Source organism: Erigeron canadensis, chromosome 4 (genome assembly GCF_010389155.1).
Source record: "Erigeron canadensis isolate Cc75 chromosome 4, C_canadensis_v1, whole genome shotgun sequence".
NCBI classification, from domain to species: domain Eukaryota; kingdom Viridiplantae; phylum Streptophyta; class Magnoliopsida; order Asterales; family Asteraceae; genus Erigeron; species Erigeron canadensis.
In genome coordinates this window covers 23,279,470-23,423,648 of record NC_057764.1, presented here as the reverse complement: position 1 = coordinate 23,423,648, position 144,179 = coordinate 23,279,470, and the positions used below count along the sequence as shown (strand labels likewise).

At 33.6% G+C, this 144,179-nt stretch overlaps 15 protein-coding genes and 1 long non-coding RNA gene across 23 annotated transcripts in view; 6 read left to right on the top strand and 10 right to left on the bottom strand.

Moving 5' to 3' along the window:
- Positions 1-3,354, bottom strand: part of LOC122596441 — a 3,917-nt gene extending 563 nt beyond the window's left edge. The window contains exons 1-6 of the mRNA XM_043769018.1: positions 3,117-3,354; positions 2,961-3,017; positions 1,764-1,889; positions 1,481-1,559; positions 1,260-1,352; positions 1,067-1,177 (exon numbers count right to left, since the gene is read on the bottom strand). Of these exons, the coding sequence (XP_043624953.1) occupies positions 1,067-1,177; positions 1,260-1,352; positions 1,481-1,559; positions 1,764-1,889; positions 2,961-3,017; positions 3,117-3,313 (663 nt within the window). The 5' untranslated portion in view covers positions 3,314-3,354. The remainder of the gene's footprint in view (positions 1-1,066; positions 1,178-1,259; positions 1,353-1,480; positions 1,560-1,763; positions 1,890-2,960; positions 3,018-3,116) is intronic.
- Positions 3,355-4,467: 1,113 nt separating this feature from the next.
- Positions 4,468-5,163, bottom strand: LOC122597190. The gene has a single exon (XM_043769820.1). It carries the CDS (start codon positions 5,161-5,163, stop codon positions 4,468-4,470), a length of 696 nt encoding a protein of 231 aa, XP_043625755.1.
- A 6,639-nt stretch (positions 5,164-11,802) lies between these two features.
- Positions 11,803-15,860, bottom strand: LOC122595837. The gene is made up of 8 exons (XM_043768293.1): positions 15,509-15,860; positions 14,660-14,772; positions 14,134-14,183; positions 13,639-13,872; positions 13,003-13,155; positions 12,605-12,700; positions 12,499-12,519; positions 11,803-12,363 (listed from the first exon to the last, which is right to left on the bottom strand). Exons 1-8 carry the CDS (start codon positions 15,784-15,786, stop codon positions 12,196-12,198), a joined length of 1,113 nt encoding a protein of 370 aa, XP_043624228.1. The 5' UTR covers positions 15,787-15,860; the 3' UTR covers positions 11,803-12,195.
- A 3,400-nt stretch (positions 15,861-19,260) lies between these two features.
- LOC122597189 (elongation factor 1-alpha-like) lies at positions 19,261-21,468 on the bottom strand. Its single transcript, XM_043769819.1, has 4 exons — positions 21,306-21,468; positions 20,942-21,249; positions 20,833-20,842; positions 19,261-20,171 (listed from the first exon to the last, which is right to left on the bottom strand). Exons 1-4 carry the CDS (start codon positions 21,466-21,468, stop codon positions 19,261-19,263), a joined length of 1,392 nt encoding a protein of 463 aa, XP_043625754.1.
- A 4,481-nt stretch (positions 21,469-25,949) lies between these two features.
- On the top strand, positions 25,950-27,483 carry LOC122598188 (putative F-box protein At1g32420). Its single transcript, XM_043770791.1, has 2 exons — positions 25,950-26,341; positions 26,417-27,483. The coding sequence occupies exons 1-2, from the start codon at positions 26,169-26,171 to the stop codon at positions 27,303-27,305; spliced, it is 1,062 nt and encodes a 353-aa protein (XP_043626726.1). The 5' UTR covers positions 25,950-26,168; the 3' UTR covers positions 27,306-27,483.
- Positions 27,484-28,471: 988 nt separating this feature from the next.
- On the top strand, positions 28,472-33,079 carry LOC122595621. 4 transcript variants are annotated; one of them, XR_006323242.1, is made up of 9 exons: positions 28,472-28,660; positions 29,096-29,198; positions 29,339-29,662; positions 29,864-29,970; positions 30,521-30,713; positions 30,792-30,928; positions 31,069-31,206; positions 31,560-31,619; positions 32,840-33,079. It is a non-coding gene; the product is annotated as an uncharacterized LOC122595621 (long non-coding RNA). The 4 variants fall into 4 exon arrangements; XR_006323240.1 differs by lacking the exon at positions 31,560-31,619 and having other exon boundaries at positions 28,492-28,660; positions 31,069-31,210; XR_006323241.1 differs by lacking the exon at positions 31,560-31,619 and having other exon boundaries at positions 28,492-28,660; positions 31,018-31,206.
- A 3,353-nt stretch (positions 33,080-36,432) lies between these two features.
- Positions 36,433-39,068, top strand: LOC122596217 (bZIP transcription factor 60-like). Its single transcript, XM_043768758.1, has 3 exons — positions 36,433-36,830; positions 37,884-38,116; positions 38,665-39,068. Exons 1-3 carry the CDS (start codon positions 36,448-36,450, stop codon positions 38,919-38,921), a joined length of 873 nt encoding a protein of 290 aa, XP_043624693.1. The 5' UTR covers positions 36,433-36,447; the 3' UTR covers positions 38,922-39,068.
- A 2,065-nt stretch (positions 39,069-41,133) lies between these two features.
- LOC122596711 (ATP-dependent DNA helicase 2 subunit KU80) lies at positions 41,134-49,195 on the top strand. Its single transcript, XM_043769332.1, has 12 exons — positions 41,134-41,213; positions 43,327-43,419; positions 43,569-43,620; positions 43,726-43,857; positions 44,034-44,440; positions 44,582-44,868; positions 44,990-45,185; positions 45,274-45,480; positions 46,843-47,010; positions 47,161-47,481; positions 48,730-48,860; positions 48,984-49,195. Exons 1-12 carry the CDS (start codon positions 41,199-41,201, stop codon positions 49,048-49,050), a joined length of 2,076 nt encoding a protein of 691 aa, XP_043625267.1. The 5' UTR covers positions 41,134-41,198; the 3' UTR covers positions 49,051-49,195.
- A 13,211-nt stretch (positions 49,196-62,406) lies between these two features.
- LOC122595803 (triadin-like) lies at positions 62,407-68,691 on the top strand. Of its 3 annotated transcripts, none has more exons than XM_043768250.1 (16): positions 62,407-62,479; positions 62,625-62,698; positions 63,370-63,602; positions 63,778-63,917; positions 64,002-64,326; positions 64,444-64,665; positions 64,797-65,018; positions 65,143-65,367; positions 65,493-65,717; positions 65,822-65,959; positions 66,077-66,247; positions 66,789-67,038; positions 67,115-67,199; positions 67,680-67,721; positions 68,216-68,264; positions 68,349-68,691. In XM_043768250.1, exons 1-16 carry the CDS (start codon positions 62,467-62,469, stop codon positions 68,428-68,430), a joined length of 2,496 nt encoding a protein of 831 aa, XP_043624185.1. In that variant the 5' UTR covers positions 62,407-62,466; the 3' UTR covers positions 68,431-68,691. The 3 variants fall into 3 exon arrangements, with proteins under 3 accessions (XP_043624185.1, XP_043624184.1, XP_043624186.1); XM_043768249.1 differs by having other exon boundaries at positions 64,441-64,665; XM_043768251.1 differs by lacking the exon at positions 64,444-64,665.
- A 2,751-nt stretch (positions 68,692-71,442) lies between these two features.
- LOC122597188 lies at positions 71,443-71,820 on the bottom strand. The gene has a single exon (XM_043769818.1). It carries the CDS (start codon positions 71,818-71,820, stop codon positions 71,443-71,445), a length of 378 nt encoding a protein of 125 aa, XP_043625753.1.
- Positions 71,821-76,509: 4,689 nt separating this feature from the next.
- LOC122596773 (sm-like protein LSM7) lies at positions 76,510-80,228 on the bottom strand. Of its 2 annotated transcripts, none has more exons than XM_043769401.1 (6): positions 80,057-80,228; positions 79,632-79,680; positions 79,219-79,300; positions 78,327-78,398; positions 77,799-77,851; positions 76,510-76,762 (listed from the first exon to the last, which is right to left on the bottom strand). In XM_043769401.1, the coding sequence occupies exons 2-6, from the start codon at positions 79,632-79,634 to the stop codon at positions 76,673-76,675; spliced, it is 300 nt and encodes a 99-aa protein (XP_043625336.1). In that variant the 5' UTR covers positions 79,635-79,680; positions 80,057-80,228; the 3' UTR covers positions 76,510-76,672. The 2 variants fall into 2 exon arrangements, with proteins under 2 accessions (XP_043625336.1, XP_043625337.1); XM_043769402.1 differs by lacking the exon at positions 80,057-80,228 and adding an exon at positions 79,952-79,972.
- A 2,273-nt stretch (positions 80,229-82,501) lies between these two features.
- On the top strand, positions 82,502-84,617 carry LOC122595722 (40S ribosomal protein S13-like). Its single transcript, XM_043768151.1, has 5 exons — positions 82,502-82,631; positions 82,728-82,800; positions 83,519-83,657; positions 83,750-83,936; positions 84,410-84,617. Exons 1-5 carry the CDS (start codon positions 82,609-82,611, stop codon positions 84,441-84,443), a joined length of 456 nt encoding a protein of 151 aa, XP_043624086.1. The 5' UTR covers positions 82,502-82,608; the 3' UTR covers positions 84,444-84,617.
- A 2,210-nt stretch (positions 84,618-86,827) lies between these two features.
- Positions 86,828-88,875, bottom strand: LOC122596162 (UDP-glucuronate 4-epimerase 3-like). Its single transcript, XM_043768693.1, has one exon. It carries the CDS (start codon positions 88,566-88,568, stop codon positions 87,237-87,239), a length of 1,332 nt encoding a protein of 443 aa, XP_043624628.1. The 5' UTR covers positions 88,569-88,875; the 3' UTR covers positions 86,828-87,236.
- A 10,839-nt stretch (positions 88,876-99,714) lies between these two features.
- On the bottom strand, positions 99,715-102,819 carry LOC122597187 (protein FAR1-RELATED SEQUENCE 5-like). The gene is made up of 6 exons (XM_043769817.1): positions 102,708-102,819; positions 101,163-101,982; positions 100,857-101,064; positions 100,404-100,703; positions 100,103-100,237; positions 99,715-100,023 (listed from the first exon to the last, which is right to left on the bottom strand). Exons 1-6 carry the CDS (start codon positions 102,817-102,819, stop codon positions 99,715-99,717), a joined length of 1,884 nt encoding a protein of 627 aa, XP_043625752.1.
- A 6,093-nt stretch (positions 102,820-108,912) lies between these two features.
- LOC122594876 (3-phosphoshikimate 1-carboxyvinyltransferase 2-like) lies at positions 108,913-116,965 on the bottom strand. Its single transcript, XM_043767177.1, has 8 exons — positions 116,581-116,965; positions 112,767-113,011; positions 111,983-112,136; positions 111,606-111,820; positions 111,408-111,525; positions 110,584-110,794; positions 109,545-109,606; positions 108,913-109,419 (listed from the first exon to the last, which is right to left on the bottom strand). Exons 1-8 carry the CDS (start codon positions 116,926-116,928, stop codon positions 109,201-109,203), a joined length of 1,572 nt encoding a protein of 523 aa, XP_043623112.1. The 5' UTR covers positions 116,929-116,965; the 3' UTR covers positions 108,913-109,200.
- An 8,283-nt stretch (positions 116,966-125,248) lies between these two features.
- LOC122595082 (3-phosphoshikimate 1-carboxyvinyltransferase 2-like) lies at positions 125,249-141,358 on the bottom strand. 2 transcript variants are annotated; one of them, XM_043767379.1, is made up of 8 exons: positions 141,041-141,358; positions 139,210-139,454; positions 136,251-136,404; positions 135,872-136,086; positions 135,674-135,791; positions 127,010-127,220; positions 125,867-125,928; positions 125,249-125,742 (listed from the first exon to the last, which is right to left on the bottom strand). In XM_043767379.1, the coding sequence occupies exons 1-8, from the start codon at positions 141,248-141,250 to the stop codon at positions 125,524-125,526; spliced, it is 1,434 nt and encodes a 477-aa protein (XP_043623314.1). In that variant the 5' UTR covers positions 141,251-141,358; the 3' UTR covers positions 125,249-125,523. The 2 variants fall into 2 exon arrangements, with proteins under 2 accessions (XP_043623314.1, XP_043623315.1); XM_043767380.1 differs by lacking the exon at positions 141,041-141,358 and adding an exon at positions 140,334-140,356.
- Between the last annotated feature and the right edge of the window lie 2,821 nt (positions 141,359-144,179).

Below are 144,179 nucleotides of genomic sequence, written 5' to 3'. Positions count from 1 at the left end.
TACCATTCCCAAACCCGAAAAGTAAAACACTTTACCAAACCTGACCCTTATCCTTTGTGGGGGATTTTATACTCCAACTGGGACGTGGTTCACCTAAACGCAACCCAATCCGTGAACTCTACCAGACTTTAGGTATAAATAGTAGTAACTCTAAACTAAAATCTTGATCTTTTGAATGAAAAAAATGTTTTTATACTAATCAACTTATACATACTAATATCTAACGATGTACAGTTAAAATATTCGAGCATTTTAATAGTTAACAGATCACCAACATCATCTACAATCTTAATTTGAACAAAAATAAACACTTTTCAACAAAACTTGAGCAATTTACCATGCACTTAAGTCATATTTTAGGCAGCTTAAGAAATTTTAAAAGAAAGAAATGTTATTTACTAACAGTCTCATACTCTCATAGGTGAAACCTCATCATAAAAAATTTACAATTTGTTAAATACACTTTAGGCTTAAGCAGTGTTGACACTAATGACAGTTGCAATTTGCTAAGATGATGTTGAGGTGAATCATTGTCTAGATCGGATTTAATCTGAACCTTATACAAATTGGTCTTTACTAGCTACATGTATATATGTCATAAATGCCGTAACATTTATATGAAGTTATGAAACCCTGAACACATTTCTAACGCATACTACCATGAAGTTCTGAAAAGTCTTATTATGGTGAGCACTATACAATTGTTTTGTCATATAAGATTGTAAACATGATATCACAAAATGAAGGAATACCAAGTATATCTTGCATTCTAAAATGCTTGCAAAAGCAGTATAAGTACAGATCTAGCTGGTCTATGATTGTAAATTACAATGTCAAAAATCAACTACAGAATTAAATAGTCTTCGCAAAGTTATCATAATTGATAAACCGGTTAGCATCTCTTAATGGTGGGGACATAGGCAGGTCAGATGGGTTGGAAAACCAGTTCAATGCAAAACAGGTACCTTTCTTATTACGGGTCAAAGCAGGGGACATCAATGACATATGAATAACACTAAAAACCAAATACCAAAACAAAAAAGGTCTATAGATCCACGTGTATTACCTTGACTCTCTTTTTATTGGCATCAAAACCAAGCCCAATGCGAGATGCTGATCGATATTGCACAAGTGGTTTTTTCCCAGGAGGGAACCAGAACTCAACATCATCCACAAACTGAGCAAAATAAACCAACTAAATAACACATGATTCCTGTCCTTGTATTAGAAAGAAAAAACATGACTTTTGTAAACATTACCCCTAAAATTGGGCTTTCATACTCCACACGTATATAATCGTCTTTCTTTTCTACAATTCTTGGTGTGAAGTTGTCTGGTTTGGTTGCTTTTATCTGTGATAACATCAGAGAGGGACATTAAATTTGAACCAAAGAAAGAGCACAAAATACACATATTGATTTGAGATCTTGTGTGCTTTAACGCACTGTCAAGCATGTACTAATAAAAACTGATAACTAACCACTTCAAGAAGCTCCTCGACTGCTACTTCTTTACTCACAGGTTTCTTACTCCCACGACCTTCGTTTGGATTATAATTCCTTCAGAAAACGAAATTAAAGCCAAGCATCATTAGCTAGCTAATATTTAAACAAACAAGATCAAAATATCAACGTCAAACTTATTTTTGTGAGATGTACATTACTACGATCATTCTATATTAACATTATATGACCAGTCGTTTTCAGTGTATAGTAGTTTGCTCAAAACTCAAAGTAAGAGTAATTGAACATATGATATATTACCAAGGTGGTGCGTAGTGGACAATGTCACTTATATTCTCAGACGTTGAGACACATTTGTTTGTTGCAGGGCATAAAGCTAGAGCAGGAGGATTCTTCTGCACACCAAGGTAATCGGGTTTATTTCCACTGTATCAAACACACAGAATATTGAATTGATCATTAGACTCGTCAAATTTTAATTTCTTAGGTTTGATAACATTCCAAACAGGCTGTGTTAGCCAAAACTCAAAAGTTTCAAAATTGGCGATACTTCAAGTTCCCCAAACTAACATCATTTATAAGATAGCTATGAAAGTTGAAACAGCTAATTTTGCATAAGTTGAGTCAGTCACGGCAACAAGTAAAATGTCTAAATTGACATCAAGAATATCAAATATTTTTAAAAATGATTGGTATGCCTAAAATGCATGTCAAAAAATATGCCTAAACAAAAGGGTTGTGACAAGTATCAAAAACTAAAGGCGGGGTATTTAGAGAGGGAAAATGTATACCGTATGTGTTCCAAGTTAAAAGTAAAAGACTTGCATTATGTTATGACCAGTGTTGACAATGTAGGGCAAATATCACCTAATACCAAATACCATTGTCTGTTTTAGGTATAATTTTTTTCGCAGGATCTATCTTTACTACTTTATAAAGCAAAAGACTATTTTTATTTTTAGAAAGTTCTGCCTTTAAAATACCGAAAGTGCCCTTGGACATTTTATGTTTTTAATGATATAATTTACATTTCAACCCTTATTTTCTAAAATATTTTCACTATCACCTTTACATCAACCTACAATCCTAAACCATTTGACACCGCCACCACCACCAATAATACCATCACCAACAACACAAAACCGCCATCCCCGCTAACGCCGCCGCATTGCGCGGGTACCATGCTCGTTGCCTATAACTCGTATTAGTCCTATGTAATTCTTGTTTCATCAGTTCAAACCATCAAGCTTTTTTTTCTTTCGGTCTCTTCCGCGTCATTAAAACTTAAAAATATGTGTCATAATAGTCTATTTCTTTACCAAAACGACGCCTTTTTGGTAAAGGGGGAATTTTTCACAAGCACAACTACATTTCCCATCAATTGATCGATAATAAACAAATAAAATGCGACTAAAAACATCAGATACAATGCAATACCATATATATATATATATAGTATGTATTATGTAAGGTAATAAAGGGTTGATAGGCAAGTACCTGAAGTGAAAAATGGCACCTAAAACAGCTAACTCACTGCTCCTCAATATAACCTCCCTGCCACATAACCAAAAAACAAAACAACAATTTTGTTTGCCTACATTAACTAATTAATTAATTTATCTATTATAAGTGGTTGATATTAATCAACATTACCTTCGACTTACTACTGCTTGTTGTTTTTCTTTATCTTCATTAATATTTTTCTTGTTTATGATATAATTAGAAGATGATGATTTGAAGAAGGGGAGCTGAGAGGTATTGATGTTACTTATAGTTTTGATGTTGATGATGTCATTTCTTACTCTGATGGTGTTGTATATATTTGGCAATGACGTCATTGTAGACGACATTTTGTTAGTTTTCAGCGTGGTGTGTGTGAACAAGAGATGATGTAAGGTAAGGGAGTGGTAGAGTGGTGGTGATTGGTGGTGTTTTTTTTTTTTTTTTTAAAGTTAACTTTTATTCACACGGCCTATACCATCAAAAATTAGTGAGGCAAACTGTACAATGCTTTAAGCCAACATAAAATTATACCGGTTATCCCAATTAATTGTACAATGCTTCTTTCTATATCTATACCAAAGGTAACCTATCGATCTAATGTCTAGAAAAATCTTCTCCGTATTAATCGCGCCATTATTGAATCTCCTATCGTTTCGAGCTTTCCACAGACACCAACAAGATACGAAAACAATGCCTCTGATTACTTCCTCCTCTTTCTTTCCAAGTCTTTTATGTTGATACTAGTCGAACAAGTCTTTCACAGAGAAAAAGAAAATGGGAGGCACCTTGCACTACGTCCCGACCTTCTGCCAAATTTCCATAGCAACCATGCACGAGCAGAATAGATGTTCTGGGTTTCATCGAACTGATTACATAAACAGCACGTCCCCGATTCAAAAGCACAATTCCTCTTTTTAAGAGCCTCAAGTGTGGGTAAACGATCTATGGCCAGTCTCCACATGAAGATATTTCCTTTCTTCGGCACCTACTTAGACCAACTAAACACGAATCTGTCACTGTAGTCCTTATCTCTTCTCAGAAATTCCTTAACGGCTTTAACATTGAACCCGCTTTTGCTGTCCCCCGTCCATTCCCACGTGTCCCTATTTTCTTTTAGTCTATGACCGGTCAAGAGTCTATTCAATTTTCTTCTTTCTTCCACTTCAACTTCAAGCAAGCTTCGATGTTATCAGTATCAAGGGAGATAAAACTTCCAGCAGCAAAACAAAATTTATCTCTAATCAAACACTTTTTATTCCTATCTTTTTTGAATAGAATCGGGCATTCCTCCTTAAGAGGTGTATCACAAATCCAAGGATAATCTAATTTGGGAGCCATATCCATACTTTCCTCTAAACAGATTGCTAAGGCTAACGTTAGCCACTCTCACTTTCATGATGTGTTTAACAATGTTATGCCATACCCCCGTCCCATTTTTGTTAAAAGGAATAGCTATCCAACAACTCTTAGATTCATGGATAGCCTTGATAACTTGCCTCCATTAACCATCAGGTTCCAACTGATATCTCCAAAACCACTTAGACAAAAGAGCTTTGTTTGAATCTGCAAGTTTACACAGCCTAAGACCTCCTGAACTAGTAGGTGACGCCACCCTTTCCCATCCTACCCAATGTATTTTATTTGAGTCATCACTCCCTCCCCAAAGAAAGAGCCTAATAATTCCTTCCAAACCTTCATTAACTTTAACCGGGGCTTTAAACAAGGAAAAATAGTAGGTGGGTAGACTTTCCAGTACCGCTTTGATGAGTGTGACCCGTCCACCCAAGGACAGACAAGATGCCTTCCACCTCGACAGCCTCTTTTTGAAAATATCAAACAAGAAATCCCAATTCGCGATTCTGTTCATATTACTACCAATACGGATACCAAGATAAGTAAAGGGAATGGTACTTGGATTGCAACGAACAATTTCTGAAGCTCTTCTAACCTCCTCATCACTTACACCGATCCCAAACATTGTTGACTTACTCATGTTTATCTTCAGACCCAAGCAAATATGGAAGACCCGAAGCATTTTGGCCATCTGCTTCAAATTACTCATGGACCAATCTCCCAAAAATGTACAGTCGTCGGCGTAGAGAAGATGTGAAATACTAGGCCCTTGATTAGGTAGAGAAATTCCTTTAAACGACCCAAAGTTACTTGCCTTTCTCATCATCGCAGACAAAGCCTCCATGACAATGATAAACAAAAATGGTGAAATCGGGTCCCCCTATCTCATTCCTTTGGAGTACTGGAATTCAAAAGTAGGAGAGCCGTTAACCAGAATAGCCGACCTAGCACAAGCCAAAACTCCATGTATCCATTCACACCGTTTCTGAAGGAAGCCCATTTGCGACATAACAGATAACAGAAAATACCAGTTGACGTTATCATATGCTTTGTTAAAATCAACTTTAAAAATAAATGCCTTTCTGTTGCTTTTCCTAATCTAGAAAATAACTTCATTTAAAATAAGTGGCCCGTCCATGATTAGTCTATTTTCCAAAAATGTCGTTTGGTTGTTGCATATCATTGGGCCCAAAACTCTCCTGATTCTATTTGCAAGTATCTTAGATATGACTTTGCTAATGACTCCAATAAGCGTGATGGGCCGATAGTCATTTAACTGACCCGGGTCATTCACTTTGAGAATAAGCGTAACAAAAGCAGAGCCACATCCCCTACTAATCTCCCCTTTTTCAAGAAACGCTCGAAGGATCTGAGCAAAATCGTCTTCAAGCTTGTTCCATAATGTCTTAATAAATTTAAAAGTAAAACCGTCAGGGCCAGGCGCCTTATCTTCACCACACGAGAAGACGGCATGTTTAATCTCCTCATTCGTGAAGGGGCTAACCAAAACAGCAGCCTCTTGATCAGAATTCTTCTTCTCGAATTGACAATCCAAGGTCGGTCTTTCTTTCCAATCTTCACGAAACTTTTCTCTATAAAATTCGAATGCATGTTTTTTGACCAGTTTGGACTTTGTTACCCACTCGTTTCCAATCATTAGGCCAGGAATAGAGTTACTCTTTTTCCTATTATTAATTAGCCCGTGAAAAAAACGAGAGTTTTCATCTCCATCCAAGGCCCACTTACATCGCGATCTCTGTCTAAGGTCTTTTCTTTTACATTCATCCATCTCTGACAATTTTCTCTTGCATTCCGTCCTAATCCACGATTCTTCCACTGTCAACTCGGTGATTTCCAACTGCAAGTCAAGTTCCTCCAACTCCTTTTTACATAAGATGTATTCTTCCCCTTCTTTGCCTTCCAATTCGTCCCTCCACTTTTTAAGATGCTGTCTGACCCTCCTGAACTTTCTCATAAGCATGATATCAGGGGGCCCATGAAAAGAGAACGAGTCCAACGTTTCATTTACAATCTCCTCACAATCAGGTCGGTCCAACCATGAATTAAACAATCTGAAAGGTTTTGGTCCGAAATTAAGTTCTTTTATCGTAAGCATAATCGGATTGTGGTCTGAAAAATTTCTGGGCAGTGCTCTAAAAATCGCTTCCGGCCACATATTAATTACTTCTCTATTCACGAGGCATCTATCAATCTTACTAAGTTTGACACTGTTCTCGTCTGCTTTCAAGTAAGTGAAGTAGTGAACTTATTACCCTTCATATCGAATGTAGTCATGTAGACATTAAAACATAATATAAATATTGATTTTATTTAAAATATTACTCGTACTAGCTAAATACTCACGTGATACAGCGGCGGTATACTGCGGAGGTGGGTGAAAGTGACAAGGGTTGGTGGTAGTAATTTCCATAGCAGCGTTAACAAAATTGCGGGTTACAAAAGAGAGACAGTGGTTGGAGTGTGCCTGATTTTAGGGAGGAGAGAGTATTATGGGAATAAAAAATTGTCTAAGGGCAAATAAGGTATTTCAGAAATAATTAATTAGGGGAGATTTGTTTTATTAGGGAGTATGAATAGTGCAGATTAAGTTTGTAGCATACATTCCAATTGTAAGCCCCAATACTTCGATATTGTACTAGAGAAGTTAAAATGTAGCCAGATTTTACCTTTATCTAAGTAAAGAGTTTGTTTCCATTTAATACCTAAATGATATAAAAGACCCTCCAACATTTACATGGAATAAGGATCGAAGTCATAACATTTGTCTTCAGAATTCAAGTTATTGTACGTATGCCAAGTAGTAAGTATTAATTTTAAAAGATCATACTTAATGTAAAAGATACTAATTTAGTGAAAGTTTTGATACATAAAATGCATACAACTAAAAAAACTGATTTGTTAAAGAGCTAAGAATACATATTTATGAGCAGCATCTAGCTTCGATGCTTATGCTTTCACAACCTAAATATTTGACGTATACATTAATAAACTCTAAAGAACAAATATATGTTTTTCCCCCTTTTAATCACGTATAGCTTATTACCCGCGTAATACGTGGGATTTATATATAACTTTTTATATTAAAAAAAACTTTTAACATGTAAAAATGATTAATATCTAAATAAATATTTACAGATTTATGAACCACAATTATAATATCATGTTTATTGTTAAGTAAAAATGCTAACAAAAAAATTTTCAATCTTAAAACTAAAATATATACATGGAGGGAGCACATATATTCTAATAAGTGTAGTTCATCATGATCTCAATTAAAAAAGGGTAATGGGAGAACCTTTGCCCCGTTATCAAAATTGGATAACCATCGACTCACCCCCGTATAAGCCATATGATGCTGGTAAAATACCTCTATCCTAATCCTCACATGATCTGGACACCCCAAATAAATAGATATCCTTATTAACATTATATTTAAACTGCATATCTTTTACTCATATTAATAGTAGTAAAGCGATTATTTTAATACATGGATTTAATTAAGAATCACATCTAAAAACCATGTAATATAAAAGTATTTGAAAAAAGTTTGTGATGTCGTTGAAATTAAACGTCTAATAATAAAAGCAAAATATAATTGAAATTTCTCGTAATACTATCATACTTTTAATGTTTTATTATGAATAAATATTAAAAAAATAATACAACTAAGATTTTTAACAAAAGAAAATTAGTGAAATGAATGGTATAGATTATCGACAAATGTAATTAACAAAGTTATTGAGTGGTATTTGTAACACCCCGAGTTAGGCTCGAAATATTACCGAAAAGATATAACGTATGCATGGTATTATCGTAGAACATGAATTATATGAATAAAAGGGATTCGGTGAATCCAACATTAATCAAACAAGTACGTAATACATAATGCAAAATAAGGGGGCAAATGAATCCTGGATCCATGTAAGTCCAAGCCCAAGTTCTAGCACAAATATCAATCATCTGACACCTCTTGGATTCTCTTGGTAACCTGAAAAGTGTACTAAACAAGGTCAACACTGGGTTGGTGAGTTCGTAGGAAAGAATGAACAAGAACACATACCAATGTCAACCAATACAAATTAACACCAAACATGGTCTAAGATTTGCACACTTGTACCCAATGTCCCTCAATGTCCCCATGTCGTCCATAATGTCCTCAAGTACTAAACGTACTCGTAAAATGTCATCAAGTACTTAAAGTACCCGTTTGTATTGTCATCATGCACCTCATTGTACTCAATTGCACATCATGTACCTCATTGTACTTAATTGCACATCATGCACCTCATTATACTCAATTGCACATCATGCACCTCATTGTACTCAATTGCACATAAGTTGTTCATCCATGACCATCAATGTCCACACATAACCAAAACACCATGTGTATATACTTCGTACGATACTACTTTTGAAAGGCCTTTGATGCTTATATATAGGGTCACCCGTAGCCTTCCCACTACATCTCCAACCTTTCAAAGGCATTACCATTCTCCATATATACACAACTAACCTATAACAACTCAACATACATATACAATAACCATACAACAAATCACATAATTGCACATCTACAAAACCGTCACACAACATGTAAATCCATAAATCAATTAATGTCTCCATAACAACCATGTCCATCAATGACCGTCACACGTGTATTCACATAATGAAATACATATCAAGGTATTTAGAATACGCAAGTAAGCAAGAACAAGTAATAATGATATCAGCGAGTATCCTAACAAGTCCTATGTTTTCACGCATGCACACATTGTCCCCCAATTGTTCTCTTGTCCTCCATAATGTCATCACCCAAGACACTCAACTGCCCAATCAAGTCATGTCATCAATCAAGAAAATCAAGCGTATGCACAATTGAACTATGTCATAAATCAAGACAAACATATAATTGCACACTCAAACAAGTCAACTCACAACAGTTGTACACTTTTCAGCCCGAATCTCAATTGAGTAGGGAACTATGAAACTCACCTTGATCGGAAAAGAGATTTAAGGTTGAGTTATAAACGTCCAATCGTCCCGCGTTCATAACCTATTAATGTACATATCATGTTTACAAATCAAGACTTTACATATGGTTTTTAACTAGTTCATCTAGGTTTTGATTTTGTTCATCTTGGTTCTGATTTGTTCATCTTGGTTCTAATTTGTTCATCTTGGTTGTCACTAGTTCATTTTGGTTATGATTAGTTCATCTTGGTTGTGACTAGTTCATCTTGGTTATGATTAATTCATCTTGGTTCTAGACTGTACTTAACGGTCGTTAAAAACTAACGGATCTTGGTTCTAATTTGTTCATCTTGGTTCTAATTTGTTCATCTTGGTTCTAAATTGTTGTCAGAATTAGTCCTCAAACTAACGACCGTTAAAACCTACACCCATTTCGACCCAATATGCACCCAAGCTTCATTTTGACCTCAAAATCAATTAGGAGACATTTCCAAACTCTTTTCCAAGCATAAATGAACATAACCCACAATGCAAACTCGATCTATAACATCTAATCTTGTCCAAATCCATTCTTGACCCAAATAAAAACCCTAGGAAACCCTAATTCAACTCAAAAATCATTTTGACCATTTTGGAAGCGAATAATCATGTTACCAACACATTTTGGAGAAAAACCCATCATAAAAAACTCTTTCATTTTGGACAAGATTAATAACATTAAATGATGATTTTGAGCTAGAATTTACTTACCAAATCTTCCACCTAAGATTCAAATCCGAAAATTTGTTAGATGAGTAGTTCTTGTACTTGAAATTGCCCAAAATTTTGATATGATATGAAGATGATGATATAAATGATAACTCTGACATAGATCTTGCTTGAAACAATTATTTTGATGTAAGAATTTTAGAGAGAGAGTGAATGTAAGTGTGTGTGCATGTGTGTTCTTACAAGAGAATAGAGAGAGAAAGAGATAAGGAAAGTGAAATGGATGGGTGGTGAGGAAAGGATAAGGTGGGGTTTTGTTGGGTGGGTCATAAGTTGGGTATAACCCATGGAGGATCCATATCATGTTTCCTAGCTAATTTAGATATCATCTAAAATATAATAGTCAATTAGTACAAAGAATGATCTCGACTAGCACATTAGTTTCAAATAAATGATAAATGACCTTTTTGAACACATTGAACCCAATTAAACCACAAATTGCACTTGAACATATATTGATTAACTAAATACTTAGTCAAAATGTACACGAAGTCAAAGAGTCAAGAATCATGATGGTTACAGTATTCAATTAAGCTATTTATTAAATGAAAATAAATAAAATTAATGACTCTTTATGTCACATTTATATAAAAGTTTAAGGACCAAAAGTGTAATTGATTAATTCTTTGATTATTGATGATGTCATCAATATAATCTAATGGTGGAAATTAAGATATCAAATTCCATCAATGGTCCATATTTTTCAAATTTGGAATTAAAGGTTTTGTTTTAATATATATATTAAAGATAGTGCGATCATTTCCCCTTGATAACAAACTTATCTTAAACGTTATTTACATTGTCATGTCATAACATCATACTAAGGTCATTCTAACATCTAAACCTTTTATAATATGTATTTCATACATAGGGGCGGAGCCAGGAATTCTGATTGACGGGGCCAGGTGACGAAAGCTATTTTCTTAATGTTTATAACTGAGTTGGTTTTTGGTGGTAGAATGTGGACTTTTTTATTGGTAGATATCAAACTTAAAAGCATCTATCTTCTATATTTCAAACTAAGTTACCTCTCTTATAAACAAAACATAAGTTAAAGAGTCAAATTATAATTTTTTCTGTACTATTAAATTGAAAAGAAAGGAAACCCTTATCTGCATCAATCTCATCTTCCACCCCTAAAATCCCAATCTCCGTCTTCCACCACCAAACCCCCTATTCTCTCTTAATCTACAATTATATAAAAATTTCTATGTAGATCCTCCCTACATTATGCTCTAAAGAATGATATGACCGTGTAAAACTAATGCATCTGAAATACTTATACGTTGACTTTCCTAACTTGATGACCGGAAACCTGCAACTTCCGGCCAAAATATTTGTAGCTCCCAGCCATAGACGAATTCTATAGAGGAAAATATGACGGGTTGGCGGGGACCATGCACCCCCTAGCCCCCCACTAGCTCCGCCCCTGTTCATACACTCATACTATTGAATTGTGATATTCGTTTATCACATAGTTCTAATTCAAAATTATTGTAAAAACTTATTACAATTGTACTTTGGTCTACTTTAATCGAGAACACTTTACAATCGGCCTTATTTCTCTTTTATGGTCTGGGAAACAGCCACCAGGTCTCGTGGGTATACGTATTTTCACAGGATGTCACCCTTTTGTGTCTATATTCATGTCGCCACCTGACTTATATACATTAAAATTTTGTAAAAGTGCAAAATGAAATTGTCGTTACATCAAGAAACAAGCTCAATTAACTCTACAAAAAATTTAAAAGAAAAAGGAAATAAGTGACAAATTTACACTTTACATGTCATTTAAATGGCACATTTTGCCATTTTAACTTAAAAATAAGCAGCGAGCAAGATAAGTACGAGTACATATATAAACGAGCAATCTCAAAAGACCACAAAAACACTGTTAAATTCAGTGTTTTGACTTTTGCCACCTTTATCGATCAAACATTGTGATTTCTGTGGCCAAATCTGTCATTTTTATATCCAATTTTTGCCTCCAATCAACTAAGTTATCTTTACAAGACAAAACCCAACCACATTCTAGCACTTGATAACCCACATTTTATAATGCCAGTTACCGTCTATCATAATCACAAGTGTAAGTATAACCAAATAAGATGGCATGTCAATAAGGCACAGTGGCAGTCAGAGTCCGATGCCTAGGATCTGTAAGAGTCGTTTGCACGTTCACAAAACCAGCATCCTCGACAGCTTTTTCCAAATCGAGCAAGTAGTATTCGTCCAAAAAAGGCTCTGTGCTTTTCATTAACGTAAAAAGAACAGGCGAGAGTTCCTAATAGCATATCAGATATTTAGATCGAGTTAAAGAAATCGTTATTCTTTTTTAGGTGTTGCAGATCATGAGATTAAAAGGCCTAATCAGCACATGCAATTATAATTAATGAGGGTGATGAAGTAAATGCTTTACCTGAAGTCTCTTAGACTTGGGCTGCAAAAGATTACATATTGAAATGTTAGTCTTTGAATACACAGAAGGTCACAAGAACACTAAGATGAGTAAATAGGTGAATTACCGAGTTATCAGTTATAGCAAAGGTTCCTCCAGGACGAAGCAGCCGAAATGCTTCTTTTACCAAATTTTTAATAGCCCTTGCTGGGCATTCATGAAGCTGCAAAGTGTCATGAATAAGATGTTTTGTATTGAAGTCTATAGGAGTATTCATCAGTTCTGTAACCATTTCATAAAACGGTAACAAAGTTTTCAAAAGTTTGTTAAGGTAGCCAGATGGCTAACCAAACTTTCCAACATCTGAATTCGGTTATTCAAATATATTTTGCCACCTAATTCTACTATGCATGTCTAAATGTTGAAATATTATATCTAGTTTTACTATAGCCATGCAAAATATCCAATCAAACGTAGTTTAAATTTGCTCTATCTTTGCAATTTCTTACCATAAAGAACACATACCACGTAAGCAATTGAAACCATGTCGAATGATTTTGATTCCAAGCCTGTATCTTCACCATTCGCATGTATCCACTGGAATTTGCTAGATGTTTGAGGACTTTTTTTTTCCTTGTATTTAGCTACTGCTAGGAAGTATGGTGATAAATCTAGACCCTGTAGAAACAACAGAAACAATACTCACCGTTGTGATCTGCAAATCTAGAGATCACAATATTGACCCATTACATATAAATGGGTCAATTCAGCTTATGTTTCGTCTTAAATGAGTTAAAATCAAATTAACTAATAATATGTAGAAAAGGGTGAAATTGGTCAAATGGGCTGCAAGTGTCCCAAACTGTACTCTTAATTAAGCTTCTTAAACCATTGTATTCAAAAGTACATTACTATTGAACAAATATATTTTACAATACTTGACACATTCAGATGCCTGACCTGAGCCGTTTTGACTTTTGAGCCTTACTAAATACCTTTTTTCTATTCATTACCCGAATTGCCCATTTTATCACCTCTACTTTGCATGGACCCCCTGGATTAGTTTGACGAAAAATTCAAGATCATACATTTATTCAACAACTATAAAAGAAGAGGGGTAATGTTGATTTTGGGGTCGGAGAATGAGAAGCTTTTACTTACGGTAAGTTTAGCATTAGGAAATTTATCAGCAAGATATCTTGTGCTTACACCCACAGAGCAACCAATATCAAGGATGTCCCTAATTTCTAAGTTTCCAGAATACTGTTGATGATGTTGCTCCATAGCATTGAGCCAATTTCCACGAATTATTTCCATTGCTTCATTGATTGAAGACGCATCAGGTAGTGCCCGTTTTGCAATTGACAAAGTTGCAGCCTCAGCTTCTGCAGCAGCCTAAATTGCAACATAAGGGTCTTGTTAGTCAAAGTAGATAGTTAAAGATAGATTTATCTTTCCTTTTCCACAATCTTGTAATAATTAGAATTAAACCCTGAAAAACTCTTGGTTACATGAGTATTCCACAAAAATATTTTTATTAATTTGCAAAAGAACTTGTTTAAAACAGGCCAATAGTCAGAATGCTAAAATCTTATTTCAACATTGAGAAGATTTTTTTAGGCTGTAAAAGTTGCAGATTTACGAAATAATGTTTACCAGCCAAGACAGATTGCCTTCATCATATGCATGGAAAGGATTGAGATAATCTGTTTGAAAAGAGCAACCGTTATATATATAATGTCGTGGTTGACATATTAATAAGATATAGTCATTAAAACAATTCAACCCTCCCACAGGTTCAGGATGACACAGTTACTTCTGAATGTGTTAATTACTTTATCATGGTTTTATTTTATCGAAATCAAGTCAAACAAAACAGGTCTCAAGGTGAAGAGGTCAAATAGGTCAAATGGGTCGAAATTTATACAAATTTAACGCCTACAACCTCCAAAGATCTAGATTGAACTTGTAATATTATTCTTTTTGTAATCATAGGCAACATATTACTCGTATTATGTATAAGGTACTAAAATAATGATGAGGACTCAATGATATACCATACTCTTCTGTAAAAGTTCAGTAAATTACAACCTCAACTGTATCATAGTTCTTCCAAAAATCAAAAAGTAGTACCACTAATACACAGATAGAACAATATTCAGGAAATGAGAAAGAAACTTACAGTCAGGGTATACTATAGACGGATTCAAAGTGGTCTCCATTTCCTTGTAAACATCCGATTCCAAAATTTCCTTTGTCATAAGACGCCATGGTACATCGTTTTTCTCAGCCGTACTATTACAAACGAAAAAAAAAAACAAAAATCTGTTTAGCAAATGATTTTCTATTCACAAACATACTAAGTATCACTGGCGTCTTAGAGGGTATTTAAAAAGTGCAACCAAACATGTTCAGTGTCCCAGCAAACAAATTTTATCTCAGATTCTCATCTACCAGTTCAATCAACAAAAATGAGTAGTATTCTCCATGTGATTAATAAAATGACTATTGACTAGTATTTCAAATTTTATTCCACTGTAGCATGAAATTTATAGTCCATAACTCCATATCCAACTTTTGTGTATCTAATATTATTTTTAATGGCTAAACGTTACTCCATTTCGACTTCATACTCCTAAACTACCCATATTGGCTTTGTGGTATCAAATCTAAGAAAAACGTTTAATGTGCCTAAATAGTAAGCCTAAAGGTGTGCCTAACAATGGTGGGGATTAAGAAGGAGAAAATGCGTAATACATATGTCAACAAATGAATGGAGTAGGCATATATCATTACTCCATCTAATCTAATAATTGTATATGCTAGGTAACGTTTTTGATGATGTCACAACTTGTATAGATGTAACATCAACAATAGAAACAACAATGCCTAGTCCTGAATATATTGCCGATACATGCAATCTAAAAGTCGTGGGAAATCTAATTTCGATACACTTTTATTAATAAAAAAATCCACACAATAATAACAAGAAATAAATGTAAACAGAACAGAGAGAGTAAAAAAAGCAAACCTGATGAGGACCTGTCTGGCGCCAAATTTCATCAAAGAATACAAAGGTTTGAAAGAAATAAGAGAAGCAACAAGGCGAGAAAGAGGGGTTTCACCAGCCCAGTTTGGTCTTTCGAGTTTTCCTTCTTCATATGACACTGTCATCATTCTTACTCTCATCATCATGTTGGGCTTTCTTCTACTTTTTTGTTGGATTATGGTTGAGCTGTGAAAATGACAATAATAATGGCTGCCATAATTTGATGATATCGATGATGATGGGAACACACTGATAGCCATTAATTGGATGTATGCCCAGATTGTTTGGAGTTTAATGGTTATTATTGTTTTAGGAAGATGATGCTTTGTGTAAATTCTCTATATCTTTGTGTTATCTTGTTCATCCATTCAGGAATTGACATGTCAGCTTTAAGTTGACATTACATTTTTATTAGCATATTTTTTGATACGTAAAAGTCAAAATCAAAGTTTTAAATACCGGTATTTTGGTCCTACCGATGGGGTATCTGGTACCGGTATATCACTGGCACGGTAATTCAAATTTTTTTTTTTTTTTTATAGAAATCCTATAAAACTTGTTACAATTTAACGAAAATAGTCAAATTACAAGTACAATTTACTCAAAAATAATATCAAATAAGTATTTCATAACAAAATATAAGTTTTAAAGTTTACAAATAACAAAACATAACATTAAAGTATCAAAAAATAATTTTCAAAAAAAATCAAAATAATACCGGTAATACCGGAAAATATCGGAAATACCGGTCGGTATTGAATAGTGAAAATATCGGACAAAATACTGGGATAGTTGTACCGGGGTAATACCCGGTATCTAGTATTCCTGGTAATACCGGCCGGTACATACCGGTATTTAAAACACTGATCAAAATAGTCATGTTAAACCGTCAAAGGCTCAAAGCCAAGTGTTAAAGGAGTCGTTTTCCTGTTTGATATATGTATTAATCGCCTCGTATCAAACTTGTTAAACACGATAAAATACGATTTGCAAGCTCTAATAAAAGGTTATTATAACACCCGAAATTTTTGAGAACCTTTTTTATTAAAATAATATATTCATGTTCCTCTATAAACTATATATATATATATATATATAAACTATATATATATAGACTTTCCTTATTTTGAGAACCATTTTTTTTGTAAGAACCATGAGAACTCTTAAATAATATATTTGTTCACATGTTTTTTTTGTTCATTCACATGTGAAATGATATAAAAAAGTATGTTGTAAAAGAAACTTTTTTTAAAAACTTTCAAAATAGCCTTTTGTGAACTTGTGAATGAATATGTTCACGTTTTCGTTCACATGTTAACAAATGAGTATATATGAGGTTTTGAAAAAACTTTCTTCTACAACATGTATTTTTATAACATTTCACATGTGAATGAACAAAAAAAAACATGTGATCCAATACAAAATTTAAAAGTTTTCAAAGTTCTTACAAAAAAATGGGTTCTCAAAATAAGGTTCCCCATATATATATATATATATATGCAAATGGAAAAGAGAATTAAATAATGCATACTATCTAAGCTTATATATAAACCCTCACATATTAAATATCTAAATTTTTTTTGTATAATATATAAATAATTGGGTCTCATATAATATTGGACAAACATATATTTCATCGCATGTACAAAATATAGACACATATGGTATACCGTATATGCCCATAAATAAATAGTTTATAATTCTAAAAAAATATTAAAACAAAAACATAATTAATTTTTCAAATGACTCATAAATGACAGAAGACTTTAATAATTCAAACACATTATATATATATTAGCACGTTACCCACGCAATGCGGCGATGATTGTAGCGGCGATGATGTAATGTTTGGGGCGATTATTGTTGGTAATTGATGAAAAAGTAATTGGTGTAAATGGTTAATGGAGATATTTTAAAAGATAAATGTTGATATTGTGTCCATGGGATTTAGCCCAACTGGACATTTAATGCTCCTTATGTCTTTCAGCAAAATGTTGGTCACAGGTTCGAAACCTTTGAAAGACATATTGGGAAGTCCTTGCCAATGAGGTGGCCTTGCCAATGAGGTGGGCCATGAGAGTTCACTCTAGCATTTAGCTGGTTTCCTCCAAAACGGTAGTGGGACTTCCACCGCCAGTCATGCCCTCGGATTGACTGTGTTGATTACGTGGTCGATCTCTACCGGACGATGAAGAGGCATATCGCTGTCACCATTGCTGTTCAAAAAAAAAATTTGATATTGTAATTTAATTATTAATGTTAAAGGAAATGTAAGTAAAAATATTTCAAAATGTGCTAAGTGAATATATTACATATTTTTAACACTTCCAAAAATAAAGTGTTATTTTCTTTATAATATACTCATAGTATAGATGACCACAATACATATTAAACATAAATCATAAAATGATGCTTTTAAGACAAAATCTACGTAATACAATACATATTAAACATAAATCATAAAATGATGCTTTTAAGACAAAATCTACGTAATACGAGTATATGAAGAGCCATAAATTTTTGGGACCACTCCCGCAAAGCTAACGAGATAACTACCATCCTTCTACAAACTACGAATTTTTATTCGACATGCTCTTTTTCATGACTACTTAGAACCACTATAATTGGTCAACAACTAAACGGCGGTAAAGCAAAACTTAATGAGTACAAACATATATAGAAGGGAAAATGATTCGTACTCCAGACTTTATCTAAGCTTAAGTATTGTCATTTTAAAAAAAGTTATAAATTAAACCTTTGAATTTGATAAACATACGTAGCCTCCTGAATTTTACATAACCTCCCCCTAAATTTTACATAATCCTCCCTGCTTTACTTAAGATAAGTACTGCATACTTTACCAAACATTTCCCCTATATAAAACTATATTATATATTCCTGGTCATCTCAATCATTTCATCATTAATTTAGCCATATGGATACATTAAGCGTGCCACAAGTAACATTGGATCCTCACCCGATACCATGATTGGTCACTCAACATGCTACAAGTAAGCGAAGTAACATCAGATTGTCATCCAGCTACCGTAGTCTAATCACAATCATATCTATCAATCAATCACGAGTTAACATGGACTGTTTCCAAACCATGTTAACCCCACAATATGCAACATACATAGGTACTCACTTTGCCCACAAAATGCAAAATTTCATAATCACGAACTGTTAACCTATTGTGTTTGCCTAATAATCAACATTTCATCTTCATTTCAGTATTCCCATTCAATATTACATGTGTATATACACATACATTTACTCAACAACAATATAACTATATTGTCGTATTGATAATTCATTTTGTGTTTTAATCAGGACCAACATTGTTGATGACTTTTGTGTTAAACATGTTGACATCATTAGACGTCATCAACAACAAAATACTACGGTTGTTGTCGATGAAACTTGTCTGCCCACCTTTTTTATACATCTTCGCTTTATGTATCATAGTAGTCAGTTAGCCAATAATATTTGTTAAAAGTCAAAAATAAAGTAAATTTGGAGAATAAAAAATAGCAGATGACCAAATATAAATGCAAGGAATCACCAAGTGTTTCAGAGAAACAACAATATTAGTCATGATCTATGCTTCAACTTTTCATTATAACCAAGCAGCAATACAGAAAAGAAGATTTTAAGCAAAAATAGCCTTGAAATTCATGTCATACTTACAAAATGTTGTTGGATCCCTTTTTAACCACTAGTCTTCCAAAGTATCAGATAGAACTGATCGAAAGAGATTCAAATTTTAAAGTATCAATTGGATCCCTTTTAACCACACTCTGGATCATCCCCACAGCAACTGTCTGCCTGTTGTCCCTCAGAAGAAACCGACCCAATGGAGGATACTCCCCAGAGAAAGTCTCAGCCACTATCGGCTTTATTGGAACCATCTCCATCATTCCAGAGTCACCATTTTTCAAGAACTTAGGTTCACGCTGCAAGAACTTAGGTTCACGCTGCAGCTCCCGCACCTCAAAAGACCTCCTGTCAATCTTGTTTAATAGTTCAGCAAACCGAACAAGAGTGTGAGAAGTATGGCAATAAAGCATTGGTGTATACCCTCTTCTAATTTGACCCAGGTGGTTCAAGACAATGACACGAGAAATAAAACTAGCAGCACCCTTTGCAGGGTCATCCAATGAGTTTGAAGCAACATACCCACGTTTAAGCTCCTTCACACCAACATTCTCAACATTGAAACCGACACAGTCACCTAGCGATGCCTGAAGCAGTGTTTTGTTGTGCATTTCCACATATTTGACTTCAGCTGTCAAACTAACTGGGCCAAAAATGACCGCCATACCTGGCTTGATCACACCAGTTTCAACACGTTCCACTGTCACAGTTCCAATTCCACCAATCTTGTAGACATCATGAAGGGGAAGGCGTAGAGGTTTGTCAGATGGTCTTTTTGGCTCATTCACTTGATCAATGTCTTCAAGAAGAGTGGGACCCGTGTACCAGGGAAGGTTAGGAGACCTCTCAGTCATGTTATCGCCCTCAAAACCAAAAATTGGGATACATGGGACTTTATCAGGGTTGTATCCGGCTGTCCTCAAATAGCATTTCAATTCATTGACAATTCCTTCATACCTAATTTTCAAGTACTTGGTTTCAGTAGCATCTAGGGGTGAGTACGGTTCGGTTTGGTTCAGTTTTTGACTAAAACCGAAATTGAACCGTTATAATTCGGTTTTTGAAAAATAAAACCATTGGGTTTCGGTTTTTCGGTTTAGGTCTATTTCGGTTCGGTTTTAGTCGGTTTTTAACCACTTGTGATTTGGGTCAAATTGAGCTTCAAAAGTTTATAAGTTTATACCTTATAATTACACCTTAATTAACTTCAACAACTTTTCAAAACAATATTAGTAACAATAACATTACAACAATGACAACAAATCTATAAAAGTAAGTTGTACAAACTTCAAACAAATTTTATATATAACTATTTATATCTTTTACGCGTTGTTTAATTATACAATTATTAAAACAAATTAATATTGTTGTGTATTTTCATTTAAAACATATAAATGATATTATTATATACACCTAAAAATGCAAATATAATAACATATTTATCAAAAATTAATAATAAAATGATATAAATATAAAATAAAATAAAAATATATATTTTTGGTTCGGTTTGGTTTTTATGGTTCGGTTTTTCATTAAAAACCAAAACCGAACCACAACTTTTGGTTTTAGAAAACCAAAACCAATGGTTTTTTGTTTTTTCAGTTTTCGGTTTTCATGATTTTTTCGGTTTTCGGTTCGGTTTTTGCTACTAGCATCCATCTGCAAAACAACAAATAACAGAGCTGTAGTTAATATTAAAGAAATAAGCTTCAAATCTGCAATGATCATCAATAGCATAAAAGAAAACAAAACAAGTACCTTGTTAAGGCAGCAAATCATTTGCTTGACACCAAGTGTGAATGCAATCAAAGCGTGTTCACGAGTCTGTCCACGGGAAATTCCATATTCAAAAGAAAGATCGGTGGAGTCAATGATGAGAAGGGCAGAGTCAGCCTGAGAGGTTCCAGTGATCATGTTCTTAATATAGTCAAGGTGCCCAGGAGCATCCATGATAGTGCAGATATAGCGAATGGTCTCAAATTTTGACAAAGAAATGTCAATAGTGATCCCACGTTTACGCTCTTCCGGGAGCTTGTCCAACACCCAAGCATATTTGAAAGAACGCTCATGCCTCGACATCATTTGTTCTATTTTAGTAGAGCCCCCTTTTTTTTTCTTTGTTTGTCCATCCCAGGAGCCTCTTTCTCATACCTTTCAATCACAGACTTATCGATTTCACCTAACTTGTACAGGAAGTGACCTGTGGTAAGTGTGGTTGTTGACTTCCCAGAATTGTAGTGTCCAATCACCACAATGTTGATACGAGCCTTTTCTTTATTTTCCATGTTAACTAACGTTATGATCACAGCTAGATATCAGATAAACTTCGTGTAATACAAGATAAAAACAACACACAATTATGTCGTCAATGGCACATAGACACGTTAAAGTCCTTACTTTCAAATCATCTTTTGAGATTTAAAAAAAGGACAAAATGCTTTATAAGATAGTATAGATAGAAAGAGTTGGTGTATCTGGATTAATGAAACCGACCGAAATTAGTTTACAAAATTTTTTTTGGTTTTCTATATAAAATTGACTAATTTATCCATTATTTGTGACTTTTGTGTAGTAAAACCAAAAAGACTAGTTTGTCTTATTTATTGATGGAATTATGCTTTATGGATGCGGAGACTAGTAGTGAGATTGAAAGGTTTGGGTTAAAATTGAAAATTAAATCCAAGCTTTTGATTTTGAAAACTAGAAATTGTTAGGAGTTGGTTTTTACTTTTTAATCGATATGCTTTTTGATTGGGTTTGAGTTTGGTTCAGCTCTTGTACTGATATTTTTTTTTTTACATTTTTTGTTTATCTCTAAAGATATATATAAACGAGAAACCTTAATTTATAATTGGAGAAGTATGAATCCTTAGATGAAGTTAACTTTTAATTAGAGTCATTAGATCAAATGATGATGTCATATACCTTATTTAACTTTTTTAAATTTATTATTATTTCCTTATTTAAGTTTGTAGACATTATTAATTAATGTTTTTAATGATATAATTATGAAAACTTATATTTTTATATTTTATATCATTTTTTATCTTTAAAATTAATTTTATTCTTTTTACAATAAAATTTTCTTTTTTTAATGTAACACGTTTTTATCAAATTATATTTTTGTATAGTTATTATGTCATATAACGAATAAAATTTGTTATAAGAATTTTTTTATATAGGATTTTTATCATATAACGTTTTTATTAAATAAGTATTTTAAAAACCGGACCGGATGTCAAACCGTCCTTCTTAATAAAGAACTAAAACCAAATATGGAGTACTAAGTTATCACAATTATATATCAAAAAAGTAATTGTATGAAAATTGCAATGATAATATGCATAATTTTAAGTTAGATTAACACAACATGTAATATATAAATTGATAATTAGATTGCTTAGTAATTTTAGTGTAAAACTAAATTATTCGAATAAAACGTTAAAGCACAAGTACAATGATAATGCAGACATATCCGGATGAATGAAAGACATTCAAAGAAACGAAAACCTTACTTAGCGAGACCTCTAATAGATGATGTATCCATTTTTAACTCTCTTGTCACTGTTATCCGGAGTCTAAACAACCACTAATGTAACTTCATGTTTTTTAGTTGTTTAATTCTAACCTTGTTAAATATTTGTCAACTTATGATATTATAAAAAATTAACATGTCATTAATTATATATATTTTCCGCGTATTACGCGGGTAATAATCTAGTTAAGCTATAAAGTAAAAAGTGGATTGTTAAAAAAAAGGCTTAAAAAGTATTAGTTATAACGAGAGAAAGGTACTCATGCATTTGTGGAGGTGATTGAGGTGGCAACGTTGGTGGTGATGTAATGGCGGCAGTGACGGGTGGTGGTGGGGAGCGATGGTAGCGATGGTGGTGGAGGCAGAGATTGGTGGTGGTGTCGGTGGAGCCGGTGAATGGTGGAAGTTTTTGATGTAATGTGACTATGATGTTTGATACATCATGTAATAAAATGGGTACATCGTTAAAATATAAATCATTTTTAAAACGAGAAAGTACCAGCGCGTTGCGGCGGTTTGATAATGGGAGTGATAGCTCATAAAATGTGATAGGTCATAGAAGGTGATAGGTCATAGAGTGTGATACTCGAATGCCTTAGCCGTAAGGGCTCCGTCCTCGGATTTAAAAATTCATCGAAAGTATATGGAATGACATCTCTAATGAAAGAGCATGAAATTTTAAGAACACTCATATAATTTTTATAATTTATCGATGTACGGTTTTTGAGATAAAGATTTTGAATGGATTAGAGTAATAAAATGATTTATGAAGGAGGAAAAAAAATGAATGCTTGAGATTTGAGAAGAGAGATGAAAATGACTGGCTGAAAAGTTGTATAAATTTGGCGAGAATAAATGTTTTATATCATTAGAAGATAAAGTACCCGCGTGTTGCGACGGTGAGATGGTGAGAGTGATAAGTCATATAGTGTAATAGGTCATATAGTGTGATAGCCAAATGCCTTAGCCATACGGGCTCCGCCCTCGAATCTAAGAATTCGTCGAAAGTATGACGAATGACCTCTCTAATGAAAAAGCATGAAATTTTAAGAACATTCATATAATTTTTATAATTTATAGATGTACGGCTTTTGAGATAAAAGATTTTGAATAAATTGGAGAAATAAAATTATTTATGGAAGAGAGAAAAAAATATGAGTAGTTGAGATTTGAGGAGGAGCAAATAGATGAAAATGAATGATTGAGATTTTCTCTAAGGTAATATAGTTGAAAAGTTAAAAAAATTTGGCGGGAACAAATGCTTTATAATGTAGTAGAGATTGAAATTTAAATTTAATGTTGAAAAGTAAATTTGCTTTATAATATATTATAGATAAGTTCAATGTTAAAATGTTGAATGTTGAAAAATAGATTTGCTTTATAATATGGTATATATTGAAAGTAAATTTATTTTAACATTGAATTTAAATTGAAAGTTGAAAGTTGTATAATATAATAATGCGATTAGTATTTCAAAATGTAAACACTGTATGAATTGTTATATTATTTATAGAACTTTCATATCCCGTGCATTGTATGTATCCGAGTATATGTGGCAATCACATACACTGCCACTTGTTAGTTTTTATTTGGTCGAATACATACAATGGACATGATTTGAAAGTTCATTACGTACAATGCATAGGATCAAAGTTTGATACACACTATGACAATTCGTGTAAAGTTGTTTTCCATTTTGAATTACTAATCCTATAATAATATAGATATAGATTCCATAAATAAAAGTAAACTAAAACAAAACCCGGGTAAACCGAGAAGAGGACCCCTTAGGGGGGAGTGGTGGACCACTCCCTCAAAGTTTACCGTTAATCAAAACCTTCCAACTCAATTTTCCTCAATCTTTCCCAAATCACTGGCGTCACTTTCTTCCAACTTCCCTCAATCTCCACCTCATCATTTCTTTTTAATTTATTTTTAGTACTATTTTCCAAACTATAAAATCTAAACACACACACACACACACATATATGTATATATAAAGGGGGAGAGAATATGAGGCTCTTAGGCATCTAAGTTAGGTGACCCCCTACCCACCTTATTTTTTAAACCATAAAAACATGAGGGGGGATGGCAAAAAAAAACCCAACCCGAAGGGAAAACCCGATACCCGACGAGAATACCCGATACCCGAACCCGTTTGGGGCAGGGAGTGGGGCATGTCCACCCCGACCCAATATCAATAAACTATATATATATATATACACACACACACACACTTATAAGTGATTACTTTTGAATTTATATTTCATCTTTATAGTTACAATGTTTCACACTTATAACAACTAATTTGTATCTACATTCCACACTTGCATATCCATTTTTCAAAACATCAAGAGCATGTAATATCATTTCTCAAATTAAACAAGATTTTGGTAATTATTATTGAAAAAATAACTATTCTTATGGGGTCGGGTTTTGGGCTTTGGTGCATTATTTTACCCTCGACGGGGTCCCCGATAGGTATCGGGTCGGGTTCAGGTCGCATATTCCTTATCGGGTTCGGGTTTGACACTACCCGCCTCGAAGCCGACCCATTGCCATTTCTACCTAAACATTTATTCAAAATATTAAAAAATTAGTATGTGAGGGATTTTCCACCTAATTTGAATGCATAACAACCTAATACTCACTTTTTACATATATAAATACAATCAATAATAGGGATTGAAATGTGAATAACAAAAAACAAAAATATCTGGAAAAATAGAACAGATCGAAGGCTGCTCACTCCTTCTTCATTCATATACATACATATATACATATATCTAATACTATCTTATAAAGTATTTTGTCAATTTTTTTATAAAAAAAATGATTTGAAATACCCAAAATATCCCTATCTTTATTCACTAATTTAAACATCTCTACCGAATATATCTATAATAACCTTAAATCTCAACTACTCATTTATTTCTCTCTACTCAAATCTCAACCACTTATTTTTTTTTTCTCATCTATAAATCATTTTATTGCTCTAATTTATTCAAAATCTTTTATATAAAAGGGGGAAGGGAATATGAGGCTGTTAGGCACCTAAGTTGGGTGAAAAACTCCTCATATACTTTTTTTAACCATAAAAATTGTGAAGGCAAACATTTATTCAAAATATTAAAATATTGAGATGTGAGAATTTTTCACCCAAGTTGGATGCATAGTAACTTTACTTATTAACCGCCCATGGATCATAATTAAAAAAAAAAAGAAAAAGAAATTATCCAACCAATCAATCCCCTCCACTTTCTCTCCTCACTCCTTTCCCCCACGCGGTGAACTTTGCCGATTCTCCTCTTCTCTCTCCATCGGGGAACCGCCGGCGACGGTGTAGCCACGCGGGCCCGCTAGCGGCAAACACTTTTACCGATTCCACTCCCTCCCCTGTTACATGCTTCCTTTGAATTTGAAAAAGAAACCCTAGGAAATTCTTCCGAAATGTCAGACCACATACCATTTGAAATCCAAGCACAAATCATGAAGAGGCTTCCTGCCAAAAAATTGATTCAGTCCAAAATGGTTTCAAAACAATGGAAGTCGCTCATCGAAAGCTCCCGGTTTATGACCGCTTACAACCTCTCAAAAACCGGACCAAGTCATCTATTCATAAGGTACGATAAACAACATAGATCCGACAAACAACATGTTTCTGTTCTTGATGATAACAAGACTTTTCCACAGCACAGGTTTGTTCACTCTCTTCCTGATTCCCTGAAACCACTTTACAACAGAATCGATGATCCTAGAATAGTCGGTAGTTCTCACGGCTTGTTTTGCCTTTACGGCGACTCAACGGCTGGTACTTTTACTGTTATTTGGAATCCGTCGATTAACAAATGTATTGCTGTTGATATGGGTATGCATTTTGATGGTACGAGTAAAATTGGATTTGGGGTTCGTCCCGACACTCTTGACCCTATGATTGTTAAGATTGATGATGATGAACATACAGTTGAGGTATTTAGATTAAGTACGGGGGTTTGGACTAATAGACGTATCGATTTGCCTCGTGAATCAATTGCCTTTACAATTCATCAGGTTGATGTCAATGGGTTTATTTATTGGAGTGTTTTTGATATGGTTGCGTGTCACTTATTCATTGTTTCATTTGATATGAAAAGTGATAAGTTTTCGGAAGTCAACCTCCCTAAGTGCTTTACATCTACGGATAAACATTTTTCCATTTCTAAGCTAAGGGAGTCACTTGTTGTGCTTGAAGACTGTGAAGAGGCCGAGACCCAGAAAAACGTTTGTGCCATATGGATGATGTTGGAGGATGGTGCTGAAAAATCGTTTACAAAGCTATACACTATTAGCACACAAGATACATTATTCCGTGTACTAGGGTTTAGGAAAAGTGGCAAACCTATCGTGGGAACAAGAATAGTGGATGATGAACGTGGAATGGGAGTGTTGCTTTCGGTTTATGACCCACACTCCAGAAACATCGATGGCCTTGCAACTCACAGACTATCTACTTACACGACATTGTTTGTGAGCTCCTACACGGAAACTCTACTTCTTCTTGACCACCCGAACAAGCCTATTCCATATCAAAGTCAAACTATTCATTGAGTTGTGGTTGTCAATCAGGTGCTTTAGTTTTACTTATCGAGTTAGACGTTTCCTTGAAATCTTTGATCCATCTGTTCATCTAACAAAAACTCATTAGAATTTTAGAGATCAGTTTTTTTGTATTCTGTTTGATGCTTCTTTTTTCTTATCAACGAGCTTTTATATGGCCTAATTTTGTACGTCCACATATCTCTTGCTATGCAAATTGTCTTTAACTTCCTGCTTCGGGTATATTTGTAGATTCTCATTAGGGGGATGTCATATGCTTGTCTATCAATTTCGCTTTGCACATATTCTTAATTGAGTGGTATATCGCAACTATACATATAACAACAAACATACAAACAGAAGTCCCTATTTGTATTACTTAAATTGTTTATTTGTCTATTGACGTTACTATAAGGATGGATTATATTGCTTCACTGTTTATATTCCTATTGACATTACTATTAGTTAATTAGATGTGGCAAAACGGGTGGGTCGGATTGAGTAACAAGTCAAAACCGGTTTGGGATGAAGTGGGCCTAGGTCTTCTTAAACTGTTGGGATGGAGTTGGTCAACTGGGTTGGCGCTTGCACAAGCAGCTCTAAAATCATGTTGAGTTTAATAAATGGAAATGGCGCTTAAATGCTTAAATGCCTCTAAAACTGGGTGGATTGGGAATTGGCAGCTTAAATGCTTTGAATCTAGCGCTATTATATCATCTCAACTTTTCATGGCCGTGATACATTTGTTACCGGCGTGGCAAAAGGGTTGGGGAGTTTGGGTTCTAATTTGCTCAGCCATTAACATGATGCACTAGGAAACCGACATTTCTTCTTTCATATTAAAGAGATCGGTTTGTGATGGTAGATAAACAAAATTTTGGGTTGATGATTGGCTTCCTAATGGCCCTTCAAAGGAGAGATATAGTCGATTATGTGCATTGGAAAATGACAAAGAATGTGTTGTGGCGGATTGTCGAAATAGAACAGATTGGAAATGGGTTAGAATAGGACTATTAGGGGAGGCATTGAAGAAGCTCAGTTGGATGCATTGTATCGAGAACTTCAATTCTTTTAAGCGGGTGAAGGCAAGGCTTCCTGGTCATGGAACTTCCTTGAAAAGGGTAGGTTTTCTTTAAAAAATTCGAGGGTATCGATAATGCTACTCTCTCGTCTAACTTGATCCCAACAGCATGGAACAAACTCGCCCGAAGAAGGTGAATGTCTTTGTATGGCGATTCTTTCGTGACAAATTGCCTACTATAGCCAACTTACTTCTTCGTCGACTTCAATCTCCTTCCCTTGATTCTACTCTATGTGCAGTTGGCCATACAATACACCTGTTTGGGACTTGTAACTTCAATAATGAGGTTCGTATGTTATTGTCAACTTGGTTACAACTTCATATTCCAGTTTGAGGGAGAAGCGGCAGTTTCGACTAATTCATGTACAAATGGGTCAACTTGGGCCATGTTACGGGTTCAAGTTATATAATTTAAAGAGTATTTTTATGGAAATAATTTATATTTTGTTGTATATCTTTACACACTTGGTACTAACAAAAAGTGTAATTTTTTTGGAAAAAGCATTTCATGACAATACAACGTGCTTTACAGTTGCAAAAAGGTTTCTACTTTACTCTGAACTCCTTTATTTGACACCCATGTTGATACCTTCATTCTTAAGAATGATGTTACCAGCAGAGTCCATGTGCCTAAATTTTTTTTAGAAAAGGGATGAAAATACTGGCATTCCTGAAATTGAATAAATTTGGATCTCATTTTAACAATTTTACTTCTGTTTAGGAGAGGAGCAATTGTCACTATGTTTGTTGTTTCTTATGCTCTCACATCATTTCTCTCTGGTTATGTGAGTGGTGGCATGTATTCTCACAATGGCGGTAAGCCGGTAAGAATCCTAGCTAATAGTTCACGGTTGTATCTTTCTTATGAAGTCCCTGTTATTTACTTGTATGCCCTTTAATTCATTTTATTAATAAACATACTCCACGGAATTGTTAGCCATTTGAGTATATATTTTTTTTACAGGGAAACATTGGAGAAAGTGCCTGATTCTCACTGCATCTCTTTTCCCATTTTTGTGCTTTGGAATTGGCTTTGTTCTGAATACCATCGCGATATTCAGTGGTTCTCTAGCAGCAATTCCATTTGGCACAATGGTGATAGTTCTCTTATATATGGGGTGATATTCAATGGTTTCTTTCCCCCTTAACCCTTGTTGCATGAAGACCATTGCTTGCCCTATTCCTGAGAAGAAGTGGTATCTTACACCATCTGTGGTCTTGATAATGGGAGGACTACTACCTTTTGGTATTAAGATGTACTTAGTCCTCATCCTTCTAGAATGACAAGGTATTCTTCATAATGCGATTTGCTTTAGCTTGCTACCCTAAACTTTATGTGAAAAGTGAGTTTAGTTCCTACAAAGATCGTACCTTAAAATGAACATTTTATCTAAGTTTGAATCTCCCAATATGACAAACGCTTCTTAGTGTCTTCTTAGTTTAGGAAGTCCAGTTCTCTGATAATCTATTCCTAAATTTTTTTTGTCAGGTATTGAAAGAGGCATGGACAGACTTAATGCACGACCCCATCTCCACCATATAACGATAGAATTTAATGTTGTAGTTATAGAAGGAGTCGAGGACTCGGGGCTACAGGTTTATCTTTACATTCCATGTCCAATAACTATGAGTTTTATATGAAATTCTTTACATGACATTATTTTCCTAATATCTTGTGTGTTCAGATGATTACTTGCTCTACAAACCTTATGATCTTGAGTTAACCGTAATAGAATTATAGTATTTGTTTTGAGATATTCCTTCTATTCACAAACATTTTCTTCATAAAAAAAATGGTGTACAAGATTGCACACTGAATATTAAAGTTGATGCTCAATCTGAAGCATTTTCTTACTTTGTTACAGAATGGTAGCACCATTTGAGTAACAGTAAGAATCCTACGAGTATTTCATAAAGACCAGAAAACAACTCTATGGCGGCGGCACTTCTAGCCTTAAACATTAATTTACATTATTGTTATAACAATTCTTGTGGGTCGGTGGCATCTCACAAAACACTGTAGCAGTCTGCTACAGTACTTTATTTTATTCAATTTTTTTTCTTTTATGCTGTAAACGTTCTGCTTCTAAATCCAGATCCATCTCTTTATCTTCTTACTTTCCCACCTCCTCTATCTTCTCTTTAGGTTTTCCACGACATCCATATCCAGCTCACCACTCTCAACTATCAATCCATCCATCCTCACCAACAAAACCTGTTCTCGTGGGTGACCAAGCGTGACGGTGGTGTTGTTACCGAAGGGGAGTAACGGCAGCGAAGGTAATTGTTGGGGTAGTTAAATCCGGCAGAAAAATGCTACTGCTATGGATTCTTGATAGGTACGTTTACATTCCTTTATATTGACTTTAATTATCATAGATTAATGATGCTATTCAATATACTTCTTCTTAAAGCAGAAAACACGTTGTTGCCCACGAGTCTCTCTTTAGTTTATCCCTTCCCCCCTTCTTCTTTATCTTCTTATTTCGTGAAAGAAAAATATGATACGGTGTGATGGTCATAGAGTTTCAATTGTGGAATCGAAGAAGATTAGGTATGTCTATAATTATTCTTACTCTTATTTTAGTGTTTTTAATGTGAATCCTATATTAGATGTTTTTTCTTTCTTTTTGGGTTACTCAGAACTTTTGATTTTTGGTAAAGAGCTAAATGTGTCACGAAACCATCTTTTAGTTAACACGAAGCGAAAAGGGAAGTACGATGCTTATAATGGGCAGAATTTACGCTAGGTCGGTATTTCAGTGAGAAGTTGGGGTTGTTTGGGATTGCTGTCGCTTTATATCATTCTTGGAAAAAGCAGTATTTTCCAAAGTAGGTAACCACTTTAATCTGAATAAGTTATATCAAGACACTTCTTAACTCATTTGAGGTAGGCTATTGCTAATTGCTAGGTGCCTAGGTTCTCATCAAGAATAGGCGGATAAACATTTATCCAAACACTAACCTTTGCTTCTGAAAATCGTAATAAGTTGTTTTGAACTTTATATAAGCAGTCATCAAATTGATGCATTTGCGGCATTTGGGGTTTAATCTTTGTGAAAGTCAGAAACTAACTGATCTTAGTATAATCCTTATCTCTTTCTGCATCAAAGATCGATGTCTTTTTTTCACCATCAATAGATTGATCATAAATTCGTAATATTTTATTTATATATTTGTTACAGACCTATAAGGATGTCAGACACGAAAAAATACTAATAACTTGACTAGACTTGCTAATAGAGGTAAACTTGACCCAACTTACAAATCAATTGTTAGTTCCCACTTTTTTATTTTATCAAGTTGTTGCTTGATGAAGTGCTGCTTTTGAGCATGGATTATCCAGCCCTAGCTACAAGTTTCTTTCAAGATTTTAGGATAGTTTGATGTTGCCAATTAAAGGGTCCATAAATGTGGTAGTCATTGCTTTGAGTTGGTTTTTTGCTAGCCAACATGAGCCCTAATTTTCCATCAGAGATTAAAGCATTTGAATATATATGATTTGATTACATACAAACCATAAGCAAAGTAGCTAATTACAAAAATTATAAGGACGGGTCATGTGACTCCATCTGTATACATTACCCAATTCGCAGAAAGACTACATTTGAAATGGCATGAGAGCTAGAATGAGAGAACGTTGACAGTGCCTTTTGTTTGATATATTCTGTTTATTTTCTTAGCGTATCAGAATGTCAATATTTACCATACCTGGTTTGTCATGTATGCACGTGCTTATTCTTATAAAAAAGTTGTAAAAAATAGTTTTGTTATTGTAGTATATACCATCAGAAAATTTTGGGTCGTGTACTAAACACGTTACTGCTATGTGAAATTAACTATTTGATAAGAAAAATGTGAATGTATAAAATGTTGGAAAACCGATAGGATCATTACATCCTTGGTTAACGACTGAATGGGTTGAGAGTGTAGCTGTGCAGAGGTATTTTGTTCTGTCATGCTTACCTGAAACTTTCAGAGGTGGCACTTTCAACCCATTCACTTATTAAAGGGTTGATTGCGGTTGAATATTATTAATAAATTCGTTTGGTAAAATGATTAACGTTTCAAACCGGTGAAGAGTTACCCAAATCTTTTAATTAGTCATTACCTCTATCTTAGCTAAATTAGTACTAATATATCTTCTGTTAAGTACCTTTTTTGCGAATGATGATTTTTCTTTGCTATGACTGAATGCAATAAGTATGCAGACCAAAACATAAATATTTGCAATCTTCTTGGGACAATCCAAATTGAAATCTGTCGTGATGTCTTTGTGGCACATGAAAGATATAACGCTAGACGAGTGTTGTTTCACTTATTATTCTGTGAATGAGCTGCCTTTATGAAATGGATAATCATTTACAAGTTTAAATCACTATCCAACACGCCCGGCCTAGCCACCTACATCATGTGTTTGTCATTCACTAACAAAGACTGATTTTGTTCTCTGTTTTCATTGCAGATTATCTTGGTGGCAGATTATCTAGGTGTTCAAGACTGTTGGCTCAATGAAGTTATAGTAGGACTAATTAAAAGCTCTATAAGCACTCAAAACAAGATCCTTAAGATCTTATTATTAACAGGCAGTCTGTAGCTTTGATGCAGAATAGGAATTATCATTTGCTCTAATATACACAATATTATCCTGTACTAACAATGTAATAGATAATGCTTTTAATCAAGTTTTTTTCATGGCTGCGAAGCGCGGGAAGTTTACTAGCTTGGTATAATTTACTAGGAAATATACAAGTATAAAGTCTAACATAGTATATTTTGTAGATGTGACAAATTGGGTGGGTGGGAACAAGTAAAGTTTATTGATGGAATTAAGCTTTATGGATACGGAGACTAGTAGTGAGATTGAAAGGTTTGGGTTAAAATTTAAATTTAAATCGAAGGTTTTGGTAATTGTTAGGAATAGATTTTTACTTTTTAATCGATTTGCTTTTTGATTGGGTTTGAGTTTGGTTCAGCTCTTGTATTAATATATTTATTTTTACACTTTTTGTTTATTAAGCTATAAAGTAAAAAGTGGATTGTTAAAAAAAGTATTATAAAGGAACTAAAATATACAACTAATTTATATTAACTACATGTATTTTTTAGGTGTTGAAATTGGAATAATCTTTTGACAAACTGAATCGATTCTGTTATCTTTTTTCATCTAAAACATATAATTTTTAAAATTACATCAAAATCAGAATTTGTAAGCATAGAGGATGACGTCAAATAGTCTTATGATTTCGGATCGTAAACTTAATTTTCTAAAGTTTTCATGATTTTAATAGGAGTTGAAGAATTAAGAAAGAAAAAAAGACAATTTTATTAATGAGAAAAACGATCAATCAAATAATGATATAATATGTTTTGTATTTATAAGTTAAGAGTTAGAGTTTAATCCTAAGTGTAATAAGAATGTTGAATCTATACACAATTAAAAAAGTTAATTTAATAAAATAAATAAATTAAAAAGACATTTGTTGATCAAAGATCACGTCATATGTCATTTTAAAAACATTTCAATCATGTTTTTGTTTATTGACAAATGATTTATATTAATCCATATCTAGCTTATTTTTCCTGTTAAAGAAGCAAAAGTTGGCTCTGGCTTGATACGGATTCAGAAGCAACCCAAAGTGGCTAGGTCCAAGAAGACTTTATGAAGATCCGATCCAACCATTTTCGAGAGTTATTTCATTTGTGTTTATCTTTCCTTTTCTTAGTCCTATCTTTATTTTTTCTTTAATTATTATCACACATCATCTTTTCTTATTTTTCTATTTAAGACTGTAAAATCGCTTGGTTGGATTGTTGAATAAGAAATCTTTATTTTTTTCAACTATCGTTGTGTTATTTTCTTCTCCTTTTGGTCGGCCGAAGGCAGGGCCGGCTTAACGTTTTTGGTGGCCTTAGGCTAAACTAATTTCAGAGGCCTTTTTAACAGTTTCTAGCAAAAAAAACCTTGTTTGGGCTTAGGATGATATACAACATAAATCAAATATCAAAGACCAACATTTTTTAAGAATTGTTGAATTATGTTCTCTGAGTTACACAAAAGTTGTAAAATACATATTTGAACAGTAGTAAGTGACTTGCATTTCTAAGAATTGTAATTAGATTATTAGACTCACAAACCGAGATACATGCCAAACTAATTCACATGTTCTATCTTTGTTGTCATGTTGTTTCATCACTGGAAGAAAAAAAATTTAAGAAAAAATACATTAGTAAAGTGATTAAAACTATCCTTAATAACTACTACTTCTTTACAACACAAATTATTCATAGAAAATCAATAAACTCATTAAAATAATAGATATATATAAAGTTCAAAATTATGATTAAGTTGGTAATAAAATAAATTCTACTAACCTTTGAATGAGATATAATTAAGGTTAAATAAATAAATAAGTGATTATAAAGCTCCGTTAATTTATTTGTAAATGAAATCATAGAGTAGCATGTATAATGTGTAAGTGGGAGAGGTTCGAGGTTCTTTCCAGTACATCATAACACATACTTAAAATGTTTATGGTAAAGGAAAAGCAAAGCTAGTTAATAAAAAGCCCAAAAACTGAAACAAAAATTGGCGGCCTTAGGTGGCTGCCTAACCCAAATAGCTTATTGAGCCGGTTCTGGCCGAAGGAGGTCTCTTTGCTAGAGGATTTTCCAGCATCTTTCCGCTCGTATACAAAATCCGTATCATGGCAAACTAAATGCAAGTAGATCATCAATTGAGGTGAAAAAAAACCAAACTTGTTTATGTTACCTGGCCATTTGACCTACTGAGGTGAAAAAAACACGAATCGACTCATTATATGGGTTGATGTTGCCAAAAGTGGTATATAATATAATTGCATGAAGATAAAAACATACCAAAGTGATCGTAGAGCATCTTCCAAGGTAATATATAGAGCTAATGTCTGAAAACTGTGAATTGATCAATTTACTGGTATATAGAGATTATGTGGACATGGTACGTAGGACTAAAAGTTGCTTCAAAGCTCAATATATGTCATGAAGTAAATTTAACAATATATACCTGGATACAGAAGCTCGTTTAGGCAAGTGTTCTAGCAATATACCCTTTAAAGAAGTAAATTTTATAGACAATATTAAAAATCATTCGTTGAGAGTAGAGATGGAGATGGAGATTTAAACGCATTTTTATAGATCAAAAAAAGCTAGCTAGTTATAAAAACAAGTGAAATAGAAATTAATATTAATACTAGTTTAAAAAACATATAAGTCGTTCAACCCACTTGTCATAAACCATTTTTTTAGTTCTCACGATTTAGTTATTATTTTAGTTTTCGCTACTAGATTTTAGCCCGTGTATATCCACGAAATATAAAAGTGATCATCTTATATTATTTTATGAATAAAAAGAATAAATATAAACTTTGTAAAAGATTTTATAAGTTAAAAAACCAAAAAATGACTTTTGATTTCTTTTCTTTTCAACCGAGGAAACCACACGAAGATGTAAAACCATATTATTTTCTATAAAAATTTTAGGTTGTTAAATAATTAAAATAAGTACAAAGAATATCTATAACAATGAAAGTAATCTTCAATCTTTTAAGATCAAGTCGATTTATATTAAAATCTTATTTTATGTTAATTCTTTTTATTTTTATATTATGATTCACTTTATATTAATGAAAATTTAAATGAAAAAACTGAATAAAGACTTTTTTTAACTAAATAATAATCTATTATGTACTCATTCAAATAAAATTTTTGTTAAAAATAAATAATGACATCAGTAAAATGTTGTGATTGGCCAATTTTTAGTATATATAAAAGTAAAAATATCTCTAAAACAGATAATTATATAATTTAACTTGAGCAGTTGGACGGAAGATTCCCAATTTCCCACCCGCCAATATATTTTAACCACCTAAAAACTACTCCTAACCTACGAATTTCACCATCCCTAAATCAAAATAATACGACCAAACCCTAAATCCAAAAACAAAATTCCCAATTTCTTCTATTATCAACTAACCCAAAATCTGTAAATATTATATATATATATATATATATTTTTATTAATATCTAATTTATATGGAATTTGAAGAACAAATCGATTGGAACAATCTATTATCCTTCGATGATTTTGATACAAACGAAAATATCTCCTCTATAATCCTTCCACAAAATCATAATAATTTTAATTCTAATGATGAATCGATATCTCCTCCGTTATCTGTTGATGAAATAGAGCAGTTACTATTTAACGACGATAACGGAGGAGGAGACGAGTTGAATTATGATATTGATGATGGTTTTTTTAATGAGATTTTCGTTGATTCCCCTCCGCCGGTAGAGCCCTCCGGTAGCGGCGGTGGCGAAGTTGTCAATGTTTCCGATGATTCTGAAAACAAGAATGTAACTGCTGTTAACGATGATCATAATGATGATGATCCTCTCGCCAAAAAGCGTAAAAGGTTGTCAGTTTTTTAAACTTTGTAAGTTCATATATATATGTATATAAATATGTGTGTGTGTGGCAAAAGGTGACTGACTCACTTAGGCTATCTCCAATGGGGCGCCCTTAGGTGCCCTTGGATATCCTTTGCCGTTGAAGCTTGTCCAAAACTAAGGATTTTTTGAAGGATGCCCTTTTGTTTTTAGTGGGAGGTAAAAGAGTATGTAAGGATATGTAAGGATGTTTGTATGGATGGAGATAAAATTATAGGATTTGAAGGATTTATAAGGATGTATAAGGATTTGGAAGGATATGACGTGGCAACTCAAAGACGCCTAAGGGCAGATTTAGTGGTGTACCGTTAAAAATTTAGTGGTGTACCATAAACCACCAAACCACCTTAATGCAGATTTAGTGGTGTACCGTTAAAATTTTGGTGGTTTACAGATTCTTTGTAAATAGCTTGTTAGGGGATTATTGAGTTTTGGTTTGATCTGAATGAAATAGTGGTTATTATTTTATGTATTCAATATCTCGGGATGTCTATTTAGGTTGTTAAAACTTTATTTGACTAGATTAAACCTAATGTTTACTCTTTTTTTTTTTTATATCTACCAATGGTTCATGTGTCAAGAGTATGTGTTTTGCCACAGTTGGAACGATAAAAGTTAAGACTTTGCCGGTAAAATGAAGTTAACTTTGTCAAATTTGTCATATATAATGGTCTCGGGAATCGGAGCTTCCTAAATTTTGTATTTTGATCAAGTTAACTTTTACATTACCATTTTCATGTAAGCCAAGTTATATTAAGAGGAAGTTTCATAGTATCTATATTATAGCAATCTACGTCAAGATGGGTAAATCTACTGCAGTTTGAACTTTTTGATTTAGTATTACAATACAGTGCATATGCTTTGAGTGAGAATCATCTTGATGGTTAAACTGAATTTGAAATGGACAGCATACTAAGAACATGTTAAAGTTGAATTTAAAATGTAATTTAAGATTTTTCAGTAGTTATGTATGTCCCTATACGCTATATGATTGGCTAAATTGAATTTTGAGTGGTCAGGCAATTGAGAAACAAAGATGCGGCTCTAAAGTCTCGAGAGAGGAAAAAGATGTATGTAAAAGATCTTGAGATGAAAAGTAGGTACTATGAAGGGGAATGCAGGCGATTGGGGTCTTTACTCCAATGTGTCATGGCAGAAAATCAAGCACTGTGTTTTTCATTGCATAGTATAAATAGTAGTAAGGCATTCAATGCTTCCATGACCAAGCAGGAGTCTGCTGTGCTCTTCTTGGGTATGTTCTGTTTCACACACACGTATATATATCATTATCGTCTCTTTATTTTTGCCACTAGTGCCCGCTATTATGGCTGTGTTTCTATCTTTATTTGTGAGTGACTTTAATTTGATTGGTATTGATTTTTTTGCCTAATTATGGTTATGGAGCATCAGAGTATGACCAAGTATATTAGGAGGGAATCAATACTTGTCATATGTTTCAGCAGGACTATTGCCTAGCGTTGTTTGCTAAAAGCTTGGGTTCAAATTTTGGAGTTCATAAACTAATATCAGGGTTATTTTTATGTTCTTTGTATAATTCTTTGATTGAAAACCTGACATATTTAGAGATTTTAATGAAACTATATGAAGCTTTTTGGTGATCAACTTGAAGTATATGTTACTTTGTTTGCATTTGTTAGCATTGTGATCAACTTGAACGTGTATTGCTATATTTTATAATATCACTTGTATTATCAAAGTTGAGGCGACAGTGCCGGTATTGAGTTGAACTTGTTGTTTGTCTTGAAGTGAAACTTGTATTGACTTTACATTGTAATGCAGAATCCCTGCTGTTGGGTTCCCTGCTTTGGTTGATGGGCATAGTTTGTCAGCTGGTCGTCCTTCCAAGCCTGCACCAACAAACCCAACGGGTAACCGTGGTAGAAGAAAATCTACCAAATGTGGCTCTAAGGAATGAGGGAAGTAAAATGTCTTGGCAGACCCTTTTGGTGGGTAAACGATTTAAAGCGTCACGCTCGAGAATGAGACTGAATCTGCATTCTCTACGACTTGTAAGGGACACTCTAGCTGTTTTTTGATAAATTTTTTTTTTTTTTTTTATGTTTCTTTTTTGTGAATTGCTCTTTTCTTTCAACCCCGCCTTTATAAATAAGACGATAGCGGCTGAGACTTTTCAGAAAACTTTGTACTAGTCTTTTGGTTATGTATGGTGGTTTTGTGTAGTATTCAGATTTGTTTGTGGTGAAGGATGGTGGTTTATTTACTTCTTTGTGCATAAATAGGTTTTTCGGCCCCTCCTTCCCAAAGTTACAATACACAAAAACGACACGTTTAACAAAAAAAATGTAATTGCAACAGTGTATTTTTGTTCAAATGCTAGTTTACCTCTCAAAATTTATCTTATTTTTCTTCGATATTTGTAACAGTTGATTTAAACCAGGGTAATATACAGAATTAGACTATATGTTGCCGTCCGCATTAGTAATGGATTGTTATATTGGAGACCAAAAACAAAAAAAAAAGTCAAAGTATTGTTGTTTTTCTCCTATCTTCTCTGATTTTATCTCATGGAAGGATCCAATGCTTATTTGTGAAGCAAATTATCGTTTTATTTCCTTTCGAGCAACTAGCGAAGTGCATAGGAGTATATAAATGAGTAGTAGATGCTCGGGCTACCTGTCACTGTTACGATATACAAAGACATCATCTTGAAACGTATTTAAGCTACATCACCCAGTAATTGCAAATTCTTAATCCATTGGCTCATAATGCCCTAGTTTACAAACATAATAAAGCCTTAAGTTCTACTCCATGTCGACTATCTTCAAAGTTCAAACGTAGACATGTTTTTGGATCTCAAAGTAAAGGGTTGATTGCAGAACTCGCTAGGCAATACCAACTCGACTGACTAGGAGTTGTGAGTACACTGGTCTATACGGGGAGTACTTGGGGGTATCAAAGCGGGCCAGGCAGGGAGTACCCGGAAAACAAGGCCAAATCTGCGCCCTAAGAATTAGCGAGTTCTCGGCTCGACTAGGACAGTTTTCAACACTGTTTGGAAGAATCGACACATTAAGAAATTGAAATATATAGCACTATAGTAGTGCCAACTTTACTTGAGTAGGTAAAAAGGTAACCTATAAGGCTATAAATATAAGTAATGGGACTCACTTTCTTAACATCAGGGGTCGGAATTCATCACATAAAACCAAGCAGGTGGTTTAAAACTTTAAATGTAAGGGGTTTATTTGAAAAATATATCACCCATTAAAGAAATTCCAAATTTTTATGGTTTCAGGATGGAGTGAACGTGGCCGGTACAAGAGGGTTCTCGCCAATTGAAAAGTGCATGTGCGCGCTGCGAAAAGCAAGAGGAGCAGCTCAATATTAAGTAGCTCAATATTAATTAGATGACAAGCAATTAAAGAAGACAATACCTTCACAAGTAAAAATGAACCGGTTGAAGAAGAATTCCAAGAGCAAATTGATGATCAAGATGACAAGTTGAAGATTGAAGATGATGCTAGATTGGTGATGATAGCATCACCATTGGTAAAGCTAGCTTGAAAAGAAAAGCCACAAGTAAAGAGGCCAAAACCTGGAGTATTAGATTTTTACTTTGTATTAGTCTTTGAACAACTTAGTTTAATGTTTTATTATGTCATAGGTTTAAATTGAGGGTTTTATATTTGGCTGGCCAAAGCCTACATTTTATGGGCTTAATAGGGTCTATTCAAAGCCATTCATAACGATATAGTCGTATATTTTGACAAAATACCAAACATTTGTCATTACACATGAATTAAAAAGTGATAGCAAACCTAATAATCTTTTTAAAGCATGATAAGTGTAACAATTCATTATCTCTTTTAATATCATCTTTTGAAATATAATGATTAAATAGTTAGGAAGATTTCATTTTCCAATATATAATATTACATAATAATTAAAAATATATATTTTTTAATGATATACTGCTAATTATAAAAAGGATGGTAGTAAAAGACCGTTAGGAACTTAAGTTTAGGTCTGAAACATTCATATAATATTTTTTTAAATCATAAAATTCATGAAGACCTAAAGATTTATTCATTAACCAAAACATATTCAAAAATTTATATGTAACAAGTTTCGCATCTAAACTTAGATATCAGACAACATGTTCCTTACAAATAAATTAGTATAGTGATTATTTTTCCATTAAATCCACCCTTCCATTTCTGTCCCTCCCGCCCCTTTCTTAAAATAAAAAATAATCTGGAGAAGGGCGCGTTTAGTCATACTTCTCTTGTACGATTCTCTTTCTTTTATTTTCTTCTTCTTCCTCCACCTCTTCATCTCTAAACCAAAATTAAATGGCTCGAAATAAGGTCAAACTTCCATTCCCTCTTTTCTTTTATTGATGTTATTATTATATATCATTAATTATTATATATATTTGCTAGGGCAAACAAATTAAGATGTTAAGTTATACTTTATTATTAGCTTTTAATCATAGCTGTGTTAATTGCTGGAAACTGGAAAGTGGTTATATGATCGCATCTTGCATTTTTAAAACTATATATATTACTCGAATGTTGTCAGCGACATATGTGTATCTATATACTAGTAATATGCCCGCGCGATGCGGCGGTGGCAATGGTATGTGGTGGTGGCGGTGTTAGAGGCGGTGGTGGCAGCGGTAGTGGCCGTAGCAGAGTGGTTATTAATGTAAAAGGGGTATTATAGTAATTTAAGAGTTAAGGTTAGATGTTGTAAATTAAGTTCATTAAGGGTATTATTGATATTTCAACCAGATATTGTTATAATTTATAAGTATTTCAAGTGAGATCTTTAAAATAGTGAATAAAAGGGAAGGGCATTTTAGGGTTATCAACTACTTAGTTGAAAAAAATGGAGGGAACAAATGCTTTATAATGTACTAGTCACATGTCCGCGCGATGCGGCAGTGTGATGATGGCGGCGGCAATGGTGATAGCGGCAGTAGCGGTGTGGTTATTAACGTAGAAGTAATTGATGTAAAAGGAGGTAGTGTAGTTATTTTAAGGATTAAGAGATGTGTGTTGTATATAATTTCATTAAGGATATTATAAGTATATTAGGTGGAGATATTCAAATTAGTGAATAAAGAAGAGGGAGGCAATCAAATGCTTTATAAGATAGTATAGATATAGATATACTAGACGTATCCCCGCGCAATACGATGGCAATGGTGGTAGCGGTGCGGGGTGGTGATGATGGCGACAATTAGTGGTGGTGGTTGTTGGCAGGTAACGGCAACGGGTGGCGACAGTTGGTGGTGGTGGTGGTGTCGGCAACGGTGGCGGTGACGGGTGGTGGGGGGTGGGGGGGGGGGGGGGGGCAATGGTGGTGAATGTAAAAGTAATTGATGTTAAAAGAGATAGTGGAGTTATTTTAGGTTGAGGGAATTACGTTGTAAATTATTTCATTTAGGGTATTATATGTATATTAGATAGAGATTTATAAATTAGTGAATAAAGAAGAGGGTATTTTGGGTACATCAATTCATCTTTTGAGATTTTGGGTAGGGACTAGGGGTTTCCCCTTTTATTAGGTATTATATTATATAACGTATTATATAGATTATAGATATCTATATAGTTTTAGCAGGTAGTTAATAGGATAAAGTCCAGAAATGGCGGCTGGGTGATGTGTCACTTTTCTATTACTGTTACATAATATGATGTTCATATGATACTAGTATAGATACAGAATTACAGATAGATTGATGATGAAAGAAGGAAGTTTTTTGTGAATTAAGAAAGACTCAAAACAAGTAGCATTGAGTTTTGAACTACTTTGTTCCAATTTCTACCATCTTGGAATGTTGCCTAATGTTGTTGATGAATCTATGTGATGTTACCCAATTAGTGGTTTTTTGAGGGCAAAAACTTAGAATCTATGTGATGTTACCCAATCTTGGAATGTTACCTAATGTTGCCTAATATTGTTGATGAATATATGTGACGTTACCGAAATTGAGTTAATGCTGCTCAGATCTTATCTTTGTATGTATCAAACAATGATTATATGCTAAATCTCGAAGTCTCAAGTGTACTTCTTGTTTTTCATGATTTACAACTTCATAGCTGTGTCTCAAGTCGAGTTAATGTTTTGTTGGATACTTTATAGACCCTGGGCAGTTGTTTTATTGCTTATGTTTTTTGGTTTTCTGGATCTGTATCTGTTATCCCTCATTGACTGATTTAGCTCTCGAAGTTTCTTCAAAGAGTTGCATTGAAAGGAATCAAGGATTGACGTTGCACTTTTTTTCTGATGTCCATCCATCACAAGCCGCTGAAACTTTGCATTATAGTTTTACCAGATTGTTATCTAATTTTCCATTACTGCAATATTTGGTTTCAGAACAAGGCGGTTTATATCTAATATCAAGAAAAATGAACTTTGAAAATGGAAACTTCTTTTGCATACACTTTTAACTATTTTTGGAAATATATACAGGAAGGATTGATTTTGTTGATTGATGTTAGTCCATCAATGCACAGTGTCTTGCCAGAGATTCAGAAGGTTTGCTCTTTGCTAATACAGAAGAAGGTAATTGCCTTACTTATTCAGCTTTCTTGTTCATCTATGGTATTTGTTGGCTGGGGCTGTTATTCTTTTACTTTATGCTTCTGTTCGATGATCATATAGGTTTTTCATCAGTTAACTTGTTCTATTGGTCCAAATTTGTATTTATGCAGCTGGTTTTCAACAAATATGACGAAGTAGGAGTTGTTGTATTTGGAACAGAAGGTAAATATTGTTTTGGTTAGCCACTTAATTATTTCTTACTAAAATCATTTCAAGTCCATGAATTTTGCTGTAATATATCTATATCTAAGGTTTTTAAATATACAGATACCAATAATGATCTAACAAACGAAGTGGGTGGATATGAACACGTCACGGTTTTGCAGCCAATCAAAGTTGTTGATGGAGATCTTGTTGAAGTTGTACAACAACTTCCTCATGGAACCGTTCCCGGAGATTGTATCCTATTCATTTTCTGCACATATGCATTTTTCATCCAACAGTTTTATCATAGACAATTATGGTTTGATGTCATATCTGGGACCCAATGGTATCTTTTTCATGACATGGAAGTCGTCATTGATGTTTAATTGTGCTTATCGGCTTCAAAGCTGTACCTTGACTTAATATTATAGTTATGGATGCCATAGTTGTCGGGATGGATATGCTAATTAAGAAATACCAAGAAACAATGAAGGGTAAAAAACGTATATGCCTCATTACTAATGCTACGCACCCTATCAAAGATCCATATGAAGGTACAAAAGAAGATCAGGTCTACACCATTGCCGACCAGATGGCTTCACATGGAATGAAAATTGATTGTATCGTGTTTAGGGGAAACCAGGTACGGGATGCACATGATGATAGTATTATCGAAGAAAATGATATGCTGCTAAGTATATTTTCAAAGAAGACAAAAGCAAAGGCAGTGCATGTTGAGAGTTCCACTTCATTATTGGGTGCTCTTAGGACTCGTAATATAACTCCTGTAACTACATACAGGGGTGATCTTGAAATAAGCTCTGCATTGAAGATAAAGGTGGTTCCATTAACCTTTCTTGTCCATCTTTTATTTGTATATATTTAATATTTTCCATAGTATAGCAGTTAGTTTAGTGGACCAGTTCGATTATTGATCTCCTTAAGTAGAACCTGGCTTCATGCTCTTGCTAATTGTCAGGTTTGGGTCTACAAGAAAACATCTGAAGAGAAGTTCCCTACTCTCAAAAAGTATTCTGATAAAGCACCTTCGACAGATAAATATGCTACTCGTGAAATTAAAGTGGATTACGAGTATAAAAGTGTTCAAGATTCTAGTAGAGTTGTGCCCCCTGAACAGAGGATAAAAGGTTATAGATATGGACCTCAAGTGATTCCAATATCATCTGCTGAACTTGAAACAGCAAAATTTAGACCAGAGAAAAGCGTGAAACTTTTAGGATTTACAAATGCTTCAAATATTATGCGGTACAGTTTAGTTTTTGCCTGTTGGAATGCATAGTTATAAACATACATACATACATACTAGAGTAATTGGACTGCTGACTTTGACTTGCATTTTTTATTTTTGTGCCACATGTATCCAAAGACATTACTATATGAAAGATGTCAACATCTTGATTGCTGATCCGGGAAACAAAAAGGCTATTATTGCAGTTTCTGCATTAGCAAGAGCAATGAAGGAAATGAACAAGGTTGCGATTTTACGATGCGTATGGAGACAAGGACAATCAAATGTTGTTATAGGAGTCCTAACTCCTAATGTATCTGACAAGGATAATATAGTGAGTCCTCAATTGCAATACTATTGTTTGACTTGAGTATTTGACTTTTATTCATTTGTCGTTGTTGACTTTGTTTGTTAAATGACAGGCAGATTCGTTTTACTTCAATGTTCTTCCTTTTGCTGAAGACCTTCGAGAGTTTCAGTTTCCGTCTTTCAGCAACCTTCCAGCATCACTTCAGCCTAATTCAGAACAGCAAGAAGCTGCTGATAAGCTGGTAATGATGCTGGATCTAGCACCGGCAGGTAAAGAGGAAGCGTTGAGGCCAGAATTCACCCCGAATCCTGTTTTGGAGGTATATAGTTGTTACTTGTTTCTCTAAGTTTGTTATAAAGAAATTCAATACAAATATGATTCTAGCATCTCTACTACTGGGGGTGACAGGATGGGCTAGTTAGGTTGCGGGTCAGAATGATTTGGGGTTGAGAAAGGTTATCTCAAGTACAAGTAGAAATAGGCCGATCTGGGTTAAATTGACCTGTGAACCCTTTCTAGTCCAAGTTTATATAATCTTACAAGGGTTCAATCAATCGTGGGTCATTGTACTGTACAGGAATGTCCACATCATTCTACTAAAAAGGTTATATTAAGCTACTTCTACTATTGTATTTCATCGTTACGTGTTAAACTCAATGTTAAATTGAACATTTTTCGTAAAGTACAATGGAATCATTAGTAAAAGTGGCTAAATGTAAGTTATTTGTAAATATAATGATATGTATGCAAAGTTTCATTAATAATATTATCTTAATATAAATTTTTGTAATAGAATGGCTCATCTGTAAATTCCCTTATAGTATTAAACCTATCTTACAAAACGTTAATGTGTTATTTACCACAATAAGATTATTGCTATAATAATCTATTGCCATACATACACTTTTTAGGAGGTATATATTGACTTTGGGTGAATTTTAACCCGTTTGACCTGTTCCCCACTCAGCTACTTTATTTATAGACCCGTTTATATAAATCATAAACCAAATCTCCAAATCAATCCATTAATAAGTATGGATGAAAATTGCCACCACTAATTACTACCCTGGATTGAATTTTTTTTTTTTTTTCAGAATATAAGGTCACTTGGCTAGACATATTTTTAGTAGTATGGAAATTTGTCTATCTAGTATGATATAGACATATTCTTTTGTCTATCTAGTATGGTCACTGGATTGAATTCTTTAGTAGTATGGAAATTTGTCTATCTAGTATTATTTAGATTCCCCCCTGTACCAAAATAAGTGCATTATATAAGTTGACACATACTTGAATGAAGTTGATTGGTTAACTAATAGCTAGATATCTAAATACTTGTTACTAAGACAATTGAATGCAACCTTGGTTACTTTTGAATTTATTGCCTCAGTAATTTTTAATCACTAAATGACAAGAAGGTAATCTTGGATTGGGACTTTGGCATGATGGACTGGAGGCATTCAGAGAAGAAATTGTCATGTCTTTGTGGAATAGAGTCTGTAATTTCAGGCTCTGTTTTGTCAGTTGTCAGTGGGAATACAAAAATTAAAATTCATTTAATATTGTTTCCTAAGTTTATTAATACAATGTCAGATGGAGGATATCTTCCCTAGTTTGTACAAAGTTTTGACGTGTATTAGTTCATTTGCTTGTTTCTGACTTTTCATTGCTATTTGTTCAGCGTTTTTACCACCATCTTGAACTGAAATCAAAGCATCCAGATGCAGCTGTGCCGCCACTTGATGCAACCCTCAAAAGAATAACAGAGCCTGATCCTGAAGTAATATCTCAAAACAAGCCTGTGATTGATGAATTTCGCAGACATTTCGAACTTAAAGAAAATCCTAAGGTTATTTTACTGGCTCTACCTTGACTTTACCTAAAACAAGATGAAAAAATTTAACCGTCCATTTTTCCACTCTTTAGATTTCTTTATAACAAGATGGAATTATTAAGTGCTAAACAATCCAGTAAAGAACATGTCGACATTTATTTGCAGTTGAAGAAGTCGTCTAGGCGCTTGATAAGGGACAAAACATCTGGATCAACTGAAGAGGAAGTTGGTAAGATCGAAGGCCAGTCCAGTGACTTAGTGGCCTCTACCTCTAAAGTGAAGGTGGAGACAATTGGGGACTTGACTCCTGTATCAGATTTTGAAGCTATGATATCTCGTAGAGATAGTTCTGAATGGGTTAGTAAAGCCATATTTGGTATGAAAAATAAGGTATTTGATGTGGTGGAGAATTCCTATGAAGGGGACACTTATCAGAAGGCTTTGGAATGCTTAGTTGCTCTCCGAAGGGGTTGTGTCATTGAGCAAGTAAGCATTCTTTAATCTTGTATTCTTCATATTTATTCTGAAATCTTGATTGAATATTCACATTTAGCATCATGAAGCAAAATCATTTTTTTTTTTGTGATCCTGTCATCCTGATAGGAACAGAACAATTAGAGAAACAAAAGGGATTAATAATAAAAGGGAATAGTTTGTATTATTATAATAACTGAAATAACAATAGAGAAATCAGAAGAAGCACCAGCCGTATGGATGACTTCTCTGCCCAAGCTAGTAGCCGAATACCCAAACTAATACTTTTTCCCTTCCCTAATCGCTCTACCATTAGGGATATATAATTGTCTTTTTCTTTGGGCCTAAGAAAGGCCTTACAGCTAATATACTTTTTTACCCTACATGTGTGCTTCCCTGGAACTTCTTCCCTCTATAAACTTTCCAGACTTTAGGCCCGTTGGGCTGCGGGTCCAGATCCATAAACAGTTTCTCTATCAGATCCTTAATTTCATTTCTGCAAATACATTAAGATCTTGACTATAGTTCTATGAAAACCTGTTTGGTGATGACAGATTCATGATAGGTTGTATTCCCTAACCGATTAAACGAGTGAAGTCAAAAAGAAGTTGCCAAATCGGAAAGTGGTTGAACATATTCGGAAGTCCCTGAAAAACAATTTAAAAGAACAATACAGTATAACTTTGAAATATAATAAATAATCCAAAACATTTGGACAAGAAATTTTTTGTGGTAACCTAAAATCTTTGGAATATTCTGAACCTTTTATGAACATCACAGCAAAAATGATTAAACATCCTTTGTTACTACTCAAAGGAACGGTAATTGGTAGGGATGATAGGAATCCGTATTGCGAACTTCAAGCTGTTACCCAATCTGCCTATTTTGCTAACGCTATTTCTTTAGAGACTCCTGCTCTTGGTTTGGGTACTATTTTTGTGAACTGGGCACGTTATCCTACTACTAACTTTGTATGTCAATGTGATAGATATCTCAATGGTACCATTGCTAATTTTCTCAATATGATGGCATACTGCAATATTCATGAGATGCTGAGTAGGTCCAACATATGTAGTTGTTTTTATCATGTCTTTCTTTTTCCTTTGTTCCATTATAGTTGCAGCATTTGACTAGGAAAAAATGGTTATGCAAGTAATTGACTCCTTATGACATTGTACTACATAAATATGGTAATATTGAAATGACCACACACATGATGTAACAATGACCAAGATTTGGACTATTTTCTGTCTTGTTTAGGAACCGAAACAGTTCAACAACTTTCTGCGCCATCTTTATAGATTTTGTCAGGAGAAAGACCTATCGAGTTTCTGTGACTTTCTTTCTTCTAAAGATGTCACGTTCATCACCAAAACAGAAGCTGAAGACAGGTACCAAGTGTTTTTTGTTTTATTTCATTGTCTCAAGTCCAATTCTTGCTTTGTATTTATTGATTGTTCTTCTAGTAGTCCCAAACTCATGCCAACTTGTATCGTATGTGTTCATTTGATCAGTGATATTGAAGAGAAGGATGCTAGAAGCTTGTTTGTGAAACAAGAGCAAGATTCACTAGCAGTGTAAGGCTGCTTTAATCTTGGTGTAGGCAGTAGGCCATATGTAGGCTTTTGCGCTAGACGATTTAGAATCTCAAATCGGTAGGTTCACCTTGTAATTATACCGGATGTTAAACGGGATAGAGCTGAACACTTTTTGTGGGTTTTTTTTTTTTTGGAGATTCTAAATCTCATTTCACTGTTTATATGACAATAAGAAATGCTCGGTCAAACTGACTAGTGCCTATTAAGATATACTAGAAGGGTACCTGTGGATATCATTCTAAATATAAATCAAAGATTAGATGTAAAAAATAATAAAGTGCAAAAATTAACCATTTTAAATATATTTGTTATGATTATCTATAGGTAGTTTGGGGATATCGAAAAAAATGCCGAATTTTCTAAAATAAAGATTATAGATACAGAAGTTTGGCTTTTGAATCGTAATTACTAATTTTAATTATTCATATGATGATTACAACCCATCTGCAATGTGAGTTTCTTTATGAACATAAGGGTGGTGCTTATAGGGAGTCCTCGAGAGTGTCCCTAGACCTCAAGACACTCCCTCCCTATTGACACCATGCGTCCTTTTGTCTACGTCTTGGGCTTTAGTCTTCCCCAAGAAGTTCAAGGACGGAACGAGGTGGGGTCGGCTGAGGTTTTTTGTTTTGTTTTATATATGTGTAGTGTATATATGTGTGTATTTTTGTGCGTGAGATAAATTATAAAATAATTAATGATATGTAAAGAAGTTTCAAGAAGTTTTTGTTTATAGACGGTGAGTGTCCTGGGGCAGTCTTAGGTTATGTGATGGTGATATGGTAGGGAAGAAGCTCCAAGAAGCTAGCCCTGATAAGCACAGGTCTAAGGGAGCGCTTCCTAGATAAAAAGTATGCATTTCTACCCCAATTGAATTCCAACTACATCCGGGGGTTTTACCTAATCCCAACTTTCTGAAGTCATGTGTAACCCTTGAAGCATCATTCCACATGCCTCGAGAATCATATATACTATACAACGTAATGTAATTACTGGCATTCCTTGGTTCCATTTCAAAGAGATGATTGGCTATAACTAGCTGGATTGTTGTCAATGTGACATCATTTGGTTTAAATCCCGATTATTACATCTTCTCAAACAAACTCAAAGCTTCTTCTCCCTTGTCATGGAATCCATAGCACGATACAGATATCATCATCGTCTATGTCCCAAAGCTTCTTCTCCCTTTTTGGCAATTGGCATCACATAAACACCCACACTTCGAACACGAGTCAATCAATGAATTACCAATAGCCGTGTCTTTACATAAAACAACATTCTTTCCACAACAACTCATCCAAAACTATATTTGCTTGCATCATTCAACTTCCCATACTTGGAATAACAATCCAAAACCGAACTCCAAACCACAAAATAACTCCCAAACCAAACTTAACCACCATCCCATACAACAACATTAGACCAAGTGACATATCACCGACAGTGCACACGTCTTAAAGACCGGAGGCAATGTATAGTGGTCGGGTTTCATAGCCGAGTTCAAAAACTTATTATTCCTCTGAACTCTGCCTCCGCACTTGAAAGAGCAACTACTTTCTGTTTTTTGCTTTTCCATGTAACAAGGTTCCCACCAACTAACGTGAAGTACCCTGATGTTGATCTTCCATCTCCTGTCCAATCCGCGTCAGTATATGCTTCGATCACTAAGTTTCCGCTACGTTTAAATAGTACTCCATGACTGGATGACCTTTGAGGTACCTAAGAATTCTCAAAACAGCTTCCATGTGGGCCACCTAGGGTTGATGCATGAATCGTCTTACCACTCCTAGAGCGTAGGCTAAATCAGGATGGGTATGTGAGAGATACATCAATTTTCCCACCATCCATTGGTATCTTTCTTTGTCTGCTAACTTTGAACCTTCTTCAATATGAAGTTTATGGTTCACTGCCAGAGGAGTATCCATTGGTTTACAATCGATCATTCATGTCTCAGCCAACAGATCTAAAATATATTTCTTATGGCATATGAAAATCCCTTGTTTTGACCTTAGTACTTCAATCCCGAGAAAGTACTCAAGTCTGCCTAGGTCTTTCATCTCGAACTCTTGGAATAAACTTTCCTTAGTTTTGTGATTTCTTCCTCATTGTTTCCTGTAACTATCATATCATCAATATAGATAATTAAACAGGTTATTAGTTTATTTCTCTGTTTTAGGAACAAGGTGATCAGAGTTGCTTTGTTTGAAACCATACGTTTGAGTATAGCCTTTAGCTACTAAACGGGTCTTATATCTTTCAATTGTGCCATCAGGTTTATGTTTTATTGTAAAGACCCAACGACATCCCACTGGTCATTAATCCGATATAAGGACACTTTTCCCATGTATCATTTTTCTCTAGTGCATCCATCTCTGTTTTCATTGCTTCTTTCCACTTCTCTAATTTTAGAACTTGCTCGAAAGTGGTTGGAGTATCTTCCAAGTATAATGAAGAAAAAATGCCTTAGCTTCGTTTAATAAGCTTCCTTTGGTGATGTTTGCCATCGGATACTTGGAACTTCGAGTTTCTTTTTCGGGAGAGTATCTTTTTGCACGAATCCCTCTCTTTGCTCTTGGTGGAAGTATATATCTTCCAGGTGTTTGTATCAATTGATCCTGCATAGGCTCAATTTGTTTTACTAAGGTTTCATGATAAGAAGCAACATGCTCAATATGTTCAGGTGAATCAGAAGAGAGAGCAGGTTGGGTATCACTAACCTTAGAAGCAGACTGGGTATCACCAACCTCAGACGTCAAGTTGAAAGGAGCATCTTCGGTGGCACTGTTGGGATCTTTCAATTGTGTGGATGGTTGGAATGACTCGTCTTGGGTACACATGTTGCGAGTCTTGGGGTTATAACATCTATATCCTTTCTGATTCACTCCATATCCGACAAAAACACATTTTTCAGCGCATGGATCAAGCTTACTTCGATGAGACTTGGGTATGTGGACAAACACAGAACAACCAAAGACATGTGGTTTTAGGGTGATCGATTGAGGGATTTTAGTAAATGTTGACAGGGTTTGAAGTTTTGAGTTTAAGAGCATAAGTTGGTAGACGATTAATGAAGTAGGTAGTCGTGGCAACCGCCTTAGGCCAGAATGATTTGGGAACTTGGGATACAATTAAGAGAGCCCGGGTTATTTCAAGAAGGATACGATTTTTTCTTTCACCAACACCATGTTGTTCGGGTGTATGTGTACATGAAGTTTGGTGAACCATTTCTTTTTCTTTAAAAAAATGTTTCATGAATTATTAAGAAATTCACTTCCATTATCACATGGTAAAATTTGAATGGATCTTTTGTATTGTGTTTGGACCATGGCATAAAAACAAGTAAACTTTTCAAACACTTCAGATTTATGCTTCAAAAATAGATCCAAATCAAACGAGTGCAATCATCTACAAAAAGTAAAAGGTACCTAAAGTTTTGCCCTCTAATAGTAGGAGCCGGACCCCATACATCGGAGTGAATCAATGAGAAAGGTAAATCGACTTTTGTGTTTGTTTGGTTTGAAAGTTGACCGATGACTTTTAGCAAGCTAATAAGTTTCACAATCTATTGGTTTATTTGAGAGAAAAAGCTTAGGAAATAAAAGGTGTAATTACCCAATGGACGGATGTCCGAGGCGCCTGTGCCATAACCAAGCTTCTCGATTTGTAGTTCCATGAGAAAGCATCAAAGTACCTTATTGAGTCACTTCATCCACGTAATACAATCATTGATGTTCAGTGCCATGTCCAATGATCACTCCCGACCTGATATCTTGTAAGATATAAAAAGTGGGATAAATCAGTACTTTACAATTGAGTTGTTTTGTCATATGGCTTATCGATAATAGCTTAGACTAAGAGGAGTAGCCCGTTCTCCCTCTCTTTTTTCGTGTGGAACGCCCGGGAACGCCCGCTCTCGGTCCCGGGGGGCGTTCCACCTTCTTAATTAATGTGCCCATTCGGATTTGGAACGTGAAGCTCCGGCGGTTCATTGTTTATCTTCTTGCCTGCGCACGGATATGTTTGGTGTGCCACTTGCCATATAAGTCCCTTAAATTGCGTGCCAAGCCTTTTTATATATTACGAGTATGTATCAGTTTGATTAAAAAACTATCCACAATAATTTTTATAACCAAACCACATACACATTATCTTTAAAAAAATGAATCCTTTAAACAAGTCTTTTATTATGCACGTTGGATCATCAGACAACCCTCATTCCAAAGAAACACAACATGAACATAGCTATACTTCACCGTCACAAAATCCCACAAGACGCAAGCATCGGAAGAAACAAACCGATGCGCCAAAAAAAAACCAAAATCAAATCCCTTGGAAAAAGAACGAAGAATTGGCTTTGTGTCAAGCTTGGGTTGCTATATCTGAAGACCCCAATTATGGTATATTTTTGTATGTTTACATTTACATACATATTTATAAAAATTTATTGTTTTTCTAACTTTTTTTTTGTAGCCTTGTATTATAAACGAAAATTCTTTTGGCCCGGAGTTTTAGAAAAATGTCACAGTATTTTAAATATTGCGTCCTATCGAAGTGTCGATTCGTTGACAGGGAAATGGTTCAAAATTCGAAATGCTGCTCAAGAATTTGATCGAATTTACAAAGAAGTGAGTGGTTCGAATTATCAAACTGATTCGTATGACGATAGAATAGTTGGTCTTGCTATCGAGAAATACGAGGCAACGGATTTATAAAATTTTGTATTCTTTGAAGAATGACAGTTCTTGAGGACATCTTCCGTCTGGGAAGTAGTGGAAATTTGGGGTTTGAATGGTAGTGATGGTGAGCGGAGTTCTAGTTCAACGGGTCAACAAGGCGAAGGGTCATCACGTACGGAGCCGTCACGTAAGGGCAAATCTAAGGATGAAATAGCCGAAGAGATGCTTGAAATTAAAAAAGCGGAACTAGAAACAAATGAATTGAATTTCTTGGCTACAGACTTATCGCATCTCCCACCTGACCAAAGACATGTTTTGGAGGAAAGGAAACGAAAGATTCTTGCCAAATACGCCGACTAGTTGTTTTAGTGTGATGTGTTTTTTTTAGTGTGATGTGTTTTTTATTTAATAAAGAGAAGTATCTTTTTTTTTATTTAATAAAAAGTATAATGTTTTATATAATTTATTTATAAAACAAAAAAAAAAAAAAATATTGGGAATGCCCCTAGGGGCATTCCTCCACCCCAAGGGAATGGGTGGAATGCCCCTTATGATTGGGCTTGGACACATGTCAAGTGTGGAGTGGAGGAGGGGCATTCCCTTAATGCTACACTCCTCCTAGTCTTATGTGACAACGAGGGAACATAAAGACAATTGAATAGTTTGAGAGTTGGTGAGATTTCAATGGTCCCTCCCTTTTTTACATCCATTAATCCTTTATTTGCTGCATGAATGTGATTTTTTTTTGTTTAGAAAAAACACTAATGTCCGACAAGTCATATGTCATGGTGTCGGTTGCACCACTATCAAATATCCATGATCTGTCTTGTTTTTCATGCCAAGTTTTAACCATATTGGCCCTTCCACCATACTTTGGGTTTATTTTGCAATTTCTTGTAAGGAGAGAATTGAATGTGATTGCTTCTGTGATAGTTTTTGATACTGCCATATTTCTTAGGGGCTAGATATGGATATTGAAAAATTGACTAATCAACCTAAATATATGTAAAGAGAGATTATACCAAACAAAGACTATCTCCTGCCACTATCTTTTCTCTCGACTCACTTAAAAAAATACTTAAAAAAATGACAATTTTTCTAAATTTCATTTTTTGACAAAAAACATCTGGGTGATTCGTTTAATTGTTAAATGACGGTTGTGGTCATTACAAGATACAGTCGGACTTTCAGACGGTGGTGGTGAAGGCACAGTGGTGAAGGTACAAGATACAGTCGGGATTTTTTTTTGGAATTGAAAAAAAAATTGGAAGAATCAAATCACCAGATTTGTGTTTGGTTTGAGGGTATTGGATGAACCGTATGATTCTTGTTGTTTTTTTCCGTTTTTTTCTAGGTTTTCTTTTTCCTTTTTCGGGTGATTTTAGTTTGATATGGGTCTTGAAGATTTCTAGAAACTAAGATGTTTAGGTTTTGAGTTTAAAACTTCTTTGATGAGCAGATTGTTCGAAGAATCATGAACACTCCTCTGATACCATGATGTTAATTGGTAATAAGAGAAACAAACATTTTATATTTTATTTCAACCTTTTGTGATGATAATACAAAAGAAAACATAAAACCCATTTAAGGAAAATGACAATTTTATGAGTGGGCAATGACTAAGCTGAAATTCCGGATGGGATTGAGGAGAGAAACCGTGTGTTGACCTCTGAATATGGAAGACAATGCAATACCAACTCATATCCCAAAAATAACTTTTCATTATTTAACACATTTCTTGAACGAATATACGAATATATAAACAATAAAATAATGCATGTAAAATATAACCAACAATCAAGGAAAATCGAAACAAAGGCAGATATGTCGCCATGCCTTCTTTTTGAATGTTATTCAAAAAGTTTGAACAAAAGTTGGGTTTCTCAACAATGAATGGAAAAACTCACATGATCATATTCATGATTCCCCTTACAAGTAAAAGTGTGATGAACTAAGTTATGTTAAGAACTGCAACTAAACCGAATAACAAATTTTTGTAAACAGGAATACAAAGGAAGGCAACTTCAAATTACTCATTCCTAGGGATGGCAAAAAGACCTGTACCCGATGGGGAAAACCGAAACCCGACATTTTTGAGCCAGGTTCGGGTCCGGGTACGCGGGTCTAGGGGCGGGTATGGGGATGATATTAATTTTTTTTGCGGGTTCGGCTCTGGGGATGGTTTTAGATTAAAACCCACATACCCGACCCGTATACCCGAAACCCGCCCCGAACCCATATACCCGACCCATATATGTTAGTATGTTACATTACATTATATTAATAATTTTTTTCTAATATGTATAATGACAACTAAATTAATATATTGAGTAATCACAAACATACATCTATATAAATGTACTATGAAATGTGTTAATCTTTCGTTCTGTTAGTTTCATAGTATCGTGAACGAAAGTGCCACTATGGCTACAGTTCTTAATTTTCAATATATTAGCATTTTGAATTTATCATACATAAGAATCATCTGTTCGACTATGTTGCTTGCGAATGACTTCAAAAAACATAAATATGTTAACGGATCCCCGATTATCTGTGGGAAACCCATTACCCGACTGTAGTAGATAAACGGGGACCCGTCGGGTCCGGGTCCAGGACGGGGACTTTTAATCCAGTCCGGGTCTGGGCCCATACCTGGCCCGTTGCCATCCCTATACATTCCCTTTAGTTACTATCAAATCAATATCAATATAAACCAGTACACATTACATGTGTTTACAAATCCCACGAAATTGTCAACTAATTTGAACTAATGCTTGCTAAAATAAGGGACTACACGAGCTAAAGATAGAGGCAATAAGACTTTCGAGTCCCATTAGTCTATTAGTTTGTCGTTGGTTTCGCGTTGAAGTTCCGCCAAGTCCCATATAATAATAACTAAACTTAATGAAATAGTAGTTAACATGATGTGAGTTTAATGAAAGAGGCAAGAACACGTTCCAGAACCATTAGTCTATGGTTTGTAGGACAAAGTCTATCTCTTAACAAGTAAAAGAGGAAAAAAACGAGTTACGTTTACTAACCTTCTTTTTAAATGTGTTCAAAAAGTTTTAACAAAAATTGGGTTCTTGGTAAAACAGACAATCACATCATCTTTTTTTTTTAATAGACATGGTCAATTATCTGGGTTTCTTGATCTTCGTTTTGAATGTTTATCAGCAAGGTTGATAATAATTGGATTTCTAATGACTTACTCCATCAATTAGTTTATAAAAATGGTAAAATAAACAATCTTGCACCTTTTTTTATTATTGAATAGACACGGACACATGGTCAATTAATTGGGTATCTTATCCTTCTTGGCGAATATGTTTCAAGTTTTCAACAAGTTTTAAAATTAATTGGGTATCTAATGACTTTCTCTATCAATTAGATCACAAAACCGGTAAGACAAACAAGATTGAAAATTAATTGGATATCTTATCCTTTTATAGTTTTTGAATAGACATGGTTAATTGATTGGGGTATCTTATCCTTCTTTTTGAATGTGTTTCAATATGGTTGAAAATTAATGACTTGATCCATCAATTAGTTTGCAAACCTGGCAAGACAAACAATTTTGTATCTTTTTTTATATGTGAATAGACATGGTCAATTAATTGGGCATCTTATCCTTCTTTTTGAATGTGTTTAAACAAGGTAGAAACTTAATGACTTAATCCATCAATTAGTTTGGAAAACTTGTACCTTTTTTGATTTTTTTTTTAAATAGCATGGTCAGAGAGTTAAATCAAATTGGATTTGTGATTTTTCCAGTCACTTATATTCCAAAACAGGTATAAAAAATAGACAAATGCATGTCCTTATGTTTCTTAAACTCTTTTTATGAACGCACATGGATGGTGTTTGAGTATATTAGTTTACTTCAACTGAAATGATGATGATGGAAAATGAGAAGAAAAAAGAGAGATCTTACCTGTGGTGAATGATGATTAGTCTATGTCCGTTGAGTCCGTAATCTCCAATAATAATAAACCAACATTTTGTAAATCATTTACACTGTATTATTAAGTTAAAGATAAGTAGAAAAGAAATGAAAGGATTGAAAAGAGAGTAAAAGAAAAAAAATAGAGTTATTTTATTCACATTTTTAAGTTACATGGAAAGGAAAAGAAAGTACTAGATTATTTATCTTTTTAGTTGAAAAAAAAAATGAAAAAAGTTACAATTTTACAAGCTTATCATTTTATATGAAAAGGCATTGTTGTTTTTAATAAACATCAAATTCTTTTCAATTGTTCATAATAACAATTTAAAATTAGTTTTATTGCTGAATGAATTAATTAGTTCATCATCACATTCAATTTTCTATTGGTTATTACTACGTAAAGATTGAATTACTTTGGATTTAGTGCGCCGGAATGAAACAAACTATGCCCAAAAGGTTATAGTGTGCACGAACTAACGTTTTTCTTTATTGTATGCATAAACTTAATAAAAATGTTTATATCATGCTACTTTTTGTGACCGACCAATAAAAACCTTACACATGGCCTGTTCAAAAAAATTTTTTTTACATGTGGCAGCTCATACGGGCTGCCACGTATACACATTGCATGATTTGAACATTGTTACTAAGTTTATGCATTCAATAGAAAAAAACTTTAGTTCATGCACATTATAACCTTTTGGGTATAGTTTGTTATATTCCGGCGCACTAATCACTTTTGTTCTCGACAATAATTCATTTGTTTCAATCAGAGTTTTCAATTAATATACGTTTTCAATTATAAAAAATAATGGGTCGATTGATCTTACATTGGTTTAATAATTTCAATCGTATATATCATATGTAGATGGAGAACGACATACATGTAACTATGGATAAAAATGTAATTATAGATAAGTAGTTGTCTTTTTTCTTCCCAATCATCTCAAATTTGGACATAAAAAACTTGAACTAAAAAGAATTAAAATTTTCCCCACTTATCATCTCCTTTCATTTCCTTTCCACCCTAAAAAAAAAACTTAAGAATACACTTTTTTTTTTTTTTCCATCCCAATCCTTTCCTCTCTGCTTAAAAAAACTAAAGAATACAATCTTATGAAATAGCCACGCCTTTAGATGGAAAAAAAATCTTAGATTGTGACCCTTGGATTTATTGATGACCTCACTTTCCTAATTTAAATTATATTCTAACTAGTATTATACCCGACCGTTGGTCGAGGATAACAAACATCAACTATTTTATTATTTGAAAAAAACTTAAAAAACCCCTTATATATTAAGAATGACAATGACACCTTACTTTTTAGTTGTTTTTAACACTTTTTTAACTTTCCACATGTCGTAATGTGACTGGTTCCAAACTTGTCAAGTTTGTGATTAGACCCTCTACCTTTCGTGTATTTTAAGAAATGGTTCAAATACTATATGTAATGACTACCTAAATAATTCAAAATTACTATCTGTTGGCTGTTATCATTTTTTTTCATTTGTACGTTAGTTACATTTTTTTTTCATTTGTTAGCTACATTTTTTTTTATCATTTTTGAATCCGGTTAAACGGTTTTTGTATATACCGAATTTCAGAAAGTTTTAGGTGAACGGTGGTCGCCGGAATTCGGAAGCAAATGTCGACAATTGGTGTTGGTGGCCGGATTCATATTGTGGCTATTGTTATTATACTTTTGTAGCTTTGTGCATACTTTTTTTACATTTAAGGGCCAATTGTAAAGTAAACTAAAGTTTGTGGGTAAAAGTGGAAAACACTTAAAATTATGTGATAAAAACCACAAAAAAAAAAAAGAAAAAGTAAGTTATTGTAGTTAGTGTAACTTAAATTGTTATATATATAATATATAATACTAATAAAAGGACAACCTAAAGACGTTGTTTGGGATAAAAAAATATATATCCCTGAGAAAAAAAATAAAAAGGGACAAAAACGAAACGAACATCCACTCGAACCAAGACGATGAGATTAAACATGTCAATATCGGATCAAAGAAAACGCATGTTTAACACTTTAACACTATGTTCTTGAGTTGTTTTAAGGAAAGAAAAGAAAAGAATACAATGGATTGTAAAAAAAGTTGTGTTCTTGAGTTTGTTTTTAAGATGGAAAGGAAATCAAATGATAAGATTTGAAAGGAAGTTTAGTTAATTTTGTTTAAAAAATTTTTTCCCCACATTTAGGATGATTCGGAAGGAAACAATCTTCACATCTAATCTTTTCTTTTCTTTTATTAAACAATCTTGAGAACACAATCTAAAATAAATCTTGATACACATAAGGTAATCCGAGATAAATTTTTGTTTGCCAAATAAACATGGAATTTATGTCGCAATTGTTATATCTTATAATGCTTGGTTACCTAAAAAATGTTTTTGGAATAATGAGTTTTAAAAAAAAAATTAATTATAACCCATAGGTTGTTGTTAATGTACATGAAAAAAACTGTAGCTTTAAATTTATAATAAAAATATAACTATTTTATGCACGTTAAATCGTTAATAACAGTATTTAAGATTGTTATAGCAAAACCTTAATCCTTACTCAATCTAAACACCTTTAATATTTTATATTTGCCCACTTATATATATATATATATATAGAAATGGTTCTCTATATATATATATAAAAAGGTAATGGAGAAAATTCTAGTCCCGGTACCACAGTTGGATGTTCATCGACTCACCTCGTATAAGCCATATGATGCCGGTATAATACTGTTGGAGTCAAGTTGCTCATACATTACAAGATTTGAAGATGACAAGCAATTCAAGAAATACTTAAGTCTTTGATTCTGGAGCTGAGTCAGCCTGGACTGATCTAAGCTGAGCCAGCCTGAACATCTTCAATAAGAAGATGGTATCTTTCAAGCTACATCAAAAGAAGATCAAGCACTTGGTAAGATTAAGAACAAGGATAGAAGGCCAAGTTGATGGTGGAAATCAGCTTGGTTCTTCTAGTCAGCTTGGAAGGTACAAGTTCAGACTGGAGTATTGCAAGTGCTCCAAAGTTGTTATAACTTTGTATATTCATCAGTCAACTTGATAAGCATCAGAAAGGACATTCTAGAAGTGTCATTTGTTGATTGTAAACATTCTATGAGGTGTCCATTGTGTTGTTGTTGCACGATCATATGAGGAACAAAAAGGACAATGTCACTATCACCATGTACCGATCATGCAAAGGCCATTAGATCAAAACGCGTGGAAAAGAATGGACGGCATCCAAGGCATGGTTGATGCCTATATAAACCAGCCTTAGAGACTCAAGAATGTGTGCATCTATTATATTAACTCTCAAAACAATTAAAGTTATCAGCTTGGATTCGTGTTGTACTCAGCTTAGGCTAGTAGAGTTAATATACAGAGTTGTAACTTGCTATTCAATGAAGTAGTTAGATTTGTAAGCTAATTTGTTCCACAACTACTTGTAATTCTTTTTATTCATCAATAAAAGAATTAGTTAAAATCAGCTTATACTTTGTTCTTGGACTGCACTTTACTTTATTGTCTTTATATTATGTTATTTACCTTTACTATTTCATTGATTAATTATCTCAAGTTAAATATGGACAAATACTTCATAATAATTTACATTCCACATTAAAAAGTATTTTCAAGTTGATTAAGTTTAAAAGTTGTATTCACCCTCCTCTATAAACTTTTTGAGACATCTTAAACCATCTTGTTATCTCTTTGGGGACCTATCAAATACCTCCATCTTAATCACCACAAAATCTGTAAACCCCGAAGGATCGAACCCCGCGGATTTAAAATTTCACATGTGGGTCTAGACTTCATTGGTAATGGGTACCTTAAAGTAATTATTTTTTGTGACTTTTTCTATAAATTAATATAAATACTAATATAATAATATATTTAGAAAATAATTATTAGGATTTTGAATTTGTAGTTAATCTAAATGATGACATAAGTGAGAATCAATTTGATGAAATTGAGTGATTTGATTGGTTCATAAGTAATTAGTTCAACTGTGTTATAGTATATCTATATATCTATACTATCGAATAAAACAAATCATTTTTTTTCTTTAAACTTTCTATCTTTAAAATACCAAAAATACTCTTCTTCTTTATTTACTAACTTAAAAATCTCTATCTATTATACTTAATACTCTTAATGAAATACTCCCTTAGTCCCATATTAAATATTCAATTTTGACTTGTCAAGTCTTATGCTTGTAACTTTGACCATAACTATCTTTGTTTGTGTTATATAATAGTTGATGAAAGTTTTATCAATAAATAATACATTGAAAACTCAATCCGTCCATATAATTTATATGAAATTTTTATATAATACAAACAAATATTTTTACGGTTAAAGTTTAAAGTAAAAGACTTGACAAGTCAAAATTGAACATTTAATATGGGACGGAGGGAGTAATTTACATTATAGATCCTCCTATACACTTAAAAATAACTAAAATACCACCTTTAACATCAATTATATTTACATTCATCACCATCACCCGTACTCACCGCCACCCCCACCATAGTCATCACCACCACCTCCGTTATTACTATTCCAGCGGTGCCGCATGATAACAAAGTACCTATAATTATAACCATCCACGTCAGCCAGGAATCCCAAAAAAGTTAAAATTTGAAATTAATTCCATTTTCGCTCTTTAAAATGGCACGTATATAAAACCCTAAAAACTCCACACAAAAAAAGGGTTTTACAATTTACACAACCCCCCTAGCAATCAATCCAATTCCCAATCGTCATGGTGTTCTGGGGTCAGTTTCTATATCTATCTTTATTCTTTTATATTAACTTATTGATTTTATTTCTTCTAATGAATTGTTTTGAGGCTTTGATTATAATAAATGAATATGTTTAACTATCACTATTATATATATATATATATATATATATATATAGGAATTGAAGTGAAACCCGGAAATCCTTACACCCATAAGTTTATACTAGGTGGAGGACGCCTGCGTATTTCTCAGGTATATATATACATATACATATATTTTATGTATCGGTTTTGCGGACTTTGATATTTTGGTGACATCTGTTTACAAGCTATATTGAGCGTCAGGGGCAAAAAAGTTGAAATTAGAGAATATCTGGTTGACCCGAATGCGAATCAGATTTTGTTGTCTGATTAGGTCACTAAAAGATGGTTTTCGGTCTATAAAAAAGTTTTCAACTCTGAAATTATATATAGTTATATGTAAAGCTAATGTTTTTGTGTCTAAATTTAAAAGTAAGTTGTCGAGATTATCGTTTTTCAAACCTTCAGTATCTGAAAAGAATATCTTTTAGTCACCTAAATGGACAAAAAAATCGGTGGATGACTGGACCGGACAAATGAAAACGTATGTTGGTTTTTTTTATATTTTTTTGAAAGACAAATTTTAAAGGTATTTTAGTATTGTAAAATATATTATGAAAACTGTAATATGACAGTAAGAATCCATTATATCGAATAATTCATCTAGGAGGTTATGTACTTGTATCAATTAAATAACACTTTAGGGCTACTCGTGATCCGTTTCCTTGTTAGCGAGATGTTTGGAATTTGGGTTTTACTCGTATGAACTTGTAGATGTAAAACTTATCCTTAATTGACCCATTTATAAATGTACTTTAGGCTACTTATTTAGTTACGTTATAGGCGACTTTGGCTATTGGAACTGCAACATTAAGGAGTTCGGTGCAATGCAATGTTGGAGACAAGCGTCCTGTTCTTTTATGTGCTCTACTGCCTAATAAGAACGAGTCGTTGCAGTTAGATTTGGAATTTGATGAGGCTGATGATATTGTATTTTCTGTGATTGGTCCACGTGCCGTTTACCTAACTGGGTATTATGTTGGTCACAATCGTCTATCAAACATGCAAGATGAATCGTATCCTTTTTCATTGAACATATTGGTCTGTTTCATCCTTATTATTTGTAATGTCTTCTTGTTATGAAAACAAATTAAACAGTCGTAGAAAAGAAAATTCGAAATTGCTGGTTTGTCATGGCGTCCTTTAATAGGATTCGATAATGTTTCTTTTTCCTTAACTATAATGGCAAAGAGAATCATACGGAGAGGATATTGCAAATTCAGAAACACAAGAATCGAATCATTGTAGTGATGAGGACGAATACGAGGATAGCTTTATCAACGATGATGAGCCTGAACCTCTTACACCTTCTCCCGTTTCAAGTGTCAGAGGTATATTAACAGTCTCATGTTTTGTGAAAAATAATTATAAAGTTCCTTGTACTTGAGATGGTATTGATTATTAATGTCGGGCAGATGATGACGAGGAAAATATACCGAAGAAGAAACACAATTTGAATGGTGGTCATAAAAGACTCAAAAAGAGGTATCAGTCAATCGAGTCTGATGATGAACTGATTGTCCAGGAAATCGATGAAGATGATGATCTTCCAATTTCATCTATTTGCAAGAATGATAAATCACGGCCACCGGGTAAAAGAACTAACAAAAAAACAACGGCAGATGTAGAAAAAGTGAAGAAAGATAAGGATGATCAGCGCAAGCTGAAAACTGTCAGTTCCCCTGTTCCTGGTTCAAAAGATACAGCTGATGTAGATTTGATGGATGTCAAAGAAGAAGGGTGAGTAGATAATTGATTTTTTGCTAGTTAGATGCAGTGTATTTTCTATTTATATGATTACATTTAGTAATAGTTGCTTTTAGCTTTTTTGTTAATAATGTTGTTTTGTGACAGAAGAGTGGGTCATTCGAATACTGCTGAAGCAATTCTAGAAAAGAAATTAAAAACAAGAAACATAAGTCAAGATTCTGCCAAAGAGGAAAAGGCTTCTGATGTGTTGGCTGCCAAAGATGATCAGAAGCCTAAAGATGATGAGCACAAGTTAAAAACTGTCAGTTCTGTTGTTCTTGGTTCAAACGATACGGTTGATGTAGATTTGATGGATGTCAAAGAAGAAGGGTAAGTAGATAACTGATTTTTTCTGCTAGTTAAATGTTGTGTATTTACGTATTATCTTTCGATGATTACATGTAGGATTAGTTGTATAGTTGTATGTGGCCTTACTTGTTAATAATGCTGTTTTGCGACAGGAAAGTGAGTCATTCGAATATGGATGAAGTAATTCCAGAAAAGAAATCAAAAACAAGAAAGAAAAGACAAGATTCCTCTAAAGAGGAAAAGGCTACTGATGTGTTGGCTGCTAAAGATGATCAGAAGCTAAAAGATAATGAGCACAAGTTGAAAGCTGTCGGTTCCCCTGTTCTTGGTTCGAAAGATATGGTTGATGTAGATTTAATGGATGTCAAAGAAGGGTGAGTAGATTACTGATTTTTTCTGTTAGTTAGATGTTGTGTATTTACGTATTCTATTTTGATGATTATATATAGGAATAATTGTATGTTGCTTTTACTTGTTAATAATGCTGTTTTGCGACAGGAAAGTGGGTCATTCGAATACGGCTGAAGTAATTCCAGAAAAGAAATCAAAAACAAGAAAGAAAAAACAAGATTCCTCTAAAGAGGAAAAGACTACCGATGTGTTGGCTGCTAAAGATGATCAGAAGCCTAAAGATGATGAGCACAAGTTGAAAACTGTCGGTTCCCCTGTTCTTGGTTCGAAAGATACGGTTGATGCAGATATGATGGATGTCAAAGAAGAAGGGTGAGTAGATAACTTATTTTTTTTGCTAGTTAGATGTCGTGTATTTACGTATTCTATTTCGATTATTACATATGGGAATAATTGTATGTAGCTTTTACTTGTTAATAATGCTGATTTGTTGACAGGAAAGTGGGCCATTCGAATACGGCTGAAGTAATTCCAGAAAAGAAATCAAAAACAAGAAAGAAAAAACAAGATTCCTTCAAGGAGGAAAAGGCTACTGATGTGTTGGCTGCTAAAGATGATCAGAAGCTTAAAGATTATGAGCACTTGTTGAAAACTGTTGGTTCCCCTTATCTTGATTCAAAAGATACGGTTGATGTAGATTTGATGGATGTCAAAGAAGAAGGGTGAGTAGATAACTGAATCTTTTGCTAGTTAGATGCTCTGTATCACTCTATGTATGTATTCTATTTATATGATTACATTTAGGAATAATGCTGTTTTGCGACAGGAAAATGGGTCATTCAAATACGGCTGAAGTAATTCCAGAAAAGAAATCAAAAACAAAAAAGAAAAGACAGGGTTCTTCTATAGAGGAAAAGGCTACTGATGTGTTGGCTCCTAAAGATGATCAGAAGCCTAATGATACGTAAGTATTAGTGTAATTATAAGTGTATTTTAAATCCATGTAAACAATCTGTCTTCAAAACGTATGGCGGTGATTGGATATTTCTCTGATAATTGTTTCTGCAATATTTCATTGAAGCAAGATTGTTGATCCCTCACTTGAGGTGTTGGATTCTGCTGGAGGTGTACCTGACAAGAATTTGAAACCGAAGAAGAAAAGAAAAGGGCGTAGTGAAGTAAGTACAGATGCTACAAACAACAATCTGCTTGCAGGAAACAAACAGGAAGATGATCAGCAGGCAACCGAAAAGTATGATCAAATCTCACCTTATGAATCTTTATGTACTATTTTTTGGATGCTCGTAAAATATGAGGGATAACTAATAATATATTTCCTGTTGTATCTTTTTGAAATGATAGTGGTAGTGAATCTAATTTGTGTAGTGATCAACTAATTGTGACATCATCTAGTTACATAAATGTTTTTAGGTCGTTCCACCTAAGATCAATTTACGTGTGCACTAGTATCTGCCGTTGAAATAGGGGAATCATAATCCATAACAGGCGAATCAATTTTTAGATAAACTTTTCGAAATAGGGATCATGTCTTAACATTGTACAAGTCTATTGGAAGTTATGCTTCGGAATCTGTAAGTGTAGCTGCCACCCATTTAAATGTAAAATACCAGTAAGATCAATAGATGATAAAAACTCTGAATTAGAATTTGGATTATTGATACCTCTTTCCAAGACAGTAGTTTAGACTTTTGTTGATGCTCAGTAACTTGTTGATGTTCAGGATTTTTCCTTTTAGAATGTCATGTGACTTTTATCTGTTCTCCCATACACAGGAGTTCTTGTGTCAATCCCAAGCAGATAGTTGATGAAAATGGGTCAGAGGAGAAAAAGGATAAAAAGAAAAGGAGAAAAACGAGTAAAACAAACGAGGTTGAACAAAATATGGATGTTGAAAAAGAAACTAGACCATCTACAGTGGCACCTGAATCATGTAAAGAAAAGATACTATCTAATGGACTTGTTATTGAAGACCTTGTGACAAGTGGCAAATCTGAAGGAAAAGTGGCTGCTGCGGGAAGAAAGGCAAGTTTTAGCGAATCATGAGTTATATCTATATTTAAAAGCACTCCCATTGTGGTGTAACCTTTGTTTTCTCCAGGTCAAGGTAAACTATGTTGTCAAGTTAAAAGAGAATGGGATAGTCATTGATTCAAATGGAAAGTCTCCCTATAAATTTCGACTAGGTAATATAACTGACCTGGTGTGTTCATTTCAAACTTCTATTTATTTTCTGAAAATTGGTTGGACTGGGTTAAATTTTATCTTCAATGAATCAATTGGGCCATGCTTAAAAACTTACTTGAAAGTGAGATGGGTCAAACGGGTTAAAATTTGGCTGAAGTGTTATTCTAATGTTTATAACATATAAAACCCACTTGTCAAGCAAGTAAGATCTTTTTTAATAGTATTTTTGTAACCGTGTGTATTCTGTAATGCTTTGTAAAGTTTTATTAAATGTATAAAAGTATTGGTCATTTAAACCCAACTTCTCCAGACATGTTTTGAACTGATTCTGAAAGATACCTTCTTCGACCTATATCTCAAAACTTTCAACCTGTCTGTTTTGTTACTACTGCTTTACATGTTTAAAGTTTTTATTCCGTTCCATGATGTATATGATTGCTTGTGGTTTTTCATGAATATGTATTACATTCATTACTCAGGTGACAAAGAAGTTCTGGAGGGGCTGAACGTTGGTCTAGATGGTAATAGTCCCACTCCTCTGAGTTCAAGTTTCATGCTTTTTTGTATTATGATATATGCAATGCTTCTTTTAACAATAGTTTATCATATATCCCTGAAAGTTAAAGAATCTTGTGGATATAAGCTGTTTTTTTTTTTTAAATGCAAATGCGTATAGTTAAAAATGGGTGAAGTACTACAAAAGAAGAAAACGTTAACGAAAAAGGAAATAGGTCAAATGGGTTGAACTAGACGTAAGTGATTAAAGTTTCTTATTGTATTTTTAATGCATGAGCTTTTAAGTCTGTATTTTTTTTAAATTGATTTAATTTATGATAATATAGCTTCTTTAGTTATATTTGACGTGTTATTAATTTTCTATAAATGACAAAAGTGTTTTGACTCAACCTGGCTAACTAAGACCTGTTTGACCTCAAACTGTATGACCTGTAAATCAACCTGCCAATACCTCTAGTGGATATCATTATTTGATATGTGATGTATTCACATTTTTCAGGTATGCGAGTTGGTGATAAAAGAAGACTTACCATTCCACCATCAATGAGGTATGCAGATGATGCAAAAATGTTTTGTCATTTCACAAACTCACTTTCTTGCATTTAATTGTTGGTGTCTTGGTGATGATGCAGTTCGGGGTATAAAGGAACTGGTGAGAACATACCCCCAAGTTCATGGCTGGTATATGATGTGGAAATGACCAGCATCCATTAGCATGTTCAACTTTATGCACCTATTGTTATTGAATATTTCTTTTTCTGCAAAAAATTAAGAACACTGAACTGGGCTCAGAAATTTTTGGTAGTTATATTTTTGGGTCGATCTTTACTGTTTCTTTTGTAAGAATGTGTTGAGAAACATTCTGCTTAGTAAGAGGAACCACGCATGGAGTCTTTATTATGTGGAAAATTTTGTACGGTGTAATTATGGGCTAAACAGCGGATTAATAATATATGATTTTGGGTACGTTTTGCATGTTAATCTATTTTTCTGTATGTCAATCGTCAATGTGGATTAATAATTCGACATGGTATACATGTGGCCTTTACATCGGAGTATTGATTAATGCGACTCGCTCAACAGAATTGACCACTTTGTGATTGATAATAATGGTTTATGTGACTTGTTTCATTTTATGATATAGGATTTTAAATGTTAGTTATACTGAAGATAATGGTTGTTTGTTATTGGTTGAAATTAATTATTGTAATTAAAAGCAATATGTGTTTTCAAGATGATTAGTTGATTTGAGTTCCACAGATTGAAGGTTCCCGTTGGGGTATTTAGTTGTAGTTTCTAGGTAAGAATTGTGTGTTTTTTTTTGGTTTGAACATTCAATGAAAAATAGATATCTTTTTCTTTTCTCAAATACTCATTGTATGCTATTTATAGCAAAATTTGAGTTATTGCTTTAAGATTCACGGGTTAAGCAACCCCTAGTAACTTTTTTTGTCAAGATGTTTTAAAGGCAATATCTTGAAATCTTTATTTGTCTTTTGACAAGCCGTCTTTATTATCTCCATAGACTTTTGTTTTAAGGAAATAGATAAAGTTATTGTTATCTAAAATTTAACTTGAGTTAAATAAATAGAAAACTTTGAAATAATATTTTTTACCGCAAGTAATTTTTTATTACTGTGAGAGCTTTTCAAAGTATATTTGCATATTTCTTTCTTTTCCTGTATTTTCTTCTTTCAAACCTGCACTCAAAATTCATTAGAAGCATCTGTTTATAATAAGAAAATTTATATTCATTCTTCTTCTGACGAGGAGTATTCAATTTTTAATGAATATACCTTTGTTATTCCATCGAAAATATCTTCTGAAGGAAAGTATCCTTCATCTTCAGCTTCTAAAATAAGCTTTATTTTATTAGGAAATTTTTGCCTATTTGGACATTCATTTGCATAATGTCCTTCGGAGAATATCCAACACCGACAGTTCTTTTTACCTTAAGGACATACCTTAGGTTTTTCTTTTGAAAAATATTTACCTGTGGTCAATGTTCTCCTCTTAGGCTTCCAAAACCTTTCACTATTGGTAGGTTTGTTATATTTTTTTTTATATTTATTTTTGAAATATTTTTTATCTTTAACTGGGTTACAACCGTATGATAATGGTGGTATATCAGTTAAATTTGCACAACAATTTTTATTAAATCTTTTTAATTGTTTTTGTGTATTTGCAAGATCACAAATAATTGCGATTTCTTCTTTAACAATTTTTGTAGCAAATCCAAGGGAATGCTTTGTTAAATCATTTTTTTCTTTATTCCATCTTTCTTTAGCTTTTTCTCCAATGATAGGAATTTTCATTAAATATACTTCTATCCAATTGTGATATTCACCTGTGGGTAATATGTAAAGATTTTGTTCAAATACGCAAATAAAGTCTTCTAAAAGACATATATCACAAATTTGAGCTCTTGTTAAGGTTTGTCTTGCCTTTTCTTGTATTATGTTATTTTCTTTATCTTTATTGGTAAAGTAATCTAGTCCTAAAAACATCATGTACATGAAACCAATAATATTATAATATAAGTCTCCTCCATGTATATCCATGTTCCAACTAGTTCCTTTAATCATATTTTGAACTATTCCGGAAGATTTATGTTCTACTAAAAGTAAAACGGATCTTGCTCTAGAAAATTCATTAGGATTTGACTGAATAATTAAACTTATTTCAGTATTTCATTTATCAATTATTTCTTTTCTTCTTTCGAAGTCAAAGATGCAATCAATTTTTATGGTGTCAATGGGTTGTGAATTTCCATTGTTATTTGAATTAGGTATGCCTTTATGATATGGCATAGAGAATTCTGATTTATTATAAGACGGTCTTCTGCTACTGCTACTAGCTTGAGTTTGACTCCTATTTATTTTGTGTTCTAGTGGTTCTTCTTCCATTTCATCTAAAGAATCATCTTCTTCAGTTTCCGGTTCTTCGGTTTTTGGTTCTTGAATAGTAAAAATCTTCTCTTGATAAGGAAAATATTTATTTTTCAATTCTTTATTTTCTGCAAACTTTTGCTCACATTCTTTATTACTTAAGGATAAAAGTTGCACTAGTTTATTAATTTGATCTAGATCATCTTTTTCCAAATTATCAAAAAAGATTTGTTCTAACTTTTTAGTAATAGAACTCATTTTTATTGGTTATCTTTAATGATATCCTTATTATTTGAAGTTGACCCAAAAGGCCATATTAATGCATTAGAACTCGTAGAGTTTCCTAATGAAGAACTTCCAACATTAAAGTTAGGAAATGTATATTTTTGACATCTTTTTTTCAAAAGATTATTTTGACTAGATTCTTCCATATATCTAGTTTTGTGTTTCTTCTAGTTTTTGAGTTTCAACTAGAATTTGTGTTTTTTCTATTTTATCAATTCTTTCTGATAAGTCTTTGATAATTTTAGCAGCAATTGCTTCTAAATTTTCATTTGTAGATAAATTATCTACTTTTTTAATTAATTCTTTGATTAATTCTTCTATTTTGGCTAGAGAACTCATATTGTAGAAATAATAGACCTTGTTTTTAAATCAATAATTGGTTGTAAGAACATTTTTAAATTCCTACTACCTCTTTGAGGATTTCTCCATATTTATCTATTCTTTCAGACATTGATCTCATTAAATCAATAGAGATTTCAGATGAACGTGGTTCACTTAATCTTAATGAATTAGAAAGACTATATCTAGGCCTTTGGTGTAAAACTTGTTTATCTCACGCAATATTAATTGCCCAATTTTCTTGTAACTGTGATGGTTCAGTAAATTTACTGCCTTCAACAGTTCCTATTTCTGAGAATATATCTTCCATTGTGATATTCTCTTTTTCTTTATACTCGATAGAATGTGTACTATTTGTAATAGCATATGCGATTAAATAATTAACCGTATATACTTTATTACCTGGTTCCATAAGGTCAGTTCTTTCACATTGGTGTATAAAGCTTAAAGATTTATCAAAATCTCTAGACTCTCTATGTAAAGCAAATTTAGGATAGACGGTGAACATAAATTTACCATATGCTAAATTTCCTTGTACAACTCCTAATAGAGCATCTTGTCTGTTAACAATTCTATTGTCAACAAGTGCCATTTTTATTGGAAAGTTAATTTCATCTCTAAATTGTGCTTTTAGGAGAATTTTTACTGCTCCTATATGAACCATGTTAAGAGATTTTCTTAATACTGGTCTAATTCTTAAAAGTCTTTTTGCTATTTCTCTTTTAGTTAGAAGTGGCAAATAAACTTCTCCAGATATATCTTTTATATCTACTGAAAGTTCTTCAGTATTAAAACAGTAAAAAAATTTATTTTTTCGAGTAAAGCTTTTGAAACTAAACTCTGTAAATATCCAGACTGATTAAAATCCTGTCTTGTATCAAGCTTGAATTTAAGCTTATTAATTTGTGTAAGTTGATCAGAATTTATCATGTAATCTGATACAAAACCTTTTTCATTTTCATTGAAATTTAAAATTTCAGTCATTTTTTCTTTAGATTTTTCAGAATCATTTATTAAAACGGGATTATTTTCCATATCTCCCCCTTAAAAAGCAAATGGCTCTGATACCATTGGTCGTGCGGAATGGGTCTTTAAAATTTATGATAAGACAAAAGTCTTATTTCTTGTTCTAGTTCAGCTAGATAGACTTTTAATTCTCTTATTTGAGTTACATCTCTTCGCCAGTTGGCTCAATGTCGGATAACCGAATCTAATAACAACTGGATCAGTTGTTTATTAAGAATAATCTGATGATTAATTTTTTTAATTTCTTGTTTCAAGAAATTATAGTATGGGCTCATTATAATTGATTAAATTATAAAAAGATCTTTAAAAGACTTTTAGAGACAAGCATCTCATTTCTTTTTTAATAAAACTATATGAAGTTTTAAATTAATTATTTGACATATATCTACATGTCTACCAATTGGTTGTCTATGAATAGAATCATATAACCTTTTAATTATATTTTTTTTCTTTCGGATAATCTCTTGATTAACACAATGTATTTCCTTTTTAAGGAATTTTAAGTATAAGACCATGGTTAATTTAAAGTCTTACAATTTTCTAGTAGGCTATGATGCCTTTTATTTTGACATATACAATCAATCATGATTGATTTAGTCATGATGTATGTGGGAAACCACATATTGAATTTTATGGTCATGCCATGTTTCTTAATTTGACGTATAGTCTTAATTTGATCATTATTCTTGTGAGAAACCACAATTAATTCTTGGCCATGTCAATTTATTAAGTGAATTATCAATATGGACATAGTTGTCTGCATATGTATATTCGTATTTTGAGTTTTATCAATTTTTAAGTTTTAAGGAGAATAAGCAAATTATCATATAAAGTTATTTTAACAGTTACGAATAACATACATTTTCTTTATATCTTCTGATTTTTTTGAATTCTGCTTCTGCTAGTGACCAAACCCAACCAGTATTTCCCTAACGACCTCCTGCCTAAACGGTACTTCTTCATGGCTTCAGGGTTTCCAGGTTTAACAATAACAAATATTTAGAGAAAAAGATAGATAACTAGAAAAGATAGTTTTATTTCATAATTGTCTCTTATCCGAAGATAAGAAACTTCTTGATAACTTACATTATTTCTCCTTAATGGAGAAACTACTCACTTACACTCATAATATTATACAATGAGAGAAATGTGTGAAGGGTGTGTGTGTAGGATGCAAGGTTTCAAGATTCGATAATTAAACTAAATGATCCATCTTCCTTATATAATGGAAGTGGATTATTTCAAGACAATATTCACAAATCGTCATTCATGACGTTTTTTACTCGACATCCGCATGCGTTGAGTTGTCTCTTTCTTCGGTCGTCATCCATGACGTTTTTTGCTCGACATCTACATATGCCGAGTTTATCTTTCTTCGTCGGTATAGAAAGATTCTTTGCTAGTGGAGGGACCACTTGAATTATTTTCTTCTATTGAAGATTCTTTGCAGTAATCGCAATTATGACTTTTACTCATAATCTTTAACTTTTTGCAAAGTTTTACTTTAGTGATTGGACTTGCTTCAATTTTATTGAAGACAATTTGTTGCTCCATTCTTTCTAAAGCTTCTTTTTCATGCCTTGATAGTGGGGTTCCACAATAGCTAGTGATAATGCAATGGTTACTACAATAATTCACTTTGTTAAAGTTTCCTGCTTTTAATCCTTATAGATTATTTAGGATCTTTATAAATCCTCTTGCTCTAATGTCAACCCAATTTTCTGGATCATTGTAGTCTTCATCCATTACTTTGGAGGGATCAACTTTTCTTGCTTGGGCAATGCCAATTTCTAAATGATGGTAACTTTGGAAGGATTCTCCATGTGACCAATCAGGAAGTGTAGAATTACACTTAATAAAGATGTTTGCATAACATCTTTTGTTGCTGCAATCTTTTTTTGAAAGTTTCTAATGGCTTTCTTCATTCCTTGAGGTAGTAAGCTAATTTCTAGCAAATTGGGAGAAGAATATATGAACGTTATTAATCCAGTTGAGAAAGCTAGAGAAACAAGCTCTGGGCTGGCACCTAGACAAAAGATAATTAGACTTTTAGTAGCTTTATCTTCTGTGTAGATATGGTCAACCTCGAAATCATTTTGACTTAGAAATCTGGCTTTGGACCACATCATTTTAAATTCGTCTAGAGAAATAATATCTCTTTCTTCTTTCTCTTCAGTAATTGTTGGTTTTGAGAAAGGTTGCTTGAATTCAATGATTCTTTCTTTTTTCTTGCTCTTCAATGGTTCGGTAAAAAAGGTTACCTTTAAAGGTATTTCTTTCTTTCCAAATTGTGCAAAATAGCGAGTAGCTTCTTGTTGAGCTTGTAACAGCGTTTTATATTTTCTGTATGGAAATGAATTTCCGGTAACATATTTGGAGACAACTCCCAGTCTTCATAAATTCCTCTGTAGTCGCTTTTGAAAATGACATAATACTTGGAGTCTATGTTTATGGGCTCGTGTATGACTTGAGCGTAACTTGGTCTGAGAGAGACCATTTCAGTTTTTGGCAAACTGTCAGCCATCAACGGATTTGATATGTCTTTACCGGAGCCGTTTGCTGCTGGACTAGATGAAGATTTTAGTTCTTCATTAACTTTCTTTTTGCTTTTTTCCAAAGCAACAGGAGTCTACGGATTTAATTTTTTTTACCCTTTACCGTTTGAGAGGGAATAGACTCAGATTTTATCCTTGCGGATTCCTGTTCTGAATTAACAGTTGTTAGACTTTCATCATAAAGAGCTATTTTTTCTTGAATAAGTTTTAATTCAATTAAAAGAATATTTTCTCTTAGGCGAAATGCCTTAAGTTCATCCATTATTCCCCCTTTTTTAAAATAGAAAGTAGATGTCTTTTTCTTTTCTCAAGTACTCCTTGTATGCTATTTATAGCAAATGTCAACCATCAACGAATTTGATATGTCTTTACTACTGAAGATAATGGTTGTTTGTTATTGGTTGAAATTAATTATTGTAATTAAAAGCAATATGTGTTTTCAAGATGATTAGTTGATTTGAGATCCACAGATTGAAGGTTCCCGTTGGAGTATTTAGTTGTAGTTTCCAGGTAAGATTTGTGTGTGTTTTTTTTGTTTGAACATTCAATTTTATTCATACTAGAAAAATTAGCAAGGTGCTAGTGATGACAAAGAAAGATAAAGTTTGAAGGATACAATCATGCAATAAAGATAAAAACTAAAAACTAAAAGTGCACCATCTCGGCCAATCTATACGAATTGATTTTAATCTATTGGTCATCCAAAGGTAGCTTGCAGTTTTCAGCTCTTCTGTGGCAACAAATTGAGGGATACTTGTTAGAGAAATTGCTATCATTGAGTATTTTCCATACGACCCAAACATATGCTATAACAATCAGGAGAATTAGCTTCCATCTTGAGGGGTCATTGATCTAGTCCTCATGGAAGGTAAATAACTCTTGTATCGAAGATGGCATGGTCAGTGGTAATTTTAACATATAGATACTACAAATTATAAAGGACCTGTAACACATAATGACAAACCAAGTGTGGTCTGTGGTCGCATATTTTTCTTCACCGCCCACTCAGGTCATGACCACAATCATCATGCAAAACTTGGGGTCGTCAACTGGCTGAGATTTCAATCCTTGTGGAAATCATTCATAAACCTTGTTTAAGTATGAAAACTTTCGTATGGAAAACCCACTTTTTTAATTGTATTTTATGCTACAATTCTCTTTTGTGTATTTATTCGGAGTATTTGTATTTGATATTCGAAAATTTTGATATCAAGTTAAGTCAGAACATTTTCCCCCGAATTAGATTTAAACTTTTCAAGTTCAAATATCAATTTATTATAAAATTTCTGTCTGATTTGTCACCTGTTTCATGGGCACTTGCCAGTTACCACAACATACAAGGTGATCGATAGTTATACATAATCACAAGCAAAACCATGGTGCCCATTGGGTCTTGCAACGAAATACATAAGAGAAACGCAATTATTCTAAGTTATGTTAGAATTTTTTTTTTTCCCACAAGATAAAAGGACATTAACATCTGACAATCTAGATACAAATGCCAACTTCAAGTTATAAGCTTCATTTTTCCATAGGACTGACCTAACAAAAAGTGATATGTCGTGCAAGCAAAAGTGAACTAAAACATATGTATGATTTAGGTTTGTTAACAAGCATCATAACCTTTGCTTTTACAATCTTCTAAATTGATTATCACCTTTAGTCCATAAATACTTAACTGAAGGCTCAACAAAAGGAAATTGCAGAAATATTACAGGATGCACATATATTTGAACTTGATAGATCAAAGACTGGTACGATGTGAAGCTCAATAAGAGTCAATGGAGCGGTCATTTTGTTCAATACTGATGAATTGAGCTAATTTCAGATATATTGCAGATTACACAGAGTGAATGTTCAAGATTAGGCTCCATCTGGCTGTACAAATGGATTAGCAATCTCTTCTGTACCATCAGTGGGTGAAACAAGCATAACAGCAGTACCCCTACAAACCTGCAATAATAAAACACAATTAGTATTCCTTTTCAAGTTCAGCTAAATAACTTATACAACACTATATCCACCTTGGCCTAGGTTGATCGAAATTCCTTTGCAGAAAAAGACCTTTGCAAATAAATTGATCTGTATTATAGAGACCAAGCTGCTACTTACGATTAGGAATGAGAATGACAGACACTCACAAAGAGACATAGACGAACATACACACATACACATACATATGATGAATGCAAGTTCAAGGAATTGTACCAATGAGGTGTGAGAATTTGGACACTTCCAAGGGGTTGCCATGATGCGTGCTAATATAGATGGCAAGATGCACAGCTTGGGTAACAGGTCAAAATGATACCAGTTTGAAACGGGACTTTTGTATGGGTGTGTTGGGTTAGGTAGATACACAACATAGCTAATTGCGATTGAACCATATAATTAGTATAAATAATTATATATATCCTCGGATGAGACAGCAAGAAGTTGTATACATTTCATAACTTTTAATCTCTTAGACCAGTTCTCTTTTAGCTACATACTTGTGTGACCCGCCTTAAGATATAACACCCCAACTCACCCATTTTAATAAAGGTAGTGATCCATACGTACACCCCCTCTTTTTAGCTATACACCCCTAATTAAATATACTGGCAATTTTGTCCTTATGGTGTTAAAAGATAAGTTGGATTAAATAAATGTAAAATGGTCAAAATTATGTATTAGTGGTGTATGGATAAAAAGAGGTTGTGTATGGGTCACCAACCATTTATAAGTAAAAGGGTGGAAAAAGCCACCTCCCATTCTCATTTTATCGCATAAAACCTGTATTTAATACAATGAACTGATGTAGGCTATAGAATTAATAGATTCATATCATGGCACTTTATGTAAAAAAATGAGAACCAGAAAAACAAGGTGACAAAGAATTATCCGGCTGAAGAAACATATCAACTGTTAAACTGGCATAACTAAAAAGTCTCAAATAAGAGCTTTTTATTATTTATGAAGAAAAACTCTAGATTAAAATAGAGAAACATACTATTAAGCCAAGACTACGAGTTTGATCAGTGGTCTTTAGTGGATCATCGGCATCTGCAGCAATTCATATAATAAAATTGTCATTCTTCTAATCCAAAAGTATATTGAAAAAAAACAATAATGCAATACTAGTTGGCAACCAAAAGTAAAAACAACACAATGATCTAGCTTGAAGTAGCAGTATAACAGACATTTAAAATCTCTTAATAAGAGGCCATAACGAACAGAGTAGCGAATCTACATTCTTACAGATAGTTGCATTTGACCTGTCATTAAACAAATTGTTTATAAAGAAAAAAAAAATCAATGCCGTCAATACCATTTTATAAAAGCACAAGACTCAATAGTCATACTGAAAGTGTCTTTAGAGTTTTATAAGGTAAGGATTTCCTAGTATCCTACATATATTATAGGCATTATCACATAGAGATTACAAATTACGTGAGAGAAGATATGAGTTTCGAACCCACATATACACACAGAAAAAAGATATTACTAAGGATTAAAAGTTAATGCATGAATCCATTACCTCTAAGAAACTCAACAGCTTCATCTAAAACAAGGTTCAGCAACTGATCATATCCTTTAAGTGTCCCTGACACTAAATGATAAAGAATGTCAAATCAAGAAGCAACCAACCAATTATAGTCGTATTAGAAAAAAGAAGATCCAATCATAACATTAATGAATCACGTGATCACCACCACGAGGTAATTCATAAAAGCGAAAACTAAAATCTAATAGTGGGATGAATGGGGAAGCCAAGATATGTCCTTTATTCAACTTTTTTGGCTCAAATATCCAATAACCTAGAATATTATATTACACCTAGGGAGAAAAAAAGATTTTATTGCGTAAACATCACAACCAAAACAGTTTCAATAGAAAACCAATCGATAGAGCAGCAGTCAATTTGTCACTTCCAAAACTTACCCAAAAGGTGAAAATATCTCTTCCTCCTTGATCTAGATTTCTTATTCTTTTACAATACTTTTCTCTTTTTTTTAATCTCATCAATACAATGTAGATGTATATTCTCTTGGTGACATAATATCATTCAGTGTTTCATAATGTTCATATCGTACTTTTTAGTTTTACATCAAGTGTTGAATCCTTCGTACATGTACTAATTTCCAAAAAAGGTTTGCCTTTGTTCCAGATCTAAAAAGAACATGTCTTGATACAAAAACTTATCTTTCAAAGTATCACGAAAAGGTGTCCTGGTTATAAGTCTATATTGTAGGTAAAGTTAATAGTAGGTTGTAAGCAGATTTCACAAAGTAGATTAAGTTTAAACTCAACAAACACAGCACAAAACACCATATAATCGTTTTCAAGTTGCCTCGACATACTTTAGCCATGTTCAATTCTATGTAATATGCAAAATAAAACAAGGTAGATATATATTTGTCTTTACTAACCTTGTCTTCCCCCAGTGAGCTTGACTTGGACACCCTTGTCAACAAATTTGGCTAAATCCAAAACTGTTTCCTTCCTGCCTGACTGAAAAAAACAAATAGACAAGAGAAACACGTAAAAAAACTAATAAAGTAATCACCTTTCAACTTTTAAAAGCTTGAACATAAAGCGACTATAGTATCTCGGAGACACTATATAAATTCACTGGATACGGTGCTAAAGGTCACATCACTAAATACATTGAAGATGTAATCAGAAACCCAATCATCTTTAAGACATGAACCATTAATAGAGTATTTACTAGCATATACGACTTCAGCGAAACGTTTTGCTTTCATTAGTATACTTTGGTCTTTATGTATGATAATAAGATAAGTACATTATAAACGTTTTCGTACAAAAAGAAGAATCGTACCATCGTAAATAATGCTACTCTAACCGAAATCGACTAGCAAAATCTAAACCTGCAAAAAAGATGAAAACTTTATGTAATGAATCAACAAAAAAAAAAAGAAAATCTCTTATAAGGTCATTGTACTTTATGAAAATGTTGAATTTTAACATGTAAATTTGTTATGTAAATATCTATTTTTAATTATTTGTGTAAAAGTAGAGTAATTATATTAAGATTAAATATTTACAGTAACCCTCCAGGCAGCGATCTTTAACCCTAATATATATATATATGAAACTGTATAAATGTAATAAATATAATTAAGAGGATACAGCAAGAACCTAGGTTAAATAAGACCTAAATTACAAGTTTATTGTGTGTATATTTGGTGCTTAAAGGTGTAAAGAAAAATAAAGATATAATTTAGGGCACAATTGGTAACTTACGGTTGATAGGTGACGTAGAAGCGACGGAGGTAGGATTTCTGTCAGCCGGGGCTTGGTTAAGAAGGTAAATAGAGTGAGAGAAGTGTATGGGAAGAGAGAATGTGGTTCCACTGATTAGTCCGCAAGCATCAGTCGTGCATCAATAATGTTTGTTGCATTTTCAAAAAAATATATTTACTACCATATATGGGTTGAGTTATGTATGTGTCATGATCGATTACAAACATTTTAGTTCAACTTTTTCTCTTATAAATACAATTAGGATGCGTCACCTTTGTCGACGCGATCATATACCTAATACCTTTAGGAGGAATTCCAATAAATTGTGGGAAAATTTCATAGTAGGAATGGAAACCGCAACATATACACATCTAAAGGTTTTTACCACACCAGTCTGATGTCACACATCTAGGGTGTGATGGCGGCAACAATATTAGTGATGGCACTCGTCGGTAACAACGGCAAGTAGTGTGAGTTATTTATGTTATTGTCGTAGTATAATTATTTTAGAAGTGAAGAACATATGTTGTAAATACGTTTTTAGGATAAATTACAAAAATCATACCTGGGGTTTGTTCAAAACTACACTAGTCATACCTACAATTTAAAAATTACGCGAGACAAAATTACGATTTTGATATCTCACATGCACGACACATGACTTGACTTAACGGCCAAATAGACGACCGTTAGTGATAGGAATGGTCAGTGTAAGATTTTGGCAACGATGGGTATGTCTCGCGTAATTTTTAAATTGTAGGTATGATCAGTGTAATTTTGAACAAACCTTAGGTATGATTTTTGTAATTTACCCTAGTTTTTATTTTAAGTTTACTATAGGAATAAGTATCCTGGAATGTAACAAATTTTGAACGAATGTCTATAGTAGGAAATAACTAAAGTTGTTTGTATTGTATGTAAACAACTTTAAAAAGTGTTTATTGTAAGAAAACATACGTGGCAACCATATAGAGGTGCCACTTGTATGATTTTAAAGGGTTAAATACATTTTCTTACATACAATAAACATTATTTTCGAGTTGTTTACATACAATTCACACAACTTTAGTTATTTCCTACTATATACATTTGTGCAAAGTTTGTTACATTCCATGATACTTATCCATTTACTATATATATTTCAAATACATATTGTATACATTTAAAGTGTAACATAAAGTATAGATAATGAATAAAAATTAAAAGCATCTTAGAGTTATCAACAATTTGATTGAGAAAATACAAATAATCAAATAGTTTGTAGTGTAACACAAATATAGATAATATAAAATTATTTCTTATTTTGTTTTATTATTTTAACATTCTACAATTCATTAATATTGTTTAAATCCTAGATCCACCATTTATGATGTGGGGACATCTAATTTGCATGTCTGAATTATAGACCTTTTAATTCTATTATTTAGAAGTCGGACCGTATACATGTGAATATAAAGATTTTTCTAAGGCTAGCAACAAGCAATCAATAGCAACTATAGCAATAGAATCGACGTTGTAAGATTTTTGGGACCTCTCCCATACCTTAAAGTAAGTCATTTTCGGGTCATGTTTGTGTGTTGTTTAAATGAGTAAATGGGATCGATTACCAAATGTATTTTAAAAGTATATGAAAACAATGTTGATTAAGTTTGAAGTATTGAAAAACATAACTTTAGCTATATCCATTTAATATATTATAATTGAACTAACTTGATCAACATATTTAACGTCTTGACCCATATCCTAAACATCTTACATGGTTTTTTCATGTCTGCAGTTAATTTCTTCATTGTAATCATTTTGTCGTGTAATATGAGAATTAGATAATCTCAATAGACAAATGCAGATCAACATGAATAATCATCTTTTTAACATCTCACCTTTACTTTTGGCTTATGTTTATTTTGATGAATCAATTGTATTTTTATTCCTATTTTAAAAATAAAAGTTTTTAAAAATACCGGTTAAATAAGACAAAAAAATAACAAATTAGCTAAGCAAAATTGTAAATTTGTAATTAAGTTATCAATAGACTCATCATGTAAAACAACCAATAAGCGCCAATGGGTTAAAACCCCAACGACATTTCGAAGTCCAGCAATGATACTTGGATCATGGGAGACCAGGGTTCGAGTCTGAGCAAACGAGGTTTTATCTCCAATTTAATGTCGAGCCTTCTATAGCGGTTAAATTGGTGAGTTTTCCCTCCCCTGTGATCCTTGACTTCGTGGATCGGTCGCTAGTGACTACCCGCCCGAATGGATGTAACAGTTAACCGTCCCATAACACGAACGTTAAAAACAAAAACTAATAAGCCCATTAAAATCAAGACAAGGCACAAGCCCAAGTAATATGAAAACTGGGCCACTACCCTACTAAAATGAAAAGCCCTAAAAATCAATATACCCTTCTTGATACTATATATATAAAAAATCGATCCACAACTTTACCCTCCGCCTACATTTTTTCTTAGGGTTTCAAGCCAAACTACATACTACTAGTTTTATCTCCTCCACAGGCAGCCGGCGGCCAACCACCACACCTCCGTCATCATGGGGCGTATGCACAGCAAAGGGTATTTTCTTTTCTCATTTCTCTCTTACTTTTATATTATGTATGTATAGATATATATGTATATGTGTGATACTGATATATAAAGTTGATTTTACAGAAAGGGTATCTCAGCATCCGCTAAGCCATACAAGAGGACTCCACCAAGCTGGCTTAAGATCTCTGCTCAGGATGTATGTTTGTTCTCTATATCTATTATCTTTTATTATTATATCATATCGTATTTGATAGTTATTATTTTCATATAATTATTTGTTACTTGATTATTTGTTTTTATTGGTTAATGTATCGAATGCTGGCTTTATAATTTAGAAAATGTGTTAAATTTTTAGTCTTTTGAGTGCTTGCTTGTGATTATAGCTTTGATAATTATCATTTTATGTCAACTTATTTTAGATCTGGGTTATGTAACTTGGAAGAACTTGTTGGCCTAAATTTTTAAAGGGTGTTTGGGATTTCATTTTAAGCACTTTTACGAGTGTTTCGAAATCGAAGATATAGCTGTTGTATTTGTTTATTTTATACTTTGATTAGATACCATTTAAAGTTCTTACTTTTAGCACAATTTTAAAAATAAGCAGTAGCACTAGTGAGATACGCAATTTGAAACAGCTTCTTAAACATGGTTTGGAACTTTTTTTAGTTATTTTGTTTCATGTTTAGGTTTATTCATACTTTGCTTTTCATTTTGTTTCGCTAGATGATCGATACGATATGTGTTGTTGAAATATTCAATTTAAAACAGCTTCTTAAACATTGACTGAACTTTTTTTAGTTATTTTGTTTCATGTTTATTCATAGTTTGCTCTTCATTTGGCTTCTGTAGATGATGGATATGATATGTGTTGTTGGGATAGTAATTAGCTTAATAAATGTTTTTCATTTTATCAGGTTCAGGACAGTATCTGTAAGTTTGCCAAGAAGGGTCTTACACCATCTCAGATTGGTGTTATCCTTCGTGATTCTCACGGTATTGCTCAGGTTAACAGTGTGACTGGTAGCAAGATTCTCAGAATTCTCAAGGCTCATGGTATGCATTGTATCGTTTTGTTTTTCTTTTTTATATGTTCACCTAATTAGTTAGTTAATTTGTTTGCATTGTTTTTTCTCTTTAAATTACAGGACTTGCTCCTGAAATCCCAGAGGATTTGTACCACCTTATTAAGAAGGCTGTTGCTATCCGAAAGCATTTGGAAAGAAACAGGAAAGATAAGGATTCAAAGTTCAGGTTGATTCTTGTGGAGAGCAGGATTCACCGACTTGCCCGTTACTACAAGAAAACCAAGAAGCTTCCACCTGTCTGGAAATAGTATGTCCCTTCTAAAAACCCTTGTCAATTGTCATTAGTATTATTATCTGACTGCCTCACTTGTATGCATATATTTACACATGTTGTTTTGGACTCTTTATGTTTACTGTTCTTTTTGTGTACCAAAATGTTATTTTGGATCATAAATGTGGTTTCAAATTTGTGGTTTCAAACTAGGTGTAATGTTAATCAGATTTTTAATCAAGCTAGAAGTGCATGAAGTGTTTAGTTTTATGAGAAACTTTGACTTTGGTTATATTGCTTTACAATTTTGTGAAACGGCATGACGGATTATTTTTTATTGATTTTTTTCCTTCTGCTATTTGGCTTGCTGCAAATGTTCAATCTGTTAATTAAACTTGTGCTATTTTTAACAAGTAGTCTTGTAGAAGTTTTCTTTCTGGGTTTTCATTTTGTTGGCATGCTATCTATACACTGCATACTGATAAAAAGGTTTTTTTTACGTATTGCAGCGAATCAACCACAGCTAGCACTCTCGTGGCCTAGAGAACTGTTATGTGGAAGCTGGATTCTAATTTTGGTTTAAAGTTGTCGTTTTTTAGTTGAATCTATGGTCTTTGTTTCTTAAAAAACAAGGGTGTTTGGAGAATGAAAAGATATTGTGTTGTTTGAAGTGAAGAACCTGTTAAGAATGTAGTATTAATCTATGCACTTCTCATACATTTTGTGCACTGCCTTTTTAAAATATCTTTCCTTTGCTGCTTGGTTGCAATCAATACCTTACTCACATGGTGAGTTTGTGTATGCAACTTATCAGTTTATTTTGTTTGTTCAATCTATTGCCATTTCATGATCTTATTTGTAGAAGCTTTATAAAAGTTTAACTTGTAGTTGAAAAAGTTACAATGTCTTCTCTTGAAGCATTAACTACTTTAATAAACGTGGTTCTCCTGCTTTCCTAGCAGATTTTCATTAATACTAATCTAATCTAGTTAAACAGAACATCTTTACAGCTGGCATAGTTACATATGATGGTTTCTGATATAGCTATTGAGGGTACTTGCAATAGAAGTTATGGCTCATAAGGGTTTGGGGAAAGCTTCCCCACTCCTCCCCTCCCAAAATGCTAGGAGCACCTTGCCGCCCTCCCCTCCCCCTTGCTTTTTTTTTTGTTTCAAGCTCAAACGGTCAAAAAATCTAGCTCCACAACCGGCACCACGCTCCCCAACTCCCTCCCCGCCCTACCGGTACCGGGGGGTCGGCGCGGTGTGCCAACCGGTACCGGCGCGGTACCGGTCCCTTACCCTACCCACTCCGTCCACCCTAAGGCATAAGTTGATGCTTGACAGACCATTCGTATGCTTTTATAAGTTGAAATCGATGGCAAACACCAACTAGAAGGTATTTACTGACGTGTGATTCATAGACCGTCAGGGAAAAACCTCCTGTTGACCAGGTTAGCGCCAACTGATGTGTGTGATTAATAGACCGTCAGGGAAAAACCTCCTGTTGCCCAGGTTAGAGGAGTCCTTCATAATCAGGCCCGGAAATCACAAGCAGACTTAATTACTTCCAACGATGGTGGTATCCGTTGCTAGCACAAAAAAGTAGAATAAAAGTTGCTAATTGCAATGAATTTTTTTATATCCGCTTCCTTTTCTTTCTTTTACTTGAAATGGAACTCGATAGATGCACCAATAAATGACATTATTTTCAGATGAGATACAAGCAGGAACCATGTGTACAACAATATTGTTGGTTGAGATCAAGATTGCCATAAGTATCAAAATCTTAGGTTACTTTTACACCCTGTAAAAACATGGGTCCACCGTCCTTAAAAAACACACATGCCAAACAACATAATTGTGAGTTTGTTACCTGCTCCACAAGTGGTAGATACTAACAATCTTTGTTACTATATACTATTGCTAATTTGCATGATAGTGTTCACAACAATAGCAAGTTGCTCAAAAGGCTCTATCTTACTGTCATTTTCCAGTTTTAAAAGGAGTAAGGGGCGAAGAAAGAAGCATGGACCCAGCACACAATATCAATACTATGATGTACAAAATTCAAGTCGAACGAATATATCAGCAAAGCAGACAACCCAAAGTTCAATCAAGAAACTAATTACATCCACTAGTCAAGATTGAAGTCAAGCTGTAGTCAAATATAAGAGCATAGATCCAAAATACAAATAATAGGAAAAAACTTCTAAATGCATCATCAAAGTTCCCAAGGAAAATGATGACTTCACAAACAAAAGTCAACCTAGGTCGATATACACATAACATTTCTTCAACCTGTACGTCTTCTATTTATATAACGTCAAACCTAAGACCAGAGATCCAAAGTGCATATTGTGTTTCGACCATAATGAACCAGGAACTAAACATCTAAATATATCGTGTTTTGGCGATTTTGAAGTCAAACCAAAGATCATAGATCTACATTTAACACATCATCAAGGTTTTTTTGGCAAATAACAATTTCAAACAATAATATCAAACTTAATCAAGCAAGGGATAATATCAAAAACTAGCGTCGAATTTTCATGCAGATACTTAACCTAACAGTATAATATACTATATCGATTCAGATAAACCACTTACACATCCTTCAATCAACATTTATAATGATCAAGCAAGGCCACTCAACTGACTGTCTCCAGTTAATGCTTTTCATAAGGTTATCCAACTTACGAACATAGATCCAGAATGAAAGACAAGGGCAGACATTATCTGATATATATATACACACAGTTTTAATGCAGAATTCAACAAAACAAAGTATGTCAAACTAGATTCAAGAAACCGATGTAAGAGCTTAGATTTTAAATACAAGAGAAAAAAAGAATAATCACATGAATTATAATTGTATACAACATGTTTATTTTCATTCAAATGCTGATTGAAACAAAAGAGTCAAAGTCGAATCAACAAACTGATAACATCCATGATCCATTATTTGAAGTCAAATCTGAACAAAAAATCTCAAACTATTGTGTTCTATTTATTTGAATTCCATAAATGATACAACTCCCACCAAATGAAGCAAATTTCTTCTCTTAGCCATGAATTCTACAATAATGAAGCTACAACAATTACATTTCCACAAGTAAAAAGAAAACACATATTCTTACTCTCTTTCGGTACATATCACAAAAATCAATTCTTCATCGTGGGATTTCTTCCTTTTTTAACTCTCCTTATCATCATTACGATATATGAAAACAAAGATCACAAAGATGAACATAATCAATCATGTGAATACCAAATTCAAGTATTTGATAATACCTTTACCAAATCTTTTGAAATTTTAATCCACGTGCATGAGCATTCAATGATCGTTCTTCTTCCCAGGACCATAGTAACTAACATACCACCTCACAAACTTCTTCAAACCCGTTTGAAGATCTGTTGTGGGCTTATATCCAAACTCCTTTCTAGCATAACTAATATTCGCATGTGTAAACGGAACATCACCATTTCTAGGCAACTTCATCACAGTCCTTTTCGCCTTCACTTTCAACAATCTTTCCAAAATACTAACAAGATCTGATACAGGAACCGGTGAAGTATTCCCCAAATTAAAAACCCTCAACTGCGCATTCCCTTTCTTCTTCCCGCCACTTCCTGTACTCTTTTCAGCAGTATCCAAAGCACCCAAACAACCTTTCACGATATCATCAATGTAAGTAAAATCACGAGCCACCGTACCATGATTAGCACCTTCAAAGATTTGTATCGACTTTCCTTTCAAAATATCCCTAGTAAAAAAGAAATAAGCCATATCCGGCCTACCCCAAGGTCCGTAAACAGTAAAGAACCTCAAACCAGTTAAAGACAATCCATATATATGATTATACGTATGCGCAATCTCTTCACCGGCTTTTTTTGTGGCAGCATATAAACTAGCAGGCTGATCAGTCCTATCTTTTTCGGAAAAGGGTGTCTTAGTATTTAGTCCATAAACACTACTAGATGATGCCCAAACAATTGCAGGCTGTGGATTAGCATTTTTACAAACTTCTAAAAGATTAACTAAACCAGCAATATTACTATGAACATAAGAACTAGGATTCTGCATTGCATATCTAACACCAGCCTGTGCAGCTAAATGCATAACATGAGTAAAAGGGACTAATTCAAATAATTTCGTTACCAAAACGATGTCGTTTATATCGCCTTCAACGATATATATCCCACTTCTTTCCAACAATGCTTGCCTAGCTCTTTTCAAAGAAGGGTCATAATAATTGTTGAAATTGTCAATCCCCAACACACCATCTCCACGGCGTTTCAAGGCGGCGCTGACATGAGTTCCGACGAACCCTGCTGCTCCGGTGACTAACACTGATAACCCATTTGTTGTTCGGATCTTGGCAGATGATTTGACCCGTTTTTCCCATCCGGGTCCTCCCCAAGATTGAGTCTTTAATGATCTTCTTGAAAGATCTTCTGATGCCATTGACGATGATGATGATGATGAGTTTGGTGGTGATTTGAAGAAGAAAACAAGGATTAAACCCAAGAATATAATAGTCCAAAATGTAAGTTTTGCAAAAGATGCATATTGCCATCTGTATCTATAGGTTTTTTCCATCTTGAATTTGCCTGGTGTTGATGGGATATTATCCATATGTGATGATGAAGATAACTTCATATTCATCAAACATACAAATCTTGATTTTTTAGCACAGTTTTTTTTTTTTTTTTTTTATAATAAAAAAATGATCTTTTCTTTGTAAATGTGATATGGGGTTGAAGTGAAATGAAGTGTTTTGGGCCAAGAAAATCTTGGGTGTGAAGAAAGATTGAATCTTGATCAAGAAAATTGATAAAGAAGAACAAATGGTAGTGTTTGTTAACTTTGGTTTTTCTTGAAGTTTTATGAAGGAATATTTTTATGGTTTCTTGGAGAGAGATTTGATTGATTGTGAGGAGAATGGGTGATGAAGAGTGATGAGAGAGAGAAATTAAAAGTTTGAGTGATGAGAAGAATTGAGTTGGAAGGATCTTGAAATGGATTATGAATGTGATAATTGTGAGTTAGTAAGTGGACTAATTACAGTTTGTCAAAGTCAATAGTGACGAGTGATTATCGATTTTGAAAACAAGAAAAAGGAAATGAAAATAACGATTTATGATTTTATTCCTGTCTCATTTGTCTTTCTTTTATTGCGATTTCCCACTTTAATCCAGGGAAGTGACATGGAGAATGATGGAGAGGTATACCATCGTGAGTTCAGATTCGAACTTTGGTGGTATCAAAGTATTGTAGGTATTTCATTTGACAGGTGTCGTTATAGGAATTACTCGATTACGTTTGACCTCTATTAGATTTGTGAAATATCACTTCGTTTAAAAAGTCTTATTTTTTTAACAAATAATAGGATGGTGACTCATTAATAAAGCCTTATATTTTGAAGAAATTTACCGGTCGAATCTTACTTTTTACATTTTTAAGAGTAAATTATTAAGGTCAGAGGATGAATTCAAAAGTTTTGGATTTCATCCCATGCATGCATGGTTTGCTGCTAACTAATTTGTTGTTAAAAATAAATGTTACTTTTTTCTTTTAAGTTCTATAGGTATGATATATGTTTATATGTATTTTTAATGTTATTTATTTCTTTTATTTTACCTCCAATGAAAGTTCATGAAAGTGAAATTAATATAAATCTTTCATGGAGACTCAAATCCATACAAAATGTCCAATATAAATGCTTAAGAAGCTAACATACATATATCATATTAACAAAAATATCAATGTTCTATAATTAAGTTAGATATGAGATATTATAATAATAACTAGTATAATTTGAGTCTCGTATCGCGGGAACTCAATTTTCGTTTTGAAATGGTTGTGTTGTTTTAGAGTATTTGTATTAAACCTCCAACCACCTAATTAAAAATCATTCGGTCATAAATAAGTTTGTTTCAAATAAATATATATTTACTTAATGGCAAAACCACATTAACATCCATCTGAGTGTTGTAGAGTTTCAGTTATTGTAATTACATTTTGTTACTTATGATGTGTCGCTATATATGTTAGCTTAAAACCTTTATCATATGAAATATATTTATTTCAAACAATAGTACAAACGTATCTACAAGTTTATAGTGTATCGAATACATATATTTAATATGTACCAAGAAAAAAGTCGAATGAAAGTTTTCAATATAGTAGTTGAAACCACAAAGAAGAAAGTGTGCAAAAACCAAATAAGAGTACAAAACGTTACGGGATATGACCATAAAAAAATTGCAATATACTGTTTGGAAACCCAGACCAAAAAAAGTGTGAAAAAAACTAACAAATAACCCGTAATAAAAAGCCCAAATGGGACGCGTTATGACAAAATCCGAATAATAGTAATGGTATGGGATATAGGCATAAAAAATTTGTAATATATTGTTTGAGAATTCATAAGGAAAAAGAAAGTAAAAAAAACCAATAAATAACCTGTAATAAAAAGATCGGACCGGATGCGATTTGACAAAATTTTACTAGATGATACGTGGACGAATAGTACCCGATTCCATTTAATAGGTTATATATAATATAATATAGCAAGTAAGGTCTAGTTACAAATTTAATAAATTTATAACATTGTAATGCTCTAAAGCTAAATGTAATTTCTTTTTAGGGTCTTGGACTAGATGGTGAAATGAGGTTGTGGACTTGAGAAACTTACATTTTATGTTAATATCAGAAATTGTGTACATCTTGGAATTTGAAGAATGTGTAGGGATTTGTTGGAGATGGGACTATGGGAGTGAATGAGATCTTGATGCTAATTGTAAGGAGGGTTCGTAGGTATTGCACCATTGGATTGTGTGAGATCTATGGGGGGTTGCAAGCTTATCTCCATAACTCTTTTTTATAGCAAGAACGGTAAGTATAAACTATTCGATTTATAAATCTATGTTTTGATAATCTAAAGTCAATTTTCCTTTGAAAAATTACGAATTTAGATTTAAAGTTTTCTTAGAACAAAAATTGAGGAAAACCAACATAAATACAAGAGTAAATTACACGGATGGTATCTAAAGTATACCCCAAATTACTTTTTTTCTACAAACTTTGGAATTTTCACTCGGACCATACCTAAACTTACGTTTTTCCACACTGATCATACCCAAAGTTCCACTTTTCCACTTGAACCATACATATCACTAACGGCCGTCTATTTGGCCGTTAAGTCAAGCCACGTGTCGTGCACGTGAGGTATCAAACACGTAATTTCATGTATATTTCAGGTATCATCGGTGTAATTTATTTTGAAAGTAATTATTAAAAATGAAAAAAATTAAATTCTCATAAGATATTTCGTTTGGGAAAATTATATACATATATTTTATATTTTTGTATTATTTTTATAATAAATTTTCATTTAAAAAAATACAAATAAGTTGTAAAAATGAAAAAAAAAACAAAAAAAAAAAAATGATACAAATAAATTGTAAAAGTAAAAAAACAAAAACAAAAAATGAAAACATCCTCATTTTTCTCACCCTTAATTCATCATTATAATAAATAATAATAATAATAATAATAATAATAATAAATAACAACAAAATAATAATAAAAAACTTTAGATGCATGTTTTAATATTATCACCCTTAATTCATCGATATAATAATAATAATAATAATAATAATAATAATAATAATAATAATAATAATAATAATAATAATAATTTCTAATGGAAGTGATGATTTTTAAAAAAAATAATAATAATACAAATAAGTTGTAAATAATAATAATAATAGTTACTACTACTACTACTATTATTATTTTGATACAAGCATGCATCTAAAGTTTTATTGAAACGGATCCGAAAGTTCTCCGTGACTCAACATATTGGGGCACGAGTTTCTGCTCATATTTTTCATAGGATTAATTTTGCTATAGCTAAAGGTGTGGGAGCTCAGATAGTATCGCAACTCCCCATTAATTTCTTGTAAATTCTATGAAAATTTAATAATAAAAGTGTGGATTTTGATAAAAAATAAAATAAAATAAAAGAAAAAAAATTAAAATAATAATAATAATGATGATGATGATGATGATGATGATGATAAAAACTTTAAGGGTTGTTTCGAGAATATTAAGTTTCATAAAAAATATTCGTGTAGTTTAGGAATACATGTATGATAGATAGTCGTTCAAAAAAAGACAAAAGAAAAATTAATAAATGAAAATATATCTATCCAGCTTAGTAGATGAAAATAATAAAAAATATATCTACCCAACTTAATAATATATATACCCACCCAACTTAATAAATGAAAAAAAAAAATTTAATATAAAGAAAACTCTAAAATTCTTATTAATTATTTTTATGGTAAATTACATGGATGACTTGAAGTATACATGAAATTACGTGTTTGATACCTCACGTGCATGACACGTGACTTGACTTAACGGCCAAATTGACGGCCGTTAGTGATAGGTATGGTCCGAGTAGAAAAGTGGATCTTTAGGTATGATCAGTGTGGAAGATGCAAGTTTAGATATGATCCGAGTAAAATTTTAAATGTTTGTATCAAAAGAGTAATTTGGGGTATACTTCATGTACCAATCGTGTAATTTACTCTAAATACATTAATAAATCAACACAATAATCGACTCTTTTAGTGACATGGATGATGGATGCAACACTCGAAAGGAAAAATAGTGATCTAAATTCTAAACAAACCAAAAGATCAAATAAATCATAAGGATGGAATCCTTTCATTTCCCATAAAACACTCCATCCGTATATTCGTACATTTCTTTAATTCTTGCATATGATCTAGTACCATGGGGGAAATTCATGCAAAAATCATGAGCAATTGCCGATTTACTCATTTACCGGTACTTTTAGCTTTGCAACATGACAATAAGTATGTATCAATTCGATACAAAGGATCAAGGGATTATTTATATGAACATATGTTATATTAAGTAAAACTTGATTTGTTCATATTTAAACAAATTTACTGTTTATATATAAACATATTAAGTTATAATTTAAAAATTCTAATAATTCGTCGAATACAATTAGAGCTGGCATATCGTGTCCGACACGACACGATAAGACACGAACACGATAGGGTTAAACACGAACACAACACGATAGCTAATCGTGTCAGTTTTTCCAAACACGAACACGACACGATTTTTAACAGGTTACACGATAAGGGACCTGTTAAGACCCTGTTAAGAGACTTGTTAAAAGTTACACGATAAGAGACCTATTAAGGGACATGATAACGTATCTTATCGTGTCTTAACGTGTCTTTAACAGGCCCTTAACGTGTCTTTAACAGGTCTTTAATGTGTCTTTAACGTGTCTTTAACATGTCTTTAACGTGTCTTTAACATGTCCATATATATATATACTACTTGTCTTACGTGTCATATTGTGTCTAAACAGGTCCGGACCTGTTAAGACACGAAACACGTTAAGGCAATCACGAAACACAAAAAAACCAGGTCGTGTCGTGTCATGCTAACAGGTCCGTGTCGGAAATTGCATGCTGTAAATACAATGGTTATCATTTTACATCTTAATCATCGACATCAAAGCATTGATGTGGACCATCTTTACCATGGGTTTCATAGATACACATAAATGAGTGTACATCAAAGAACGAATTCTGAAAAAAAAAAACATCAACATAAACTAATAAGACTAAAATTATGTTCATATTCATTTATTAACTAAAAGAATATATAATTTTTTGTTCATGGTTGTTTATTTAACTAAATGAAAAGACATAAACAAATTTATATGTACTAGCGTTGTACCCGCGCAATGCAGCGGGGAATAAGAAAAAAACGCCGGTGGTTTGATGGTGGTTTGTGGGGCGGCGGCGATGAAAAAGAAAAAAAATTAAGCCGGCGGCAGTGGATGATGGTTTGATGGTGGTTTTTGGGGCGGTGGTGGATGGTGTTTATGGGGGGAGAAAATCAGAGAAGGGGGGAGAGAGAGAAAATCGGAAATCGGATGAACGTGTGTGTGTGTAATGAGCGTGATGGAGAAAAAATAGGGTAGTATAAATTAGAAGGGTATAAAAAACATTTTAAAGGTAGAGGTGTTAAAAGGGGGTGAGGTAGTTTGCTTATTAATGGAGTATAAATAGCTGGTTTCATGTCTGAATATTAGTGTTTATATTTTAGATCTTTTAGTTATAGTGATTTATTCATTTGAGTCCTTAATTTTCCATGGAAATTAAGGGACACATCCCCACCTTTCATTTTTTGTAATCAATGGTTCAGATTCATTTGATGTATTTAAAGGAAAAAACACACGGAAGGTTATATCCGTAAATTCACACGCATTCTTCCTTTCCCTCCTCTCTTTCATTTCCCCGACCTTCTTCCTTTCCGCCAAATCAACACACACATTCATTATAGGGTTTCTCTCCCCCAAATCACTTCACCGGCCTGTGATTTTCCTAACCTTCGTTTTTTCCGGCGATTAAGTATGTCATCTTCACCGGAATTAATGAAGAAGTATCAAAAGAAACGTAAATCTGTCATTCCGATTGGTAATCAAGTAGTCGTTCCGAGTGATAATCAAGTAGTTCCGAATATTTCTACACAGTCGTTGTCTGGTACGTGTATTATGTTCTTCATTTTGTTCATTTTTATCCTTTATTTATGCGTTTTATTTATTTTTAGTGTTTTATTAATTTATAGGGTTTTTATTTTTAGTAAATTTTAATTGTAGATTATTAGAAATTTTTGTTTGTAGATGTACTGTTTAATTTTTACATCTAAGCATGTATGATTGTTTGCTACAAGTATGTTTGTATGGTAGTTTATTCAATATGATATGAATGTGTGTTATTTTACAGTCAAATATCTAGTTGTTCATGTGTAGTTGTTGTGTTGGTTATGTCGTTGATATTGTTTTGTTTAGCGAAAAATCTGCAATTTTAGTGTCTTCTCTATTAATTTGTTTCTCGTAGTTTTAATCAGATTATGCTGGTTGTTCATGCGTAGTTTATGTATTAAATTTTAGTTCTCTGTCTATTGCATTTGAAAATGTTGCAGAGTTGCAACCTGATAAAGAGAATAAGAAGGCCAAGGTGTCTAAGCAACCCAACAATGCCATTTGTGCGGATGATTTAAATCAACCTCTTTCTGAATTGGGCCGTGTCAAAGAGAAGAAGAAGGCGTCCCTGAATGCTGCTCGTTTAGCTTCTGATAAGAACTCCACTAAGTGTCCTAGACAAGATCTTAAGAAAGCTCCCAAGAAATGTTCAGTTAATGCTTCAGATCTTACCTCTATCGTCTACAGGACCACACCTAGTGCATTTGCTAGTGTTATGACTCAACTTAGTCTTGCTCAGAAGAAGCTGCTCCGCGAGTTAGGTTTTGGTTCCCTTATAGGTTTTAATATCAAGAGTTTACCTCCAAAACTTGTTTACTATGTCGTGGATTCGTTTGATGGCAAAGATATGGTCATTAGGACCTCGAAGGGGGACATTAAGTGTGATGAGCAAGCTGTTTTGGATGTGATTCGAAAAGGTGATGTTGATCTGCACTCTGGGAAGTTTCAGCCTGATGCTGAATTCCGTAAGCAATGGTTAAGTCAATTTAGTGGAAGTAGAAGAAATTTGTCACTAGCAACTGTTATCAGTAGATCTGATGGTGCTGTTGATTTTCTGTTTACAATCAACTTTTTAATGTTGTTTTGGAATACGATGATATGTAGTGACAACAACGGTTTGTTGAAGTATGATGTGTTGGATTACGTATCTAGGGAAACAAAAGTGGCTGATATTGATTGGTGTGGTCACTTGTTGAAAAATTACAGTATAGTAAAAGTCAATGGAACCGACTTCATCCTGAAAAAAATGCTTATGCCGGTCCAACTATTTTCTTAACTGTAAGTGCATGCCTATGTATATTCTATATGCGTTTGTTTATATTTTTCTTGGTTTTAAAATTTCTTCTATTTCCCCTTTATTTTGTAGCTCCTTTATCTTGACCGTACGATATGTCCGAGTGTTCCTATTTGCCGACAACGTCCAGTCTTTAGAAATTGGAGTGACTTTATTGAAGCTCGTGTTGATAAGGAAATTCTCAATGGAGGTTTTGGTTTGCTCGAACTTGCCCCTGATTTTGTTGAACACGAAGATTCGGGTGAAGGTTTTGTGCATGTTAGTGATTCTAACAAGGAAGGCATTTCTGATGAGAAGAAGGTACTATAATGACTAGTGATAATTTACATTACTTATTTACCGTTTGGTCATTGGTGTCAGATAAATATACATTTACTTGTATTTAACTAAAATATGATCAGAATATGTTGCCAGGTCGAGTGGTCTGTATACAATCAGGTTTGATTGAATTATTTTAATCAAATATGATTGTGTATAGAATCAGTGTATACAATCAGTTTTGATTTCTATTAAACCAATATATGTTCAGACTTGATTGAATATGTTGTCAGGTCAAGTAGTCTGTATATCATCAGTTTCTATTGAATGTTTTTAATCATATGTGATTGTGTATAGAATAAGTGTATACAATCAGTTTTGATTGTGTAAAGAATTTGTGTTTTGATTAATTTTGGTATGTGTTTTTAGTGATCATTGACTGGATATGATGTGGTTATTTGTTTTTATATTATAATAGGAGTATCTGAAGTTTATTGAAGACAATTTAGATGTTGTTTCAAGTATGAAGAAAGTACTAGTGGATACTTTCAAAGATGTGGATGCCAAGTTTGGTGATGATAAAGTTTTCAAAGTTTGTCGTGCGAAGATGATCGATATATTTTCATTGAAAGATTTTGAGGGCAAATCAGGTGATGATGATGATGAATTGGCGTCTCTATTAGTGAAAGAAGGTGTTCTAAGTGATGATGCAGTTGGTGATGTGATGCAGTCAGGAGATTTAGTGGATGATGGTATTCCGGTTCTTGTTAATCAAGGAGAAAATGAAGCATTAAATGGTGTGAATCTTTATTCCGATGAAGTACCTGTTGATAATCCTCAAGCTGATGTTCATGATAAAGCAAAGAAGATGAGTGAAGACAATAAAGAAGTAGATGATCATCTTTCTGATGAAGAAGTGTACAATATTGCTACTGACCAAGAAGATGAGTTATTTTCAGAGTGGTTGCGCTTCGATCAGCAGGAGGTAATTCATGATATGAAAGAATTTCTCAATCGAAGTGATTTATATTCACTTAGCCTTCCCAAACCCTCGAAAAAGAAGCTAAGGTATACACCAACTTTTCATATTTTGACTCAGGAGACTGAAGAAGATATGAGTGTTCCTCCTAAAGTTGTAGATCCAGAGCCTCCGTCCAGCCCAACTGTTTTGCAGCCAGCATTTGGTAAACGACGACGTAGACCAGCTCCTGTGTTGCAATCCCCATATGTCAATGCGAAAACCCCCGTTAATTCGCGTATTTGTCATTCAGAACTGTGTGTTGCGATGCAAATGTTTTCAGAATTAGATTGTTCTTGAACGTAAGTTTCCCACTTCCCGTATAAGTATTAATTTTATCATTTTCATAAACTGAAATGATCATAATTTAGCTGTTTTTTTTCTTTATTATTTATAGTCAAATGGTTTTTGAGTCTCCTGGTGTATATGGATCAAGCTTTGGTATGCGTTTTATGTTCCAATCTTTAGCCCCCGGGTCATATATTGAAGCTGGTGTCATAGATTGTTGGGCTGCAGTGTTGAATTTCCAAGAAAGAACTAGGAAACCAAATGCGGTATCTAGATTGTTCTTCAATACAGCTATTCTTGTAAGTTTTTAATCTGTTACAAGTTTTGTAACTACTAACAAGCTCTATTTTTATTTACTTAGCCTTTTTTTTATCAAACAGTCGGAAGAATTCTTTGAGTCTAAGAAGAAATCTGCCAAAGTGCTTACGACTTTATTTGAGGATAATTTGCGTTGTTTCTTTGGCAATCATTCTGATCGAATGTCATTCAGAGACTTTGATCTGGTATAGCCTTTAGTTTTCTGTTCTTATACTTAATCATTCTTGATTCTATAGTTGTAAGTGTTTATTCTGGAGACTTAAGACTTTACCTTTATCATACATACAGGTGTTTTTCCCTCTCTGCCGTTCATCACATTTTTATTTGTTGGTTTATGATATAAGGGATAAACCGGCATTTCACATAATCGACAATTTGATTCCTGAAGATGTCGGAACCTTTAATGGAAAATACAAGAAGGTGACAAGTACTGTGGTAAGTATAAATCAATTCGTATCTTTGTTATATATGATATCAACCGTAATCCGTGGTTAGTGCATGTATTGGGTCTGATTTAAGCATGTATTGGGTTCACTAATTGTCACAATAGTCGATTGCGTTTCATTTTTGGCTTCACGTTTGATATAGGCATAAACTTTCATATGTACAATCAACTTATATTCCATGTATTTGATATGTACAATCAACTTTGATTGCATGTATTCGATATGTACAATCAACTTTGATTGTAATATGCAATATAAGTTGTACATTTGTTTTGATAGTTTTCAAAAAACTGTTGTATACAACATAAACTGTTCTCGGCTCACTTGATGCATGTGAAACATCCTTCTGCTCAACTTGTTAAAGGTCTTAAGCCTACACAATTTAGCCTCACCTGGAATACAAAAGATAACTTTGTGGATTGTGGCGTGTTTCTCATGCGCCACATGGAATCGTTTAAGGGACAGTCTGAAGATACATGGAATTGTGGATTTCCGAATGAATCTAGAGACCAGAAGTATGTCTTGTTGAAGCTGAGGGTAAGGTACACTGCAAAGATTCTGACACATGAGATAAACCAACATGCTGGAATGATTCTAAAGGATTCTAGAGCGTTTTCAGAAAAATATTCCCGGGCAGCAATAACAAAGCTTTTTCTAGCAGGTAGGGATGAAAGGAAGCGTAGAAACTCTGCAGTGTCTTAGGAAATATTATCCTAATCGTGGTATCTAACACTGTTTTGCTTAACTGGTTGCTGTAGACTCGTGTAGTTGAATGGTGTTTTAGTAGACTTGTGTAGTTGAAATCGTTTAATAGACTTGTGTATTTTTGAATGTGTTCGAATTTAGTGGAATGTGACAAGATGCAGTTAAATGATTATTACAATTTAATGTTGTACAATCAAACTTGATTGCACACAGTTTTGGTAAATTTAGACCCATCAAGCAAATACGGATAGGCTGGCTTGATAATACCACAACCTGCCGTTTTCCCATTCCATTTTGCTTGAGATGGTCTCTATTTGCATTGTGACAAAATACGACCACATTGCAGAAATGTATCACATTATACAAGATTCAAGCAGGTTAGATGCAGAAATGTATCACATTATACACAGAAATGTAACACTATACATATTCTAAGCAGATCACATTTTCAATCACTTTTGATTGGATATAGAAAATCATGTTTGATTGGTCACTAAAAATATTCAACCAGGTATAAATTTTTAAGCTGTAAAAAATCTATCAACCCAAGAATAAAATCTGCAAAATAGGAAAAAAATAGCAATAATAAAAAGTCTAATTCGGTTTTTGTTTCTTTTTTCCACAAGTCCTCATGTTGTGATTTGTCCCTCCACACAGGCTGCAATTAGTCTTTCTTTTGTTGCTTTCTATAATCCCCTTTTCTTTTCCACCCATCAAACGTTTGTCTCTGAAGCACCCTTTGTATGAGCTAACTGGTGGGTTTTTTATTCTATTTGTATTCGGCTTAGGAACACCCATCATTTTTTCTATAACGTCATTTTTTTTCTTTGAGGGTTGTTTCGGTATTTCATCCTCAACTTTTTTCTTCAAGTCTTTCATTTTTTCCAGAAATTCTGTGAGCTTTTTTTCATCATTAACAGTAGATGCAAGCAATCTTCAACAAGCGAGGTTACATTAGTAACCAGCTTTTGAGTACCCATATTTGCATTGTTGAATCTGTTTCTCCTCGATCTCAAATCTGGTGGTATGATTCCTTTCGTCCATCGCCTCATTATGTATTGTGCAGGTATCTCTTCCACATTATTGTTGTTCAGACCCATAAAACAATGTCGGCATAGGCGACCGTAACGAAGGTAGTGTCTACAAGTACACATAACCGATCCATCTTGCCGGTTATAAAGTACCTGCATGGACAGAAGAATTTTTAAAATTTTTTTATTGACTAATCATATTTGATTGATTGTGCATAGAGCAGAAACATACCTTGTATTGTATCACATTTTTTCCAGTGTCCACTGGATTCTTCCCTAATCTTTCGTTAATAAGATAAACTTTACAATCACCCTCGATAGTCATCTGATCCACTGAACATGCATACAGCGAAGCCTCTATCTCTTTCTGAACAATCTCGAAAACTGTTTTTGTGTATATTTTTGAAGCATGCTTTTCAATATTCAGTTTGGTGCACAATGTTCGGCTTTTTTTTGATGTCATCAGCATCCAACTTCTCGTGTGTTGACCTTTGCTTCAACATTGCAGATTCAAAGCCACTCATAAAGTGTACCAAATTTGCTCCTTGTCTTGTGAAATGTGAAAAAAAAGCATTTTCGCTTTCTGATCTTGAGGTTGTTCTCATCAGACCGAACATTGGAGTGTCTGTGAAGTAAGCAGGTATCCATTTTGATCTAATTTGGAACATGTACTTGAACCATGTATCATTCTTCAACGAGAAATCACTCATGAGTTTATCCCACTGTTCCTCAAAAACATGTGGCTCGATGTGCATATTCCACACTATATTGTCAAACCTCTTCTTAAAGTCTCTTTCTGATTCTTCTTCAATACTTGGAATTGCCTCTTTAACCTGTATCCAATCACATTTTATTGGTCATTACAAAAGCATATTTTAAAAAAGATTCAAACATTAAATAGCACTCAATCATCTTTGATTGTTAAAGTAAATTACCTTTGTTGGCAACTTTTGTGTTATGTGCTACATGCACAGCCTATGCTTTGCCGTATTAAACACATTCTTTATTGCAATTTCCATCGATTTATCCTGATCGGTTACCACCATCGTTGGCTCTTTATTGAATGACCTCATGAAACAGTTTAAAAGCCATGTGTAGGTCTCTGCTTTTTCATCTCTTATCAGCCCAACAGCAAATGTTACACACTTACCATGGTTGTCAATTCCAGTTAATGGTACGAACATCATGTTGTACCTTTTGCCAAAAAAAAAAGAAAAAACAATCAAATCTGATGAAACTTTTATTTTCCAATCACATTTGATTGATCTATATGGTTTTTAAAAAACGAATACCTGTTTGTTCGGTACGTTGCATCAAAAGACATAATGTCACTGAATTCCTCATAGTTGACCCTCGCCACCTCATCAGCCCAGAAAAGTGAGTGCAATTGACTGTCATCAAGAATGTATTCAAACGAAAACCCCGGAATGTACTCCCTTCTCTCCTCCATTTTGTTAACTAACATTTGAGAGTCACTTTCATTAATAAAGACATTCAGGTCTCTTTTCCAATTTCTGAAGTCGTCAACTGTCCCATTTACATTCTGATAGCTCCCTTTCATGTTACTGTACAACTGATGAGCTTTTGTTGGTCCAATGTTTGCAAGGTATGCATTGTACACAAAAAGCTGCTCGGCATATTTTAGTTGTCTTTCGGCCCTCGATAAGTGCCTGTACTCTTGATGAAGCATCTCATGGTTGTGATGTGGTTCAAAAAGACCTACTCTGTAGCTTTCGGTATCAAATATCCAATCAAATCTAATTCTAGCTCTACATCCAGTGCATTCATGAGTACTCTTCCTAATTTGTTTTTCTTTTGTTTCTAAAGTATCAAGTGAAACATTCTTCGGTGTTCCTTGCCTGCTACAAAGATAATACTTTTGTTTGATCCATCCAGACCTAGTAGTTTTCTGACAAGATTTCCTAACATCAAATCCAGCATGAGAAGCATACTCTTTATAAAATGCTTCACAATTTTCTAGTGTTCCATAAATATTTCCCTTGACCGGTAACATTCTTGGATCTACTATTGGTGCAAAAAACTCTGATCCTCCTGGTGTTTGGATTATTGTAGTTGTTGGTAATGTTATAGGCGTTACATTCACGGTATAAACTGTAATGAAAAAAGGAAATACACATATTATCATTTAACTTATGTAGACAAAGACAAGCAATATTCCTATGTACAATCAATTTTGACTTTGCAGGTTATTTTCAAACACAAAAGCTATATTCCTATGTACAATCAACTTTGATTGCAATCATAAAAGCCACATTCCTATGTACAATCAACTTTGATTGCATTAGGCATGTTATTTTAATTACAAAATTTTCCTATGTACAATCAACTTTGATCTGATTAGGCAGGTTACTTCAAGGAGAAAATTAACATTCCTATGTACAATCAACTCTGATTGTAAGCACAAAAGCTACATTCCTATGTACAATCAACTTGATTGGATTAGGCAGGTTAGTTCAAACACAAAATTTAGATGCATATGTACAATCAACCTTGATTGTAAGCACAAAAGCTATATTCCTATGTACAATCAGCTTTGATTGTAAGTACAAAAGCTATATTCCTATGTACAATCAACTTGATTGGATTAGCCAGATTAGTTCAAACACAAAATTTACATGCATATGTAGAATCAACCTTGATTGTAAGCATAAAAGCTATATTCCTATGTACAATCAACTTTGATTGTAAGCAGAAAAGCTATATTCCTATGTACAATCAACTTTGATTTTATTAGGCATGTTACTTCAAGCTGAAAAACTATATTCCTATGTGAAATCAACGATTATATGTAAAATCAACTTTGATTGGTTATGTACCTGTGTTGTCTTCTTCCTCGTCTGCAAATATCCCTTCTTCATCTTCAATAATCTCGTCGTCGGAAACATCATGTTCTTTTGATTCCATAACTAATTCTTCTATTGATTCCATCACTGAATTATTGAAGATTATCAACAAAGATTATGTCAATTAGCTGTACCACCGCTCACAGATTCCAGATCGCCAGAGTTTTTTATTGTTATTAGTCGGAATTTCACGATTTGATATCACGATTTGATATCACGATTGTTTGATTTCACGATTTGATCGCCGGAGAAATCTCCATTTGATTTCACGATTTGTTTTGATTTTTAGGGTTTTGATTGGGATTCTGGATCTGTTATATAATGTTAGGTGAGCATAGGAGGTAAATTTACCATTTTACCCCTCCGTGTGTTTTTTTAAAATCTAATCTGGACCATTTATTTCATCTGATCCTATGGCTGTGATTAAGTCCTTGATATCCACTATTTTTATTAGATTCATTTGATCACAACCCTTTAGTTATAACCTTTTTAACTGATCGTTATTATATAATATTTCATAATCTACCACTCAATTTTATATGTTTACTTTCTAGTTTCTAGTGATGATATATAATATTAAAGATTTGTTTTGATTAATATTTGATTGTGAGTATACAAATGAATTTAGTTTTGACATTCGTTGATAACTCCTCATCATTACCATTTTTAGTTGTTGGAATATTAATGAAAACTTATAAATAATACCAGGGAAATGAAACTTTGCCAAACGTGTTGCTTTTTCTAATTTATACGATTTGAAATAAATTATTTACATTTCGTTTATGGCCAGTGGTGTTTCACTAAACCTGCTATGCGGGGCCCCCGGGGAATTTACTCCAAGATCTTGAGTTCGAGTCTTGGTAGGTTCTCCTCGACGATATTTTCCAATTAAGGAGGTGTTATGGTGAGAAAAACTATTTAAGATCCGCTTAATGCGGGACCCATTCGTTGTGCGATTTGCATACATCATACACGTTTGAGGTAAAATTCACTTGTAAAAAGAATAAGGTTTCTATTGTTTTTAGTGAGTGAAGTTTTTTCGTCTTTCATAACTTTGATTAATTCAACTTCACTTCATAGTTATTATAGTTAAATTCAACTAGCATGGTACCTGCGTAATGCGGCGGTAGTCGTGACGATGACACTGTGGTGGTGGCGATAGTTGGTAGTGAAGGCGACGTCGAGTGGTGTAGATAATTGATGTAAAGAGTTAATGGAGATATTTTAAAAAATAAAGGATTGATAGTGTAATTTAATCACTAATGTTAACGGATAGTGTATGTAAAAATATTTTAAGGCGTGTTAAATGAAAATATTACATATTTTTCAACACTTCCAAATATAAAGTGTTATTTTTTTAAAAAAAATATGCTATAAGTTATTCCTAAGCCATTCTAAGATATCCATTATTTTTGCAAATGGGTTATAAGAAAAGTATTTGAGGCACTCTTTTTCCTTACAAGCTTACTATTTATTATTTATAGTAGCATTATATCCACGCAATGTAGCAGTGGTTGTGGCGGTGACGGTGTGATGATGGGACAACTGTTGGTGGTGGAAGTGACGTTAAGTGGTGTAAATAATTGATATAAAAGTAATTTATTTAAAGCTAGGGTTAATGAAGATATTCTAAAAGATTAACGATTGATAGTGTAACTTAATCATTAATGTTAAGGGGATAGTTTATGTGAATATATTTTAAGGGGTGCTAGATGAAAATATTATATAATTAAATTTGGAGAGTAATTTAGACATTTCTCTATGTAACTTTCAATAAGGGGATACTTTTTTAATAAGTTAACTAGTCCCATAATTGATTAAAAGTCATTAGTCATATTTTTAAAAATTAATTTTAGATGTGAAATAAAGGAGTGGAAGAAAAAAAAAGCTAATTGAAAGGGAAGTTAAGAGACATGTCATGTGAGTATGGGATAAGTCATTTTTAGTGTGAGGTTTATATTAAGAGCACACAAAAATTGAAAATGAAAGGAAACCTTCTTTTATAAATGAGTATTGATTGATGTTACTATCATCATACCTTTTGGATCTAATTGGTTTCGTATTTTGCATAGAAGACAAATTGCATTTCCCCAATTTACATACGAAGTCCATGACAAAAGATTTGTTAAAAACTCTAAAATTCTATTAATTAAAGGTCAATATTAATGTATTTTTATGGTTATCTACTGATTGTAATAAGTAAGTATGAAACTTTCCATCCATTAAAGATATGGATTATTTAGAAAGTACAATTGCAATGCTCCATTAGTGCCAAACACAATTTTAGTGATTGGGTAACACCTTTGTCATGTTCCTTCATTGTATTCCATTATACCTAATTTTCCACATGAATGAATAAAGCAATAATTCTTCTTCCATGTTATGGGTGCATTGCATGTGCATAACACATATATAGTTCATCAATATACGAACTTATGAATATAATCTAGAGTTGGGATATATATAGATATATACGTCGTGTCGAGATGAATGGTGATAACGAAAAGCGGAATATCAACAACGTATTCATCTCATAGCTAGGTGCGTGCCTTGATTGATCATTAGGTAAAAAGGACGTTTTTGAAGACGACTTGAACGATCTTCAAAATGCGCCTATCTAACAAATGATGAAAAAATGTCTACCTCGTAGTATTTAACTTCTAGAATCATTTTAAACCATAGTTGTTGTCATTAGAAGCTTAATAACTTCAAGAGGAAATCAGCATTCACGTGGTGCACCAAAGATACCCACTGGATCAAGAGGAATTTAAGCTTATGAACAACTCCATCTACAACTTTGCGTTCTTTTTTTTTTTTGGTTTCGATTAGTATGTTTTTCTTCAAGAGTCAGTTGTTATTTGATATCAGGGGATATCTCATCATACAACGGTGAATCCCTACACATACTTTAAATTACAAGATGTAAATCATAAGCTGTTATAAGTTAGTCAAAAGAAAACCTAAAAATATGTCATTTTGAAGAGTCAAACTTATGATCAGGAATAAAAAAAAAAAAAAAAAAAAAACTCCAGCCAATTGATCTATTGTTCACTATCAAATGTTTTGAGTATGATGTTTTGATTAATGTCCTCTTTTTAGTTGTGTACTTGTGTTAAGATTTTCCTGAATTGGAATAATCATTTGAATGAGGGCTTTGTCAACACTCTTTGTGATAGTAACTAATTAATTACTTTTCAAAAAAAAAAAAAAAAAACTAACTAATTAATTCAAGATGAACGATGATTTTTTTTTTTTTGGAAAAAAAGAAAAGAGAGTAAACATCATGTCAATTTTATCATATCTTAATACCTAATTCATTTATTCGTTGATGCATAAGTTTATTTTTCCTCTCGTTACCTTATTTATTGACATTGATACATGTCTTCGAGTTATTACACACATCTATAAATACTTCAATAATTTTTTCTAAGGTGTTAGCCCGTTCATGTCAATAACTTACCCCAAAATGTCATTCTTCCATGAATTCAACGGCTAAAGCTCTAAACAAAACATATTGGAAAACCATAATTTATACTTTTATAGCAAATATAGAAATAAACCACTAAAACCAATAAGTAGAAATGTATATAACTTACATATTTAATATCATTTTAAAACAACATGGTGTTGGTCTAAACTTAGGATATATTTGTTTTTTCTTGCCATAATGTATATATGTCATATGTGTCAAGATTTTGACTGTAAATTAGGTAAACACTCAATGCCTTTATTGTCAAAATTCCCCAACTTTGTTGGTTAGGGTAGCACCTACATCATGTGAGTTTGTATATATGTGAAAGAGTAAAAAGGACCACCAAACTTCAACTTATTGCAAGCTTAATTGGGAAAAGAGTAATTTCCAAGTATCATAAATTACTGAGTTAGTCTTTTAGACCCCACCCCACACTGTTTTAACGCTTAATTTGTGATATAAGTATCACTATTTTTTATTAATGTATAATAATGTACAAATTGTATAACTAACTGTATAAGTCAACAATGCATATTTATGGTACATCAATCAATCAAAAGAAATGGTACAAATATCATTTTTTTTTTTAACCATTGTTTCTTCTACATTAATCATTGTAGTTACAATCAACAACAAGAAATTTTTTCAAGGAACTATACAAGAAGAATGAAGGAAACATGAGCATTATTACAATCAACAACAATAAATGTTGGCAAGTCACAAGTATAAACCTGGAATATTGGTAGTATATTCTAAGGTTATGGTGCATATAATTTCCGTTCATTTATTCATTTTTATTATTTTTTAACAAATGACTTTCGAATAGAAACATATCCTTCACCATCAAATGATGAGGTCCTAACCCAAAAAGCGGTTGGTCGGTTGTCTAAACCGGATCCTACTACCCCGTGCCGAGCAACAATGCCAAAAGAAATCACCATAGACTACTTGGGGATTAATATGAATAAAGCTTGTATTTGGCAAGACTCGAACTTCCGACTTATAAAAAAATCTCATGTGTCTTAACACTAGACCGGTGTGTCATTGGAAATTCCCATCCATTTAATTTTGGCTATCCACAATTAAAAAATTTAGTATTGCTAATAACAACTCTATGGGTTGCCAATAACGACTTAACGCGCTCAAACTAATTTTAAAATAAAAAGTATAATTATTTATTCACGCTAACAACAATCTTAGGACTGAAGTTAAATTTTCCTATAACTTTTTATTACATTGTACAATAAGATGAAATAAAATTTCATTTGTACTTAAATTTCTCCTTTTGTATTTATCTGGCTTATCGCTAATTCTTATTTTATTTCTTTTCATGATTATAGATATGAATGTTTAAAGAAAAACAATAAAAAAAAATAAAAATACAAGGGTAAAAGTTTTTAAGATAAAATGCCATGTATAACATCGAGTTGCAAGATGATCGATCAGTCTAAACTTACGAAACTAAAAATAGAATTTTTAGATAAATAATACAATTAACGTAAACTCTTCTATCATGTTTTTTAGTTTTTACCTAAATGGAACTTTATCACTTGACTAGCTAAGTAACCCGCGTATTACGCGGGCAAACTAAAGAAATAATTATTGAGGACAATTATATAATGTAAAATTTACCTAAAATTATATAATGAAAATTTATTTAACATTCAACCCATTGATATATAACACAAAATTTAATAAAATTCAAGAAAAACTTCAAGATATTGTACAAAATGTGATTTTTTTTTATAAACACATATACAATCTATATAAGAATTAAAATGTGTAAGACCTTTCATATTCATTTATAATACTCTATGAACATTTAAGTTATAACCGTTACCACACAAAAATCTTTAAAACTAAAGATATTTTCTAATATGGGAATTAAAAATTAAAGTTTAGTTATTTATAAATAAATCAATTAAATAAAAAAAGAAAGTATTATTATATAAATGTCTAATAGAGTAATAGTGCCACAAAATCTTTAAAAGTAATGATATTTCCTAATATAGAATTATCAAATTCTATTTATTTATATTGATGTCATAAATCAATTAAATAAAAAAAAGAAATAATTAATATGTGAATGTCTAATGATGCCAAGTAGATTTTTTTCTAATAAATATGATGTCATCACAATTTTCTTTTATTTATATAATAGATACACGCATGAATCCATAATTTATATAGCGTTTATTTTCTTTTTCATTTTTCAGGTTTTAGTTATAGGCTTATAGCTACATTTTTACTAGTATATATTATTAACTAGTAATTTGGATTTAGAAGAGAAATATTACTTAAGATAATGTAGAGCAAATTACGAAATGTATTTCTGACTCATATAACATATGGAGTAATACCAACCTTTTATAGTATTCAAAATATCATTTAAATAATTCAGTAAAATTGAATTAAAAATTAACATACAATAGAAGTATAAGGAATAAGATAATCCATGATTTTGTTTATATCCCAAAGGTGCCTTTACACCCCTATCGTACATCTCAACTTCAAATCAACATCTCAAGAGAATTATGACTTCAAACTTAAACCCCACTTTCACTCATAACCACTTTTGTTAGTAACCAATCTTTCTTAACATATAATTATTTTCAGCACTAATAAAGGATCAATTATTTAGTGTCACCATGTGCTAAATCTGAGTATAAGGTTCAAAACTCATCTCACCTTCACAAATCTTGGCCATATTCAAAAACACTTTTCATTATAATATAACAAATACATTATGCATCAAAAATAATACATTGCTAACCAAATTTAGCATAAATATTCAAGATAATACTTATTCCACCTCAACAAAAACTACAAACTCACCGAAAAGAAAAGATAAAATACGCTCAGGTCGCCCATATACATATGATGTAACTCTGTAAGTGAAACATTTCTGAAGAAAGATAATGGTGAAGGACTGAAGGGTAAAGGTGTCATTTTAAAACCTCTAACCCCTTTCTTTCTGAACATCTTATATGTGATTTAATGCTTAGTGTATCTTTCAAGAACTTCAAAGTAGTCGGGGAAGGTCTTACGGGTGCAACCCGGGTCCTTAATGGTGACAGGAACCTCTGCACAGGCGGCAAGCGAGAAAGCCATGGCCATTCTGTGATCATCGTATGTGTCGATTGCTGTCACATTCAATTTCTCTGGTGGAGTGATCACACAATAATCTGGACCTTCTTCGACTGTTGCTCCCAACTGAAAAGTTCCAAGGGCAAAAGGGCCTATTAGCACTAAACAAATAATGGGCAGATTCATTGAGTACTTTAAAAGTACTCATGGCCATTCTATTTTTTAGAGTAAGATGGGTTAATGACTTGTACCTTTCTTAGTTCTGTGCAGATGGCAATCATCCTTTCCGTTTCTTTTACTCTCCAGCTAGCCACTGCCCAATATAAGGAATGAAGAATATGATTTAGTCCATCTAATGATTTACCGACGTGAGACGGGGCCCACAAAATGAACAATATAGGGATATACGTAAAGAAGAATATGTAAACCCAATATGAGAAAGGGGCCAATTTGTGCTACATTTTACTTTGCACACCCAAAACTGTCTTTTAAGTGTTTTAACTCACATTTTTCATATTCACTTTGTCGTGTGAAAAGTAAAAATGATGGATTGTGGTGTACGATATATCTATTCTCATACAATATACAGGATGTCTTTACAGATCCTAAAACTCAATTTCTAGATTTCTTCATAAGTGGTGCTTTAATATATATTTTTCAAATCAATTCACTTCCATTTAAGTTCTTACATTTTTCAAAAAGATGAATTACATAAAATATAAGCATACTTAACCTCCAATTTTTGGCGATTTACTTTTCGTTTTCACAAAATAGCAACTAATTTCCAGTTTCTTCTATTTTAGACAATTCAGTTAAAGGAGTTTGGTATTTTCAGTAAAAACTAAAGAGCCCAAGAAAAAGTTTGTACTTCTTTTGAAAAGACATCCACGTACTATTATCTCATTTATCTCTAATATGCCTTGAACCAACAGCACTTTGATTGATGGGTTTTAATTGCCTAAACTACGACATAGACATTGATTGCTATTTTTTCCTTGATAAAAAGTAAATTGCCTAAAATGAGACATGAACAAAATTAACCTTTCAATAAAGGATAGTCAAATGTGATTTTTAAAAGCTTGAGCACAAAAAACAATATATACCCAGTCATGTATTATAAACAACACGACCTTAAGGATTTCTTTGAAACTACAATTGCTATATAGGTATGATACTATATTAGTTCCAAATTTGAGATAAATGTTTCCTTTTGTGATCATATAGTCATTTTGTTAATCTAAACTAACATATATTTAACATTACAAAGCTGTGGTGAATTCTAACACATACCGTCTCTAATGGCAGTGGGGCCATCAGCATAAAGGGCAACCACAGCAAGAGTCATCGCAACATCCGGCATTTTGTTCATGTTCACATCTACTGGACGCAAGTGTCCCCTTCCGGAAGAATTCCTTGGCGGACCCTTCACCGTGACAGAGTTCTCTGTCCAGGTTACTTCAGCACCCATTTGTCCAAGGACCTCAGCAAATTTTACATCACCCTGATTAAAGATCAACAAGACATGCAAATAGGTAAGATGAAATGACATATGTATATACATAGTTCTATCTTTAATGTCAAAAACCATCAGCTTCAAAAATTAAAATGAATGACTTGAAGTTATAAAGAAGAAGTGTTAGTGTGCATTGAGCTTAAATAAACTAATAAAAAAAAAGAAAGAAAAAAGAAGTAAGAGGTGATAGTGTGCATTGAGCTTAAGAATAAGAACTAATGACATATTATGTCTCCCTCCTTGTACCACAGTTACAGAATGCATCCAAAACTTTGATAATGCAAATGAGTGCAGAGTATCTTGAAAAGATGAAGATGATCTTGAGGCAAAAAGAAAGCAAAAAGACTAAATGTCCTTCTTTTAGAATGTGTGCACAATACACTCCCACATCGTTGATATAACCAAGAACTGACATAAATTGTCAATTCTAAAAAACAAAAAAGAGACTTATTACACGATTGAACCGAGTCACCAACTTTGGACGAAATTTATAGAATGGGTAGACGTATGGGGCAAAAAAATTTGCAATTAACTAGAAGAATATATACTTGAGAAACAATTTAGTTTTTGAATATCTTTGAGGTGGGCACATGGATAATACCTGTAAACTGCTTGTCCCGCAACCTTCCACGGTGACAGTTCCGCCAGTGATGGCAGCACCAGCTAAGAAGTAACTCGCACTTGAAGCATCACCTTCCACATAAGCATTTCCAGGTGACCTAAAGAGATTTTATCGGATTAAAATAGATGTTGACCGATCTTCACGTAAAGATTGACTTTTATGAAATGATCAACTTACTTGTACTTTTGACCGCCTCGGACATGGAATCTGTCCCAAGTATCACTGTGTTCTACTGAAACCCCAAACCGCTCCATCAACTTAAGTGTCATCTCCACATATGGTACAGAGATCAATTTATCTACAATTTCTATCTCTACGTCTCCCAGTGCAAGAGGAGCCGCCATAAGCAAAGAAGTCAAGTATTGGCTACTTATAGATCCTGACAATTTCACCTGCAATAAGAAGGCCAGGGAAAGAAGATTACAAAAAGATTCAAAAACTATAATTTCTTTACTAATTAATAGTTTCTTAAATAACCAAATTTTCCAATCATATATGGAACCAAATAATTAATTCTTACGACTTTAAAATGCAGCAATCTTATTGTTGATTACCTTTCCACCAGGAAGGCCTCCACTTCCAACTACACGAACCGGTGGGCAGTTTGTACCGAGAGAACAATCAACATTTGCACCAAGCTGTTTTAGACCGGTGACCAGATCACCAATTGGCCTCTCCCTCATTCGAGGAACACCATCTAGTATGTAGCTGAAGAAAAAACTCATAACTGTTAGGGTATTACATATCAATGTAACTTACCCACTACCTTAGCTACCCAGCACCACCAAGTTGGTCAACTCTATTATCGATTCCCAAATTCATACTCACTGTCTCCCATAAATAAAATGATAATAAGAATTGCAATAATTTCTTCTTTGGGCATTAAATTGCAGCATTATCAACAAGTGGATGCTATTGAGTTTTCAGTTCATGTGATCCCTTAATTTGTGTCAACTAATAGAAGAATATTTAGAGATCTTAGATTCTTAGATATATAACAAAAACTAAAAATTTATATGTACAGAACATGCAACAAACAGAAAGGTAAAATTTTTATTTGTGTATTCACCTTAAAATTACATATCGGCACAAAAAACTTTAATATACGTTCTACGGATTATAATAGCTAATCAAGAGATGTTAGGTTAAAAAGAAACGATATTTAATTCCTACAACTTATGCCTATGAAAGTATGAATCCTCCTACTCATATAATTGTGACACATAGAAAAATGAAATGATGAGGTGAGAGAAATGGGTACACATGGTCATGAAATGTATGTGTAGGAGGATGAAGCAGACATAAAATGCAGGAGAATATAACACTAAGTTAAAATACCTTGAGTTTCCACCGGCAGCAGTAACGGCAGCAGTCAATGGACGCATAGCTGTTCCTGCATTTCCAAGAAAAAGCTGGATTTCATCCTTGGCTTCTTTACCCACGGGAAATACACCACCACAACCTTCTACGATTGCTCTTTTAATTGCACTATTTTCTTCAACATTTAACCCTAGAGCTCTTAAAGCTCCAAGCATGTAATGAACATCATCACTGTTTAACAAGTTGTCTACAACAGTAGTCCCCTGATAGCATAAGTTCACTCAGATTCATAGTATATACATATGGAAAGCTTACAAAAATTTATATAGAGAACTCAAAGAAATGCATAATGTCAATAGAAACGCTATTTTAAAATCAGTCATCAAAGACAAGATGTGTAAATCGTAATGTAAAGAAACATAAGTTAGATGTGTCCTATGAACTCAATCGAAATTCATGGATTTCTCAACCAATATTAATAGTTTAATACCTTACTATTTATAACATAGGTCATAGGTGATAAATAGCATCTTTTATAGTCCTTTGAAAAATGCAAAACCAGTTCAGATGCAAGAAAGAAAAGCAATATTGAAACTATAGCTTATCATCTTCTACTAAGGTTCAGGAACTAACACCCCCTTTCCATGACAAAATAAAATCCAAAACTGATTGCCAAAGGCAACAATCGCCCTTTTCTTCAGTCATAGATTCATCAAAAAATCGAGGGTGGAATGTTGAACTTGTGAAAATGCAATAGATAAAAGGAAACTCAAATCAATATATCGAATCATTAACCGTCACCTTCTATCCAAATTTTTATCGCTTTAACAAGAACATTTTTGGGTGCAACTTCTATAACTTGTTATCAAAGAAAAAAACAGATGTATTTTACACAAAACAAACATGACCCGTCTAAGAAACCATCAGCACCTTGCACCTCACTATGTACCAATATCAAGAATATCAATCAAATACCAAATTACACATTCACGACTTTACCTCACAAAAAATCAAAAAAGTCAGAAACTTTATACTCAAGTTCACAAAAAAAAACAAAAATTTCAAAACTCTAAATTACCCACAATAAATATTGGATATACATCTAAAAAACTAAAACCAGGTAGAAGAACCACTTTAACCCACTCCCCGATAAAAAAAAAGTAATGTTAAATGTTAGCATCAAAATACAAACCTTAATATATCTAATATATATGTAAACAAAAAATCTTAGCAGTAAAGGCAGAAGTTTTACACTGCACGATGTAAAACATATAACTGGTATGTATGACTAATTAGCTGTTTTATGGATAAAATGTCCGTCTACATGTATGTAGTCTACGTCGATTAAGCAGGATTGTTGTTTGTTTTATGTGCTTAATGAATGGTCTTAAAAGACAAATAGTAAAAAATCGATTACTTACTGGATAACACAGCATTTCTATAAGTTTTTAAGTCAAGTCATTCCTTATAGCCACAACAACAAAATGACCCAATATTCATTAATGTCTAGTTAACTTAAGGGAGGAAAGGAGATGAGAGGGAAGAGAAGTTTTCCTTCCTAATCACCTCAAAAATGAGGGGAAAACTTTTGAGACAAAAAACAACTAAACTTCTGATACGAACCAATGGCTTGTATCAAACAATAACAAAGATAGGCTGGTATTCGAGAACCAGTAAACTCCTAAATTGATTAAACAAGAACAATAAACTTCTGATTAATATTTCATACTTTAGAATTACAACCCTAATATTCTTTTTATACTAATCCTATAGCTAGATGATCAAGCTAACTAAATAATATAAAAGATATCATAAGATATCTAAGTAAAGACAATACTTTCCTAATCATATTAATAATAAAATTAATATTATAATACTAAATAATATAAACTTCCAGCAGATCCATATCATTACTCCCACCCCAAAAACACCTTGTCCTCAAGGTGTTGCTTTAAATTGTTCCTTCGAGTAATTCCAGGATCCCAAATTCTGACTTGAAACTCCATAGCTTGCTGATCATATCGAAGTTGTTTAACAAACTCAATCATATGTATCAAACCAGAAAGTTCATCAGCTTTTGCACAATTCCTTAAACCAAAACATGTACCTTTAAGCCCATTCTCCCCATTCATGTCATATATGGATCGCTTTTCATCGCCTGCCAGATCTTCATAAGCATTGCTTATGTCCTTGAATGTTAGTCCAGCTCCTCGTTCTTGGTTCACATCAGGATGATTATTCCTTGCAAGATCTGAAGGTGTCTGGGATAAGGATACCCCTGCTTGTGAAACCTTCGATTGCTTCAACCCAAACTGATTTGTTTTTGGTGAAGTTGTAGGGACTGTTGGTATGACAACTTCCTGAATCATCGGTTGCTGGGGTAGAGGCTGGTTTGCCACTGCCGCCAATGCATCCAACTTCTGCTGTGTCCCAACTACAACTGGTTCAAGTTTATCCAGCCTAGTTGTAAACCTCAAGTGAAATTGTTGAGTGGCCAACTGAGATCGCGCGGTGGCTGCTCGAAAACGATTGATCCGAGCATGCATTATGTCCACCCAAGCCTCAGTAGATTCATGGTATTGCTGTACATCAGCATCAACATCAATGATCGTCCTTGATTCCATAGTTGAAGAAAAGCACAGGTTGCAAGATCGATGCTCTGATACCAATTGATACGAACCAATGGCTTGTATCAAATGATAAGAACAATAACAAAGATAGGCTGGTATTCGAGAACCAGTAAACTCCTAAATTGATTAAACAAGAACAATAAACTTCTGATTAATATTTCATACTTTAGAATTACAACCCTAATATTCTTTTTATACTAATCCTATAGCTTGATGATCAAGCTAACTAAATAATATAAAAGATATCATAAGATATCTAAGTAAAGACAATACTTTCCTAATCATAATAATAATAAAATTAATATTATATTACTAAATAATATAAACTTCCAGCAGATCCATATCAACTTCCCCCTCTAATCCTTTCTACTCCTTCCCTTTCCACACTTAAAAAAATCTTAAGAATGCATCTTATATATTTCTCCTCTCATCTCCTTTCCTTTCCACCTTTAAATAAACTAAACAACACAGTGAGCAGGGTATGGGGGAGGTGAGATGTAGACAATCTTGCCTCTACCCAAAGGTAGAGAGACTGCTTCCATAAGGACCTCCGGCCATATGATGCAAAAGTAGGAGAGTGTAAAGAGTTAAGCAAACCATACTTGTCGGTCGGGTATGAGCTGCCTACGTTAAGAGTAAAGGGGAGTAGCAAACATACCACGTAGGACACTTTAGCGCAAAATGGACAATACATAGTAGATAGGACATTTGAACATATTAGACATAACCGTTTGCATAAAACCAAGCAAATGGACTGAGAGCAACAATTACGAGTATACGAGCATATAAGAAAGGTATCATGCCTGACCTTCCTACATATAAGTATATAGACTACCCCTAAAATACCTAAAAGGATTACTGATCTACCATATTCCTCTAAACTAATCCTAGTCCTCTAAGTATGGTCATGTCCTCTCACAAGCAAAGCTCTTTTTAGGCCTACTTCTTCTCATGGCCATACCAACTACAGAGGTCAAAGAAAACCAAAATCTACGTAACCTTTTCCCATAGAGTAACCTTATAAAGTAAACTTATAGATCACAAACAAAACTTTGTGAGTTACTACATTAAGACATTTTTCACATTCAGTCAAAAACTAATGTACATATCATTTCCTATATCTTAATAATAATCAAATTCTAGTCAATCAATCAAAACACTAATTAAATTCAAATATTCAAAACATAATTTATAAAAGATACCTCAGACAGGGCAGCAAGAAGGAGGATCCGATTAGACAAAGACTTGGATCCGGGTAAATGGACCGTACCCGAAATTTCTTGAATGGGTTTCAACACAATTTCTTCTGGAGCTTTAGATGGCTTCTCTTTGGTGGAAGTGGCAGAGAAAGCTGATACTTTAAATGGGTTTTTGTTGTTTTTCACATTACAAGAAACAGAGGTATAATTATTGTTATTATTGTTTTTTAATGGGTTTTTGAAGTTGGATCCAAAAGATAAAAAAGATGATGACTTTGAAGATGGGTTTTGGGTTGTGAGATTGGAAGTGTTGAAAATGGGTATGTTGGAGTTGTTGATGTGAACTGCCATTGTGTGTTTTGTGGGGGGGCGGGGGGGATTTTGGTTGAGAAAACACGTAGTAAATGTGGGATTTGAATCAATGAATAGGTGGGTGATGAGGTGATGGTGGGGGAGTTTGGTAGGCGGCTTTTAGAAGAGTGTCATTTCCTTCACCAACCCCCGCCCCCGCTACACATCTTACCAACCCATATTTTTAAACTAGAAAGATTGACCGCGCCCCACTAACCCATATTTTTAAAGTAGACAAATTCACCGCCGTAGTTTTCTCATGTTTAAATATTGTCACAACTATACATTTGATCAAATGTAACCTTTACATCAATACAAATACATTTGTCACAACTATACCATATGTGTATTCCTAAAAATCCCAAGAATACAAAGTATTAAAAATAAAATTACCTACTATAAAGTAAAACAAAATGTAAAAAAGAAATACAGTAGTTAGACAAATATTTAATAAACGAACAAAAATGTTACTAAAAAGAAAAAAATATTACAAAGTGTATATGTGTTTATCTTATAAAAGTATAAAACTTATAGGTCATATAAAAAAACGCAGCCTAGATTCGAACACTCAATCTCTCAAACATTAGCATGTGTTCTAGCCACTCCTTCCAAAAGTCACATTTTGTTTAATTTTTGTATATGATTAATATATAACGTTTTTTTTTACAGGTGTCAAACATTCAATGGAGATGACACTATTAATTTCAATGACTATTATTAAAGGAATTATTGTAAATGAAAATGATTATGTGTATCATGTATGTTTTAGAGAGATTACATTTTCTAGTTTATCTCATTTATCTTGGAGCCTACTCCAAGACTTGTGTATATATATCCCTCCCCATTCTCAATGAAAGATACAATTTCTTCCTCTCTATATTTCTCTTCACAATAATCTTATCACACGTTATCAGCACCTTGTTCTACATAAAGCTGAGTTTACGGAATTTAAATTCCCTCAAGTTGATTTCTCAACTTGCGTCATGTTGAAAATATCTTGACCATTGAATGAAAATTAATGGTTAAGATTGTTATATCATTAGTGGCAATGGCAATGCTTAACTTTGTATACTTCATATAAACACTATTGATAGAACGTTTACCGATTATGGAACAAATAAGGTTTTAGATTAGTTGGATATAGTTTTGGTTTTTTAGGTCTGTCATGAGGTTCGACAATTAATCTTTCTTTTTAAATATTTTTTTTTACAAAATGTCAAAATAAGTTATAAGAATCCCTATCATTACCACACGCTCTTTTTGAGGTTTACGTGTCTTTTAGAAAATACATACCTACTCTCACTGTATCTCTTTCTCCAATCAAAATTTAGGCTCCTTGTCCTAGGAAAGTACAAGCAAAACCAAAGTCAAAATAAGTTACCGTATTACAATTAAAGGAGCTCCAGGAGTTCGAGTCGAGCTCCTTAAACTTTGATCTCACAGTTAACCATATGAGTGTTGAATGTTTATGTCTTCGAATTTGGGTTTAGATCTTTACAATAAAAGACTTTATCTTTCCGAGTTTTTCAAATATGCCAACCAGATGAGAGGATGATAAGATTAATGATTCTAAGTTTAGTTAATGAGACCTCGGGAGAAAGCTGGTTTGTAAGGAAAAACTATTTGGCCTGGTATGCCTATAGTGGAGGTATATGGCACCATGAGGAAACATAATACCACATTTGCAATGGGACAAGCAGTAAGAAGATAGTCAATTGTTTCCTCATTGTCTTTACAAAATGGACAAAGGGGACTTTCCGCTTACAAATTCCTTACAAATTTCTTTTTATTAGATTAAATTAAATTTAATCACTAATTAATGTGAATTTGGGTCCAAATTAAGTGTTATTACAAACTTAGATGTCTAATTTGATTATTTTCAATAAAACGTTATATCGTCTTCGTACTCCCGAAAACACTTCCTGAATGAAGTAAAAGAACTTGGGGTCGCCGATCTCTTCCTTAAAGATGGAGATGAGTCGATGTTGTGAAAACATATCCTGACGTCAAATTCCAAAAACTAGCAAGAGGTTCCCAAAGTCTTCTTAGATCCGTTCTAAGGCCGAGTGATAGCCTCGACCCGCGCGGTAGTGCAATGTGTCTGGAAACTCGTAAGCATAAATGAACTCAAGTACCATTCCGATTGCCTCTCTCGTTATCCTTTGAGAACCGTGTGAACGGGGAGGGGCAGAAGGGAAGGAGGTCCTTATACGGAGTCGCACCCTTTAAAGGTAAAAGACCAAAAACCCAATGAATCTTCTAAAGCAAAGCCTAGAATTTGAGTTAGCATGCACCGAACATTTTTATAAATGACTTGCGACATATATAAATCACAAAATACCATCATAATTCTTCCAAAAAATAACATTTAGATATGTGGCAAGGCAGGTAAGCTATAAAAGCTTATTACATTAGATATCAAATTAACGTTCTGTTGGGTTTCAGGTTTTTGTTGGGTACAATTAATGTTTAGTTGTCATGAATAACGTTTGTTTTCGTTTGAAAAATAACCAGTATATCTTTTTGTCCCATGATTTTACCTGAAATTACTATAATAGTGTCCTGATTAACAACTTAAATCAAAAGCTCTTCAAAAAAACTAAGCAATAAAACTAAAAATTATGCTTAGATGTGACATTTAGCATAATTTTCATCATAAAAAAAATTATGTGTTTGCCAAGTTTTCTAATATATAGTTTGAGCTTTTAACTTTATTTTTTATGTATATATTTGGTGTCCTTCATATCCAGGTGTTTGAAAAAAAATATTATTATTTTATTTTTTAAACATTATGTTTAACTTTAATTTTAATTCTTGGAAAAACCTCTCATTGACTGGGTTAGTTGTGTCCTCAGTCCTGCATAACCAAGTCTGGAACTCACACGTAGACTTAATATAATACTATCTTATAATGCATTTTGTCTTTTTTTTTTAAGAAAAGATGATTTGAACTACCCAAAATACCTATATCCTTTATTTACAAATTTAAACATCTCTACCTGGTATACCTGTAAGGCCGGTGCCAACACTCGGCGTGGCACCTTGGTCCTCTTCCTACGTTGGCACAAGGCTCGGCGTGGCCTTTTCCTTGAGAACCTCTTCCCCACACCACCGAGTGAGGAACAACGGATATGGGGTTTAGTTTTTGACTTTTGCGTTTTTTTCCCTTTAACAGCTATTAAAAAAAACCACCTTATTTAAAATACCATTATCAAACTAAACTAACACATTCTATTATTAAACAAATACATTACGTTACTTAAAAGATAACGCAAAACTAAAAAGACAGTACAAGATAAAAACACGAAACATTCGTTAGCTACGATTACACTTTATCATCTTTTATTGACATTTTTCCTAAGCCACGACAAACGCTTTCGTCGAGCCACCACTTGTCATGTTGCGGACATTTGACTTCATCCACTGTTTTGTCTTCTCCGCAATTATCGTGGTACGATTCGGCTCAAGTGCATTGGTCACCCAACGTGTGACCGGCTTTGAAAACATTAGCGACCACCCTTTTGACTTTCTTGATCTCATCCTGCATAAACAAAGAATATCTCTTTTCGTGCTTTGAGACCTTGCGCAATAGTGCTTGTATTGCCTCAACCTCTTGCTCGCATCGTTGTCTTTTCTCCCGTAGGTTGCCTATGACCCCAGAGATTTCAGTTTGAAGGAAGGTGTCCTCTTTGATATCATTCATGATTCGTGTTTTCATCTCATCTTCAGTCAGACGAGGTCGGTGAACATTCTTTTTTGATGATGAGGACACCATTTGGTTAGAAATAGTGAGTTTGTAAAAGAATGAGAATTGAAATGGTGATGACAATGAATTGTGCTCTGGGTTGGTATTTATAGAGTGACAATCCAGTTAACCTTTCAGGGACTGGAAGTGTAAATGTTTTTGAATTTTTGACCGTTTGAAGGACTGAAATTGTAAATATTTTCAATTCAAATGTTGGAGGGATAATTGTGTAAATATTTTGAATTTTGAACGTTGGAGCATTGTCTTTTAGTTGACCTATAAATACTGGATTCTTATCAAATATTTCAGATCAAAACACAAAATTTTATAAATCGGAAATGGCTTTTTCATCAAATGTCTCAAACCGAAAACCATTAATGACTGTTGATCAAGTGGAGGATAGTATCATGGCTGACATCATCGACCACCGAAAACAAACTTAATTATAAGTAGGAAACCATGATAAGCTCCCTGAAGCACTGCTCAGAAGCCCCTCCCATAATTCTCGTGGTACTCTTGATGCGCCATTGCATAGAGCAACTCATCAGATAAGGTCCTCCTCTGTGCCTTCAGCTTCGTATAGATTGCCTCAAACTCCTTACATTCATTGCGAATTTTGTTGAAGTGACCTAGTAGTTGAGATATGGTCCATGGACCTTCAGTTGTGAGTCTGTTGAAGCTTTCAGATATATTGGTCCAAGCAATTTTTTGGGTTGGATAAAGCATTTCACATCCTTGTATCCAACACCTACATAACAAAAGATATTCGTATTCAGTCCACATTTGTCTCTCCATTTTGAACTTGAATGGTTTGAGGAAGATAAAAATGAGTTGAAAGAAGTTGTTGTGATTTGAAATGGTTGTGTTAAGTTAAGTATAAATAGGGGTACAAAAAAAAAACAAAAAAAAAAATGCCTACTAGCCGTTATTTTCAAAAATTCGAATTAATTTTTGAATTATTTTAATGAGCAACGGTCATTAGTAAAGCGGGTCCCACAAATAAAAAATAATAATGAAAGTCGAGGAAGAGATAAATAAGGGGTGAGGTTGGTAGTAAGTGGGGAAAAGGTGATTTAGGAGAGAGAAAAGCTGTGTGACAGTGAGGAAGAGGCAGAAAGAGTTGCAGGATTGACAAAGGCCTAATAACCTTAAATCTCAACAACTAATTTTTTGTTCTTTCCTCAAATCTCAACTACTCATTTTTTTTATCTCTCATCCATAAATCATTTTATTCCTCTAATTCTTTTATCTCAAAAACCGTATATCGATAAATTATAAAAATTGTATGAGTGTTCTTAAAATTTCATGTTTTTTCATTAGAGATGTCACTCGATATACTTTCAACAAATTTTTAAATCTGAGGGTGGAGTCTGTACGACTAAGGCATTTGGAAATGATACTTTATGACTTGACCTATCACCCTCACCATCTCACCGCCGCACGTATCTCTCCTTATTTCCAATACTGATGGAATTCGTTACTGGTAAAGAAAAAAAATTCACCGAACATGATGTTGAATAAAAGTTGTTAATCGCCATGAATTTCATGATATCCTTTCATTTTCTTTCTTTCTTTTTCTTTTTTTCTTTTTTTTTTTTTACTTTTGTTTAAAGGCAAATTTCATTAACCAAAGGTACGAACAAACAAGAAAGTGTATTAAAATGGGATGAATGCATGACGAGTCCTCCCTTGTCAATTCCATACTCGAAGCATGGTACGTTTAATCCAGTGAAAGCCCAGTGCTTCAATGTCTTTGGCAGCTGGACAATCTGAGTCGCCATTTGTGACACCCCCGTAAAATACTAATCGTTTCTCACCATCCAAATTCTCAACATCCAAGCAGGACAAAAGATTGAAATTTGGTTTAGCATTTGGCCCCGTCATCACATAATTATCCAAGCTGTAGAAATTCGTTTTTACTTGAAATGAAACTCGATCAAAAGATACACCAATAAATGACATCATCTGTCATTGACGTTAATGACCTGTTGATAAGGTGTTTGATTTATGGATGATCCATTTAGGTTTGAGTTAAAGGGTAACGCCATACCCTCCCCAGAGACGGTACCAGGAAAAAATTTCAAAGGGGGCAAACTTAGAAAACTTATGAAAAATAAATTTAAAAGGAGGCAAAATGTTAAAAACTTATTAATTTTTTTTAAAAACGTATAAAAAAATTAAAAATATATGACAAAATTTAAATTTGGAGAGGGGCATTGGACCCCCCTGCCCCCTTCTAGTACCGCCCCTGCCCTCCCCTGCTTTCTTCAATTCTCCCCAGCCAGTAAACATACTCGATGCTGTTCAAATTTAATCAATCACAACTTTAACAAATTAATTAAGTACTTATTATCATCCAATTAACTTGTCAAATGTACATACATTATATATCTACGAGAACAAGTACCCGCGCTTTGCGACGGTGAAATGGTGGTGGTGATTCCTAGGTCATAGAGTATGATAGTCAAATGTCTTAGCCGTATGGGCTTCGTCCTCGGATTTAAAAATTTGTCGAAAGTATATCGAATGACATCTCTAATGAAATAACATGAAATTTTAAGAAAACTCATATAATTTTTATAATTTATCGACGTACGGTTTTTGAGATAAAAAATTTTGAATAAATTGGAGGAATAAATGATTTAGGGAGGAGAGAGAAAAAAGATGATTGGTTGAGATTTGAGAAGAGGGAAAAGGTATTATAGTTATTTTAAGTAAATATAAAATAGATAAGAGAGACATTTTGGGGAAATACTTAAAATCAATATTGAAAATTTCAAGTTCAATGTTGAAAATCCAGAAGAAATCTGCTTTACAATATAGTATAGATATAGATTTATCAATTAGGTAAATTGAATAGTTAAGACACTGACCAATTCAGCTAACGTAGGCTGTTGACGTGGAGCATAAGTCGATTCCAAATAACCTTTAAATAAAAACAACAAGAATGCGATACATAAAAACAAACTTACAATGCATTAGACTTTCTATATCATCCATTTATTGGAAATCATATTAATTGACTACTTTTTTCATGTAAAAAAAAATTGGAAAACTCTAACAAACTATCAAACATTGCTCCGGCCCCCTTTAAAGATAAGAAAGTTATAGCTAACGGAAAGATAACACAATTAGTCATCTTAAGTATATAACGAACTAGTGTTCAGGCCCGAGGCAGTCTCAAGATTTATAAATCTTATAGCAATTGTGAAACAAAATATGTATGATCAATATCACAACTTAATAAATACGAAAGCTAAAGAAGAAACGTCCCCAACCCCCTCTTTTAGTTATAGAGAAAATCGCGTCATTAGCCATATTTCATTGCGATTATACCAAATTAGCCAAGTTTTTTTGGATTTTCAGAAAATAGCCAACAAAATCGCAATAAACTGACAAAATCGCAATAAGATTAACGGAATCGCAATGAGATTATGAAGAATTGCAATGAGATTATGAGGAATCGCAACGAGATTCTAAGAATCGCAACGAGATTTTGAGAATCGCAATGCGATTCTTCTGTAGAATCTCTAAAAGATCCTGCGGAATCTCTACGAGATTATTAAAATCGCATAGAGATCATCAGAATCGCATTGCGGTTCTTAGAATCTCGTTGCGATTTTGTCAGTTTATTGCAATTTTGTTGGTTATTTTATGAAAATCCAAAAAAACTTGGCTAATTTGGTATAATCGCAATGAAATTTGGCCGGGTTAGAGCATTAGTAGTGGTTCACACCACCACACCAGGTGGTGTGACACTTCAGCGCCACATCATCATCATCCAGCAACCACACCACATTCGTAACAATAACCACACCACACCATATCATTTATACATATTTATATTATATTATATGTTTATTATATAAATAAAAGCCTTTTAAAATAGTTAGTCAAACATATGGATAATTAAAATAATTTTGTAAACAGATAAAATCTATAGGGTTCAAAATAAAAATACCTATTAAAAAGATTTAAAAAAGGAAAAAAAAATCAATTTTTCATCTTTTAATCACCACCACACAAATTCATTATCAGACATATGGTCATATGCATTTGACTGTCTTCTTCAAAAAAACTCTGGCAATACTTTTCAACCCAAATGAAACAACAGGGTCATGAAATAAATAATTTCTTGCAAATCCATGTAAACCCCACTACAAATATTAATTGGAATGACGCCAACCACCTCAAAGTTTCCCCAAGGTGGACGCACCCACGCCGACTCTTCCACACCACGACAACCCCGCTCAAGTAATGGTCCACCCCATGACGCCGGGGTGGTTGGGGTTCAACGCTGTCCACACGACTACCGTTACAGATGCTCTTAGTGTGTATATCCCAAAGGTGCCTTTAAACCCCTATTATACATCTTAAATTCAAATCAACATCTCAAGAGAATTATGACTTCAATCTTAAACCCCACTATCACTCATAACCACATTTGTTAGTAACCAATCCTTCTTAACAGAGATTTATTTTCAGCACTAATAAAAGATCATTAATTTGTGTCAACCATGTGCTAAATATGAGTATAAGGTTCAAAACTCATCCCACCTTCACAAATCTTGGCCATATTCAAAAACACTTTCCATTATAATACAAAAAATAAATTATGCATAAAAAATAATACATTGCTAACCAAATTTAGCATAAAGATTCGAGATGATACTTATTCCACCTTAAAGAAACTAAAAAATCAACTAACAGAAAAGATAAATTATATGCTCGGGTCGTCCATATATATGTGTGGTTTAAGTGAAACCCTTCTGAAGAAAGATAACGGTGGAGGGTAAAGGCGTCATTTTAAACCCGCTAAACCCTCTCTTTTTGAACATAAAAAATTTGTTTTAATGCTTAGTGTATCTTTCAAGAACTTCAAAGTAGTCGGGGAAGCTCTTACGGGTGCAACCTGGGTCCTTGATGGTGACAGGAACGTCTGCACAGGCAGCAAGCGAGAAAGTCATGGCCATTCTGTGATCATCGTATGTGTCAATTGCTGTCACATTCAATTTCTCTGGTGGAGTGATCACACAATAATCTGGACCTTCTTCGACTGTTGCTCCCAACTGAAAAGTTCCAAGGGCAAAAGGGCCTATTAGCACTAAACAAATAATGGGCAGATTCATTGAGTACTTTAAAGTACTCATGGCCATTCTATTTTTTAGAGTAAGATGGGTTAATGACTTGTACCTTTCTTAGTTCTGTGCAGATGGCAATCATCCTTTCCGTTTCTTTTACTCTCCAGCTAGCCACTGCCCAATATAAGGAATGAAGAAAATGATTTAGTCCATGTATTGCTTTACCGCTGTGAGATGGGGCCCACAAAATGAACAATATAGGATATAGGTAATGAAGAATATGTAAACCCAATATGAGAAAGGGGCCAATTTGGGCTACATTTTACTTTGCAGTTTGCACACCCAAAACTGTCATTTAACTCACTTTTTACATATTCACTTTGTGATGCGAAACTAAACATGGTGGATTGGTGGTTTACAATGTCTATTCTCATACAATATAACGGGACTATCATATAAAAAAATGTTGAACAAGTAAATAAGATCGTACTCGATAGGCTTTTAGGTTTGTGTTTAAATCAAACTTCTAGAATTTACAGGATATCTTTGCATATTACACCTAAAACTCAATTTCTAGATTTCTTCATAAGTGGTGCTTTAATAGATATTTTTCCAAATCAATTCACTTCCATTTAAGAAGTTCTTACATTATTCAAAAAGACGAATTACATAGAATAAGAGCATACTTAACCTCCAATTCTAGGCGATTTACTTTTGGTTTTAACAAAATAGCAACTAATTTCCAGTTTCTTCTATTTTAGTCAATTCAGTAAAAGTAGTTTGGTATTTTTGGTACACACTAAAGAGCCCAAAAAGTTTGTTTTTCTTTTGAGAAGACATCCACGTACTATTATCTCACATTTATCTAATAAGTCTTGACCACCAGCCATATGATTGATGGGTTTTATTTAGCCTAAACTATGAGTTAGGCATTGGTTGCTATTTTCCTTAATAAAAAGTAAATGGCCTAAAATGAGACATGAACAAAATTAACCTTTCAATAAAGGCTAGTCAAGTGTGAATTTTAAGATGCTTGAACACAAAAAAATATATATATACCCAGTCATAGATTATAAAAACACAACCTTAAGAATTTCTTTGCAACTACGATTGCTATATAGGTATGAAACTATATTAGTTCCAGATTTGAGATAAATGTTTTCTTTTGTGATCAAATGGTCCAAATATTTTTATTTATTTTTAATCTAAACCAACACATTTAAGATTACGAGGCTGTGGTGAGTTCTACACATACCATCTCTAATGGCAGTGGGACCATCAGCATAAAGGGCAACCACAGCAAGAGTCATCGCAACATCTGGCATTTTGTTCATGTTCACATCTACTGGACGCAAGTGTCCCCTTCCAGAAGAATTCCTTGGCGGACCCTTCACTGTGACAGAGTTCTCTGTCCAGGTTACTTCAGCACCCATTTGTCCAAGGACCTCAGCAAATTTTACATCACCCTGATTAAAGATTAACAAGACAAGAAAAAGGTAAGATGAAATACATATGTATATACTGTTGGGTTATATAACAATTTATCACATCAAATCACAAAGCACGCAACGGAAGACAAGATCTATGTAGTTTAATTAATTAACCAAGATAGAAAACGTGTACCTTAAATTGGAGAGAATAAGCAAGAAACCTTTATGATAAGGTTTGAATTAAACCTCTCCACGATTGCACACACAATGTTGGAATGTATGTATGCTAGTACTTGATCACGAACCGAACAACCCTTTGTTTCTAGCTCTAAATTTCGACCCAATCAAAAATCCAAAACCCTTTTTTCTTGATGAAGTCAATCGAGCCAAAGAGAGAGAGAGAAGAAGAGATTTTTTAGGGTTTTAGAAAACCTAATGAATTGTGTGTGGAAAATAATTAGATTAGGCCTCTATTTATAGACTTAGGAAACTTGATGACCAAGTTTAGGGTTTTTGAAACCCTTGGACGATCGGCCCCCCCTCTAGACTATTCTAGAGGGTTTCCTAATTTTTTCCTAATTCCAACTCTTCTCCGTTAAGTCCGTTAGTTAAGTACCGTTAACTTTTAACTCTTTTAACAGACCTCCGTTAATTTTTCGTGATCAAATTAATTAATAAATTATATTTAATATATTAATTAATTTATAGTTACATTCACGTTGAGGTGTGACCCCGTAGGCTTAAATACTTTCCGGACATACGTTCATTTTACGTGATCATATTCTAACAGCTCCCACTTGAGCTCGTAACGAATGAAGGTAATAACATTGGTTAGTGTCTAGCAACACGCCAATGCTCCCGAAAACATTTAAGTATATTTTTAAACGGTTAAGGCATTTATTATCCCTTTGTTCAGATACCTTTGTTAAATATGAATATGGATCAAGGTCATTTCATAATTTAACGATTATGTTTCTCATTCAATAACTAATTAATGATTACCAAATATAATCGAGAACCATCTGGATTTATTTGGGCACGACCATGCAAACATCTTAATTAGTCAAATGAGGGCGCCAAATGGTATCATACTTCAACTTTTAAATTGAAGGAACAAATCCTGTATTGACTACACGTGTCAGTCATCATACTTCACGACGCTTTCTGAAAATAGCCCTTTATGTACCCCCTTATTCAGGTGAGTTAGAACTACATCTAGTAAGTGCGATTCATACATGCTGACCTACTCGCATCTCAAGTCAAAGGATCAATAAAAGTAACCATTTACGAATTTCACTTAATGACGACGATCCATAAAGTGATAATTCGTTAGTGGGTAGTCCGATATGCATCCGCTATGGATATCATGTGAGTTTGGTGGGAACCATCCATTACATATTCCAAGAATATAACCAATCACTCACATTTGTCTTAGTTTAATTATATTCCCATATAATTAATCGACAATGGACAACTTAGAATATTTAATAATATAAAAAATATTAAATGAAATATTCAAGGATTAAACATGCAAATATAGGACGCAATTTAATATTGAATGAAATCAAACATATCAAGTATTTTATTTCATTATGGAAAATATAAATTGTTTAACATCCCTTACCCAAATACCGAAACAACAGATTTACATGAAATAACTAGCTAATTTAAGTCCTATGCCCTCGGCATGCCTTTCAAGCTTGGGCCTAGACAAAGCTTTTGTGAAAGGATTAGCTAAGTTAAAATCTGTGTGAACTTTGAGTAATTTGATTTCCCCTAGTTCGATCTGCTCTCGAACATAGTGATATCGTCTAGCATAATGTCTGGCAGCTTTCTGAACTCCGGGTTCGTTGGCACTGATTAATGCACCAGTATTATCACAGTACATATCATTGGGTAAGTCATTTGAAGGGATCACGTTTAGCCCGCTAATGAACTTCCTTATCCAGACTGCTTCCATTGCGGCTTCTGGGGCGGCAATGTACTCAAACTCTGTTGTAGATACGGCAACTATGGTTTTTAGCTCATAGCATTCCACCGTGCCTTCATTTAAATAATGAAGACGTATCCCGACTGATATTTTGAATCATATTTATCAGTCAGAAATCCAACATCACAAATTCTATTACCATTTGAATTTTTTTTGATCGGGATTTCAACCATACACCAAGAATAATTCTTTAGTAGCACACATGTACTTAAGAATATTCTTTACAGCAATTCAATGATCCTTTACAGGATTTTGCTGATAGTGGCTAACTATATTTTGTGCGAACGCAATATCAGGTCTAGTGCATCTTATCGCATACATAATAGATCCTACAGCCGAAGCATAAAGGATTTTTCGCATACGCTCCACCTCATTAGGTGTAGAAGCGTTTTTCTTGCTAGATGAGTTAAGTCCTTCTTGCATGAGAACGGAACCACGCTCAGAATTCTCAATCTTGAAATGCTTCAAGATCTTATGAATATAAGCACTTTGACTTAATTTAAACAATCGCTTTGATCTATCTCAGTAGATCTTGATTCCAAGAATAAATGCCGCTTCTCCTAAATCTTTCATGGCAAAACACTTTCCAAGATGGGATTTAACATCTTGCAACATTGGAATGTGTTTTCCTATGATTAATATGTCATCAACATATAAGACAAGGAAAGTAACATTAACTCCCACTAGCTTTGCGATATACACATGGCTCATCGGGTTTTTTGAATGAAACCAAACTTTTTGATTTCTTCATCAAACCGTTTATTCCAACTTCTTGATGCTTGCTTTAGTCCATAAATGGACCTTTGAAGCTTGCATACTTTGTTGGGATGTTTTGGATCAATAAAACCTTCATCCAAGAAGGCAGTCTTAACATCCATTTGCCATATCTCAAAGTTATAGTACGCTGCTATGGCTAAGAGAATCCTAATAGCTCTAATGTCCGCGACTGGAGAAAAGATTTCATCATAATCAACACCGAAACGTTGAGTATAACCTTTCGCCACGAGACGAGCTTTATAAGTGTGTACATTTCCATCCATGTCAGTCTTCTTCTTGAAGATCCACTTACACCCAACAGTTTGAGCATTTTGTGGAAGATCAACCAAGCTCCAGACTTGATTGTCTTTCATGGATTTCATTTCCACTTTCGTAGCTTCAAGCCATTTGTCAGATTCTGGATCTGATAATCCACCTATGAAATTCGGAGGCTCATCGAGATCTCCAACAACGTCTTCTTCTACCATCAGACATAGTCTTTCGGTAGGACGTCTTGTCCTTTCGGACCTACGAAGTGGAATCGCTTCATTATCATCGACTTGAGGTTCATCACTTTGAACATTCCCCCCCCCCCCCCCCCCCAAGTTGATGATTGCTAGTATCTTCAGAAGGTGACACATCTTCCTCTTGAGTCTCATCAAGTTCTACAACCCTCCCACTGTTCTCTTGAACTAACTTCTTTTCAAAGAATTCAGCATATCGAGCAACACAAACAGTGTTTTTGGCGGGATCATAGAAGTCGTAACCCATCGTTTCCTTAGGGTATCCGACAAAGATGCACTTAGTAGTTCTGGGTTCAAGTTTGTCAGGCGTATCACGCTTCACAAGTGCCTCACATCCCCAGACTCTTAAGTAAGACAAATTAGGGACATCACCATGCCATAATTCGTACGGTGTCTTGTCAACCTTCTTGGTTGGAACCATATTGAGAATGCGTACAACAGTCTCTAGAGCATAATCCTAAAACGAAAATGGGAGAGTTGTACGGGTCATCATTGATCTTACCATGTCTAACAAGGTTCGATTTCTCCTTTCAGATACTCCATTATGCTGAGGAGTGTATGGAGGAGTAAGCTCTTGGACAATTCCACATGCTTTAAGATAATCCTTAAACTCTTGGCTTAAGTATTCACCACCTCGATCCGAACGAAGAATCTTGATGGTTTTACCGAGTTGATTTTCAACTTCATTTTTAAACTCTTTGAATGTTTCAAAGACTTCATGTTTATGTTTAAGCAAGTAACATAACCATAACGACTGAAATTATTCAGAATAATGAAGTAGCTAGCATTTTTCCTTGACATATGTCTAAAAGGGCTACATACATCGATATGTATTAGTCCAAGTAGTTCCTTAGCCCTCTCCGGTTTTATGCGGAAAGGGTATTCTTGTCATCTTGCCGAAAACACAAGACATGCATTTGTCAAATGATTAATCATTTGATTTTAAGATCCCTTCACGTTGAAGTTTTTCAATGCTTTTCTTGCTAAACGGTAATTCGAAAGACACGCATTTATCAAACGATTCATCATTTAATTTGTAAGATCTCTTCACATTGAAGACTGTTAATGCGTTTCTTTCTAATGATAATGCCGAAGACACGCATTTATCAAATGATTCATCATTTGATTTGTAAGATATCTTCACATTGAAGTTTTTAAATGCGTTTCTTGACAAAAATTAAACAAGATGACAATGTCAAAGATAAATAGAGTCCAAGTTAATTTGACTCTTTTGCTATTGAATTATCATTTGAATCTCATCAACACTTATAATTCAGTTAAGAAGATACTTGAAGAACTGGTTAAACCAACTTGCTTCTTCTTCTTGTTCAACTCAGCTAGATACTTAGGACAATTCCTCTTCCAGTGTCTCACTATAGCATAGTGATGACAAGCCTGGTCTTTAGCCGTATGCTCCTTTTTCCAAAGGGTCTTTTAAGGTTTTGAGACTAAACACTTTGTTTTCTCTTATCTAAGTTCTTGCCTTTAGCTTTACGGTTGTTTGCTTTCTAAACCATTCCCCCCTTGATCATAAGAACTTGGGGTATCTCAGATTTCTTGGAAGGTTTTCTTCATACTCAATCAACTTGATATGAAGTCCAACTATGCTATGCAATATGCAATTATCTCTTATGCCAATAAGAATCGACAGAAGACACGCATAGTTTAATCCTTTCCATAATGCTCAAAGTGACTCTTCATCTTGAGTACATGAGCATTTACCGGTTTCCCATACTCGTGTTCAAGTTACGGAGTGACTCAATTAGCTAAAGTAATTCAACTCCAACTTGTTTTCCGTACATAGACTTGAGTTATTTAATATCACATGGATTTTGCAATCCGAATTGCCTTTTGAAGCTGAGGAGACATGCTTCTAGCATCAAATAAGCAACCTCAATATGTCTATTGTACCGAGTATTTTATGCTTCCAACTGCAAAGCAGTGGCATTCGCATCAGGAATAGCAGTATCTGAGTTTCAAATGACATCGGTTTTCTTTTCAACTCTTAGAACAATTCTCTATTGACAAAACAGTCATTGAAATTGGTTTCCGAAAGTTTTCTTTCTAACTTTCTAGCATCGACCTGAAAGCCGATTGGTGTATGTTTTGTGAAGGATTTGTTGCCTTTTACAAAACAGATTCAAGTTCAATTATAAATCCTTAAGAAATTAATTACCCAATGTTTATAAAATAAACAATTAATTTCATTAAGGCTAGGATCCAATTGACATGCAACCATTTCATCAGTTGATCTGCTAGAAATGGTTGCACTCAAAAGGTAAGTTACAAGCAATAATTGCATTACAAGTGCAATTCCTAGAATGTATGGGACCTACGTAAGACACTCGATTCATCAAGTGATCTTTTGTAGTCATGTTTTGTCCCATCTTTTGCCACGGGTCAAGGTCTCACCGCTTAACTCGCTTTAAGTCGTCCAACTAAGAACGTGCAAAATTGACCACCACTGTGTACCAGTGAATGGGTTTCGCCATGCAATCGCCATTTCACCACTGTATACCAGTGAGTAAAACAATGACCCCATGTGTCCTTGACAAATTGGATGGCAAATGACTTCAGTTTATTGGGTCATTCAATTTGATATGTGATCAAAAAGTTATGTTTTGAAGATTCATGCATATCTTCTAAACATAATATTTAATAAAATCATTTGTATAGTCTTAACAACACAAGAGAGCTCGGTAGCTCCATTTGAACGCACAAAGAAGCGCAAGGGCAAAGGTTTGCGATGAACGCAATTAAAAACCCGCCCTTTTAGAAGGCTAGCGCACTCCGACTTATACCTCTCTTAGAGTTTGTTCAAATGGGTGAGTCGGTGTATCTCAAGGTTGTAAGACTCCAATTTTATTAAAAAATCTCTATTTCGATATTGCTTAGTCAAGTTTATATTTTCTCAAAAACAATTTTACATCACAATTTATATCACAATAAATATGCAAAATTATAAACTATAACTATCAAGCATGCAACGAGTTATGGTAGGCCACCTAAACATGTCACTATGGTTTATTCATGTCCAAATCGGCTCCCCCTTCAATGAAGAGAACCACATACATCAAGTCGCCTTGATTGCGTAAGCCTTAAACACATACAAAACAAACAATTATCACATAATCACATAGTTGCTCACTGGAAATTCCAGTAGCTTCACGACCTGTTTAGACCTATTTCTGGTCCGATTCAGATTTCGACCAGAACTACAAAGTTTTAGCCCTATGTGTTGAGCATCTACAATTCAAAGCACGACCTCTAACTCATTACGGATTAAAAGATACTAATTTTTTAGTAAACTGTCGCAAATCAGAAAATTTACACGAAAAATTCACATAGTCACACAATTAATTATCCAATTATCTAGCATAATTAACCCTAATGATCAAGATTTCATATCAATATATCTAAGTAAGAATCATGAATGATTTGCATGAAAAATTCATGATTTGTACTTCTTTTTAACCATTAAAAATAAAGGTACAACTTATAACTACATGCAATTTATCACATAAACATGCAATTAATCAAAACTTGGATTAGGAACCCTAAAAAAAACTTTTTTTTTTTTTTATTTTCTGGAAAAAAATTTTCGATCGATATATATATATATATATTAAATAAAACCTTTTTCTTATTAAATAATGTAATTAAATTACAAAAACAATTTAACTATATATATATATTCGAAAATTTTGAAGATCAAGAACCCTAAACCCCCTTCAAGTTTTGATTTATTGGTAATCAAAAAACATACAAAGTAGGCTCGTGATACCACTGTTGGGTTATATAACAATTTATCACATCAAATCACAAAGCACGCAATGGAAGACAAGATCTATGTAGTTTAATTAATTAACCAAGATAGAAAACGTGTACCTTAAATTGGAGATAATCAGCAAGAAACCTTTATGATAAGGTTTGAATTAAACCTCTCTACAATTGCACACACAACGTTGGAATGTATGTATGCTAGTACTTGATCACGAACCGAACAACCCTTTGTTTCTAGCTCTAAATTTCGACCCAATCAAAAACCCAAAACCCTTTTTTCTTGATGAAGTCGATCGAACCAAAGAGAGAGAGAGAGAAGAAAAGATTTTTTAGGGTTTTAGAAAACCTAATGAATTGTGTGTGGAAAACAATTAGATTAAGCCTCTATTTATAGACTTAGGAAACTTGATGACCAAGTTTAGGGTTTTTGAAACCCTTGGACGATCGGCCCCCTCTAGACTATTCTAGAGGGTTTCCTAATTGTTTCCTAATTCCAACTCTTCTCCGTTAAGTCCATTAGTTAAGTACCGTTAACTTTTAACTCTTTTAACGAACCTCTGTTAGTTTTTCGTGATCAAATTAATTAATAAATTACATTTAATATATTAATTAATTTATAGTTACATTCACGTTGAGGTGTGACCCCGTAGGCTTAAATACTTTCCGGACATACGTTCATTTTACGTGATCATATTTTAACATATACATAGTTCTATCTTTAATGTCATAAACCATCAGCTTCAAAATTGAAATGAATGATTTGAAGTTATAAAGAGGAGTGGATAGTGTGCATTGAGCTTAAGAACAATAACTGATTACATATTATAATATTATGTCTCCCTTCTTATACCACATTTACAGGATTCATCCAAAAATTTGATAATGCAAATGATTATCTTGAAAAAGATGAAGATGATGTTGAGGTAAAAAGAAAGCAAAAAGACTAAATGTCCTTCTTTTAGAACGTGGGCACAATACACTCCCACATTGTTGAACTAATCAAGAACTCCCCGCTGGGAACAAAAAATAATTCCTTTAAGGTATCTGTTACCAATGAAGTCTAGACCCATATGTGAAGTTTAAATACGCGGGTTCGATCCTTTGGGGTGCCCAGATCATGTGGGGATTAGGATGGAGGTATTTTACCGGTATCATATGGTTCATACGGGGTGGGTCAATGGGTATCCAATTGTAGTACCGGGGCTAGGGTTCCTCCCATTACCTATATATAACTAACCAAGAACCGACATATATTGGCAATTCTAAAAAACAAAAAAAGGGACTTGATTACACGATTGAACCAAGTCACCAACTTGGGACAAAATTTATAAAATGGGTACAAATAAAGGGGCAAAACATGCAATTACCTAGAAGAATATATACTTGAGAAACAATTTAGTTTTTAAATGTCTTTGAATTGGGCACATGGATAATACCTGTAAACTGCTTGTCCCGCAACCTTCCACGGTGACAGTTCCGCCAGTGATGGCAGCACCAGCTAAGAAGTAACTCGCACTTGAAGCATCACTTTCCACATAAGCATTTCCAGGCGACCTAAAGAGATTTTATCAGACTAAAATAGCTGTTGACCCATCTTCACGTAAAGATTGACTTTTATGGAATGATCAACTTACTTGTACTTTTGACCGCCTCGGACATGGAATCTGTCCAAAGTATCACTGTGTTCTACTGAAACCCCAAACCGTTGCATCAACTTCAGTGTCATCCGTACATATGGCACAGAGATCAATTTATCTATAATTTCTATCTCTACGTCTCCCAGTGCAAGGGGAGCTGCCATGAGCAAAGAAGTCAAGTATACACTACTTATAGATCCTGACAATTTCACCTGCAATAAGAAGGGCATGGAAAAAAGGTTACGGAAAGATTCAAAAACTATAAGTTCATTACTATCTAATAGTTTCTTAAATAACCAAATTTGCCAAAACCAATATGGAACCGAATAATTAATTCTTACGACTTTAAAAGTGCAGCAATGTTATTGTTTGTTACCTTTCCACCAGGAAGGCCTCCACTTCCAACTACATGAACTGGTGGGCAGTTTGTACCTAGAGAACAATAAACATTTACACCAAGTTGTTTTAGACCGGTGACCAGATCACCAATTGGCCTCTCTCTCATTCGAGGAACACCATCTAGTACGTAGCTGAAAAAAAAACTCATAGATGTTAGGGTATTACATATCAATGTAACTTACCCACCACCTTAACACCACCGATTTTGTCACCTCTAATAACGATTCCCACATTCATACTCACTGCTCCCATTAAATAAAGGAAAATTGCAATAATTTCTTTTTTGGAACATTAAATTGCCGTATTATCAATAAGTGGATGCTATTGATAAAGGAAGAGTATACATCTATCTTAGATATATAACTAAAACTCAAAACTTATATGTATGGAACACGTAACAAACTTAAAAGTAAAACTTCTTTTTGTGTATTCACCGTATAAATTATAACTACATGTAGGTACAAAATTCTTTTAATTTATGTTCTATGGATTATAACAGTTTTATCAAGAAATGTTATGTTTAAAAAAAGAGTAAATTACATTTTTCATCCCTGAAGTTGACACGTTTTTCACTTTTGATCCCTTAAGTGAAAAAATATCAATTTTTACCTTAAAGTTGGCCAAAATTTGCAATCAAGGTCCTTCCTCTAGACGACGTTCATTTTTGGACGTTAACGTAGGCCCGTGCAAAACACGTGAGGGCATTTCTTTCCCTTTCCCCTTACAAAAAATAATATAAAAAAAATTAATGATATATAATATAATACATATATATATATATACATATATACGATGTGATCACTATAATAATTGGACAAAAGCAACAAACACCCATAAATCACTCATCATCATCATCAGTATAGTTATTTTTTGTGGAAAGAAGCATCATTAATCATCATCATCTTTTCATCCTTTTTTGTTTTTAATAGTCCATCCTTTTAATCATCCATCATCATTGATAGATCATTCATCATTATCGTTGAATTTATGTAGCTTCGTGGGTTTTCATCATCAACAGCAACAGCAACATCTAACATCGTGGGCTATAAGCATCGTGGGTTACTGGGTTTATCATCATCATCAGCAGCAACATCTAACATCGTAGGTTACTAGGGTTATCATCATCAGCAGCAACATCATCGTCATCGTGAGTTTATCATCACTTTTCGGTGAGTAGTGGGATTCGTCATCGTCAACAGCAGCATTGTGGGTTTATCATCACTTTCCAATGAGTGGCCGCATTCATCGTCATCATCAACGGCAACATCGTGGGTATGTATTTCCGGATCTATTGTATGTACACTAGATTTATTTGTATTTAATTTAATTTGAAATTGGGGGTTTTGAAAACCCTAGATTTGAATTTATTGTATATGTTGGAGTCAAGTTACTCATACATTACAAGATTTGAAGATGATAAACAGTTCAAGAAATACTTGAGACTTTGGTTCTAGAGCTGACTCAGCCTGAACATCTTCATTAGAAGATGGTGTCTTTCAAGCTGCATCAAAAGAAGAACAAGCACTTGGTCTAAATCAAAGATGAAGAACAAGCACTTGGTCTAAATCAAAGATGAAGAACAAGGATAGATTGTCAGGCTGATGGGTGGAAATCAGTTTGGTTCTTGCAATCAGCTTAGAAGGTACATGTTCAGCCTGGAGTATTACAAGTGCTCCCGAGTTGCTTTTAACTTTGTATATTCATCAATCAACTGGATAAGCATCAGAAAAGACATCCTAGAAGTGCCAGTTGTTGATTGTAAACATTCTATGAGATGTCCATTTAGTTGTTGCACAATCATCTTTGGTGAGCACATGAGGAACAAAAAGGACAATGTCACTATCACCGGCTACTGATCAAGCACAGACCATCAGATCAAGACGCGTGGAAAGAATGGACGACATCCAAGGCAATGGTTGATGCCTATATAAACCAGCCTTAAAGTCTCAAGAATGTGTGCATCCATTACATTAACTCTCACAACGATTAAAACTATTCCGCTTGGATTCATGTTGTACTCAGCTTAGGCTAGTAGAGTTAATATACAAAGTTGTAACTTGCTATTCAGCCAAGTAGTTAGATTTGTAGGCTAATCTGTTCCACAACTACTTGTAATTCTTTTTATTCATCAATAAAAGAATTAGTTGAAAATCAGCTTACACTTTGTTCTTGAACTGCAGCTTACTTTATTGTCTTTACATTCTGTTATTTATCTTTACTGTTTCATTCATTAATTATCTCAAGCTGAAAATGGACAAACACTTTAAGATAATTTATATTCCACATTAAAATCTAAAGTAAATCTGATTAAGGTCAAAAGTTGTATTCAACCCCCCCCCCCCCCCCTTCTACAACTCTTTGAGACATCTTAAACCATCTTGTTTATCTCCTTTGGGACCTATCAGTATATATGAATGTATTCTTATTTAATTACATTTACCCGATCTAGTCAGTTGTGATGGTGATGATGATGATCTGATGATTAGTGGATAGAGTACATTGCAATTTTCGTCCGTCCTTATTCATGTCACGTTTTACAACTTCAATCCTTCGAGTGTAAAGGGGAAAAGACATTAATGCCCTCACATGTTTAGCACGTGCGTATGTTAACGGCCAAAAACGAACGCCGTCTAGAGGAAGGACCTTGATTGCAAATTTTTGCCAACTTTAAGGTAAAAATTGATATTTCTTCACTCAAGGGATCAAAAGTGAAAAACGTGCCAACTTCAGGGACAAAAAATGTAATTTAATCTTAAAAAAATGATATTTATTCCTACAATTCATGCCTACAAATACTCCTACTCATATGATTGTGACACAGAGAAAAATGAAAGGATGAGATGAGGAGAGAAATGGGTATGGACACATGCCATGAAATGTATGTGTGAGAGGATAAAGTAGGTTTAAAATGTAGGAGAATATAGCTCTAAAAATACCTTAAATTTCCACCAGCAGCAGTAACGGCAGCAGTCAATGTACGCATAGCTGTTCCTGCATTTCCAAGAAAAAGCTGGATTTCATCCTTGGCTTCTTTACCCACGGGAAATAGGCCACCACAACCTTCTACGATTGCTCTTTTAATAGCAGCATTTTCTTCAATATTTAACCCTAGAGCTCTTAATGCTCCAAGCATGTAATGAACATCATCACTGTTTAATAAGTTGTCTACAACAGTAGTCCCCTGACAGCTTAAGTTCACTCAGATTCATAGTATATACGTATGGAAAGCATACAAAAATTTAAATAGAGAACTCAAAGAGATGCATAATGTCAACAGAAACGCTATTTTAAAATCAGTCATCAAATACAAGATGCGTAAATCGTAATGTACAGAAACATAAGTTAGATTTGTGCTATGAACTGAATCGAAATTTGTGGATTTCACAAGACTATACCACTATTAATAGTTTAATACCTTACTATTTATAACATAGGCCATAGGTGAAAGATAGCATCTTTTATAGTCTTTTGTAAAATGCAAAACCAGTTCAGATGCAAGAAAGAAAAGCAATATTGAAATTATAGCTTATCATCTTCTACTAAGGATCAGGAACTAACACCCCCTCCCCCTTCCCATGACAAAATAAAATCAAAAACCAATTGCCAAAGGCAATGATCGCCCTATTCTTCAGTCATGAATTCATCCAAAAATGAAGGGTGGAATGGTGAGCTTGTTAGCAAGAATATTTTTAGGTGCAACTTCTAAAATTTGTTAGCAATGAAAAAAACAGATGTACTTCACACGAAACAAACATGACTTGACTAAAAAACCATCAGCACCTAACTATGTACCAATACCAAGAAGAATATCAATCATATACCAAATTACACATTCACAACTTTATCTCACACAAAATCAAAAAAGTCATAAACTTTATACATAACTTCACAAAAAAAAGAAACAAAAATTTCAAAACTTTAAATTCAATTTCAAACTACCCACGATAGATATTGGATATACATCTCAAAAACTAATACCAGGTAGAAAAACCACTTTAACCCACTCCACGGTAAAAAAAAAAAAAGAAGTAATTTTGAATGTTACCATCAAAATACAAACCTTGATATATCGGATTGAGATCCTCTAAGCCTTGGATTAAATTTATTTTTTGAAAATAATTTTGACACAAATTCCATAAACCCCAAAATAGTTTATTAATATTTATATTTGATGAGAATTTATTAAAATATCTTTGCCATATATAGAATTTTTAGAATTCATTAAATATGTTTAAATAAGATAATTATTATAATAATTTATAAAAATGACACATGGATAAAAGCTTACGTTGTCAATTTTTAAAAATAGCTTTAAAGTTTTAAAATATTTGGATAACTACTCTTTTAATAGATATATAGATAGATATAGATATAGATATATACTGATACTCTACGTCGATTAAGCAGGATTGTTGTTTGTTTTATGTACTCAATGAATGGTCTTAAAAGACAAATTGCGAAATATCGAATACTTTAATGTATAAAACAAATGTCAATAACTTTTTAAGTCAACAAAACAAACAAAAACCTTTTTTAGACCTTTTTCACATTAAGTCAAAAACTAATTGTACATATCATTTCCTATATCTTAATAATAATCAAATTCTAGTCAACCAAGCATAATATTAAATTCAAATATATAAAACATGATTATTATATATATATATATACGAGGAAGAAAATATGAGGCTGTATAGGCACCAAAGATGTCCCACACATCCACTTCCCCATATATATATATATATATATAAAGATGGATAAAGATACCTCAGACAGGGCAGCAAGGAGGAGGATCCGATTAGATAAAGACTTGGATCCGGGTAAATGGACCGTACCCGAAATTTCTTGAATGGGTTTCAACACAATTTCTTCTGGAGCTTTAGATGGCTTCTCTTTGGTGGTATTGGCAGAGAAAGCTGATACTTTGAATGGGTTGTTTTTCACATAACAAGAAACCATTAGTGGATATTTTATCATTTTCTCAATTTGAGCAACGTACTGATATCATAACGGAATCGGCTTTGACTCTTTGTGCGTGTGTACATTCGAAATTGAAACAACCAAGTTTTATCTTCACCTTTTGAGCTTTTTTTTTTTTTTTTATCATTATCAGGATGGGAAATGTTTTTGAAATTTGGATTTGTCTTTGAAAAGATATATTATAATCATATTTATGTTACTCCGTATGTTTACGGGGAACTCAATGTCGTATTTTACGGATTTTGAGTCTGAATATCATATTTATCTTATGTTTATAAATTATAGGTAACAATTATAATATTCATGTTATGTTTATGTTTAGTTCTAAAACGATATTATGTTTTTGATAAACTTTGACATTTAATCTTCAAAAAGGTTAAAATGGTATTTTTGTTAGGGTTGTGATCATTTAAAACTAAAATTTTCGTGAAAACTAGAAAAGTGGACAAAACACACTGTGATATGAGTTTAACACAATGTGTTTTTAAAAAACACAACGTGTTAAGTTCATATCAGAGTGTGTTTAAACATTTTCTTATTTTCACGCGCCATCAAAAACACATTGTGATCTGAAATTTAACACAATGTGTTTTTTTATTACACAATAAAAACACATTGTGTTTTTTTAAAACATATTGTGTTCGCATTGTGTCAGATTCAGATCACGATGTGTTTTCATTAGTTTTCTAGTTTTCACATATTTCAAATGAAAATTTCACATCTATTCAGATAATTTAGTTAGAACCGATATCAAACATATTTTTTTTATCATTCAGAACCAAATTTATTCAGAACTTTTAAACCATTTAGATTTTAGAATCATTTAGCACTAATCATTATGTGTTATCAAACACGGCCGTAGTAAATGTGTGTGGGATGATTGGTGTTTGTACATCCGATTAGGTTATGTGAAGAGGAGAGGTGTTTGGATAGTTTGATGGGAATTCCCTGTTGGTAAGAGTTTTGATCCCTTGTACGCCGATCGATATGTGTTTAGATTGTCTTAGGGTTTTTCCCATGATGATCATGATGATGATTATTTAGGGTTTTTGGTTTTTAGGGTTTTTCTACGTAATAAAGATCATGATCTTCTCCCCTTTTTTCCTTCTCATTTTATAGTGCAAATATGACTTGGAAGAGAGGAAATAAGATCAGAACGAATCCCTTATTGCTGGTGGAGATTTCCTCTAATTTAGGAAGTGATATGACAGCCTTTATTCGTGTTTATCCTTTCAGCTAAGGTTTTGTGCAGCCTGGGTGCAGCCTGCGTGTAGTCACCTGCGTGTAGTCTGCATCTAGGTGTCTTCCTGGGTACTGATGGTCTAGGTGGGTACGTCATCAAACCCCCTAGTCTAATGGGGTGACTCTGCAAAGATCGTCGTATTAGACTCCTAGCCTGACCTCATTTCCATGCCCTTGCAGTCAACTAGTGTAAAATGTATGTCGTGTCTTTGTTTATAGGGCTCCTAACCCCTTAATAAGTAAGCTAGGGTTTCAGAGATCTTATAAGGCAAGTAGCTATGATATCACCGGATTTAGTTTCGTGGTGTTGTTTTGGTTGTATATTTTGTAACCTGGATGAGTTGTGAGAGTCATGTCTCCGTGTCTCCTTGAGCTTCGATCCCAGGTATCCAGGGTATATGGTTGCATAACTTGGTTTGCAATCCACGTGGCTTTTCGTATGATTCTGTCTTTGACTAATCCATTTATCTCTTGACAGGCTTCGTTCTTTTGGCATGCTCGTTCCATATTTTTCTTTCGTTCGTGACAAAGGTGTTTTCTCCCAGGGTGACGAACCTGGGGACCCTGGTTATATCTGCGTAATCCAATGCGAAAATATCAATATTTTGCTGCAATAGCTTATATAATTTCTTCTTGATATCTTCTGGTAGCTCGCATCAGATAGTGATCAACTAGTTAGGAGAGGCTGGGTTTACAAGTATCATGTCGTTATCTTGTGTTTTCCAAGGCTGAGGTGGTTGCTGGTTTTCTTCTGGGGTTCCTTTGTTTGATCAGATCATAACTTTTATTAACTCGTCTACTTCATGCAGCTTTGTCCTTTTTGGGAAGTACTTCATTTTTTCTTGTTGCACCAACTTCATATTTTTTGCTTATTAAGGTGATATCTTGTGATGAATTCTTGTCTCCCCAGGGTGAGAGTATGGGAGACTCCGGCCATGTCTGTGTATTCCCAGGTAGCAGATCGATTGTAATATCAAGAAATGTCTTCTCGTGGATATTTTATGTCTAAAATGTGATCATATGAAAGATCTCTAAAGCATGTTGAGCAGGTGTTAAGTGATCTTCTTGCTAATATATCCATCCTAGAGCTCTTTGAGTAGTCTTGCTAAAGAAAAGATGATAAAGTCTTCAAATATTGATGTTGCGTCGTTGTTTGAGAAGTGTTATCTTTGTAGAGTGTTTTTGGTGCGAAAACGAATGCTACTTCAACTTTTGCGGCTTTATAAGGACAACCAAGAGGTCTTCAAATTTGAGGTAACAAAGGGACCTTCATATCTAGAAGCTGCGGGAAGGCAGTGTAGGTATCTTTAAGTCTGGGCGCCCAAATCTTTGTAGGCTTTTGATTTCTTGCGTGTCTGTTGCAGAGGCGCTTTCTCTGGGTTTTTGGAATTCTTGCTTTTTGAGTGTCATTGTAGTGAAGATATCTTCAAGTTCCCCTTCTTTTTCCCTAGCTTCCTCTTGATGACCACGCCTTTTCGTTCATGGATACTTGTTTGGCTTCTACTTGTATTCCATTGTATTATTTTGATGCATGTAGAAATAATGGGAGTAGTGCCCTTGTTTGGCTTCTACTTGTATTCCATTGTATTACATGTTATTTTTTTTATGCCTTTGTGGGCTTGTACTCGAATTCTTTATCCGAGCTATTGCATTATGTTGATGATCGTTTTTTTTGTTACCCGTT

Coding starts and splice junctions, on each gene's coding strand:
- LOC122597190 (XM_043769820.1), bottom strand. CDS start 5,163: ATGGAGGCTTTGTCTGCGATGATGAGAAAGGCAAGTAACTTTGGGTCG.
- LOC122595837 (XM_043768293.1), bottom strand. CDS start 15,786: ATGGCTATCAGTGTGTTCCCATCATCATCGATATCATCAAATTATGGC. Junction 13,873..14,133: donor AAGGCAATCTGTCTTGGCTG/GTAAACATTATT, acceptor GTTGCAATTTAG/GCTGCTGCAGAAGCTGAGGC. Junction 12,701..13,002: donor TGGTTTCAATTGCTTACGTG/GTATGTGTTCTT, acceptor GACACTTTGCAG/CTTCATGAATGCCCAGCAAG.
- LOC122597189 (XM_043769819.1), bottom strand. CDS start 21,468: ATGGAAAATAAAGAAAAGGCTCGTATCAACATTGTGGTGATTGGACAC. Junction 21,250..21,305: donor AGAGGCTCCTGGGATGGACA/AACAAAGAAAAA, acceptor TGTCGAGGCATG/AGCGTTCTTTCAAATATGCT.
- LOC122598188 (XM_043770791.1), top strand. CDS start 26,169: ATGTCAGACCACATACCATTTGAAATCCAAGCACAAATCATGAAGAGG. Junction 26,342..26,416: donor CCAAGTCATCTATTCATAAG/GTACGATAAACA, acceptor TCCACAGCACAG/GTTTGTTCACTCTCTTCCTG.
- LOC122596217 (XM_043768758.1), top strand. CDS start 36,448: ATGGAATTTGAAGAACAAATCGATTGGAACAATCTATTATCCTTCGAT. Junction 36,831..37,883: donor CTCGCCAAAAAGCGTAAAAG/GTTGTCAGTTTT, acceptor TTGAGTGGTCAG/GCAATTGAGAAACAAAGATG. Junction 38,117..38,664: donor GTCTGCTGTGCTCTTCTTGG/GTATGTTCTGTT, acceptor ATTGTAATGCAG/AATCCCTGCTGTTGGGTTCC.
- LOC122596711 (XM_043769332.1), top strand. Junction 43,420..43,568: donor CTTTGCTAATACAGAAGAAG/GTAATTGCCTTA, acceptor GTATTTATGCAG/CTGGTTTTCAACAAATATGA. Junction 45,481..46,842: donor CCCCGAATCCTGTTTTGGAG/GTATATAGTTGT, acceptor CTATTTGTTCAG/CGTTTTTACCACCATCTTGA.
- LOC122595803 (XM_043768249.1), top strand. Junction 63,603..63,777: donor TCAAACATGCAAGATGAATC/GTATCCTTTTTC, acceptor ATAATGGCAAAG/AGAATCATACGGAGAGGATA. Junction 65,019..65,142: donor TTAATGGATGTCAAAGAAGG/GTGAGTAGATTA, acceptor GTTTTGCGACAG/GAAAGTGGGTCATTCGAATA.
- LOC122597188 (XM_043769818.1), bottom strand. CDS start 71,820: ATGGCACTTGTTGACAATAGAATTGTTAACAGACAAGATGCTCTATTA.
- LOC122596773 (XM_043769401.1), bottom strand. Junction 77,852..78,326: donor AGCTGTTGAGTTTCTTAGAG/GTAATGGATTCA, acceptor GAATTGCTGCAG/ATGCCGATGATCCACTAAAG. Junction 76,763..77,798: donor CTCGTAGTCTTGGCTTAATA/GTATGTTTCTCT, acceptor TTATTATTGCAG/GTTTGTAGGGGTACTGCTGT.
- LOC122595722 (XM_043768151.1), top strand. CDS start 82,609: ATGGGGCGTATGCACAGCAAAGG. Junction 82,801..83,518: donor TTAAGATCTCTGCTCAGGAT/GTATGTTTGTTC, acceptor TCATTTTATCAG/GTTCAGGACAGTATCTGTAA. Junction 83,937..84,409: donor CTTCCACCTGTCTGGAAATA/GTATGTCCCTTC, acceptor TACGTATTGCAG/CGAATCAACCACAGCTAGCA.
- LOC122596162 (XM_043768693.1), bottom strand. CDS start 88,568: ATGAATATGAAGTTATCTTCATCATCACATATGGATAATATCCCATCA.
- LOC122597187 (XM_043769817.1), bottom strand. CDS start 102,819: ATGGAATCAATAGAAGAATTAGTTATGGAATCAAAAGAACATGATGTT. Junction 101,065..101,162: donor GCAACGTACCGAACAAACAG/GTATTCGTTTTT, acceptor TTTTGGCAAAAG/GTACAACATGATGTTCGTAC. Junction 100,024..100,102: donor AAAATGTGATACAATACAAG/GTATGTTTCTGC, acceptor CTGTCCATGCAG/GTACTTTATAACCGGCAAGA.
- LOC122594876 (XM_043767177.1), bottom strand. CDS start 116,928: ATGGCAGTTCACATCAACAACTCCAACATACCCATTTTCAACACTTCC. Junction 112,137..112,766: donor GCTGCCGGTGGAAACTCAAG/GTATTTTAACTT, acceptor TTTTTTCTTCAG/CTACATACTAGATGGTGTTC. Junction 109,420..109,544: donor TCTGCACAGAACTAAGAAAG/GTACAAGTCATT, acceptor GGAACTTTTCAG/TTGGGAGCAACAGTCGAAGA.
- LOC122595082 (XM_043767379.1), bottom strand. CDS start 141,250: ATGATAAAATATCCACTAATGGTTTCTTGTTATGTGAAAAACAACCCA. Junction 139,455..141,040: donor TCCTTGCTGCCCTGTCTGAG/GTATCTTTATCC, acceptor TTAAGCTGTCAG/GGGACTACTGTTGTAGACAA. Junction 135,792..135,871: donor CGAGGCGGTCAAAAGTACAA/GTAAGTTGATCA, acceptor AAATCTCTTTAG/GTCGCCTGGAAATGCTTATG.